Source organism: Saccopteryx leptura, chromosome 9, assembly GCF_036850995.1.
Source record: "Saccopteryx leptura isolate mSacLep1 chromosome 9, mSacLep1_pri_phased_curated, whole genome shotgun sequence".
Classification (NCBI taxonomy): Eukaryota; Metazoa; Chordata; class Mammalia; order Chiroptera; family Emballonuridae; genus Saccopteryx; species Saccopteryx leptura.
Window position 1 is genome coordinate 40044221 of NC_089511.1, and position 105254 is coordinate 40149474.

Below are 105254 nucleotides of genomic sequence, written 5' to 3' on the forward strand. Positions count from 1 at the left end.
GAATTGAACCCGGGACTCCTGCATGCCAGGCCGACACTCTACCACTGAGCTAACCGGCCAGGGCACTGTTCTTTCTTTTTTTTTTTTTTTGTATTTTTCTGAAGCTGGAAACGGGGAGAGACAGTCAGACAGACTCCCGCATGCGCCCGACCGGGATCCACCCAGCACGCCAACCAGGGGCGACGCCCTGCCCACCAGGGGGCGATGCTCTGCCCCTCCGGGGCATCGCTCTGCTGCGACCAGAGCCATTCTAGCGCCTGGGGCAGAGGCCAAGGAGCCATCCCCAGTGCCCGGGCCATCCCTGCTCCAATGGAGCCTTGGCTGCGGGAGGGGAAGAGAAAGACAGAGAGGAAGGAGGGGGGTGGTGGAGAAGCAAATGGGCGCTTCTCCTGTGTGCCCTGGCTGGGAATCAAACCCGGGTCCCCCGCACGCCAGGCCGACGCTCTACCGCTGAGCGTAGAACAGCCGGCACTGTTCTTTCTTTATTCGCCCAGGTGACTGTTCTATTCCTCCATCCCCAGTTCTGACATCTGGCCTGCCATACCCACCACACCCACCATGTCCACCTTTTCTTGTCCCTTGAGGCTTCTCCTGGAAGGAGTCCTCTGTGTAGGCTGGCTGCCCTCCCCTGGGTTTCTGTTGCCCTCCTTCATCTGGAGCTCCTGGGAAGGTGCTCCTGCCAAAGGGTCCCCAGAAGTCAGGAAGCCCTGTCCCACCCATCCACCATGAAGGTAGACTCTCAGCCAGGCAGGTTCATCTTGCTCTTCTCAGAGGTCTGCTGAGAGGCCCAGGACCAGATGAACAGCATCTAGAACATGGGGGTCTCTTCTCAGACCTCAGGCGATCCATCCACGTATAAAGGGAGGGATGGAAGCCTTGCTGTCCCACCCCTTGGCAGGCACAGAGCTGGGGCTGCCGCTGTGTCACTTCATTCACACCTGAGTGAATTATGGCTGTCAGAGAACAAACTATTCCTCACATCTGTTGCAGACAGTGAGGCCAACTTTATTCAGGACTGTTGCGATGAACATAGGGACACAGCAGTGGGGGTTTGCAAGAGGGGAAAGAGACGGGGCTCAATTTCAAAAACAGCATGGGCCTGACCTGTGGTGGCGCAGTGGATAAAGCGTCAACCTGGAAACACTGAGGTTGCCGGGTCAAAACCCTGGGCTTGCCTGGTCAAGGCACATATGGGAGTTGATGCTTCCTGCTCCTCCCCCTTCTCTCTCTCTCTCTCTCTCTCTCTTTCTCTCTCTCTCTATCTCTCTATCTCCCCTCTCCTCTCTAAAATAAATTAAAAAAAAAAAAAAACAGCATGGGCCAGTAGGGATTTATAGTCAAGGAGCAGGTGGGAGTTGGTGGATGGAAAATAGAAAATCTCAGGGGTGAGGGAGCCTCTGGCTAAACTGACATGACAGGAGTTTTGCTGAAGGTAGGCCAGGTGATTGGACAGCACTGGGGGAGAAGGGGGGATGAGGAAACCAATCCATATCGAACGTGATCAGATAGTGACTGTAGATCAGGGTTGGGAACCTATGGCTCGCGAGCCAGATGTGGCTCTTTTGATGGTTGCATCTGGCTCACAGACAAATCTTTAATAAAAATAATAATAACATTAAAAATATAAAACATTCTCATGTATTACAATCCATTCATTTCCTACCGCTCATATTCATGGTTGCGGGTGGCTGGAGCCAATCACAGCTGTCCTCCGGGACAACATCAAATTTTTATTGGACAATGTGTAATGTACACGGGTCATTGTATGTCTCTCACAGAATTACATTTTAAAATATGTGGCGTTCATGGCTCTCTCAGCCAAAAAGATTCCTGACCCCTGCTGTAGAGTGTCCTGGCTAAACTGACTTACCAGGGTTCTTGCTAAAATTGAGTTCTTTAGGACAAGGCACAAGGGTGAGGTCTCTTGAAAAAGTTCCCAGATGAGCTTGACTAGAGTTTGGCCAAGGAGACAGTCTATCAGTCTATGTTATGGTGTGGTGGGCATTATGTGTTAGTACTTTATTATTATTATTTAATTTTTTATTTATTCATTTTAGAGAGGAGAGGGAGAGAGAGAGAGAGAGAGAGAGAGGAGAGAGAGAGAGAGAGAGAAGGGGGGAGGAGCTGGAAGCATCAACTCCCATATGTGCCTTGACCAGGCAAGCCCAGGGTTTCGAACCGGCGACCTCAACATTTCCAGGTCGACACTTTATCCACTGCGCCACCACAGGTCAGGTTATTATTATTATTACACAGGAAGAAGTGGGGACTTAGAGAGGCCTGGTCATTTCCCAGGGCCCTCAGCACTGCAGCGGGCAGGCATTTGTGGCCAGCATGCTGGGCACAAATGTGTGACCACAAAACTTTAGCTGGTGAGGGAGGGATGAAGGGGCCAGGTCTCTCTTTTCTGATGTACACACTCACTCTTCCCCCATCAGACCCCAAGATACAGAATATCGCGATGACCCTCTCCTATGGGGTGTTTTCCAGAGACCCCTCACTCAACTCTTTCAGGGTTTTCTTGAGAGTCAGAGAGATAACCACAGCCCTTCTCGAACCCAGTTGTTTCCCCTTTAATCCCCTTACAAGGAGGGTCCTGGCAGAGCAAGTGGCTCCCAAGGAGGGTAACCGAGGGACTAGTTACCAAGATGAAGTCCCTGGGGGCTGCAAGGGCAGGAGTTCTTGACCCCTGAACAGGTCAAGGATGCAGCAATTTCTGCAGCTGTGACAGGGGCCGCCCAATAGGCGCGCCGCTGGGGAATGTGATCCCCTTCCTTGTAGGAAGGAACTGGGAACAAGGTTGTTCCCTGACCTCACCTTCCACCCCAAGTCTCTAGGCTCCCACAATAGTGTTCCCATTGGCCAAACCCAAGTGGAAGCTGTGAGTGAGGAGCCGGGGAAGCGTGCCGTAGAGGTGGCTCCCAGGGCACAGGGCAGGGAGGGTGCAGCAGAGGAAGGGGCTATGGGCAGCACATCACTCCTGTGAGGTCTGGGCAGAGCAGGCTGGATTGTAATGCCATGTGGCTCCAGGTAGGCTGGAGTCACCAGGGAAGAGGGAGGGGAGGGCACATTTGCTCCCAGCATAGGCAGCCAAGGACTAGAGGGATGGAGTGAGTGCCTGGTTCTGGATTAGTGCTCCTATTAATCATCCTCAGCAATTAACTTCAAAAGAGCTCACTTTGGGCTGAACAAGCAGTGACTACAGACCTGGAAGAAAAATAAGGTCAAGTCCTGATCCATGAGCCGAAGAGCCTTGTTAGCATTCTGTCTGGTTCCCTCCTCCACACTCTCTTGGCACCTGGACCGCTTCTGTCGGTGCCTTCCCCCAGGTCCCTGCTTAGCTGGACTCCCCGACCGCCAGAACAGGCTGGCACGGGAAAGGGAGCCCTGTGACAGGTTGCGTTGCTGATGGAGGGCAGTGATGAGGGAGAGCTGCGGAGCACCCATCCAAAACGGAGCCTTCCCACCTCCTCCCGTCAGTAGCAAGGCCTCAACTCCGGGCTGCCACCAACCTGCAGTTGCACAGTTTGTGCCCTGCACAAAGGCACCTTGCACTGGCCAGGGCCGCCTCCAGCTCATGTGTGGGGCATCTGCTTCTGTGCACAGAGATGTCATCTGTGGACCAGCCAAGCCTCCCATGAGATAGTGCCAGCAGAAAGGGGGTGCTTTTTTTTTTTTTTTAATTTATTTATTTATTTATTTATTCATTTTTAGAGAGGAGAGAGAGAGACAGAGAGAGAGAAGTGGGGGAGGAGCTGGAAGCATCAACTCCCATATGTGCCTTGACCAGGCAAGCCCAGGGTTTCGAACCGGGGACCTCAGCATTTCCAGGTCGACGCTTTATCCACTGCGCCACCACAGATCAGGCTGAAAGGGAGTGCTTTTTAACAATGTGTCCCCCCCAGAGGGAAAGGCTTTTTCTGTTCTCACCAAACCACCTGCTCCAGCTCAAAAGTTAATGGCTTAAGACAATGTATTTTGTTTCATTTATTTATTTATATTTTATTGATTGATTTTTGGAGAGGGGGAGAGAGGGTAGGGGAGTGAGAGTGAGAAGGTGGGGAGAAGCAGGAAGCATCTATTCATAGTAGTTGCTTCCTGTATGTGCCTTGACCAGGCAAGCCCAGAGATTTGAACTGGTGACCTCAGAGTTCCAGGTCTATGCTTTATACACTGCACCACCACAGTTCAGGCAAGACAATGCATTTTGAAGGCTCATTGCTCTGGGCAGTTGGGCTCAGCTGGGTCATACGTGCTCATGATCCCACACACAGCTGCAATCAGATGGCAGGTGAGCCTAGAGTCATCTTACGGCTCCTTAGAACTGTGGGGCTGGCTGAGCATCTCTCTCTCCATGCAGCCTCTCCACAGGGCTTGCTGGGGACTCCTCATAGCTTGGCAGTCTCATAGTGATCAGACTTCTTATATGGAAATTCTGGACTCCAAGAGTGACTCTTCCAAGAGACAGGAAGTGGAAGCTGCCAGCCTCCTGAGGCCTGGCCCAGAACTGGCTCAGACTTACTTCTGCTGGATTCTATTGGTCCAGCAGCCACGGAACCCATCCAAATTCAATGAGAGGAGTTATGGACCCCACTCCTTGATGCAAGGAGGGCCAAAGAATTTGAATCACTATTGTTATTCCACCACTGTGACATATAGACTAGTTGGTGGCCCTGTGTAGGACCTGGTAGTAAGAACTAAAGGGACTCTAAAATGAGTAAAATCCCACCCTGCTTTCCAAGAGCCTCCAGCCTGGATGGGCAGATGAGGGTTCATGGAGTGACAACCCAGATCACACATGAGATTTAGCTGTAGCAGGAAATGGTGTCCCTACATGAGCTGGTGGCCCATAGTGCAGGGGGTGGGGCACCTCCAGGTAAAGTGTAAGAAGAGTTATGTCCTGTCATTAGGCCTCCAGCATCTGTGTGATCAGTGGGGATGAACTGAATCTCACACCTGCACAGGATTAAAGTGGCCAAGGAGCTGCCTCCCGTGGAAATGGTGGAGAAGAGGCTTCCTGGCGGAAACCTAAAGTCAACAGTGACATTCATCTCTCCTCCTCTTCCTCCCAGCCATTCTCCTCAGAGGCAAAGCCAACTTCTTTCCTCTTAACACTTTCTCTGGAGATCAGGAGAGAGATAAGCATTCTGGTTCTTCTGCTAGAGCAGGTTGTGAAGTTAAGGACTACTCCACTCTCAGAATCCTGAGTGCTCATGGATAAATTCACATCTTTGCTGGGTTTTTTTTCTGTACGCAGGGTAACTGGAGAGCAGAGAGGTGAAGGCACAGGGAAAGTAAAGAGAACAGAACACTCAGGAGACCCGTTCTTCCGGGCCGCTGCCCTGGGCCACCAGCCCTGTCCACCCTCCTTGTACCCCCCACTCTGTCACTGACCACAGCTCAAGACTTCCCCCTAGTGCAGGAGGCCAAGGGCCACCAATAAGCTGAGACCTCATTCCCTCCTGTCCCCAACCTGCCACCGCATCTTAGATCAACCATATCACCCTCCTGCCCATGAGACCCTCTGCTGTTACCTTTTTCTCTGTGTGCTAGGAAGCAAAACATCCCAGCAAACCTGGGCACCTGGGCATTCTCATCTTCCTCACCTGGACCAGCCCAGTGACCTTTTGCCATATGCATAAGTTTCCTTTCGCTGTGATTACCACAAATGTAGTATCTTGCAGTTCTGGAGGTCAGATGTCCGCTTGTGCTTCGTGGGGCTAAAATCAAGGTGTGGGAAGGGCTGAGTCTTTCTGGAGTCTCCTTGGCTCGTGGCCCCTCCCTCCATCTTCAAAGTCAGCAGAGTATCACCTTCCAATTTCTCTCTGAATCTCACCCCTGCTTCTGTGGTCTTATCTTCTCTGACTCTGACCCTCCTGCTTCCCCTTATAAAGCCTTGGTGACTACAATACATCAGGACCGTTTTGGTAATCCAGAACAACCACTCATCTCAAGATCCTTCACTCAATCCCACCTGCAAAGTCCTTTTTGCCACCATGTATGGCCACATACGCACAGGTTTCTTATGAAGGACAAGATGTGGTTATCCTGCCTACTTCCTCATCCTATCATCCCACAGTGACCAGAATGCTCTTTAAAAAAAAGAAAAAAAAAAAGATAGATCCCTCATGTCACTGTCCAGCTTCCAGCTTACCACCTTTCCCAGCTCCCCAGGATGCTTAGAAACTCAAATCTGTCCCCATGCCCAGTCCCATGGGAGGTGGCCCTGCCTCTTCACCCACCTCCTCACTCACGTCACAACAGCCCAGCCCCTTCCCCAGGTAATTCCTGCTTCAGTGCCCTGTTTAATTTATTCTCACATTTCTCATTATCCAAAGCTACCTGTGTTTCATCACTTGTTTCTCTCCGTCTCCCCTCTGTAAACTGCACATTCTGTGAGAACGGAGGCCTCTGTATGCCTAGCACATGAGGGCACACCACAAATATTTGTAAAACAAGTAAAGAATTCCAGCAGGTGCTAATGAGTTAAAGCCAGCCCTGTCGCCTATTTCTCTGCACAAATTTGTTGTCCAGTTCCCAGCCAGTTTTCCAGACACACAAAGAGTCCTTGGCCTGGGCTTGAGAGGGCAGAGGGTCACAGTGTGCTGTGTAGTCACTCAAGTCTCTGGCCACTGGATACTCTTTGTACTACCTCAGCTGATGAAGTCCCCTCCATCTGTAAGGAAAGTGCACAGTGACTCCAGGAGTGCGGTCCTCTGCTGGGCCTCCTCCACCTGAGATCTGGGAATCTTACTTATTTGACCTGTCACTTCCAAGTCTGAGTTTGGCCAAGGCTATCGACAGCAGAGAACCCTACTCCTTGGCTGGACGCCACGGCTTAGCTGAGCTTTGGCACAATGGAATAAATAATACCCCTTGTCTTGGCATCAGGGCATGGCTTGCTGCCTTCTGGGTGAGAGCACCTTGGGGAGCCAGGAAGGTGGTGATGCTTAGAGAAAAATGGCAGCCAAGCCTGAGAGGCAAGCGTGTCTCAGCACACGAACTTTTGCTGCCCCGTGCCTCAGGGACCTTCACATGGCTCTGGTGTGCTTGTTAATTACAGTGAGATGATATAATTATCTCCAAAGAATGTGAGCATTGCATGATTTTGCCCAGGGCTGAAAAGATGTGTCCCCCAGCCAAGTAGACAAAAGGCCAGTGAAGCAAGAGTCATTTCTGGGTTAATAAAATGGAAAACCTAATGTGAGTTTATTTACATTTGCTCCCTCAAAGAAGAGTTCTCCAGAGATCCTGGAGGCCAAAAGGAAACACTAAAGATGGGGGATTGGCTTGCTTTCCACAGGAGAGGTCCAAGGGCTCCAAGGGCCCCAAGGGGTCACGTGGAGCTTCCAGAAAATCCCAGGGCGAGACCTGCTATGGGGATGTACCACCACTCACGGTGCTGTGTTGAGATTCATTTTGCACAATGAATTTCTGCATCCTTGTTAATTAAGCCCATGTTTGTATCATGCAAGGTACAGTTGAATTGACTCCCCATGTCAACTTCTGCCTCGTGCACAAAGAGCATCTCTCCTTTGCTCCATCCGTGGGACTGGGGCCTCCAAAGCTCTGGGCAAGTCCTGTCCCGTTCTGCCCTTCTGGCCTTGTTTGTTAAAACCTGCAGGATCCTATGTGTTAATTCTCAAGAAATGAAACAGCTGGAAGGACCCAGAAATTGCTGGGCTCTTACTCCAACAGATTAATAGCTTCCCTAACCCGATTGAACAAGCCTGAGACGCTGCTTCCTTCCAATTTGACTTTCCTCCTAGCCTTTCGTTTTTCATGTCAGTTTTCAATAGTTCACCAAAGATTTCAGCAGTGCATAAGTCTCCGGTCATGAATAAGGGAAACGGCCAAGTACAGACTTGTGGGCCATTTCAATAGCTTCTCCCCTAAGCAAAGAACACCAGCAACTCCTGACATTGCACTTTGGTCTAAAGATGAACCAGTCATTTTCTAATGAAAATAACAAACTAGTTTGGCTTTGCCTTTTGAAATGGAGGCTTCCTGGCTACTGGGTAAAATCCTGCCAAAGAACTGGGATGACTCCAGGAGAAGCCAGTGGCTCCAATGGGTAAAGTAGAGGCATGTTAAGAGTCAGAGGGTTTGCCTAGTTTCTATGAGAGGTTAGTGGAGGGTCTCAGGAAGGCCCAAACCAAATTTCTTCAGTCTTTGAGCCATCGTGACATGGTCAGGGAAAGTGCTTGGGCCATGTCCTGGTTTCCTCCTTACTTGAAATTCCTTTGGTGCAAAATGTGGGAATGTGCTATGAAGCCATTTCATTTGGGATTAAAGAAATGTGTTGGCTTTCTGTGGAATCATAGTATGTCCAAGCTCTAGCTTATATGTCACTTTGCATATGTGTTCCTTCTTTCATTAAAATCTGGAAAGCTAAGCCCTCTACATCTTCTTTCCATATTGTCTTTGTCATTCTCAGTCCTTTGCTTTTGCATTTAAATTTTAGAATCAGCTTGTCAGTTTGTACACACACAAACACACACACACACACAACCCTCTAGAATTTAGTCTGGGATAAATTGACACCTTTCTAATTTTGAATCTTTCCTCAGTTATTCAGGTTTACCTCTCCATTTATTTAAGTCTCCCTAAATTTCCAACAATACCTTATAATCTTCAGTGTAATCTTGCACATCTTTTGTTCAGTTTATTCATAAGCATTTGATGATTTTATTTTATTTTATTTTATTTTTTTATTAAAATTTTTTAAAGATTTTATTTATTCATTATAGAGAGGGGAGAGAGAGAGAGAAGGGGGAAGAGCAAGAAGCATCAACTCCCATATGTGCCTTGACCAGGCAAGCCCAGGGTTTTGAACCAGCTTGAGTCAGGTCTCATCTGGTTTGAACAAAAGCTCACCAGCTTGAGCCCAAGGTCACTGGCTCGAGCAAGGGGTTACTCGATCTGCTGAAGGCCCGCGGTCCAGGTACATATGAGAAGGCAATCAATGAACAATTAAGGTGTTGCAATGTGCAACGAAAAACTAATGATTGATGCTTCTCAACTCTCCGTTCCTGTCTGTCTGTCCTTGTCTATCTCTCTCTGACTCTCTCTCTGTCTCTGTAAAAAAAAAAAGTAACTATGAGTTGATACTTCTCACTCCCCACACCCTGTAAAATCATAAGTAAATTTTTTAATTCTATAATATATCACCTGTATATTGCATTGTACATCCACCACCCCAAGTCAAGTCTTCTTCCATCACCATTTATCCCCCTTTACTCTCTTCTGCTTTCTCCCACCCTCTATTTTAAATGAATTTTGAAATATATATTTAAAATAGAAATAGTCATGGACAACATCTATAGCAAAACTAAGAGCTACTGCCTGAAGTACCAGTGGGTGGGGCTGAGTCCCTGCCAGGCACAGACCTTGGCATATTGGGTCCGTGTGAAAAGGGCAGTGGGCAGTAATATACCTGCCTGAGTGCTGGGGACCCTAGAGCACATGCAGGTGTGACCTGAACAGTATGGTGGTGGGACAGTTTCACACCAGTAGATGAAACTGACAAAGGGGCTGCTGCTGTGATAGTAAACAAGTGCAGGGTGACCTGGTCACATCAGAAGGGGCTCTTGAAAATAGCCCTGGCCAGTTTGCTCAGAGGTAGAGTGTCAGCATGTGGATTCCCATCAGGGCACACAGGAGAAGCGACCACCTGCTTCTCTACCCTTGCCCTTTCTCCTTCTCTCTCTGTCTCTCTCTCTTCTGTTCCTGCAGCCATAGCTTGATTGGTTAGAGTGCATCGCCCCAGGCGCTGAGGATGGCTCCATGGAGCCTCTGCCTCAGGCACTAAAAGTGGCTCAGTTGTAAGCATGGCCCCAGATGGGCAGATCATCAGCCCCAGATAGGTGTTACTGGGTGGATCCGGTTGGGGTGCATGCGGGATCTCCCCTCCTCTCACTTAGAAAAAAAAAAAAATGATGAGCCTGGACCTTCTTCCAGGACAAAGCCCCACATGAAAGGAAAACTGTTGGGAGTGGAATCAGAATTGAGCAGGACAGGGATGAGAGACACAAAGGAGGGAGAGGGTATGGGGATAGGTGGGGAAGGGTAAAAGCAGGCACCTCTGAAGGGCTGCCACCCTGTGTGTGAAAATCACATGAGAACAGAGGAGGGGAAAGTCTATGAAGTGACATCTGTACCAGCCTCCACCTAAAAGTTCATAAACATGACATTCACATAAAAAGTAACAGAAGCCTGACCTGTGGTGGCACAGTGGGTAAAGCATTGACCCGGAATACTGAGGTCGCCGGTTCAAAATCCCGGGCTTGCCTGGTCAAGGAACATATGGAAGTTGATGCTTCCTGCTCCTCCTCCTTTCTCTCTCTCTCTGTCTCCTCTCTCTAAAATGAATAAATAAAATCTAAAAAAAAAAGTAACAGAAAAATATTAACATAAAATTTTATATAAATTTACTACAAGAAAAATAAGAATAAGAAGAATAACATTCCTACAGAGAATGAAAACACTTGAGAAGGATATGCTAAAGAAATAAAAACAACCAAATTATAATATGCTGTTTCAAAATAAAATTAAAATGTATGAGAAAATGACAGAAAACATGGAAAAACCACTACCATAGGGAAATAAAAAGAGTACTACCATAAATCAATTTTCTTTTTTTATTTTCTTTTTTTTTTTACACAGAGACAGAGAGAGAGTCGGAGAGAGGGAATGACAGGGACAGACAGACAGGAACGAAGAGAAATGAGAAGCATCAATTATTAGTTTTTCATTATGACACCTTAGTTGTTCATTGACTGCTTTCTCATATGTGCCTTGACCATGGGCCTTCAGCAGACCGAGTAACCCCTTGCTCAATCCAGTGACCTTGGGTCCAAGCTGGTGAGCTTTGCTCAAACCAGATGAGCCCGCACTCAAGCTGGCGACCTCGGGGTCTCAAACCTGGGTCCTCCGCATCCCAGTCCAACGCTCTATCCACTGCGTCACCGCCTGGTCAGGCTCAATTTTCTTTTTTTGACAGAGACAGAGAGAGAGAGTCAGAGAGAGGAATAGATAGGAACAAACAGACAGGAAGGGAGAGAGATGAGAAGCATCAATTCTTTATTACAGCTCCTTAGTTGTTCACTGATTGCTTTCTCATATATACCTTGACCGGGGGTTTCAGCTGAGTCAGTTACCCTTGCTCAAGCCAGCAACCTTGGGCTTCAAGCCAGCAATCTTTGGGCTCAAGCCAGTGCCCATGGGGTCACGTCTATGATCCCACACTCAAGCCGGAGACCTTGAGGTTTCAAACCTGGGTCCTCCACATCCCACTCCAATGCTCTATTCACTGCACCACTGCTTGGTCAGGCTATAAAACAATTTTTAAAACTCAAAAATGAAGTGACAGACTCAAGAGTTAAAAATAAAGGAGATTGGCCTAACCAGATGGTGGCGCAGTGGATAGAGCGTCGGATTGGGATGTGGAGGGCCCAGGTTTGAGACCCCAAGGTTGCCAGCTTGAGCGCGGGCTTATCTGGTTTGAGCAAGGCTCACCAGCTTGAGCCCAAGGTTGCTGGCTTGAGCAAGGGGTTACTCGGTCTGCTGAAGGCCCACGGTCAAGGTACATATGAGAAAGCAATCAATGAACAACTAAGGTACCACAACAAAGAATTAATGCTTCTCATCTCTCTCCCTTCCTGTCTGTCCGTCCCTATCTATCCCTGTTGTTGTTAGTTGGGGGCGCAGAGAGAGAGATCAGCAGCCGAAATCATTGTGGACTAGCAAAGGACCACTGCTCACTCAGGCAAATGGCTCCGAGTTTGTGCTGTGTCTTATTTTTATTCACAAGATGTCAAAGAGCTTGTTTACTGAGAAATTGGCATAGCATCAAACATAACTTTTACTTAAAGATACATGGAATACATCTGCATGATAGCTTAATAACAATATAATATCAAAAGGCATTAATTGCTATTGCTTCTATGGTTCCCACACCATTCCTCTCTTTATCTCAAGAGATAACCTTGAAAGGAACAGAAATCTTATGAGAATGTTTTACTGAGAAAAAAGCCCAGCAAGTGCCTTCAGTCACATAGACCTGTTTCAGTGACCCGCCTTCAAGTCACAGAACAATTCTCTTGGCAAAACATTCTTTTCTTGTTGGCTGTGTTCCCATCTAAGGCCATGCAATGGGTTATTCCACTACCTATCCCTCTCTCTGACTCTCTCTCTCTGTCTCTGTAAAAAAAAATAAAAAAATAATAAAATAAAAATAAATAAATAAATAAATAAAATAAAGGAGATTGCCTGACCATGCAGTGGCGCACAGTGCCACAGTGGATAGAGCATCAGACTGGAACATGGAGGACCCAGGTTTGAAACCTTGAGGTCACCAGCTTGACCATGGGCTTGACTTGAGCACAGGTTCATCAGCTTGAGCGTGGGGTCGGTGACTTGCGCATGGGATCACAAATATGACCCCATGGTCACTGGCTTGATCCCAAAGATTGTTGGCTTGAAGCCCAAGGTTGCTGGCTTGAACAAGGGGTCACTTGCTCTGCTGTAGGCCGCCGGTCAAGGCACATATGAGAAGCAATCAATGAACAACTACAGTGCCACAACTATGAGTTGATGTTTCTCATCTCTCTCCCTTCCTTTCTCTGTCTCTGTCTGTCTATCTCATGTTAAAATTTTTTTTTAAATAAAGGAAAAAATTAATTCATAAATGTGACTAAAGTATACAAACAATGAGTAATGCTTTAAAAGAAGCAGAAGATGAAAAGGAGAAACATTTAAAAATTGAAACAGGCCTGACCTGTGGTGGCGCAGTGGATAAAGTGTCGACCTGGAAATGCTGAGGTCGCCGGTTCGAAACCCTGGGCTTGCCTGGTCAAGGCACATATGGGAGTTGATGCTTCCGGCTCCTCCCCCCTTCTCTCTCTCTGTCTCTCCTCTCTCTCTCTCTCTCTGTCTCTGCCTCTCCTCTCTAAAATGAATAAAAAATAAAAAGAAAAAAAAATTGAAACAAACAAAAGAACATGATTATAAAGATTTGAGAGAAAGGGAGAAACACCAAAGATAGGTTGGAAAGACCCAACATACAGATAACATGGTCTTCAAGGAAGCCAGCCAAATCGAGGAGCTGAATAAGTGCTAACGACTCTATTCAGGAAAACTTTCCTGAAATACCGAGATTTGATGTTACACATTGGAAGAACCCTCTGTATGCCTGAGACTGTTGACTCAGAATGACCAACACCAAGATATACTTTAGTAAAATTGCTAGTATTTAAAGAAAAAGAAAAAATCCTTTGGGCCTCTAGGTAAAAAAAGCAGTGACTTTTAAGAGAAAGAAATTATGAGAGTTTTAAATGACAACATTTTATGCCAGAAGAAAATGGAGTAACATTGCTAAGATACTCAAAGACAGGAAATTTGAGCCAAAGATTTTTTTTTAATTTTTTTTTATTTTAATTTTATTTTATTTATTCATTTTTAGAGAGGAGAGAGAGACACAGAGAGAGAGAAAGGAGAGAGAGACAGAGAGAGAGAAGGGGGGAGGAGACGGAAGCATCAACTCCCATATGTGCCTTGACCAGGCAAGCCCAGGGTTTCGAACCGGCGACCTCAGCATTTCCAGGTCGACGCTTTATCCACTGCGCCACCATAGGTCAGGCGAGCCAAAGATTTTTATATCCACCAAAACTGCCCTTCTAACATAAAGGGTAGAGACAAAAGTGCTATCCACATGCACAAACTCATTGTTCCCATACCCTTCTGAGGAGCCTTCTAGAGACCAGCTTCAGACCACAGTGATGAAGACGATGTCAGTGCAAGGACTGCTGGTGGACATTAAACGTCTAGTTATTTGAAGAACTAGACTAAATGAGAGACATGACAGCATGCAATGGCAATATAATCTGACAATGTAAATATTATGCAAATAAAAATAGGGAATAATAGGGGGATCATCTACAAAATCTGACACACTTGATACTGGTAGTATTGGTATCGCTTTTTTGAGATATGGTATGTGCTATGTGGGACAGAGCTAGTGCATTATTACGGGATATTCTAATTCTATCACTCCAGGTATCCTTTTTTTTTTTTTCCATTCAGTGAGAGGATGGGAAGCAGAGACAGACTCCTACATGTGCCCTGACTGGGATCCATCTGGCAAGCCCACTAGGGGGCAATGCTCTGCCCATCAGTGGTGTTGCTCTGTTGCTCAGCAATGGAGCTCTTCTTAGTGCCTGTAATAGAGGCCATACAGCCATCCTCAGCACCCAGGGCCAAATCACTCCAACTGAGCCATGGCTGCAGGAGAGGAAGAGAGAGAGAGAGAAAGAGAGAGAGAGAGAGAAGCAAGAGGGAGGAGGGGTGAAGAAGCAGATGGGCATCTCTCCTATGTGCCTTGACAGAGAATTGAACCCAGACATCCACATGCCAGGCTGATGCTCTACTACTGAGCCAATCGGCCAGGGCCTCTAGGTATGCTTAAGAACCAGGATTTTCACTGAGGAAGACGAAGATGTAACGAAGAAAATGCGCCAGAAGCAATGTGTACCTGCCCAGATTGGGGTCTTAAAATATTATTTCCCATCCAAAACCCCAGGGTTTAGGGAAACAGCAGATTCCAGGTCTGGGCAAGAAACACATAAGATGAGCTTACAACACCAAACACTTCAGCTGGCTAGGGGCCGGCAAAGACCACAGGACTTGGGAGTCAATGTGGGGAGGTTCTCGCTGGTCATAGATGGGTCAATCTGAGTGTCAATAAGGTTATATACCACAATGACTAAGAAACCCATCAGATATGTTTAAATTCATGAGTTCTTAATGGTATTTTAATTAAAAAAACAAGCAAACTAATCAGTCACACCTTGAGGATGACAGAGAACCAGTCTACCCTGGATAAATCTTGAAATCCTGATTTTATCTTGAAAATCAGGTAAATTAAAGGAAAGAACCAAGAATTTATCCTGCCTTTTTTTTTAAGAACTGTACCATTGTAACCCCTCATAGTAGATGGGGGAGGGGGAAGTGCCTCCTTATAAGATTAATCCAACTATTTGATGAAAAAAAATGACAACTTAGAATGTTACCATTTTGCAGCCCCCAATGAGTAAGTGGATTTAGGGACTGAGAGCATCAGTGGCTTTCAACGTCACAGAAAGAGAGACCAGCCTAGTCATGTGCCTCTCAAGGCAAAAATTGTGTCTACCCAAAATTCATCCGTTTAAGCCCTAACCCCCAGAACCTCAGAATGTGAATGTGGCTATATTTGAAGACAGGGTCTTTTTTTTTTTTTTTTAATTTTATTTATTTATTTATTTATTTTTTTTTTACAGAGACAGTGAGTCAGAGAGAGGGATAGACAGAGACAGACAGACAGGAACGGAGAGAGATGAGAAGCATCAATCATTAGTTTTTCGTTGAGCGTTGCAACACCTTAGTTGTTCATTGATTGCTTTCTCATATGTGCCTTGACCGCGGGCCTTCAGCAGACCAAGTAACCCTTGCTGGGGCCAGTGACCTTGAGTTCAAGCTGGTGGGCTTTTGCTCAAACCAGATGAGCCCACGCTCAAGCTGGGAACCTCGGGGTCTCGAACCTGGGTCTTCCGCATCCCAGTCCGACGCTCTATCTACTGTGCCACCACCTGGTCAGGCGAAGAAGAAGACAGGGTTGTAAAGCCAGAAGCCACGGCCAGGGCCACCACTACAGCAGCCCGGCCCATGAAGGTTCGCATTGGATTCGGACAGTCGGTAAAGAAACAATGGAGCCAAGAACTGGTGGGCCATTATTTTTAATTCTAGCTTGTACCTGGCGGGCAAGTAAAAACACAGAGTGGGCTCCAAAACCCACTCACACTCAGTGCTCACAAAGCTACTGACTTATCCGAGTTTCCTAGAATCAAAGGTTTCTAGCTCACCAGACTTATTCACCTCTGTTCCCCATCTCCTTTCTTCTCCTGCATAAACTGCACAAACTGGCCTTTCACTCAACACTCGCCATCTTGGCTGCTTCTCCTGGCCTACTCCACGTGGCCTCCTTCTGCTCTCCACTCTGCTCTCTCCTCTAAATGATAATCTCAGGAACCAAGAGAGCAAGCTCTCGTTCTGCCCCCATTTTATAGTGTAGAAATCCAAACCTTTAATCCAATATACAAAACAGGGAAGTCTCTAATACAGACACTGCTCTGAGGCATGATTGGATTGTACCGCCCCACATCAAAATGGGTGGGAAAGGCCTAATCCTAAAACCAAGCCCCAGGCTACAAGGATTCTACCTGCCTACAGAGACACACATTAATATCACCTGGGCGATGGCCTCCTCGTGGGCAGCGCCGTCTTTAACATAGTGAGCATAATATATTTTATCTGCCCAACAAGGGTCTTTAATTGAGGTAACAGTTAAAATGAGGTCATTTTGGTGGGGACCTAATGCAATCTGATTTGTGCCCTTATAAGAAGAGGAGATTGGGACACGGATACACAGACAGGAAAGACCACGTGAGGACTGAAAGGCAGAAATCTTGGGCCAAATGGAAAACACGAGGCTAGTGTGTTCCAAAAGGAAAGTTTATTTTAAAAGTGCCTGGGTGCAGGCAGGCTGAGACCAAGAAAGGCTGTCAGCCCTGAGCTGGGGGAGGGAGCAGTAGTTACAGGGGTTGCTGCAGGCATTTGCTGGCATGGGGCTGGGTGCACCTGGACATGCTCAGATTAGCATATTTTGGTTTGTGGCCTTGGTCACTGACTTCACAATGAGCAGGAGGAGGAGGATTCAGCTGCAGAAACACAAGTTCTTTCTTATGTAGCGTGGGTTTAGTCAGCCTGATTCTTTCTGGTGTCCTTGGTAAATCTTGAAAACGGCTAAGAGGCCAGAATCTCCCAGGAACAGCAAGGACCTGGTGCCTCTGGGCCTGTGGCTAGGCTTTCACAAACAACTATTGTGATTTAAACTCTACTAATTGTCAGGTCCCTCCCCAGTGTAAGCTTTCCCAGACATTCCTGCAAAGGTAAACTTTTTGCTACATTAAAAAAGTAAAGGCCAGGAATCCATTAAGAGAGAGAATAGGAAGCAAACTAACTACACCCTCACAGTGGGAGATGAGAAAGTTCTGTTTCTAGCCCTTCCTCCTCCTTCGAGCCTGCACTGTTTTCCCGATGGCAGCTGAGTACAGCAGTCATTTTATCCATCAAGGGCATGTGATGAGAAGCCGATCTGCAAGCCAAGGAGAGAGGCCTCAGGGGAAATCAGCCCTGCCTACACCTTGATGTCGAACTTCCAGTCTCCAGAACTGTGAGGAGATAAATCTCTGTAGTTTAAGCCCCAGTCTGTGGAACTTGGCCATGGCAGCCTGAGCAGACTAATATGGGGGAGTGAAAAGATAAATTCTCAAGGCCCAGAATGGGTGCATAGGTCCTGCCTGCAAGCAGGGTCTGCAGGACCTCAAGCTGCCTTGAAAAACAAGTCACCCACAGAGAAACTCCCTGAGGTTGGATGCCAATGGAAAAGGCAGCTGGAAGAAGCACTGGGGTGAAGGAAGGAGAGAAGAAACAGGAAGACCTGCTACCAAAGGGACAGGATGCAGAGAGAGCTCACAGTGGAAACAGGTCAGCTGAGCCACAGATGCTTGCTTTTATGGCGGGGAGGGGGGGGGCATTTTTAGGTTCACAGCAAAATTAAGTGGCAGGTTCAGGGAATGCCTCCCCACATGGACACCCCATACCACAGCGGTATACCTATTACAATCATGAGCCCACATTGATGCCCATAGCCACACAGTGCTTTTAAGAACAAGTGTATTCTTTCCTTGGGTTGGATGTTGAATTGTTTAACGCCACTGCTGTGAGGCAGGAAGAAGTTTTTTCTGGTCTCATTGTCCAGAGTAGATGTAGGTGGGAATGAATGTGGGGAACCAGGAGAAAGGACAGTCATTGCGCCTCTGTGGCAGCTGAGCAGGAGAGCCAAAGGGCTAGAGTGGTCTCAGGGCTGTTGGGGGCCACTGGGAGTAACCACTCACCCGCTTCTCTCAGGTACAGAAACTTTCAGAGCTGATGGGACTTGGCAGCCTAAGCAAGTCTGACTCAGGGGCTGAGGCAGTTGCAGCTCATGGTTCTGGCTGCTCTGCTGTCTCCACAAACAGAGGCTTAGTTTCTTTATGCTCAGCTCCCTGATTTGCAAAATAAAGCAGGATATTCTGCAAGCCCAGCGCGCTGGATGTGTGTGTGTGTGTGTGTGTGTGTGTGTGTGTGTCTCTCTCTCTCTCTCTCTCTCTCTCTCTCTGTGTCTGTGTGTGTGGGCGTGCACACACTGCTGCTGGGTAGGGGGTGGGCGGGGTGGAGAATGAAGGAAGACTGGTAGCAGATCAGTTTGAATTAATACATCTCCAGAGCAGGGAGAGGGCTTGACAGGGGCTAGGAAAGTGGCTCCCATTATCCTGAACTCCCAGCTTTGTCAGAGCCACAGAGCTCATGCTTTGGAGCCATTTAAGTACTTTAAGTACTTGACCCATATCAACCTCCCCAAGCTCTGCTTTTACATCTTGTAAGGCCAGTAGCTGTGGCCATGCAGATTCACAATGAATTCAGGCAGATGTTAAAGAGACTGCGGAGCTGTAAAAACGGTGGGCCATTTCGTTTATTAGAATCTCACAATGGCAGACAAGCAAGCAGGCAGGGAAAAACTGCTTCCCTCTCTCTCAGGCTGACAAACAGACAGGCTGGGGGAAAACCCCTTCTCTAGCAAACAATAGCAAAAAATGGCCCCTCCAAATGGTGGCAGGCAATCCGCAATCTACAATCTGCTGCCCTGAGAGCAAGCACCTGCAGCCTTACATAGACTGTACACACGTGGTGCTGCCCCGTGCTCATGCACCAATCAGGCAAAGTACAAGTGAGCAAGCCTAACACACTTGTTTGTCCAACACATCTGAAGGCGCAGCAGCCACGCCTGTAGGCAGGAATCATGTGCTTCCCCATCCCAATATTGTCCGGATGTTATGGCAGACTGGAATGTCCAAGAATCCAAGTGACACTTGACCCTCCCTCGGAGAGTTCAAGAACCAGTTTATTATGCTGGCGGGCTCAGAGGAGTTAACACTCCAAAGTATGAGCCCCAACGGGTGGGCTTTGGGGTCTTTTATACCCTGGCTGATGCACGAAGCAAGCAAGTTTACAAGAGCAAAACCAGAATTAGCAAGTAGAGCAGAACAGTTAGGGGTGAAGCATTTTGCTTGGTCATCGTGGAGTCATAGCCGTGTCATTCCCCCCTTTGATGTCCTCTAACGAAGTCTGTGGGGCATCACTATACATGTCTGAAAACACTCATTAGGACATGAAGGCATGGGGGCACTTAGTGGCAGGGTGAGTCTTACTAGGATAAGTCTGAGTAGGAATTTTTAAAGAGTGGTTTTAAAAGAAAATTTCCAAAATACTTTATAGTAACAATACATTCTACTATTAGTATTTAAGTGACTATTAATAACAGTCTCCCTAGTCTACTCCAATCTGCTGGAGTGCTTCTAGCTAGTCCAGACCAGAAGTAGAGTCAGGATCCTGACGATGATCAGGAACAGCAGCTGGAAGGTCATTATAGTCCTGGTTGCTCCTTGGGTCCCACTGGTTGGGCCCCTTTGTCAGTTTCTGGTAGTATGTCCATTGTCCTTCGCAGCATCACCTGTAATGGCTCTGTGGGGTCACTGTGAGTGGTCCAGGTCTCTGGCAGGTCCTTAGTGTTGGCTCTTTTGACTTGGGTATGATGAATCCAAGATGCCGTACCTGCAATTTTAATGGCAGTAGAAGTAGCCAAGACAACTATATGTGGACCTGTCCAAACAGGTTGGAGTGGGGGTTTTATTTATTCATTTTAGAGAGGAGAGGGAGAGACAGAGAGAGAGAAAGAGGGGAGAGACAGAGAGAGAGAAGGGGGGGAGGAGCTGGAAGCATCAACTCCCATATGTGCCTTGACCAGGCAATCCCAGGGTTTCGAACCGGTGACCTCAGCATTTCCAGGTTGACGCTTTATCCACTGCGCCACCACAGGTCAGGCCTGGAGTGGGGGTTTTAAAGTTTTAAAATTTGCCTGACCAGGCGGTGGCACAGTGGATGGAGCGTCGGACTGGGTTGCAGAGGACCCAGGTTCGAGACCCCGAGGTCGCCAGCTTGAGCGCGGGCTCATCTGGTTTGAGCAAAAAGCCCACCAGCTTGAACCCAACGTCGCTGGCTCCAGAAAGGGGTTACTTGGTCTGCCGAAGGCCTGTGGTCAAGGCACATATGAGAAAGCAATCAATGAACAACTAAGGTGTTGCAGCGCACAATGAAAAAACTAATGATTGATGCTTCTCATCTCTCTCCATTCCTGTCTGTCTGTCCCTGTCTATCCCTCTCTCTGACTCACTCTCTGTCTCTGTAAAAAAAAAAAAAAAGTTTTAAAATTTAACCCATACTATGTCTCCAGGCTGATAGGAGTGGATCCAGTCCTAAGGGGAACGGGGCCCTCTCTAGAACATCGGGGCTATCTTATGGAATGTTTTCTCTAGCACCTGGAGTTGGGTTGAGAGGCCTAATTCTTCTATCTGTCAGGGTCTCCTCTCAGTTTATTAATGATGGGTGGGGGTCTCCTGTATAAGATTTCAAAGGGGGAGTATCCTGTGGGTCGAAACTGCAACATGGCAAGGGGTAGCATGTCTACCCAAGGGAGGCCTGTCTCCTGGCAGACCTTAGCTAGGGTGGTCTTTAGGGTTCAATTCATACATTCAACTTTCCCTGAACTCTGAGGCCAGTATGCAGCATGGAGCTTCCAGTTGACTTTTAATACTTTTGCTATTGCCCGAACATGAAGGCACAGGCTCTTTGCTGCTTGGTTCAGCAAAAACAATTTTCCAAGTTTATTGGGTCGGTTCCTTTTGATGTCCTTTGCAGTGTATGAGACTGCTACTCTTTTGTGTTTCCAGACTGCTTTCAGTAGTTGAAGAATTTCTTCTTTGTTTTTGATTTCTTTACCCTTAGCCGTGAGTAGTCCTCTTTCCTTATAAATTGCCCCGTGCATATGTAGGGTTGCGAAGGCATATTTAGAGTCAGTGAAGATGTTGACCTTCTTCCCCTCTGAATATCATAGTGCTTGGATTAGTGCCCACAGTTGTGCTTTTTGAGCAGACCATCCCTGTGGTAACACTTCTGCCTCGATGACCCGATCTCAGGTGGTCACTGCATATCCAGTGTTCCCTTTCCCCATTTTAGATGAAGCTATTCCCTTCTGTGAACAGTTCCAGTTCTGGTTCAGTGAGGGGTGGGGGGTGTCTGTTAAATCAAGTCAGCTTGAGTAGACCTCATCAGTGGTTTCCTCATTCATTATCTGGCAGTCTGGCCTTGGTGGGGAGGAATATGGCTGGGTTCAGTGTGTGTACTGTTTCTAGTGTCACTCACGGGTTTTCACACAATAGTCCCTGATAGTGGGCCATCCTGGCACTGGTGAGCCTCCGGTACCCCCGGTTATTCATTAGGGTTGTCATCGCATGTGAGACTTAAATATGGATGTTATGGCCTAAGGCAGGGGTCCCCAAACTTTTTACACAGGGGGCCAGTTCACTGTCCCTCAGACTGTTGGAGGGCCGGACTATAAAAAAAAACTATGAACAAATCCCTGTGCACACTGCACATATCTTATTTTAAAGTAAAAAAAAAAAAAAAAAAAGGGAACAAATACAATATTTAAAATAAAGAACAAGTACATTTAAATCAACAAACTGACCAGTATTTCAATGGGAACTATGGGCCTGCTTTTGACTAATGAGATGGTCAATGTGCTCCTCTCACTGACCACCAATGAAAGAGGTGCCCCTTCCGGAAGTGCAGCGGGGGCCAGATAAATGGCCTCAGGGGGCCGCATGCGTAGTTTGGGGACCCCTGGCCTAAGGTGAGCTTGTCAGCCTCTCTACCTAGCGTCACCATGGGGGCTAGTGCCTGGAGGCAAGGGGGCCACCTGGTAGCCACTGGGTAGAGCTGTTTCGACAGATAAGCCACTGGTCTCTGTCATGACCCAACAGTTTGGGTGAGGACCCTAGTGCTACACGATCTTTCTTGCAGACAAAGAGATTGAATTCACAATTTACATTTGGCAGTCCTAGCACTGAGGGCACTAGTGAGCAATCTTTCTATCTTCTGGTATGCCATTTCCTGTCTTTTGTCCCAGTCCAGGGGTTTCTCTTCTGGCCCATTGAGTGCTTCATAGAGGGGTTTGCCTTTCCCGAGAACTTGGGAATCCAGATGCAGCAGAACCCCGCTGCTCCGATGAACTCTCAGTTTCCTTTTGTTGTCAGGTCTAGGGACTGAGCAGATGGTTGGTTTCCTCTCAGGTTCTAGGGAGCCAGGTCCTTCAGTGATGATGACTCTGATATATCGGACCCGGGGCTGGCATATTTGGGCCTTTTGCCATGATACTTTATACCCTGCATAGGTCAGCAACTCTAGCAGAATTCTTGTGGTTCTCCAGCAATCTTCTCAGGAATCACTGACCAGAAGGATATCATCTACATATTGTAGTAGGGCACAATTTATTTCTTCCCCTGGAAGGGCAGTGAGGTCAGCGGCCAAAGCTTCATCAAATAGGGTGGACGAGTTCTTGAATCCCTGGAGCAGGCGTGTCCAGGTTAGCTGTACTTACCGGCTTGTGTGAGGTCCTTCCCATTCGAACGCAAATGATGGCTTGCCCTTTGGAACCAATCATAGGCAGAAAAGGCGTCTTTGAGGTCTAGGCAGGTGAACCAGCTTGCTCCAGAAGGAAAAAGACTCCTGAGAATATAGGGGTTCGGGACCACATGATGTAAGGTGATAGCTGCGTTGTTGACTGCCCGCAGGTTCTGGACTGGCGGATACCCACTTCCATTTGGCTTTGTCCCTGGAAGTAGTGGTGTGATCCAGGGCGACTGGCATTCTACCAAAATTCTAGCTTCTTTGAGTCTTTTAATGTATTCCTGTATTCTGATTTGGGCTTCCTTGGGAACTAGGTATTGTCTCGGCCTTATCGGGATTGCCCCAGGCTTCAGGTCCACTACAATGAGTGCATGATTCTTAGCTAGTCTGGGAGGGGGGGCTCTTTTTTGGCCCACACTAATGGGAACTCCTCTAGTAGTTCAGGAGGGTTTTGATGTTTATCTCCTGAGTTTGGTTTCCATTTGGCCCCTCTAGGAACTGTTACAGACATTATCAGGGTCTCCCGTGTTTCTAAAGTTAGGCTGGCAGATTTTCCAGGAATGAAAGTTATTTGGGCTCCTCCTAGCTTAGTTAGCAGGTCCCATCCCAGAAGGGGTATGGGACATTCAAGCAGATACAGGAATTCATGGACAACTTGATGTCCCCCAAGTTGACACATTCGGTACTTGCAGAAGGGGCGAGCGGTTTGAGTGCCCGTGGCTCCAATTATGGTGGCTTCTTGCTCAGTAGAGGGTGTGACTGGCATGGTGACTACTAAGTGTTCTGCTCCTGTGTCCACCATAAAAGTCATTGGTTGGTTCCCTACTGTCATGTTGACCGTGGGCTCTTGGGGGCCTAATTTCATGAAGCCCAGTCTTACCTAATCGGAATCAACCCCGGCCAGCCCGATCAAGTCCTGGACCTCTGGTTCTGGTTGATACTTTCCTTTTCTTGACTGAGCAGCTTCGGCAGAGGGGTCAGAGGCTGCTTTCCGGTTGGGGCATTCATTTTCCAATGTTTGATCTCTTTGCAATATGCACATTGATCAGGTATCAGGGGGCTTGCCTCCTTTTGAAGGGCAGGCTACCAGGACCTTGCATTGTCCCTTCTTATTAATGTAGAACCGGGGGCAGGGTCTGTGCTATCTGTAACCAGGCATCTATATAAGGAAACTGATCTGGGTGGCCGGGATTATCCTTCACGACCCGGTAAACTGCTCTGACAGTTGATAAGTCTAGGATTCCTTCTGAGGGTCATCTGACCTGAAAGGTGGGCAACTCAAGTTCACAAAGGGTGTAGGGCTTTCCGAGGGTCAACTTCATGCCATAATCATCAGAAAACCCCTTCTTCAAATTCCTAATCATGCAGTCTAATACAGTGGGTTTAGACTGTATTAGACTGAGCAGACTCCATGTCTAGTCTATATAAGACCTTCCAGTAACCACTCCCATGTCTGAAGTTGTGAAACAGACAAAGGGTGGGAGCCCCCTTTTCAGCGGCCACTCAGTTGCCCGCCTGGCCGCATCTCTCATGAGACTTTGAGGCGCATCTTGGCTAAGATGCACCCACATAAACCCTGGGCCTGGTTGTGTCCTGAAAGGGAGACAAGTTACCATTATGCCTTATGACTTCGCCACGGAACTGTAGGTTAGGGCCCAGACAGACTCTGTAGCTTGTGCCGTGGAGCCACAGTCAGTCACTCATACATTCATTCATAGAGAGGGTATTACTCCCCCCCCCCCCTTTCCCAGGGCATCCTTATCTGGTATCTCAATCTTTTTTTTTTTTTTTTTTTTGTATTTCTCTGAAGCTGGAAACGGGGAGAGACAGTCAGACAGACTCCCGCATGCCCCCGACCGGGATCCACCCGGCACGCCCACCAGGGGGCGATGCTCTGCCCCTCCGGGGTGTCACTCTGTTGCGACCAGAGAGCCACTCCAGCGCCTGGGGCAGAGGCCAAGGAGCCATCCCCAGCGCCTGGGCCATCTTTGCTCCAATGGAGCCTCCGCTGCGAGAGGGGAAGAGAGAGACAGAGAGGAAGGAGAGGGGGAGGGGTGGAGAAGCAGATGGGCGCTTCTCCTATGTGCCCTGGCCGGGAATCGAACCCGGGACTTCTGCATGCCAGGCTGATGCTCTACCACTGAGCCAACCGGCCAGGGCCTGGTATCTCAATCTTGAGACCATGGGTGGTGATTAAGTTCCCTATCCCTCCAAAGATGGGCCTGACTGGGTGACCGGTCCCAGGACCTTGCCTTGTCCAGATGTATGTCCCAAAAAGGTTAGTCTGTCTCTCCATTGAGTCTGGTCGGATCCAGTTACCCCTGGGCATGGCGGGGGAGGGGGGCGATGGGGTTCCCGGAAGGAGGTCTTGTGGAAAATGTTGGATGGCATCGTTTTGTTCACGTGGAAGGCTCATGCTGTCCACTGGTTCTTGTTGCAGGGCTGGTCGCGCAAGGGGCTAGCATGGTTGGGTTCCCAGTAAGGGAACCAAATGTTATGGCAGACTGAAATGTCCAAGAAGCCAAGAGACACTTGACACTCTCGGAGAGTTGGAGAACCAGTTTATTATGCCAGCAGGCCCAGAGGAGTTAACACTCCAAAGTCTGAGCCCCAACTGGCAGGTTTTGGGCTGGGTTTTTTTTGTTTTGTTTTTTAATTTTTTTTTATTTATTCATTTTTTTTTTTTAGAGAGGAGAGGGAGGGACAGAGGGAGAGAGAGAGAGAGGAAAGACAGAGAGAGAGAAGGGGGGAGGAGCTGGAAGCATCAACTCCCATATGTGTCTTGACCAGGCAAGTCCAGGGTTTCAAACCGGCGACCTCAGCATTTCCAGGTCGACGCTTTATCCACTGCGCCACCACATGTCAGGCTGGGCTGTTTTATAGTCCTGGCTGATGCACGAAGCAAGCAAGGTTACAAAACTGAAACTGGAATTAGCAAGTAGAGTGGAATATTACAGGTGAAGCATTTTGCTTTGTCATCACGGAGTCATAGCCGTGTCACGGAGACCACTGGACTCAGGACAGACCACTGGACTCAGAGCAGGATGATGTCCTGTTTCTCCAATTCTGGCCTGAGGGGCTGGGCAACTCAGAACTTTGTTCAGAGTTAGACCCATGGTCCCACAAGGTCATTACGACTTTATCGTGGTCACTGATTCAGAAAAGCAATGCTCCTCACATCACTGGCATATCTCAGAGCCCGAAAAGTTTTGAGGTCATTTTCCAATCACAATGAAACACTGGATGAAATCAATGACATTCTGGCTCCATGTGGCCTGCAGTCCCTGAGCAGAAGAAACAACTCAGCATTCCATCTGATGTACTGGTGAGAAACATTTTGATTTCCGGACCCTTTGCCCATAGCTTTATTTTGATTTTCTGAGTGGAATCCAATGACCTTTGGGCATGTGGACAAAGGTATCAGAGTGCTGGGAGATGAGCCTTGAAGAAGGGCACGGCCTCAGTAAGATTTCCTTACAGAGAGATTCTCTTGGGGTTTTTTTGTTTGTTTGTTGTTGTTGTTTTTTTGTGGCAGAGACAGAGAGAGTCAGAGAGAGGGACAGATAGAGACAGACAGACAGGAATGGAGAGAAATGAGAAGCATCAATTCTTCATTATGGCACCTTAAAGCATCAATTCTTCATTATGGCACCTTAATTGTTCCTAGCTATGAAAATATACTGCTTACAAAAATTAGAGGATATTTTATCACTTTATATTAAGTTTTGCAATTCTTGGGTACCTTACCACACTGCTGCCCTGAGGGCAAGCACCGCAGCCTTCCATAGACTACACACACATGACGCTGCCCCAGTACAGGCAAGCAAACTTAAAAAAATTTTTATCCAACAGGTAGGAAATTTTTTTTTTTTACCAAATATTTGTTTACCCAACAGGTAGGAAATGAGCCACATCTATATACAGCGTGCCCTGCACGAGATCCTGAATGGGACAGGCAGAGGACATTTTTGGAGAAACCAGCAAAGTGCAAATAAAGCTTGGAGCTGAGCTAATAATGGTCAGTACCAACGTTCTTTTCTTGATTTTGACAGATGTACCATAGTCAGGGGAGAGGAACACACTAGAACTCTTGAAACTATCTTCGCAACTATTCTGCAAATCTGTCGATGTAAAAGAAAACTTCCAAACCTGTAAGAATTTGTATTTGAGCCAAACTGTTGACAATTGCCAGGAAGCAGAGTCTCAACAGATTGAGAAAGTGCTCCGAAAAATGGCAGTTTCACCCCTTATTTTATACATTAGAATCAAAGGGGAAGACGTTAAGGGGGTTACATGAAATTGACTGGTGATAGATTAGGGAGCTGGGAGAAAGCAAAGAGGAGAAATCTCTGGGTTTGGATAAAAAGTAAAAATGTATATACTGAAACTTCTTTTACACAGGGAGGCAGAAGATAGGTAAGCTAATTAACATGGGAATAATAACTATGAAGGGCTTGGTGGTGTCTGCTCTGGTGGAATGCCTACCCTGAGGGGCAGAAAAAAATTACCCCTACATTTCAAAGGCATGTTATCAGGTACATTATTGTAGATGCAAAAGGCAACAGACAGGCTTCAAAGCAAGCATTGACCTTAGTTCAGATAGAGAATAACTCCCTAGGACAGGGGTCCCCAAACTTTTTACACAGGGGTCCAGTTCACTGTCCCTCAGACCGTTGAAGGGCCGGACTATAAAAAAACAACAACTATGACCAAATCCCTATGAACACTGCACATACCTTATTTTAAAGTAAAAAAACAAAACAGGAACAAATACAATATTTAAAATAAAGAACAAGTAAATTTAAATCAACAAACTGACCAGTATTTCAATGGGAACTATGCTCCTCTCACTGACCACCAATGAAAGAAGGGCCCCTGGATAAATGGCCTCAGGGGGCCGCATGCACCTACGGGCCATAGTTTGGGGTCCCCTGCCCTAGGACATGACTACTCACCACAAACCACTTTTAGTTAAAAAGTCTCAATTTCAGACCATTCTGTGTGTTTACTTTAGGTCCCTAAGTCTGTAAGGCCACCACACAGGCTTTCCCTGAGCTTGTCAGGTTCAGCATGTGGCCCCTTTTTTTGTCCACAAAATCCAAAATTATTTCAAAAGAAGAAAGTGTATTTAATTTAAAAAATAAATAAATAAAAAGAGCCACAGGTGAAAGCACTGGGAGGCTGGGGAAAGTGGAGAGAAGGGCAGGCCCAGAAGCAGAGGGAGGCCAAGAGCCGATTATAAAAGGGTTATAAAGCTGGGGGGTGGGGGCGGGAACAGGAGGGACAGGAAGGAAGTGTGTCTTTGTCTGTAGGTAGCTCAGAGGGGGCAAGTTCTGGCTCTTCAAGCTCTAATGACAGAGATGACGATATTGAAGGAAGGATTAGGGTTATAAAATCACAAGCAGTTGGCATCGACCCTGAGCCCTGGGCAATCACTTTATCGCTTGGCAGGCAGAAAGGATTCTGTGCCTATTTGTTTTCAGAACAGTTGAGCAAATAGTATTTAGGGGTTTCCATAGACACCTGAAGACACTGGGTGATGGTGACTCCAGGGACTGCAAACATCCCTGTATTTGAATGGCCTCCTTTCCCCAGCTCCTCTGTCCTTGTCCTCTGTCTGGATGATGAAAGCCTGGCAGATTCTACTGGGGACTCAGGATGCCAGCCATACCCTCTCCCAGGGTACTGTGTGTGAGTAAATGTGAAAACCAGCAGGCTCTATTTCCTTCTTCAATTCGTTCAGTAAACCAGTGGTAGTCAGCCTGGTCCCTATCACCCACTAGTGGGCGTTCCAGCTTTCATGGTGGGCGGTAGCGGAGCAACCAAAGTATAAATAAAAAGATAGATTTAACTATAGTAAGTTGTTTTATAAAGATTTATTCTGCCAAACTTAGCGAAAATCCAACATAAAGTATCATACTTGATAAGTCATTATTATTACATGCTTTAACTTGCTGTAACTCTGCTTTATAAATTTTATAAAGTAAAGTTACTTCCCTACTTTATAAATCACCATTACTGTGGAACCGGTGGGTGGTTAGAAAATTTTACTACTAACAGAGATACAAAAGTGGGCAGTAGGTATAAAAAGGTTGACTAACCTTGGGTAAAACTATTGTTAAATTGGCACTGAAGCTCCCTTTAAAAAACAAAGGCAAAAACAGCTTCTAACACATTATCCATCTGGGAGACAACAGTGAGTTCAGAAAGGCTGCTTTCCTAGCCATCATAGCCAGCCAGTAGGTAAGACCGGGCGAACAGCTGCAGGTCCGCTGGGGACGCACAAGCTCTATGATGATGGCAGCAGGCCAGCCTCCATGGCACGAAAAGCTCGAGACGCTTCTAACTCCCATGCCCAGGTGCTTTCCTCCAAGCTCAGCTCCGGCGGTGTGGCTAATCAAAGATCTTTCCGCTGGGGCCCCCAAACACCAGGAGGGATGATGCAAGATTGGTATCACATGGCCTCAGGGGTAGCCTGCCGTCTGTGTGCAGGGTCTGACCTCTGCTGGCCAGTTTGCATATTGCCGGGCTCCATGCTTCTACCCAACTAGCCATGTTGCATCAGCCAGCTAGGGTAGTGAAACTGAGACCTGGCCCGCTTCGGGTGACACAGGCTCACCGCCCCCCCCACAGCTCCTTTGCAAGTGCTGTTGTGAAGGTGTGGACAGTGGCGTGAAGTTTACCTCTCAGGCTCCTTTCTCATTGCTGTGGGAACTGTGTCCACAACCCATAACCCTGGGCCTGTGTTGGGCAGATAAAATATATTATGCTCACTTTGTAAAAGATAATGCTGCCCACATGGAGACCGTTGCCCAGGTGATATTAATGTGTGTTGGGGGGCAGGCAGGATCGTTGTAGCCTGGGGCTTCGTTTTGGGATTAAGCCTTTCCCACCCCTTTTTGATGTGGGGTGGTACAATCCAATCATGCCTCAGAGAAGTGACTTTGTATTAGAGACTTCCCTATTTTGTATATTGGATTAAAGGGTTTGAATTTACACTATAAAATGGGGGCAGAATGAAAGTTTGCGCTCTTGGTTCCTGGGATGATTAGCATGAGAGAGCAGAGGGAGCAGAGCAGAGAGCAGAAAGAGGCCATGTGGCCAGGAGAAGCAGCCAAGATGGCGGAGTGCTGAGTGAGATGCCAGTTTGTGTAGAGTTTGTGTAGAGAGAAGGAAGGAGATGGGGAACTGAGGAGAATAAGGCTGGTGAGCTAGAAACCTTTGATTCTAGGAAACTCGGATAAATCAGTGGCTTTGTGAGCACTGAATGTGAGTGGGTTTTGGAGCCCAGTGTATAGTTTTTACTTGCCCGCCGGGTGCAAGCTAGAATGAAAGAAAATGGCCTATCAGTTTTTGGCTCCGTTGTTTCTTTACCGACTGTCCGAATCCAATGCGAACCTGCATGGGCGGGTGGCCGCTGTGATGGTGGCCCTGGCCTTGGCTTCTGGCTTTACAGCCTGTCTCCAGCCAGGGGAGCTAAAGACTGGTTTGGACAATGACACTGCTCAGAACCTCTAAGAAAGCTCCAGCAGCTGTTGCTGAGCCCAGACCCTGATATCTGATTTGACTTCCTGTCCTTTGGCCCATTTTGCCCACATCCTTGGCCCAAGAAGGGGTCAGTATGCCTTGTTTCTGCAATGACCAGAATGTGCCCAGTTTACTCCCCCCTGGCCACCTGGACTGCAGAACAAACTGGTATGATGTTAAGAGAAAGTAAGACATTACCTTCTACTTTTAAGTATATTATCACAAAGAAATGCAGACCACTTCCCCAGGGACCGGGCAGGCGAGGGTCAAAAATGGGACTGTGAAGATGCCGACATCACATAGTACCTGGTAATTCATTATTATTGTTGTTGTTAGTTAGTTAGTTAGTTAGTTATTGATTTGAGAGAAAGAGGAAGAGAGAGAGAGAGAGAGAGAGACAGAAAGAGATCTGTTCCTGTATGTATGTGCCCTGACTAGAGATTGAACTGGCAACCTTAGCACATTGGGACAATGTTCTAACCAACTGAGATATCTGGTAATTTTTAAATGTGGTAAAGCTTTTCTTTATTTCCTTTGTTCTTTTATTATTATTATTAAATATATATTGTGAACATTTTACATGTGCCTGTGGGCGAAGCCAATTTTCCCTGTGTTGTATGATTTTTTGCCCCCTGCTGGCCAGCCGCAGCATGAGAATGAAAGTTTCTTTATCTTGCATCAGGGACCTCCCACGCAGTAGTATGCATTCCGGGAAGATGGGGACACTTTGTCAGCCAGAAAGTATCCTCTAACGTCACATGCACTAAGGTGAGTCAGTGAGTGGGTTGTAATGAAGCAATGAGCCATGCGAGACTTTAGGTTCAGTCCCCTAAGCCTACATTCTGTGAGGTGGGCATTGTCTTCCGAGACCCCACTGTATCCTGACTTCTTCACAACACTGGTTTTACAGGCTTGTGACTTTTTAGCGTGAATTGAGGGTAATGTTATATACATGTACTCACATGAAAAGGTGCCCAGCATCCTTGTCCACATTTGGTGCTGTCAATGTTCTGGATTTGGGCTGTTCTCCTAGGTGTGTGCTGGTGTCCTCTTGTTTTAATTTGCATTTGCCTGATGACACATGATGTTGATCAATCTATATGACTTATAACATATTAGTTAACTGTCTTTGTAGACAGAGGATATTTGAGAGACTAGGATGGGGCGTTAGGGCTAAAGTGGAGGCTCACACGGGAGAGTCAAAGACAGCAGAAAAGGAGCATAAGGGCCTCACAGCTCTTTTACAGGTGTCACAGGTTTGCCTTGGGTCAGCTTCCACACATTTCCTGGAATAACCTACTTTGTGTTGTACTCTCAGCATTGGCAGTGTTTTTAGGGTCCATTGCTATAGAATTTTCTTCTGCTCACCTCAGGCCTTCTCAGGTTAAAACAAAAATAAAAAGGGAGGGAGGGAGGAAAGGTGAGAGGAAGGAAGGAAGGAAGGAAGGAAGGAAGGAAGGAAGGAAGGAAGGAAGGAAGGAAGGAAAGAAGGGAGAAAAGAAGGAAAATGTAAGAAATAAATCACTGAGAGCCAACACCAAATTCGCTAATGAGGATGTTAAGGGTCAGAATTAAGGGTTTGCAATGAGGCTATTAAACCTTATGCTAAGTCCATTAGCAGGGAAGGCAGGACATGCATCTAATTCAAATTGGGTCAGAACTGGCTTATTTCTCATTCTATGAACTGTAAATTTATTCATCGGTCCTATGTTCCTCTGCTAGATCTTTGTAAATATTTATTTTTATCTTACTTGAGTTTTTACTTCAAATGTCTGAGATTCTCAGCATTTGGAATAAATCATCTGCATATAATATATTATACTAACTAAAATATTTGACTAAAATATAGCTCTGACCATGCCAGACAAACATTCTCTGCATCACTTTGTGAGTCATTTGGGGACTTAATAAAGTCACTGTTTATTCATAATTTATTAGCATTTAACAAGCAGTGTAATACTTTGTTCAAGGGATACAAAGGTGAGTAAGATAAGTCCTGAGGGAAATTAAAATCTAGTAGAAGAAAGATACAGCACATGGGTAATTAAAACACAGTAAGTTTCTAGTGCATTCTCCAGAACCGTTGGAGGTAATGCTGTTAATGGGGAAATCTTGACTTACCTGGAAGTCAGCTACCATGCATATTATTTCTGTCATGTCTTTGACATACTAGGCAATATTTAACCAATTCTCCAGTCCAGTTTCTGAGTTTGTCTTATAACATGCCAACTCTCAGATTCTGATGTAGAAGTCTTTGTTGATTTTTTCATGTTTTATATTAATTAGATCATTCACTAGTACGCCCAAGAATAGGAAGATGTGTTTAGCTCTGTATGCAGAATGTAGGTTTCAGAACTACGCTTTTGTGAAAGATTAACACCTGGCCTTCTCCAGGTGGCCTAAGATCAGAACCATATAGGTGAACAGTGAGAGAAAAGCCCTTCTGAAGGATTCAATTTTAGTGGGCATAATCTATATTGCTCACAAAAATTAGGGAATATTTCAAAAATAAATATAAAGTGATAAAATATCCTTTAATTTTTGTGAGCAGTATATTTTTATAGCTAGGCAGCTGGAATTTAAGGGACTAGTAACTGTATGAACCCTAAGCATAAATGGTTGATTATGAGATGACTGGGCTTGACAACTGAGCTAGTCCCTGGGTCAGACAGGATTAAAGAGCCAGATGTTCAAACTAGTGATATTATAAAGACTTTAAAAATCAACTTAGCTCTTTTTTTTGAGAGAGAGAGAGAGAGAAAAGAGAAGGATGAGAAGCATCAACTCGTAGTTGTGTCACTTTAGTTGTCCAACTATCTAGAAACTAAATAGCGACGCCCCAGATGGGCAGAGTTGCTTAGCATACTTCTAAGCAACTCAGGGGTCTAAGAAGGAATCAAAAGAGGAAGTACCTTGAACTGAATGAAAATCAAAACATAATGTATTTAAAAGTATAGGGTGCAGCTGAAGCAGTATTTATTTATTTATTTTTATTTTTTTTTTTTCTTTTCATTTTTCTGAAGCTGGAAACAGGGAGAGACAGTCAGACAGACTCCCGCATGAGCCTGACCGGGATCCATCCGGCACGCCCACCAGGGGCGATGCTCTGCCCACCAGGGGGCGATGCTCTGCCCATCCTGGGTGTCGCCATGTTGCGACCAGAGCCACTCTAGCGCCTGAGGCAGAGGCCACAGAGCCAGCCCCAGCGCCCGGGCCATCTTTGCTCCAATGGAGCCTTGGCTGCAGGAGGGGAAGAGAGAGATAGAGAGGAAAGCGCGGTGGAGGGGTGGAGAAGCAAATGGGCGCTTCTCCTGTGTGCCCTGGCCGGGAATCGAACCCGGGTCCTCCGCACGCTAGGCCGACGCTCTACCGCTGAGCCAACCGGCCAGGGCTGAAGCAGTATTTAAAGGGAAATTGAAAGTACAGTACTCTTAGATATTTTAAATTAATGAATTAAATTAGAGACAAATAACAAGAAGATCTCCAAATATTTGGACATTAAGCAACATACTTTAACTCCAAAGAGAATTTTTCTTTTAGGTACACTGGAGCAATGAGATGAAATTTATCCTTTCCTCTTAGACAACAAGAAAACTGGACAACCTTCATGAACAATGTTTTTGAATTCATTGTTTCCCTTCTTTTTCCTTTCCTTTCCCCTTTACCCTCTTCCTTTCTTCTTTTCTTCTTTCCTTATTACTTGCCTCATTTCACAAAGCATTTGAGGAACATCATGTTTTGTTTCTCTCATTAGAACAAAACCTTGAAGCTGGTGGGTGGGACATTGTACCGGTGACTTGGTACAATGTCCACACATTGTATTATCCGGTTAATGAAATGACTATCAGCCAGATCAAATCATGACTTCATCTCACAGCTCAAAGAATCTCTTAAATTTGTATTTTGCATTTTATTTTTCTAAGCTATCATATGTTTTCACTTGATTCTCCCCAAAATTCTGTGTAGTAGGTGGGCAGATTAATATTCTTCCTCTCCATATGGGAAACATGCAAAGAACCGCCTCATCTATACCACACATGAGAGAACTTTCCAATTACAGTGATTATTGGTGGTGACAGTAATTTATTTATTTATATTTTTCTGAAGTTGGAAATGAAGAGGCAGTCAGACTGACTCCTGCATGCGCCTGACCAGGATCCACCCGCACGCCCACCAGGGGGTGATGCTCTGCCCATCTGGGGCGTCACTCTGTTGCAACCAGAGCCACTCTAGCGCCTGAGGCAGAGGCCATAGAGCCATCCTCAGTGCCTGGGCCAACTTTGCTCCAATGGAGCCTTGGCTGCGGGAGGGGAAGAGAGAGTCAGAGAGGAAGGAGAGGGGGTGGGGTGGAGAAGCAGATGGGCGCTTCTCCTGTGTGCCCTGGCTGGGAATCGAACCCGGGACTCTTGCACGCCAGGCCGATGCTCTACCACTGAACCAACTGGCCAGGGCCTGGTGGTGACAGTAATTTAGAAGTTCGGTTGATTATTAATACTTTTTCTCTCTTCTGGATTTTAACTTGAGGACAGTAGAGGGCATCTGACCACACAAAAGTACACTTGAAAGTTAATGATACATTGTTCAATTTAAGATAATCCATTAAAGTTTCAAAAATGTGAATTTTACTAAAATAGGACTCTGTACTTAATCTTTTTACTATTTTAGAATTCTGATCTCATTTTAAATGTTCTATTCTCTTTCTTTCTCAGTAACGAGAATTTCAACCTTACACGTAAATCACCATGACACATAATAGAAGAGCCTTCCAATTCAGCTTCAAAATTGTTTTGGATAGTACAAGTATTAAGCTCTGAATCTACCAGATTTTTCTAAATCTTCAATAGGGAATGTGTTCCCCTTTTGCAGCCCTTAAGAGGGGCCACTATAATGTACTGCAGACAGATGTGCTGTGACTGAAGGGCCGTCTTGCTTCAAGTGCATTGCCTCAAGGTTACCTTATAATCTTAGAAAAGTATAAAAGAATTAGGCATGTTCTCAAAGTCATATTGCACTAGAGAGAATTATTTCCACAGAGCAATAGTGGGGATTTGGCCTTTTGCAGTTTACTGTCGAAGATGGTGATGTCCAGACTCAGGAGCTGGGTTTCTGTGAAATTCTGCAGCTTTATCTTGATCAGCTTCTAACTGGTTCTTTTTTCTATCATCACACGTGTTCTTCTATTCTTGGACAGGCAGTTCTGGAGATAGTGGCAGCTTGAATCCTAGTCTATCTTTTCTTCCCATGATTTCTCCAAATTTCATTTTCTTCATCTTTTTTTTTTTTTTTTTTTTCCATTTTTCTGAAGCTGGAAACAGAGAGAGACAGTCAGACAGACTCCCGCATGCGCCCGACAGGGATCCACCCGGCACGCCCACCAGGGGCGACACTCTGCCCACCAGGGGGCGATGCTCTGCCCATCCTGGGCGTCGCCATGTTGCGACCAGAGCCACTCTAGCGCCTGAGGCAGAGGCCACAGAACCATCCCCAGCGCCCGGGCCATCTTTGCTCCAATGGAGCCTTGGCTGCGGGAGGGGAAGAGAGAGACAGAGAGGAAGGCGCGTAGGAGGGGTGGAGAAGCAAATGTGCGCTTCTCCTGTGTGCTCTGGCCGGGAATCAAACCCCGGTCCTCCGCACGCTAGGCCGACGCTCTACCACTGAGCCAACAGGCCAGGGCCCATCTTTTTTTTTTTTTAAGTGTGAGGAGGGAAGGTAGAGAGACAGACTCCTGCATGTGCCCCAACTGGTCCACGTGGCAATCCCTGTAGGGGGCCAATGCTCGAATCAGCTGAGCTATTCTCAATGCCCAGGGCTGATCAATTGAGCCACTGGCTGCGAGAGGAGAAAAGAGAGACAAAGGGGAGAGAGAGGGTAACAGAAGCAGATGGTCACTTCTCATGTGTGCCCTGACCAGGAATCGAACCTGAGGCTTCCATATGCCAGGTTGACATTGTATCCACTGAGCCAACTGGCCAGGGCCTAAAGATTTTATTGATTGACTTTACAGAGAGCAGAGAGAGGAGTGGGGAATTAGAAGTATCAACTCATAGTTCCTTCACTTTTAGCTATTCATTGATTGCTTGTTGTATGTGCTTTGACCCAGCAAGTCAAGGGTTTTGAACTGGGGACCTCAGGGCTTAGTTAGGTCATCGCTCTATCCACTGTTCCACCATAGGTCAGGCCATTTTCTTCTTAATTAATAAGTTTCTGGACAAGGCTTGGAGATGTTTGGAAAAAAATTCCTTCCTGGCTGTTCAGTGATTAGTAAATTGACTAGACCCAAGGAAATTTAAGGCTGAGCCCTGTGCCAGTTCACCCATCAAATAAAAAAACTAGATAATTCCTGATTTTTTTTTTTTTTTTTGAATCAGAGAGGGATAGATAGAGACAGACAGACAGGAATGGAGAGAGATGAGAAGCATCAATCATCAGTTTTTCATTGCGACACCTCAGTTGTTCACTGATTGCTTTCTCATATGTGCCTTGACTATGGGCCTTCAGCAGACCAAGTAACCCCTTGCTCGAGCCAGCGACCTTGGGTCCAAGCCATTGAGCTTTGCTCAAACCAGATGAGCCTGCGCTCAAGCTGGCGACCTCGGGGTCTTGAATCTGGGTCCTCCAGCATCCCAGTCCGATGCTCTATCCATTATGCCACCGCCCGGTCAGGTGATAATTTCCTGATTTATGTTTTCCCTTTGCCAAATATTTGCTTGTGCTTGTCCTTAATTTGTTCTATTTTTTTTTTTTTTTACAGTGACAGAGAGAGAGTCAGAGAGACAGGGACAGACAGACAGGAACGGAGAGAGATGAGAAGCATCAATCATCAGTTTTTCGTTGCGACACCCCAGTTGTTCACTGATTGCTTTCTCATATGTGCCTTGACCATGGGCCTTCAGCCAGCGACCTTGGGTCCAAGCTGGTGAGCTTTTTGCTCAAGTCAGATGAGCCCCTGCTCAAGTTGGTGACCTCCGGGTCTCGAACCTGGGTCCTTCCACATCCCAGTCCGATGCTCTATCCACTGCGCCACCGCCTGGTCAGGCCTTTTTTTTTTTTTAATTTTTTTTTTTTTATTAGAACCTGTCTTCTAAGTAATGATAAACATTTTCACTTTATGTCCAAACCATAGCATCCCATGTCCTACAAATGGCTTTCCCATTTATTATGTTATTTGAGTCAAATACTAGAGTAGTTTTCTACCGGGCAGATCCAGTTTTTCACGTTTGATTAAATGACTACCTTTGGAGGGGAGATGTCATGAGTCCTGTTCTACCGACCAAGAAACACGTCCTCTAACACAGGACATTTGAAGGAAGCCATGTAGAAAGCAGGAGTGACAGGGCTGCTTTTCTTGTTGAGCACAATATCCTCAGCACCTAACAGTATTGGCACGTTTTGTGTGGGAGAAAGGATTGTCTTCACTTAGGGACTGCAAATCCGTTTAAGTGCATGAACATCTTTCTGGGGATGAAGCCACAACAATCATTTCATTGCCCAAAGGGAACAAGGTAGATAAAATGTGGCTCCCTTACAGTGTCACCTAATTGGGTCTTTCAGACAAGGGTAAGCAATTTGCCCAAATATAATAAAAACCGAAGCCAGCCTTCAAGGCTGCAACGCTCCAAAATCGACAACTGCAGCGTCCCCCGGGACAAGTAATAACGCAGGGCGTGGACAGGCGGGAGGACGTGGGGCAGAGGGGACACGCGCAGGTCCGCTAATTTGGGGCGGAGCCAGAGCACGCAGCCCTCAAGTCTATTTACATAGGCCATGCCCGGCACCGCGCTCCCGGAAGTGACGCATTTCTGAGCGCCGAGCCGGAAAACAAACTTCTGGCGCGCCACGCGCCGCTTTCCATCCCCATAAGTGCGCGGATCCTCCACGGACCCAGCAAGATGGGCAAGAAGGGCAAGAAAGAGAAGAAAGGTCGCGGGGCCGAGAAGACGGCCGCCAAAATGGAGAAAAAGGTGTCCAAGCGCTCACGGAAGGAGGAGGTGAGCGGGGCGCGCTTCCCATCGCTCGTCGTCCGCGCGAGCTGCCTCGCTCCTGTTTGCTGGTTTCCTTCGTCTTGTGTCACTGGCGTAGCAGGTTTTTTTCGGCCGCACGCCGGAAGGGCTGGGATTTGGTGTAAGAGGACTTGGGGTGATTGGGGTTGCCTCTCCGAGCGGCGTGATCTGGGAACAAGGGCTTAACTTCTGAGCCTCACTCCTCAGCTTTAACAGTAAATCTCACCGCAGTCCTGAACAGTGAGCATCCGTGGAGTAAGTGCAACTCTGGGGTGTTCCGTAAGAGTTGGTGGAAACCACCACTCTCTTCGTCTTCCTCTCTCGCTCATTTTCACTCAGCAGGGTTTGCAAGTGGAACAGGGCTAAACTTAAGAGTGGAGCGTTCTGCTTTCTGTTGACTTGTTCACCAGCATCCTAAACAATTTGTAATGATTCGTAGTGTTTGCTGTGTGTTAGGCACTGTGCTCTGCCTTTAATCCTCACAACCAAGTAAATTAGGTAGTTTTGGCGTCCCTATCTCAGGGGCTCAGAGTACACCGCTCAGGGTTACACAGCTATAAAATAGCAAGAAATGGGAGATGAAGTGGGCTGCCTGAAGGCAGAGACTGCTCCCAACTAGAGACACCGGTAAAAAAACGCCTATCGCGTGACTAGGGTTAACTGTATAATGGTGGGCATTAGTGCCTGCTCACAGCAGGACTGATAAAGCAGCTCTCCCTTCACACCGGCTGCTCCTTAGTCCAGGCACTCCATTTTCCCACCTTATCCTTCTCTTCCCTTCTGCCCTAAGGAAGATAATTTCTGAGGTGAATGACACTGGACCAGGAGCTCTGAACTAACTGTGACTCCTGCAGTTGCTCTTCCCAGGTCTTTCTGTAAAATTCCAATCATTCAGTATTTGACTTGATTACCTAATGCAGCATTGGACAGCTGCTAAGTAATTAACTATACACATAGAAGTAGCAGGACATGGAAACTTTCATAGAGGGTTGTGAGGGTGAAAATTAACAGAGCCCAATTGGACCCTACTTTTATCAGTATGTAGACCTGTGGAAGCTATAGCCTAGTAGCATCTAAAGGTTTCTTGGGAAAACTTCCTTAAATTACACAAAGACAGGTATAAGAATAGACATAGTAGTATTTATCTAAACAAAAAATTGGAATTGACCCAGATGTTCGCTCATCAACAGGATGATAGAGAAGCTGTGATGGGCTAGTAACTCTGCCACAGTAAATTAGGTGGATTCAGTGTATCAGACTGTTTAGCAAAAGAGCAAGGTGCAAGAGGCTACATAGTATGATACCATTTACATGAAATTGAAAAATGTAAAGCAATACAGTAAATCATCGCTTAACATTGTTACAGGTTCTATTACTTTCAGCAAAATGACATACAGGCATACCTTTACTTTATTGTGCTTCACACATTTGACATTTTTTACAAATTGAAGGTAAGACCCTCCACCAGCAAAAAGATTATGACTTTATTGTGGTGGTCTGAAACTGAACCCACAGCATCTCTAAGGTATGGCTAAATACTGAAACCAGCTTTAGGCGAATTGAGATAAAAAAGAGTTAAGTTCTTAAGGTATCTCATTACATTATAACAAAATGATGTTATTCAAGGACTTGCTATGATATATATTGTTCAGGGATATATAACATGTAGTAAAAGTGTAAAGAAATGCTGGAGAGTAATGAGCACCCAGTTCCAGATAGTGGCTACTTCAGGGAGGTGAAGATGGAACACATGGGGAAGTGTGTGTGGGGGGTGCTCGTGGCAGTTTAGGTCAGGGGAATGTGTTCTGAATAAAGGAACTGAGGGTTCAGTGAAGCTTGTGAGGAGGTGGGTTTGGAAATGAGGCCAGAGAGGAAGGAAGAATGGTCTGCAAACATCTGACTTAACCTTCAGTGTGGAGTGTGGAACCAAGGAAAGAGAGATGTGGGTGTGCATATTTTGGGGCTGGGTAGGGAGGAAGGCAGGGGACATATCCCAGGTCTCAGCATGAGCAAGGTGAGGGAGTGACCTTTCAAGAAGAGAATAAAGATAGAAAGGGACTTTCCCAATGACACACAGGTCATGCATCTTCTTTTGGGGACGGGAGGGAAGTTAATACAGGGAAACAGGAACTGGACTGGGGATAGGAAGACCAGGTTCCGGTGCCACCCAGCTGGGCAGGTAAATCTTTTTTTTTTTTTTTTAAAGCAAGAGAAACAGACAGGAAGGGAGATAGATGAGAAGCATCAGCTCATAGTTGTGGCACCTAGTTGTTCATTGATTGCTTTCTCATTCTCATATGTGCTTTGACTGGGGGGCTTCAGCTGAGACAATGATTCCTTGCTCAAGCCAATGACCGTGGGGTGACCTCGGTTTTGAGCCTGAGTCCTCAGCATCCCTGGCCGATGCTCTGTCCACTGCACCACCACTTGGTTAGGCTGGGCAGATAAATCTTAAATCCTATCTGCAGTTGTAAAAATAGAGACCCTCTTACTCGCAGTGGCTGCAGTCCGTACTTGCCAAATCCACACATTCAGGGTCTGTTCTAAGCAGACTGACAAATCTTGCTTACTGGGAGCTCTTATTGTTTCAATGGGAGGGAGATGGAAATAGAAAATAAAAAATAATTGAGCAAGAATTCTTATATCAGACACTGCTATGTAAAAAGCAAAGCAGGCTGGTGGAGTGGTCCACGTTTGGGTTTCTGAGAGGTGGTTGAAGATGCCAGTGTGAAGTCAGGGTGGGCTTGTCTAAAGTGGAAGGCCCTTTGGGGAGAGTGTTAGGGTTTGGAATGAGATATTTGCAAGCATCCACACTTTCAAGAAAACTACCTGTAAGGTGAAGCTCTGAGTATTTTTGCACATGTCAAATTCTGTCAGTGGAGGGTTGGAAAGCTGACCTGGGATTTTGACCCCATAGGTGGGTTTAAGAAAACATCTCACATGTGATTGCTTGTCTACCTTTAGGAAGACCTTGAAGCTCTCATAGCCCATTTCCAGACACTAGATGCCAGAAAGACTCAGATTGTGGAAACGCCCTGCTCCCCACCTTCACCAAGGTAAGTCAGCAAGGTTCTTCATCTAGCTTCTGAGACTTTTCTTCTATAAATTGGAAAACTGCTTTAAAAAGGCAGTATATTTTCATAAATAACTAGATACTTGGGACATTTTTATTATTAAAACCAGTTCTTATCAGCTCTGACGAAACATTTTTTCACTTTCTTCTGAAGAAAAATTGTGATGTTAATCAGATCTCTTGTCATACAGAAACATGGGAATGAGGTCTCAGTGCAGCTGCTTATCTGGGAAATTGTGCCAGGTTGAAAATCTCCCCAGCTGGTAACAGTTTGTGGATAAAGTGTTGTCCCATGAGCTTTTCTTTGGTTAAGGTATTTTAAAAGTGCCTGTCACAGGAGAAAAACTTAAAATCACAATAGCTTTCAGCTGTGTTTGTTATAGTGCTTTAAATTTTTTATTTTTTATTTATTTATTTTTACTTTTTTTTCCCCCCCATTTTTCTGAAGCTGGAAACGGGGAGGCAGTCTGCCGCATGTGCCCAACCGGGATCCACCCGGCATGCCCACCAGGAGGCGATGTTCTGCCCCTCTGGGGCGTCGCTCTGTCACATCCAGAGCCATTCTAGTGCCTGAGGCAGAGGCCATAGAGCCATCCTCAGCGCCCAGGCCATCTTTGCTCCAATGGAGCCTCGGCTGCAGGAGGGGAAGAGAGAGACAGAGAGGAAGGAGAGGGGGAAGGGTGGAGAAGCAGATGGGCGCTTCTCCTGTGTGCCCTGGCTGGGAATTGTACCCAGGACTCCTGCACGCCAGGCTAATGCTCTACCACTGAGCCAAACGGCCAGGGCTGTTATAGTGCTTTTAGATTCTTGTGAAAAATGTGGTTATTGGGCCCTGGCCAATCGGCTCAGTGGATAGAGTGTCGGCCTGGTAAGTGGACATCCCAGATTCAGTTCCTGGCCAGGGTACACAAGAGAAGTGAACATCTGCTTCTCTTCCTCTCCCACTTCTCTTCCCCTTCCCTTTTCTCTCCTCCTCCCCTTCTCTTCTTCTTCCCCTTCTCTTCCTTCCTGCAGCCAGTGGCTCATTTGGCTTGAGCATAGACCCTGGGCTCTGAGGGTAGGTTGTTTGGTCCCAGTGCGTCAGCCTTAGGTGCTAAAAATAGCTTGGTTGATTTGAGCATTGGCCCCCAGACAGGGGTTGCTAAGTGGATCCTGGTTGGGGTGCATGCAGGAGTCTATCTCCCCTCCTCTCACTTAAAAAAAAAAATGTGGTTGTTAAATATAAATTGCTGTAAGCCATTTAAAAAAAAAATAAACAATTAAAAAATTTTTAGTAAGAGAAAGAGAGGGACAGACAGGCTGGAAGGGAGAGAGATGAGAAGCGTCAATTCTTTGTTGTGGCATCTTAGTTGTTCATGGATTGCTTTCTCATATGTGTGGTGACTAGGGGGGCTCCACCTGAGCCAATGATCCCTTGCTCAAGCCAGTGACCTTGGGCTTCAAGCCAGCGATCTTTGGGCTCAAGCAGGTGACCATGGGGTTATGTCTATAATCCCATGCTAAAGCTAGCAACCCCATCCGTGCTCATGCCAGTGACCTCGGAGTTTTGAACCTGGGTCCCCAGCATCCCAGGCTGATGTTCTATCCACTGCACCACCGCATGGTCAGGCGGGGTATAAGCCATTTTAAATTAATTTGTAAATTATAAGAAAATTCCACAAAGTTTTTTGTAGAATTTTAAACACTTGTAGAATGAGCTAAAATGAGTAAGCTTTGGTTTTCATCTGACTTCTTATTCCTCTGTGTCAATTCTTATTTTTTTATCTTTGAAATTTTAGTTGTTTTAGAATTTGTTTTCAGGCTCTGTAATTCTTTTATTTGCCAACAGAGCAGAGGCAAGGCACTGAATGCACTGAGTTAGGAACCTAGGAAAGGCCAAGTGACCCTAATGAAGAGATAGACACCATGTCCTTCAGAGAAGGGGAGACATATTAACTTCACAAGCACCTGGGACTGTTTGGTTGGTTGAAAATGACTTGCTTTGTTTCCCTTAGAATGAACTTAGTCTCCCCAGAGTTGTCATCAGCTGAAGGGAGACCTAGGTCCAGCAGTTCAGGAAGGAGCTGGTCATAGTGCTGCCTGCACTTCAGTGAGTTGCAGGTGATGTCTCTGGCACCCGAATTCCTCTGACCTGGGTCCCAGGATTTAATTATCATCTGTTGGTAGGGTGGGGTTGGCGTCTTGATTAGCCCCTGAAACAAATGACCTGACACAGCAGCTTTCAATCAGCTCCCAAAGTTGAAAGTCCTTCCTGTTTTTCATTTAATAAATTCTGTTAGGACTCTTTTATTTTCCTCTTTACTCAGCATGTTATTGTTGGGGCCAAACATAAGTTCTGCACGTGGTAAGATGTACTTTTTCATTTGAATTGTTGAAGCAAGTAAATCCTGGAGATCTTAAGGTTTTATATATACAGCACCTCTGAGGAAAGTCACTGGTGGGTTATTTTTGGATGACATATTTATTTATTTATTTTAGAGAGGATAGAAGAGAGAGAGAGAAAAGTATCAATTTTGTTGTTCCACTTATTTATGCATTCCTTGGTTGATTTGTGTGTGTGACAGAGAGGGACAGATAGGGACAGACAGGAAGGGAGAGAGATGAGAAGCGTCAATTCTTTGTTGCGGCACCTTAGTTGTTTATTGATTGCTTTCTCATATGTGCTGGGGGTAGGGGGGAGCTACAGCAGACTGAGTGACCCTTTGCTCAAGCCAGCAACCAAGGCTGGTGAGCCTTGCTCAAACCAGATGAGCCCACGCTCAAGCCAGCAACCTCAGGGTTTTGAACCTGGGTCCTCTGCATCCCAGTGTCTCCACTGCGCCACAGCCTGTTCAGGCTCCTTGGTTGATTCTTGTATGTGCCCTAAGTGGGAATTGAACCTGCAACTTTGGTGTATTGGGACAGCGCTCTAACCAGCTGAGCTAATTGACCAGGGCCTGGCTGACATTTTAGAACTTTTCCTAAAGTAGCATTGCCTCCAAAGCCAGGTTTAATGTCAGGATATAATTGGAAAGGTTGGTGGTTCCCTGGGTCAGCTGGGAATATTTTCTTAACAGTTGATGGAGTTGACATATAAGATTAAGACCTTTTGCTTGGTAATATTAGTAACTTCTTACCTCCTACTTCTCCACCATATTATGGTAACAAAACTATGAAAATTACTAACTTTTGTAAGTGTGTATATCTGCCAAGTATTGGCTGAGATGTAATTTATTGGGGAAATAAGGATAAGGCGCTCAGTTGCATCAGTAGTTCAGGGTACTCGTGTGTCTGTGACTCGGAGAACGGTATGAGTGGGCATGGACAGCAGTGACACTTCAGTACTCGGTGCTTAAATTCAGTTGTTTCCCAAGTTGTGTTTGTGACTTTGAACAGAAAATGAATGTGTTAAGTGAAAAGAATTGTGGTCAAAGTACTTTGGGAAACACTGGTGTCCTGTTTAGAAAATTATTTCTTTTATTGTTATACAATATATTTAACATAGAAATTTGCTGTTTTAACCATTTTTAACTGAACAGTTCCATGGGATTACTTATGTTCACAACCGCCACCACCATCTGTTTCCAAGAATTTCATCATCCCAAAAAGGAACTCTATACCCCTTAAGCAGTCTCTCCATTCCCCACCTCCTAGTTTCTGGTGACCTCTACCCTACTTTCTGTCCCTCTGATCTGCCTGTTCTAAATATTTCATGTATGTGGAGCCATACAAGATATCTGTGCTTTTGTGATCGGCTTTTTTTATTTAGCATAATAATGTCCTTAAGGTTTGTCCATGTTGCAGCATGAATCTGAATATTATTCCTTTTGAGGTTGAACAAACAGTATTTCATGTATGGGTGGACCACATTTTTTTTTTTTTTTTACAGAGACAGAAAGTCAGAGAGAGGGATAGACAGGGACAGACAGACAGACAGGAATGGAGAGAGACGAGAAGCATCAATCATCCGTTTTTCATTGCAACACCTTAATTGTTCATTGATTGCTTTCTCATATGTGCCTTGACCGTGGGCCTTCAGCAGACCGAGTAACCCCTTGCTCGAGCCAGTGACCTTGGGTCCAAGCTGGTGAGCTTTGCTCAAACCAGATGAGCCTGCGCTCAAGCTGGCGACCTTGGGGTCTCTTACCTGGGTCCTCTGCATCCCAGTCTGACACTCTATCCACTCTGCCACCACCTGGGCAGTCTGGATGGACCACATTTTATCCCATTCATCCATTAGATCCATTGATGGACACTTGAGTTTTTTCCACTTTGGGGCAATTGTTAATAATGCTGTAATACATTGTTTATGAACTGCCAGTTTGGACTGCTTTGCAAAAGAGTTAATCACCTGAATATTGTAGAAGATTATAGACCCAGTAATCTTAGTCAAGTTTGCTTATGCTCAGAGTGATTGCTTTAGCAGTTCCTGAAATAATTCTATTTTCACCAGTCCCTGAGTGTCAAAAGGTTGAAAACCATGGCTTATAATGAACATTGCCGTACAGGTATCGAGGTATCATTTGAGTCATTTTCAGTTTTCTTGATTATATACCTAGGAGTGGAAAATTCTATTTAGCTTTTTTCTTTTAATTTTTATTTTATTTATTTATTCATTTTAGAGAGGAGAGGGAGAGACAGAGAGAGAGAGAGAGAGAGAGAGAGGAAAAACAGAGAGAGAAGGGGGGGAGGAGCTGGAAGCATCAATTCCCATATGTGCCTTGACCAGGCAAGCCTAGGGTTTCTAACCGGCGACCTCAGCATTTCCAGGTCGATGCTTTATCCTCTGTGCCACCACAGGTCAGGCCTATTTAACTTTTGAGACACTGTTTGCCACAATGGCTGCACAATTTTAACACCAGTTTCTTTACTGCAGAACTTCTTAGTCTGTAAGATGTTTCTGTAAAAAAATAAATCCCCTAGAAACAAAAACAAAAAACAAAAAATAAATCCTCAAAAGAAAAATACAGTTTTCAGATTACCCAATTTACTTGACCTTGAAACTTTGTTTCCTTCTGAGAAGCATCTTTTGAAATTAGTATCATGGAATGCATCTTAGGGAATACCACTCATGGTGATTTTGAAGGGAGGGCATTTTCCAGTTACTGACTTCTCAGTCACTATAGTTTTCATTACTTTTTACTGAGATGGTCAGGATGTATAACTTTATCATAGCTATTATCCTGTCATCATCTGTTAAATAAATAGAAAGTTATTTGCATTTTTTCCAGATGGAAAATATCTGGGATGTATATTGAAATACTTAAACACTGGACTTTTAAGAGCAGTTTTGATTGTGATAGACCTTTTTTTTTTTTTTTTTTTTTTTTTTTTAACAGAGACAGAGAGAGAGTCAGAGAGAGAGAGATAGGGACAGACAGACAGATAGGAATGGAGAGAGATGAGAAGCATCAATCATCAGTTTTTTGTTGCGACACCTTGGTTGTTCATTGATTGCTTTCTCATATGTGCCTTGACCGCAGGCCTTTAGCAGGCTGAGTAACCCCTTGCTTGAGCCAGCGACCTTGGGTCCAAGCTGGCGAGCTTTGCTCAAACCAGATGAGCCCGCGCTCAAGCTGGCGACCTCGGGGTCTCGAACCTGGGTCCTTCCGCATCCCAGTTCGATGCTCTATCCACTGTGCCACTGCCTGGTCAGGCTATGATAGACCCTTAAATTAGGACAGTTCTGGAAATTTTGGCACATAAGTCTGAGCACCTAGACTTGTCACTGCCTGATGATTTTAGCCAGATGCTGTCAGAGTAGCCCGGTCCAGCCCTCCTGGGGCAGGAAGCCTGGATATTAGCATCATGGCCCAGACTACTTTTAAGGGTGGTGCCTTAGCCTCTGTTTTCAACCCCAGGTTCCTCTTTCACAAAAGTTTAGTAAAGGCTCATCCCTGCTAAAGGACTCTGATGGAAGAGAGAACGGGTTTTGGAGCGGGCATCAAATGGTTTGATTTTGTGTTGACCTGCTTCTTTTGTCTCTTGGCAGGTTAAATGCCTCTCTTTCTGCTCATCCCGAGAAAGATGAATTAATCCTTTTCGGAGGTGAATATTTCAATGGCCGAAAAGTAAAGTATATATTTTTTTCTTTGCTTTCCTAATTTCCATGGGTATCATGTGGAGTAAAATGAATTTAAAGCAGTGATATCAAATACTCTTTGGTCCTTTAACTCCATTCTCATGTGTTCCTCCTCCTAAGCCATCAGGACTGGCATGTGATGTTTTCCCTACGTATCTGCATCCTTTAGTGACCTTTAGGGTCACTTTTTATTGTCTGCTTGAGGTTGACCAGCACACTACTCCTTCAGATTGAATATTCATGCTGTTCTTCCTCATGATGAGTTTCCAGAGTTGTTTTGAATAGGAAAAGGACTGATCAGTTTTAGAGCCAATTTTTATTTTTAAACAGGCCAGAAAGACCGATGTTTCAGAGTTGTAGATGAAAGTTACTAAAGCATGGTGAACAGATGGGTTTTTTCTTTGTGTCATCATCCCAGAGGATCCAGAGCACCAGCTGCACCTGTCCTGCATTGATAAGATTTACATTGCTTTAGGAAGCACATTTTCCAGGGAAGGCTAGCAATTGAGATCCTTCTTTCCATTTATTGTCACTTTCATGAAAGCATCATTCATGACAGTAAAGTTCCTCTTCCTTCCTGCAGACGTTTTTATATAATGAGCTCTATATCTACAACATCAGGAAGGACACCTGGACCAAGCTCGAAATCCCCAATCCACCTCCCAGACGCTGTGCTCACCAGGTATGTGTTGGTCTGTGTTAGAGACTGTTAGTACATGAATCTTATGTGTGAGAGAGAGAGTGTGTGTGTGTGTGAGAGAGAGATAAGCAGGCAGAGAGATGAGAATCATCAACTTGTAATTTTGTCACTTTAGTTGTTCATTGATTGCTTTCTTATATGTGCCTCGACCAAGGGGCTCTAGCTGAGCCAGTGATCATGGGATCATGCCTATGATCCCTCACTCAAGCTGGTGAGCCTGTGCTCAAGCTGGTAAGCCTATGCTCAAGCTGATGAAACTGTGCTCAAGATGGCGACCTTGGGGCTTTGAACCGGGGCCCTCAGCATTTCAGGATGACACTTTATCCACTGTGCCACCACTGGTCAGGCAGTCCATGAAGTTAAAAAAATTTTAATTGATTTTAGAGAGAGAGAGAGATAGAGAAATATAAATATGTTGTTCTACTCATTCATTCATTTATTGGTTGACTCCCATGTGTGCCTTGACCAGGCGTCAAACCCACAACCTTGGTGTATCAGGATGACATTTTGACCAACTGAGCTACCTGGCCAGGGTCTGTTTAGAACTGGTAAATAACAGACAGCCTGATACAGAGAGGCTTGGCCTTGTATGTGGTCCTCACTTTGCTGTTTTCTGACTTGAATTTGTTACTGAACTTCTTCACATGTCAGTGTTTTCACCTTTAAGATGAGATAAACACCTGCTCTTCTAGGTGCTGTAGAGATTATATGAAATAACCCAGGTAAAAATATCTAGTATGATACCTGGCATGTAATAGTCAGCAAAGTGCTCCTCTGTTTGAGTGAGAAAGACTCCATAGGCTCAAGGTCTGATGACTCGAGAAATAAAAATTGGAAAAGTGTTCAAAAATAGGTGCAAATGGTGCATGGATAATAATTATTGTAGAGTGAAGAAGTCATAGCCACGGATAATGAAGGTGTAGCACTAAGTCAGCATGTTGTTGACTAGTTTTTTCTTAGCCCAAGGAACTGTGTCAGAGCTGTTAGCCTAACAGGGAAGGCGTCCTGGTTTCAGATTCTGTAAAACTACAGTATGAGGACAGGTACTTGGTCTTGTTCATTACTCTAAGCCAGTACTTGGAACAGTGTCGGGGCTCAAAAAACAATTTGAGGGATACCTCTCCAGGGTGAAGAAAGATGATCATCACATGAGCCCACCATGGTGTATATGGTTCTCCTTTTTCTGACTCCGTTCTCAGAAATAGTCTGATCTGAAATTGAAAGAGAGGAGGACCTGCCTGCCTGAACTGTATGAACGTCTTGGGCACATGAAGGCATACAAGTATGTGGGCTGGTTCATTTTCTGGGAAAGGAATACTGTTGCTTTCAGTTTTAAAAATTAGATTTTAGTACGCTTGGATTTTAATAAATTTGAGTTCATTTACTAGAGCCCACACCAGTTTTGAAGAGTGAATAATCTGGACCATGTATCTAAATCCTGCTCTGTTCTGTCCCGGTGTGAGCACTCTTGAGTCCCCAGTCCTCCTGAATCTTGTCAGATTCTTCGGCCCCCAGAACTCTGAGATCCAAGCTTCATGCTCATGTAACATAATGCAGGCTAGGAGCTTCTTTTGTGTTTATTTTCTTACCCATTTTATTTATTTATAAAGATTTTATTTTTATTTATTTTTTTATTTTTATTTATTTGTTTTTTTACAGAGACAGAGAGTCAGAGGGATAGATAGGGACAGACAGACAGGAACAGAGAGAGATGAGAAGCATCAATCATCAGTTTTTTGTTTTGACACGTTAGTTGTTCATTGATTGCTTTCTCATATGTGCCTTGACTGTGGGCCTTCAGCAGACCGAGTAACCCTTTGCTCAAGCCAGAGACCTTGGGTCCAAGCTGGTGAGCTTTGCTCAAACCAGATGAGCCTGCGCTCAAGCTGGTGACCTCAGGGTCTCGAACCAGGGTCCTACGCATCCCAGTCCAACACTATCCTCTGCGCCACCGCCTAGTCAGGCAGATTTTTTTTTAAAAAAAGAATTTATTTAGGCCCTGGCTAGTTGGCTTCAGTGGTAGAGCGTCGGCCTGGCATGTAGGAGTCCCGGGTTCGATTCCCGGCCAGGGCACACAGGAGAGGCGCCCATCTGCTTCTCCACCCCTCCCCCTCTCCTTCCTCCCTGTCGCTGTCTTCCCCTCCCGCAGCCGGGGCTCCATTGGAGCAAGGTTGGCCCAGGCGCTGAGGATGGCTCCGTGGCCTCTGCCTCAGGCGCTAGAATGGCTCTAGTTGCAGCAGAACAATGCCCCAGATGGGCAGAGCATTGCCCCCTGGTGGGCATGCCGGGTAGATCCTGGTCGGGCACATGCGGGGGAGTCTGTCTGACTGCCTCCTGGTTTCCATCTTTGGAAAAATACCAAAAAAATAAATAAAAAATTATTTATTCAGCCCTGGCCGGCTGGCTCAGTGGTAGAGCATTGGCCCAGTGTGTGGAAGTTCTGGGTTCGATTCCCAGCCAGGGCACACAAGAGAAGTGCCCATTTGCTTCTCCACCCTTTCTCCTCTTCTTTCTCTTTCTCTCTTCCCCTCCTGCAGCCCAGGCTCCATTGGAGCAAAGTTGGCCTGGGTGCTGAGGATGGCTCCATGGCCTCCACCTCAGGCGCTACAATGGCTCTGGTTATAACGGAGCAACACCTCAGATGGGCAGAGCATCGCCCCCTGGTAGATCCTGTCAGGTGCGTGCGAGAGTATATCTGCCTCCCTGCTTCCAACTTCAGGGGAAAAAATTTTTTTATTCATTTTAGAGAGGCAAGAGAGAGAGAGAAGGGCAAAGGAGCAGGAAGCATTAACTCCCATATGTGCCTTGATCCCAGGGTTTCAAACTAGCATCCTCAGCATTCCAGGTTGAGGCTTTATCCACTGTGCCACCACAGGTCAGGCTTATTTTATTATTTATTTATTTATTTAGCAAGAGAAACTGACAGAGAAAGGGACAGATAGGGACAGACAAGAAGGGAGAGAGATGGGAAGCATCAATTCATTATTGTGGCTCCTTAGTTGTTCAGTGACTGCTTTCTCATATATGCCTTGACCGGGGGTCTACGAGTGAGTGACCCCTTGCACAAGCCAGCAACTTTGGGCTCAAGCTAGCAACCTTGGGCTTCAAGCCAGTGATCTTTGGGCGTAAGCTACCAACCATGGGGTCATGTCTGTGATCCCACGCTCAAGCTGGTGAGCCCACACTCAAGTCAAATCAGCCTGCACTCAAGCTGGCGACCTTGGGGATTTGAACCTGGGTCCTCTGCATCCTAGTTCGACGCTCTATCCACTGTGCCACTGCCTGGTCAAGCTTCTTATCCATTTTAATCACAGTCATTAATTAACTGGGTCCTTGAAGAGTTAGAGTCATAAAAGACTGAGATAATTTTTTCAAAGATTTTATCTGGCCCTGGCCAGTTGGCTCAGTGGTAGAGCATCAGCCTGGTGTGTGGAAGTCCCAGGTTCAATTCCCGGTCAGGGCACACAGGAAAAGCAACCATCTGCTTCTCTACCCCTCCTCCTACCCTTCTTTTTTTCTCTCTTCCCTTCCCACAGCCTTGGCTGGCTGGATTGGTTCCAGTGCAATGGCCCTGGGCTCTGAGGATGGCTCTGTGGAATCTCCACCTCAGGTGCTGAAAATAGCTTGGTTGCAAGCATGGCCCTAGATAGGCAGAGCATTGGCCACAAATGGGGGTTGTCGGGTGGATTCTGGTCGGGGCACATGAAAGAGTCTGTCTCTTTATCTCTCCTCCTCTCACGTGGAAAAGAAGAAAAAGAGCCTGACCTGTGGTGGCGCAGTGGATAAAGCCTGGAATGCTCAGGTCGCTGTTTCAAAATCCTGGGTTTGCCTGGTCAAGACACATACGGGAGTTGATGCTTCCTGCTTCTTCCTCCTTCTCTTTCTCCACTGTAAAAGGAAAAAATAAAATCTTAAAGAAAAAAATAGATTTTATTTATTGATCTTTAGAAGGGGCAAACAGTGCTTTATCTATGTCAGGCAAGACTTTGAGATTTTTAAATTCTGTTATTTTGGCAGGATGCTCAGCAGGCTCTGATTTGTGTGCGTGTCTGATGATGACTTTATTACCCTAGGCAGTGGTCGGCAAACTCATTAGTCAACAGAGCCAAATATCAACAGTACAACGATTGTAATTTCTTTTGAGAGCCAAATTATTTTAACTTAAACTCTATATGTAGGTACATTCCTTATCGAGGTAGCGCCCGCATGTGGTATTTTGTGGAATAGTCACACTCAAGGGGCCAAAGAGCCGCATGTGGCTTGCAAGCCACAGTTTGCCGACCAGGGCCCTAGGGCTTAATAATATCCTTGTAGTTAAGGTTGGCTTGCTCTTCGTTGTGAGTTTCACAATGAATCACAGCAATGGGAAACAGAAAATTGGTTATGAACCCTTTTGCCTAAAGGTCATTTCAGTTCAAATTCCAACACATTAATTCTGGGACATAGAGTTTCCTCATTATAGGTTAGTTTATTGTTTTTGTTTTTGTTTTTGTGATAGATGGAGAGAGTCAGAGAGAGGGACAGACAGGAAGGGCGAGAGATGAGAAGCATCAATTCTTCGTTGTGGCACCTTAGTTGTTCATTGATTGCTTTTTCATATGTGCCTTGACTGGGGGGCGCTACAGCAGACTGAGTGACCCCTTGCTCAAGCCAGCGACCTTGGGCTCAAGCTGGTGAGCTTTGCTCAAACCAGACAAGCCCACGCTCTAGGTGGTGACCTCAGGGTTTGGAACCTGGGTCCTCTGCATCCCAGTCTGATTCTCTACCCACTGTGCCACTGTCTGGTCAGGCTAGTTTAATAAAATGATGTGGCCCTGGCCGGTTGTCTCAGTGGATAGAGCGTTGGCCAGCACGTGGACTGATGATCCCTGGTCAGGCACACATGGGAAGTGACCATCTGCTTCTCTTCCTCTCCCTCTCCCCCTTTTCTCTCTCTCTCTCCCCTCTTGCACAGTGACTCAATTGGTTTGAGCATCAGCCATGGACAATGAGGCTAGCTCAGTTGGTCTGAGTGTTGGCCCCAGATGGGTGTTGCTGGGTTGATCCCAGTCAGGGCACATGTGGCTAGTCTATCTCCCCTCCACGCACTTAAAAGAAAAAAGATTATGTTAGAAGCTGTGGTCTTTATCTTCTCTTTAATCAATTAGAGGGCAAAAGAAGTAGAAAGAGAATGCTTATACGTACACACTTCATTCTTTTCTCCTATATCCTGGATTTTGGGGTGGGATAAAGTTATTTTATTGTGTAATTTAATAGTTTAGATTGCCTTCTGTAAGATGAATACAGCCCATGAAAGAAGATTAAAGGGTTGTAACATCTGCTGAATGTGTGGTCATGTGACCTGGGAAAGCAGAGGAGTGTTCAAACTCCTGTGCCTGGACTATTGCGGGCGCAGGGAGTGAGACTTGAGAGCTGAGGGCTGGTTGAGAAGGAGGCAGTGAATATCATGAGTTCCTGTCGTACTTACCTGACATTTGTTTCTCCTAAAGTAATGGCTAAAACTCCCTTGAAACAAAATGTATTCTCTCATAAAATAGAAAAAAGTTTTATATGGATTAATAAAAAAATGTCACTTATGTTCTTATCAGTCTTCATGCATTAATGAGCAGTAAGTAATTTATGGAGAAGAGTTATTTTATCCAAAATGCTTATTGATGAAATAAGCAGGATTCCACCAACATTTGAACTGCTGCAAGTGGCAGGCTCCAGCTAAGTAATAGCTTTGTCAAGTTCCATCTCAGCAGACATCCCAGGACTCCTATACCTGTTCACTCAGGAAGGAAATGAGTATCATTTCCATGTAAGGCACTGTTCTAGCGACATAAAGACATTTGTCATTTCCAATGATGTCCCATATTTTGTGTTTTCTTTGGTTCTGATGGTGTCATCTGTTTTTAGAACTCAGCTTTCATGAAGCTGAAAGTATGTGGGTGATGTCAAAATCCATTCATAGTTTGTGTTATTTTGGACTTTACTGGTTTTTCTTCTTCTTTTTTTTTGTATTTGAAAGGAGAGTTGTTAATTTAAAGCTTTCCAGACATGATTTCATTCCAATTAAGACAAGAACAAACTACCTGAGCTTGACCAGGCGGTGGCGCAGTGGATAGAGTGTTGGACTGGGATGCAGAGGACCCAGGTTCGGGACCTGAGGTCGCCAGCTTGAGTGCGGGCTCATCTGGTTTGAACAAGGCTCACCAGCTTGGACCCAAGGTCACTGGCTCAAGCAAGGGGTTACTCGGTCTGCTGTAGCCCTATGGTCAAGGCACATATGAGAAAGCAATTAATGAACAACTAAGGTGTTGCAATGAAAAACTAAACTGCCTGACCTGTGGTGTCACAATGGATGGGGCATCGATCTGGAATGCTGAGATTGCCAGTTTGAGACCTTGGGCTTGCCTGGTCAAGGCACTTGCAAGAAGCAGCTACAACTTAATTTTCCCATCCCTCCCAACCCTGTCTCTCTCTCTCTCTCTCTCTCCCCCCTCCCTGTCTCTAAAATCAATAAATAAAAATAAAATCTTAAAAGAAGACAACAAAAAACTCAGATGCTTGTGAAAGCAGGCAGCCTCATGGAAGAAGTAGGACAATGGATGCCAGTGAGGATGGCCCTGCCCCAGCCCGGAGCAGTGGCGTCTGGCTTCGGTCACTTGGTCACTGCATAGTGCTTTGTCTGTGTTAGATCCATAGACTGTTCGTTGTCAGTTTAAAAACTACTATGTATATGTGTGCATGAATACATATACAGTGTGTCCGTAAAGTCATGGTGCACTTTTGACCGGTCACAGGAAAGCAACAAAAGACGATAGAAATGTGAAATCTGCACCAAATAAAAGGAAAACTCTCCCAGTTTCATACCTATTCAGTGCAGTTTGATGTGGGCTCACGCACAGATTTTTTAGGGCTCCTTAGGTAGATATCCCGTATAGCCTCTACAGACTCATCACTGACTGATGGCCTACCAGAACGGGGTTTCTCCACCAAACTGCTGGTTTCCTTCAACTCCTTATCCCACCGAGTAATGTTATTCCTATGTGGTGGTGCTTCGTTATAAACGCGCAGATATTCACGTTGCACTTTGGTCACGGATTTGAATTTAGCGAGCCACAGAACACACTGAACTTTCCTCTGTACCGTCCACATCTCGACTGGCATAGCCGTGGGCTGCTCCGCTGTATATACATGGTGTTATGTCATCATCTGCGCATGCACACATGCTGCCACATCATCCTACAGAAACTGGGAGGGTTTTCCTTTTATTTGGTGCAGATTTCACATTTCTATCGTCTTTTGTTGCTTTCCTATGACTGGTCAAAAGTGCACCATGACTTTACGGACATACTTTCTTCTGAAAAGCTGATAATAGGCCAGCTCATACCACAGTTAGGTGTTTGTTTTTTGTTTTTTTTTTGTATTTTTCTGAAGTTGGAAATGGGGAGGCAGTCAGACAGACTCCCGCATGCGCCCGACTGGGATCCACCCAGCATGCGCACCAGGGGGCGATGCTCTGCCCATCTGGGCCATTGCTCTGTTGCAACCAGGGCCACTCTAGTGCCTGAGGCAGAGGCCACAGAGCCATCCTCAGCGCCCGGGCCAACTTTGCTCCAGTGGAGCCTTGGCTGCGGGAGGGGAAGAGAGAGACAGAGAGGAAGGGGATGGGGAGGGGTGGAGAAGCAGATGGGCGCTTCTCCTGTGTGCCCTGGCCGGGACTCGAACCTGGGACTCCTGCACGCCAGGCCGATGCTCTACCATTGAGCCAACCGGCCAGGGTTATTAAATGTGTTTTATTTTTAAAGTTTTCTTTCCAAAATACATAAATTCATCTCCCATAAGAACTTGGGAGTCTAAACTCTTTCTGTAAGTTTGACAGTGCAAATAAGGGTGAGCAGTGAGTAGGGGAAAGGCCTGCTTCTGTCACAGTTAGCCAGTGACTTCATTTCTTTCTAAAGTCCAGCCAGCTTTCTTCTGAAAAGCTGATAATAGGCCAGCTCATACCACAGTTATCTCTATATGCAGAAGAATTCTTATTTTAGAAGGATACTATGGGTAATAATTATGTTAAAATGTTCTGACATATATTTTCCTCTTTAAGTGAGGAGAGGGGAGAGAATGAGACAGCCTCCTACATGCGTCCCAACCAGAATCCTCTGGCAACCCCCATCTGGGGCTGATGCATAAAGCAATCAAGCTAATGCTCAAACCAATCGAGCTACTGGCTGCAGGAGAGGAAGAGAAGCAGATAGTTTCCTCTGTGTGCCCTGACTGGGAATCAAACCCAGGATGTCCATACACCAGGCTGATGCTCTATCCACTGAGCTAACTGGCCAGGGCCATTTTGACTTTATTTTTGTGATAAGAGAGAGAGGGACAGATAGGGACAGACAGGACAAGAGAGAGATGAGAAGCATCAACTCTCTGTTGTGGCACCTTAGATGTTCACTGATTGCTTTCTCATATGTGCTTTGACTGGGGGAGCTACAGCAGACCGAGTGACCCCTTGCTCAAGCCAGCGACCCCAGGTTCAAGCTTGTGAGCTTTGCTCAAACCAGATGAGCGCACGCGCTCAAGCCAGCGACCTTGGGGCTTCGAACCTGGGTCCTTTTCATCCTAGTCTGATGCTCTATCCACTGTGCCACCGCCTGATCAGGCAACTTCTTTTAAAGTAAACTCTTTAAGACCTTTGTTTCTCACAAATTTTATTTCCATAATATATATTAGAAGCCATGCAGTGGTACAATTTTTTTTTTGTTTTTTTTTTTAGTGAGAGGGAGGGAGGGACAAACAGGAAGGGAGAGAGGTGAGAAGCATCAATTCTTTGTTGCGGCACCTAAGTTCATTGATTGCTTTTTCTTACGTGCCTTGACCTGGGGGCTATAGCAGAGTGAGTGACCTCTTGCTCAAGCCAGCGACCTTCGGGCTCAAGCCAGCAACCATGGGGTTACATCTATGACCTCACACTCAAGCTGACGACCCTTGTTCAAGCTGGTGAGCATGTGCTCAAGCCGGTGACCTCACGGTTTGTTTGTTTTTTAAACAGTTTTTTTTTTATTATTATTTATTCATTTTAGAGGAGAGAGAGAGAGAGAGAGAAAGAAAGAAAGGGAGGGAGGGAGGGAGGGGGGAGGAGCAGGAAGCTTCAACTCCCATATGTGCCTTGACTGGGCAAGCCCAGGGTTTTGAACCGGCAACCTCCCTCACGGTTTTTAACCTGTATCCTCAGCATCCCAGGTCGATGCTTGAAGTTAAATTTTATGTATGTTAGACTGTCTCATATTATCCAACAGGGCAATGAGTCTTTGTTCTTTTTGTTGTTGTTCTTTTTTTCTTTTCATTTTGGTAGTTTTTATTGCCCTTCAAAGTACGAGGATATGCTTTGAACTTGTGAATTATTCATTTTATCTTTGGTATTTTTCAGCTTTTGAAGTTGTTTGGTTATTGATTATTGTTTCCATGACTATTATGTTCATGTTTTCCTTTGAATCTTTGGACCATTTATAACTATTTACAAGTTCCTGTCTGCTAATTTTCTCATTTTTGTCATTTCTGGGTCTCTTTCTATGGACTGACCTTTTCCCTTGTTACTAGTTATATTAGAACTGTATGGTTCGATGTAAGACTGAATATTGCTTGTTGACTGGCTTTTGTTTTCATCTGTCAACAGTTGATGAGTTTTGTTTTGGCAGGTGGTTCAGTCACTTGCAGATCATTGTGATCCTTTTGAAACTTTCTCTAGAGTTTGTTTAACTCTAGGGTATGTCCTTTCTGGGGTCCCAACTGAGTGCTCTGGGTGTTCAGTGATATCTTTCACTATGTCTGGTTGGAAATTGCCTGTCTCTGAGCTCCGTGTAAGTACAGGTTATTTTCACGTTTTCCACCTCAAAGTGGTGGTTCTTTTCCCAGCCTCTCCTGCAGATGTGGAGCTTAGTGCTCAAAAGCTCCAGGGGATTCTGTGTAGATTTCCAGGGTGCTCTTTCCAGTACTGATCCTGCACATTCCAGCTGCCTCAGCTGGCACTCTGACCTTTATCTCCTCAGCTCAGTAAGACCATCTGCTGTGTTGGGCTGCTTTCCCTGCACCAGGGTGCAGAGGCTGCCTCTAGAGGCACAGGGCTCACCTCTCTCATTTACATCCTCAAGGTCACAGTCCTACAATTCCTGTTGTTTAATTCTAGTACTGTCATAGATCTTGTCTAGTTTTCTTGTTTATTATGGGAGGGCTAGTATGAAGTGGGTTGCTGCATCTTGATCAGAAGTGGAAGTCTTATGTTTGTCTCTTTATATTTTTTATTTTTTTCTCTATATATTTTTAAAAAGATTTTATTTATTGATTTTACAGAGAGGGGGAAGGGTAATAGGAAGTATCAACTTGTAGTTGTTTCACTTCACTTGTTCATTGATTGCTTGTGTTATGTGCCTTGACTCAGCAAGCCCAGGGTTTCAAACTGGTGACCTCAGCGTTCCAGTTGGATACTCCATCCACTGTACCGCCACAGGCCAGCTGTCTCTTTCTAGTTTTAATCTTCTCTTGAATAATATATTACCATAGCTCTTTTCTTTGAGGACCAGGTTAATACAAATTCTTCAGATCACTGTCTTTTTTTTTGAAACAGAGAGGGACAGATATGGACAGACAGCCAGGAAGGGAGAGAGATGAGAAGCATCAGTTCTTCATTGCAGCTCCTTAGTTGTTCATTGATTGCTTTCTCATATGTGCCTTAATCAAGGCACTACAGCAGGGCGAGTGACCCCTTGCTCAAGCCAGAGACCTTGGGCTTCAAGCCAGTGACCCCACGCTCAAGCTTATGAGCCTGTGCTCAAGCTGGCGACCTTGGGGTTTTGAACCTGGTCCTCTGTGTCCCAGTCCAACGCTCTATTCACTGCATCACCACCTGGTCAGGAAGATCACTGTCTATTGATACACCTTCCTATAGTCTAGGGGTCAGGAACCTATGGCTCGCGAGCCAGTCGTGGCTCTTTTGATGGCTGCATCTGGCTCACAGAGAAATCTTTAATAAAAAAAATAATGTTAAAAATATAAAACATTCTCATGTATTACAATCCATTTCCTACCACTCATGTTCATGGTTGCGGGTGGCTGGAGCCAGTCACAGCTGTCCTTTAGGACACCAAATTTTTATTGTATAATGCATAACGTACATGGGTTGTTGTACGGCTCTCACAGAATTACATTTTAAAATATGTGGGGTTTCATGGCTCTCTCAGCCAAAAAGGTTCCCGACCCCTGCTATAGTCCCTAGACTTCTGACTGAGACAGACCTGGTATTGTGATTAAGATGTGGGATGGGATGTAACAGGTGAATTGTGGTTTACCTTCTTTTTTGCCTGGAGTTGGGCTTAATTTTTCTTTCTTTCTTTTTTTCTTTTCTTAAGAGAGAGAGGCAGAAACATTGAGTTGTTCATGTATATGCCCTGACTGGGGAATTGAACTGGCAACCTCTGCACTCTAGGACTATGCTCTAACCAACTGAGCTATATGGCCAGAGCTTATTTTTATTTATTTTTTTATTGCTTGATTGATTTTTATTTATTTTTTATTTTTTAAAATATTTTTATTTTATGTTTTATTTATTCATTTTAGAGAGGAGAGGAAGAGACAGAGAGAGAGGAGAGACAGAGAGAGAAAAGGGGGAGGAGCTAGAAGCATCAACTCCCATATGTGCCTTGACCAGGCAAGCCCAGGGTTTCGAACCGGCGACCTCAGCATTTCCAGATCGATGCTTTATCCACTGCGCTACCACAGGTCAAGCTCGCTTGATTGATTTTTAGAGAGAGAGGAGAGAGAGAAGGGTGGAGGAGCAGAGGAGCAGGCAGCATCAACTGTGCTCATGTGCCTTGACTAGGCAAGCCCGGGGCTTCAAACCTGTGACCTCAATATTCCCAGGTCGATGCTTTATCCACTGCGTCAGGGCAATGCTCTTAACCAACTGAGCTAACTGGCCAAGGCCTGGACTGACTGACTTTCTTACTTTTTATTTTTTTTAATAGGGACAGAGAGTCAGAGAGAGGTATAGATAGGGACAGACAGACAGGAATGGAGAGAGATGAGAAGCATCAATCATCAGTTTTTTGTTGCGACACTTTAGTTGATTGCTTTCTCATATGTGCCTTGATCGTGGGTCTTCAGCAAACCAAGTAACCCCTTGCTCAAGCCAGCAGACCAAGTAACCCCTTGCTCAAGCCAGTGACCTTGGGTCCAAACTGGTGAGCTTTTTATTCAAATCAGATGAGCCCGCGCTCAAGCTGGCGACCTCGGGGTCTCAAACCTGGGTCCTCTGCATCCCAGTCCAACACTCTATCCACTGTGCCACCGCCTGGTCAGGCATGCTTAAGTCTTTAAGAAGTAAATGTTAATAATGTTACATGTTTTATTTGTGAGTGTGGTTTTAGGTATACAATGTTTAATAGCTAGGAAAGGGATTGAGGGCAGATTAACAGCTTTATTATATATAATAAAAGAATATACTCTGTCAGTTTGTGTTATAACTGATGTTAACTTTTAACATAATTGTGTCCATTTTAATGGGATGTGGAGTTGTCTAAATATAAATGGATGTTAATTTTGTAGCCTAGCAATGCCTGAAAGTTTGTTTTTGACTTAGGAAGATTTGTTGATGAAGGAGGGAGTTTTCAGGAATTTTCCCCTCAAAGGCAGAAGTGTGGATGTTGGCCGCTACTGCCATGTGCTGTAACCTGGAGGGTGGTGCAGACACTGTAGAGCCAGTCAGGAGCTGTGTGTTTCTGCCCTGACCCGTCACCTTTCTTTTCACAGGCTGTGGTGGTGCCTCAAGGTGGTGGGCAGCTGTGGATCTTTGGAGGGGAGTTTGCTTCTCCAGATGGAGAGCAGTTTTATCACTACAAGGATCTTTGGGTTCTGCATTTGGCCACCAAGACCTGGGAACAAGTCAGGTAAGGTGCTAGGTGATGAGCCAGCGTCTGGGCCCAGCTTCTGTTGGTGCCAGCATGCTGGATTCACAGTAATGGGATCAAATTTCATAGAATTTCAGGGCTTTGAGGAGCACAGCCCTCAAAGCTTCGAGGGACCAACTTCGCTGGTAACTGCAGTAAGAGAAGAGCTCGTTTCTCTGGACCCTTCACAGAGAAGCCCTGCTGCCTGCTGCCTGGCTTTGCTACAGTCGCTGGGAGCAGCACTGCACCTGGGCTTATTTTCTTGTTCTTTCCTAGTTTGCATTACATTAATCATATTTTAAAGCATTCTTCTTCTGGGCCATCTGTTCATCTCCTGAAAGGCTCTCTGGGTTTTAGCTTGCTGGAATGGAGCTGTGGTATTTACTCAGAGGGAGTGCTCTTTCTAGGTCTAGTTGACATAGAAATAGCGGATCCCATAAGATGAACTAGGGGGAAGCCTTTATATTGCTCTTAATTGTTCTTCAATATACGAGGTTCAGCCATCATTGGAGCCTGATTTCTGCATCTTTTGATGACGTTGGTATGTGTTTGTCACATTTACCACCGCACTTCATCACTAGTGTCAGTGGTCACCACTGCATGCCTGACTCTGTGTGGACAGACAGATCTGCCTGTTTATGAGAAGAAGCCTAGGAGAGCAACAGATTGAAAGACTAAGTTGGCTTCATTTTCTGGGGTGCACATGCCTGCTTGCTGGGCTGTGTACACCATGTTGCAGGGTGCCTTCTCTCCACTGCTAAAGCAGCACACCAGAGTTTTCACCTCAGGGGAGCAGGCAGCTGCACTGTGGAATTCAGTAGTGGTGCAAAGTGTTTGCAGCTGCTGGGACTTTCCTCAGAGGAAAGTCTTCCTCCCTGGAGAGGGTGCTTGGTTGTTTGGTGCTGAGCCTCTTAGGAGACAGCAATGGTGGGCTATGGAGGCCTGATCTTACTGGCCTTAGGATTGAAGTGGAACTATGTAAAGAGTCCATTGTGCAAGTGGGAAGTGTAAGTAGATTCCCCCAGCTGGGCTAACCTGGAGAGGGGCCCAGAGGGCCATCTGAATTAGATCGGAACCATAAAGAGCCTTGGTGGCATTACCAGTTAGTGACTTACTGCCCTTTTTCTCACATGCTTTGGGAAGTGTTATCATCTTAGTAGATGCAGCAGTCAGGAAATTATTTTCATATTAAAATTGATTTCATTATGTATGTATTGAAATTGAGTCATTTTCTCTAAAGTTTTTAGGCCCAGAGCATGTAATCTGTTGCTTTGTTTTGCTTCAGTTACTTTTTTGAACATCAGTTTTGTTTTTTCATTGTTGGCGAATTGATTCTTGATATTTTCATAGCATTTTTATCAGCTTTGGGCACTATTTGTCCAAATTTATGGATGAAGGACAATAAATCTCAATATGAAGGAATGGGTACAACTCTAGTAGGCACCCAGCTGGGCCTAAAGTTATCAATAGCACATCTGTGGGGTGTTCCTGCAGGGACATTCTAAGCTGCTTTGAGACATGCACACTTTCTTGTGGCCTTCAGCCTTTTCTGGTTCTATAACATGTATTGTGGGTGTTTGTTCCAAGGAAGCAGGGAGGCTGTATTGATGTGTGGTCAGTCGGGGAGCCCTTTGAATAGCTCACTGTGGCTGCTGGCCCCCAGCCAGCCAGAGGTGCCACCTTCACCTTATTGCACAGTTCTAGCTTCTTCCTGTTACTGTTGGCTCGTTTAGGTTCCCACAGCATTTGAGGCATCTGTCCTAAATCAGAAATTGTCTCTGATAAACATCTCTCTCACTACTTGAATGCTTGTATATTGTAACTAAAATGTGAGAATGTTTTTAAAGGTATAGTATAGAAGTATAGAACCTATTAACTAATGTGAAACTACAAAGGTAAAAGTTCAGTTGCCATTTTTTTTTTAAGCAAAGGAGAGAGAGGGACAGACAGGAAGAGAGAGAGATGAGAAGCATCAACTTGTTGCGGCACTTCAGTTCATTGATTGCTTTCTCATGTGTGCCTTGATGGGGGGCAGGGGGCTCCAGCCGAGCCAGTGACCCTTTGCTCAAGCCAGTGACCCTGCACTCAAGCCTGCAATCTTGCAGTCAAGCTGACGACCCTGCACTCAAGCTAGTGAGCCCGTGCTGAAGCCAGTGACCTTGGGGTTTCAAACCTGAGTCTTCAGTGTCTCAAGTCGACACTCTATCCACTGCTCTACCATCTGGTCAGGCCAGTTGCTATTCTTTTTTTTTTTTGAGAATGTGGCACTTTTTATTATTTATTTATTTATTTATTTTTATTTTTTTACAGGGCAGAGAGAGAGTCAGATAGAGGGATAGATAGGGACAGACAGACAGGAATGGAGAGAGATGAGAAGCATCAATCACCAGTTTTTCGTTGCAACATTGTAGTTGTTCATTGATTGCTTTCTCACATATGCCATGACCGCAGGCCTTTAGCAGACCGAGTAACCCCCTGCTCGAGCCATCGACCTTGGGTCCATGCTAGTGAGCTTTTTTGCTCAAGCCAGATGAGCCCACGCTCAAGCTGGCTATCCTGGGGTCTCAAACCTGGGTCCTTCCGCATCCCAGTCCGACGCTTTATCCACTGCGCCACCGCCTGGTCAGGCCAGTTGCTATTCTTAAGCCTTTTATTTTATTCTAGATAGAGTGGTGGAGCAGGAAAAGGATTATGTGCTGTATTTTTTTTTGTCTAAATTGCTGTTTTTCAAGCCTTCCTTCGGGTGGTGGTCTCTGGTTCTTTATGGGTGAGCTGAGCAGAGAGACTGGCAAGTTGTTGCTTTGAGCTGTTCCCTTTGGCGGCTCGGGTGTGATGGGTGTATTTCACTGGAACCCATGGTCCCTGAGGGCCATGTGGGAGTGTCTGTCTGCCTAGCAAGGTTCAGCCTATTGAGTACAGATCTGGAAGTCAGGAGATGGAGGGTTTGTCCCCAGCGTTGCCTCTTTGTTTGCCAGGAGATTTTAAATGACCAGCTTAATTTCTGTGTTTCTACTGTTCAACAAAGTTCAGATACTGCTGCCCCACATACTTATGGTTATAAGATGCCTTATGTTTGAGGCTTACTCAGTTTTGAAGGCTCCTACTGGGATGCAGAAAATCATACATAAAGGTCATGCATGAGATACTCTTTGCCAGATGTCCATTTCCCTATCTTTGTTGTCTCCCAGCCTTATTCATGCTGGTGCTGACCTCCAGCCTTCCTAAAATGCTCAGTGCCTTGACCATCCCCACAGCTGCAGCCCTTCCACCCACCTTGCCTTGTTGAGGAGAGTGCACCCTTCTTTTGCTGGTACAGTTGTCTACAACTGTTTCCTTCGTGCATAGGAAACAAGTGTATCTTGGACAGGGCTTTTTAAGTCAGTGCACCAGGATTCACAAGAGATCAGTAGATCTGGCCATATGAAATGTTAAAGTTTTTGTGTGGGAAATGATGGCACAAAGAAAGTTCAGGATAGTGACAAATAGGTAGAGTAGTAGAGTACCTACAGCATAAAGTGAACTTGTATTAAAAAGAGACCTTCTGTAAGGTAGTAAGTAACGAGCAGCTTGACAGAAAGCTGAGCAAAGGACATAAAAAGACAAGTTGTAAATGCCAAACATTTAAAAAGAGGAGTCCTATTCAGTGTTGGTGAGGGTTGGGAAAACTGGTGCTGGTTAGAACATTGGCAGTGACCGGTGGTGGCGCAGTGGATAGAACATCGACCTCAGCATTCCTTGTTCGAAACCCCGAGGTTACTGGCTTTTTTTTTTTTTTTTTTTTTTTTGTATTTTTCTGAAGCTGGAAACGGGGAGAGACAGTCAGACTCCCGCATGCGCCCAACCGGATCCACCCGGCACGCCCACCAGGGGGCGATGCTCTGCCCCTCCGGGGGGTCGCTCTGCCGCGACCAGAACCACTCTAGCGCCTGGGGCAGAGGCCAAGGAGCCATCCCCAGCTCCCAGGCCATCTTTGCTCCAATGGAGCCTCGGCTGAGGGAGGGGAAGAGAGAGACAGAGAGGAAGGAGGGGGTGGGGGTGGAGAAGCAAATGGGCGCTTCTCCTATGTGCCCTAGCCGGGAATCGAACCCAGGTCCCCCGCACGCCAGGCCGACGCTCTACCGCTGAGCCAACTGGCCAGGGCCCCGAGGTTACTGGCTTTAATGCAGGGTCATCCAGCTTGAGCACAGGGTTGCTGGCTTGAGCAAGGGGCCACTGACTTGGATAGAGCCCCCTGGTCATGGTATGTATGAGGATCAATCAAGGAACAATTAAAGTGACAACACTAAAGTTTATGTTTCTCATCTCTCTCCCTTTCTCAATAAAATAAAAGAAAAAGAACCTGACATGTGGAAGCACATTGGATAAAGTGTTGACCTGGAATGCTGAGGTCACTGGTTCAAAACCTTGCGCTTGCCTGGTCAAGGCACATACGAGAAACAACTATGAGTTGATGCTTCCCTATCCTATCCCCCTTTCTCTCTCTCTCTTTCTCTTTCTCTCCTCTCTCTAAAACCAATAAATAAAATCTTTAAAATATAAATTAATTAATTAGAAAGAAAAAAGTGGCACAGTGGATAAAGTGTCGACCTGGAATTCTGAGGTCACCAATCCAAAACCCTAGGCTTGCTCAGTCAGGGCACATATGAGAAGCAACTATGAGTTGATGCTTCCCACTCCCTGCCCCCACCATTTCTCTCTCTCTAAAAATCAGTAAATAAAAAAATTTTTTTTTTTCTAAGTGAGAGGAGGGGAGATAGATAGATTCCAGCATGTGCCCTGATGGATCCACCTGGTAACGGAGCTGTCCTTAGCGCTCTAGGCCTACGCTTGCACCAACTGAGCTACCGGCTGCAGGAGAGGAAAGGAGAAGGAGGAAAGGGAAGGGGAGAGAAGCATGTAGTCACTTCTCATGTGTGCTCTGACTGGGAATCGAACCTAGGACATCTGCACACTGGGCCGATGCTCTACCCACTGAGCCAACTGGTCAGGGCCAATAAATCTTTTATTTTTTTTATTTTTAAGATTTCATTTATTCATTTTAAAAAGGAGACAGAAAAAAAGAGAGAATGGGGGAGGAGCAGGAAGCATCAATTCCTATATGTGCCTTGACCAGGGTTTCAAAACTGGTGACACCATTCCAGGTTGACGGTTTATCCACTGTGCCAGCACAGGTCAGGCAATAAAATCTTAAAAAAAAAAAAAAAAAAAATACAGCCCTGGCCGGTTTTCTCAGTGGTAGAGCATCAGCCTGGCGTGTGGGAGTCCCAGGTTTGATTCCCGGCCAGGGCACACAGGAGAAGCACCCATCTGCTTCTCTACCCCTCCCCCTCTCCTTCCTCTCTGTCTCTCTCTTCCCCTCCCGCAGCCAAGGCTCCATTGGAGCAAAGTTGGCCCAGGCACTGAAGATGGCTCTGTGGCCTCTGCCTCAGGCGCTAGAATGGCTCTGGTTGCGGCAGAGCGACGCCCCAGATGGGCAGAGCATCACCCCCTGGTGGGCATGCCAGGTGGATCCCAGCCGGGCGCATGCAGGAGTCTGTCTGACTGCCTCTCCGTTTCCAACTTCAGAAAAATACAAAATAAAAATAAAAATACTCCCTGGCTAGATGGCTTGGTTGGCTAGAACACTGTCCTGAATCATAGAGGTTGCCAGTTTGATCCCTGGTCAGGGCACATACAGGAACAGGTTAATGTTCTTGTCTCTCTCTCTCCCCTTCTCTCTCTCTCTAAAATCAAAATAAACACTTAAAAAAAATGTCAGCAGTATCTATCATTCCATCATATTTTTATTTCTTTTTTATTTTATTATTATTTTTTTTTACAGAGACAGAGAGAGAGTCAGAGAGAGGGATAGATAGGGACAGACAGACAGGAACAGAGAGAGATGAGAAGCATCAATCATTAGTTTTTCGTTGCAACACCTTAGTTCATTGATTGCCCTCTTATATGTGCCTTGACTGCGGGCCCTCTGCAGACCGACTAACCCCTCACTCAAGCCAGCTACCTCGGGTCCAAGCTGGTGAGCTTTTGCTCAAACCAGATGAGCCCGTGCTCAAGCTTGCAACCTCGGGGTCTCGAACCTGGGTCCTTCCACATCCCAGTCCAACGCTCTATCCACTGCGCCACCGCCTGGTCGGGCAACAATGGGATTTTGATGGGATTGCTTTTATTTATAGCTTGCACTTAGGGAGAGGGGCATCTTTCTGATCCTCACTCTTCCCAATCAATAACATTGTACTTATCTCCATTTAGTTAGGTTCAGGGGTTTTTTTTCCTTCTTTTCCAGGTGAGAGGAGGGGAGATAGAGACAGACTCCCACATGCACCCTGACCAGGATCCACGCAGCAACCCCATCTGGGGCCAGTGCTCATAACTGAGCTATTTTTAACGCATGAGGCTGGGGCTCCACGGAGCCATCCTCAGCACCCAGGGCTGATGCGCTCTAATTAATTGAGCCATGGCTGCAGGAGAGGGAAAGAGAGAGAGAGAAGGTGGAGGGGGAGCGTTGGAGAAATAGATGGTTGCTTCTCTTGTGTGCCCTGACTAGGGATTGAGCCCGGGACATCCACACACCAGGCTAACGCTCTGCCACTGAGCCAGCCAGCCAGAGCTTAGTTAGGTTCAGTGTTTATCCTTCAGTAAAGTTCCAGACAACCTAGAAGTAAACTTGAAAAGTCAAAGATGTGTGTGTTTCTAAAACCTTTAAGTCATGTCTCGTCTCTGAGACACTGCTTGGCACCCCCACGCTTAGTGTGAAGAGGCCTGGTTTCCAGCACTCCTGCAACACACACCATGCTTGTTTGGGTGCTGGTCTTGTTTGTTCAGTGTTGGTCCTCACTTTGTAGTGTAACAGTGCTAGACTCCTGGAAGGCTGCCCCATGCCATCAGCAGTTTTTCTGGCCTTATCTACACTTAGAAGGGGTACCTTCAAGCAGATGTCCCAGCAGGAGTAGTTGGGATACTTGGCAGCCTGGGGAGATGGCTCAGCACTGAGATCTCTATTCTCTATTAAGTGATTCTCACTTTTATGTATCAAGTAGTAAGTACATAGGGAGCTGTAAATGCATATTCCTGCCCTCACCCTAAATATCAAGTCTGAATTATATCAGGTTTAAGATGGGGTTCAGGAATCTGCATTTTACATGAACTCTCTTAGCTACCCTAATTCAGGCAGCTTTGGACCACAGCTGGAGGCCTCGTCTACCGGCCCATCAGCCTTGGTTACAGATGGGTCTCATACTGATTTTGAGCATTGTTCACTGATGTGAAAAGATGTCTGCTGCCTTTTCAGAAGTAAGAAAACTCAAGTAAAATGCTTCTTTGGTACACAACAATTCAAATCATGAAGGTATAGCTATTGTAATTTACTAATTATTTCAAAATGGAGGTATCACCTCACTGTTGTTCAGCAGGGCTGTGCAGGCTTCATTGACAAGACCCAGTATAACTGTGGATAAGTGCAGGTAAACTGTTAAAGCCTGTCTGCTGAGTCCATGTGGGCTTTTGACTTAGAGCTGCTGCTTGTAATTAGACTTGGTTATTAGTACACTGATGTAATGGCTGCTACTGAAAGAAGATTACTAAGTTTATGCTCTGTAATTTCTTTTTTAATTGATGTAAAAGAAAAGTAAGTTGATTTAGCCAAAATGAAGACTGGTTTTTCCATTTCTGGGGAAGACTGTTCAGCCTGGGCAAGTCCACATGATGTGGGCTCATATCACTGAAGTGCACAGGAGGATTTCACTATCAACTGAATTTATTTTGTCAAAAGGATCTGGCCAGGCACTCTGCATTCACTTTTTGTGACTATTTTTCACTCCCGTGGCGGTAGTTTTACTGTTGAGGAGCCTGAGAGCAAGAAAGGTTATATGTTGGTAAAGGCCAACAGAGGCCAGATTAAATCAGCATCTGTATTTAGTCCCTTTCCTGACTTTTAAACAGGTTTTTCTCATTGGCAGGTGGGGTGGATTCTCTCTTGCTAGCTGGCGACTTTTGATTTACATATGTGTTTTTTTCAATGCTGATGTTCTGATTCAAGGTAGCTAGGCTTCTGATACAACAAATGCATTCAGCCTATCTCTTTATGGGCTGTCTGAAAAACAACAGCAGGAAAAGGCAGGGCCTGCATGGAGTAATTAGAACTGTTCCGATGCCCGAAGTCAGGTGCAGTTCCTGCAGCTTCCTGTGTTGAGCATGGAGCTGCACAGGACGCTGAGTGCGGAAACAAGAGCACAGGCTCTGATCACCTCCTCCTTGTGCCTTTTCCTGCCGGGGGAAGCCACTGTCTACTCAGAGGATGGCCTCTCCAAATTGTGCTGATGGCCCAAAAGAGACCAAAGGTAGGTTTAGTTTTTGTAAAAGTGTTTTTTCTTTTTTTAAAGTAAACTTTAATGAAGTAAACTATATAGAGAGAAAAGCACACAGTCATGCAGCTTGATGCATTTTATAAAGTAAATGCACCTGTCTGCTCAGGTCCAGGAAACAGTGCTGTTAGCGTCCAATAAGCCCCAGTGCCCACTTCTTGGTTTGAACATCATATAAATGGACTATGGCATCTGGTATTTTTCACAGATTGATATTTTTGTGAGATTTATCTGTGTTGCATGGGGTAATAGTTTGTATTTTGGTGCTGTATAATATTCCATTGTAGAAACAGGTCACTGTGTTTGACTAATGGTGGGCATTGGAAAGTTACCAGTTTCTGCTTATAAAAATGGTGCTGCTGTCAGCATTCTTTTACACATCTTATGATGAACATATGTATGTGTTTCCATTAAGTTTATGTGTAAAGAGTGGAATGAGGTGTTGGGGCATAGGGTTGCACATGTTCAGCTGTAGCCTGCCCTGACAAACCATTTCCCACACTGGTAGCGCTGAGTTACAGAACCACGAGCTGGGCGGAGAACTGCTGTCCAGCCAGGCCAGCGCTTGGCATGTTCACCTTTCTGGTTTTTGCAGTTCTAGGGGTGTTTCTGTAGCATATTTGACAACAAACGGACACTGGGTAACCTTTTGTTGTCTTCATGTATACACATTTTTTATTCTAGCAACAAATATTTACTTGACATTTAACAGTTTGAAAATTAGAGGAAAAATCATAAAGTTACATCAAGAAGACCAAAGTTTAAATGAAAAGGCAGCATCGACTTCCTCATTTTATGTTGGATGTGCACAGCCAGCTTTTGGCAGATATTTTGGGATTTCCTGCGTATCTTCAGTGGAAGGTACCTGCAAAACTGTCCCTAAGTAAGAAAGGGGGGGACTGCTTTGAGGGAAAACAGCTGTGTTAGGCTTGCTCGATTCTGCTTTGCCTGATTGGTGCATGAGCACGTGGCGGAGCCATGTGTGTGTTGCTTATGTAAGGCTACGGGTGCTTGCCCTCAGGGTGGATGGCTGATTGCCTGCCCACCACTGTGAGGGGCCATTTTGCTGTTTGTTCGCCTGCTGCCATGAAAAGCGGTTTTCCCATGCCGGATAGCTCGTCCACTTTTGCAAGACTCTGTTAAACGAGAATGGACCTATGCTTTCTGGCTCTTCAATTTCTCTACCATGTGCTCGAATCCAGTGTGACCCTGCCTGGCCTCGGCCACTAGCTTTACATTTGGCAACATAGATTCTATATACTAACATTTTATTTTCATAAAATAGCCTTTCTTTTCTGACTATATCTGCTCCAAGGGTTAGGGAAGCAAAGTGGGTGGGTGTCTGTTTTAAAGATGTGTACACCTACATGAGTTTGAGGGAAGTTGAACACCAAATGCCATGCCCACTGTGTCACTCACAGTAGAGAAGCTGTTGCCATGTTTCACAGTGGAGGTCCTGCAGCGAGGAGAAAGATAGAATTACCCTGACCCTCCCATTTAAGCAAACGAGTGTCTGATAATTGAAGGTATACCTGTGATTATCAACAAAAACAATCTTAAAAAAAAACCTTGAAATAGTGAAACACTAGAAGGACCTAGTGTCTTAGCCTACTCAGGCTGCTGTAACAGAGCACTATAGATTGGAGGGACTTACAAACAGACATTGATTTTTCCAGCTCTGGAGGTCAGAAGTCCATGATTAAAGCTCCAGCAGTTTTAGTGTCTGGTGAGAGCCTACTTCCTGGTTTGTAGATGGCTGTCTTGCTGTGTCCTCACATGGCCTTTATTTTTTTGCTCACGGAGAGCTCTCTTCCTCTTGTTATAAAGGCCCTGATGCCATCACAGGTCTTCACCCTCATGACCTCGTCTAAACCTGGTCACTCCCAAAGCCCCACCTCCATATAATAGCATCACACTGGGGTTAGGGTTTCAACATATGAATTTGGTGGATGGGGGGTGGGAGAGGAGACGCAAACATTCAGCCCATAACAGCTAGCATCTGGTGTTTGCAAAGAGTTTTCTTTTGACAAAGATTGGTGTACCAGTGAGGGTCTGATTAAGAAGACATGAAGGTGATTGGTCACACCTGTGGTGGATAAAGCCAAACCAGTGGGAACAGCTAGAAGGCACATCCCACTGCTAGGCTGTGCGGGTGGTGTGGGGGTCTGGAACTGAAGGAGATGTTGATGCTACTGAGAAGGTGCCAAGGGAAAGGGGCTCTGTTCTGGTTCCTTCCTTCTTCTCTATGTACCCCTAGTCTTCCACTGGTGCTTCTTGTCCTGGTGGGACTTCTCTGATGCTGAGCAAAGCTGGAAGAGTGTAATGCTGGTGACCGAGGCTAGGCAGGTTTACATTGGATTCGAACAGATGGTAGAGAAACTGTGGAGCCAGAAAGGGTTGGGCCGTTCCTGTTTAATAGAGTCTTGAAACGGCGGATGAGCAAACAGGCAGGAAAACCACTTCTCATAGCAGCAGGCAAACAGCAAAAAACAGCCCCTTAAAGTGGCGGGCAGGCAATCCACAATCCGCCCTGAGGAAAAGCACCTGTAGCCTTACATAGGCTATGCACATGTAGCTCTGCCACGTGCTCATGCACTAATCATGCAGAGTACAAGTGAGCAAGCCTAACATAGCTGTTTTCCCAACAGAGGAACTGCACATGTCACAGATAGCATGCCTGGGCACTTTCTTTAATCGTAGTGGGTCTGCTCTACCAGTTCAAGTTTGGTTAGGTCAACCGGCCACACTCCAAAGCCAGCATTTCTAAAGGCGAACCCCACTTTCCTCCCTTATGCCCTGGAGGAGATGCAGTTGGGCAAGGGGAGAAAGATTTTGACACCCTTTCTCCATTTATTTCTAAAGCTGGTGCCATTCTAACTAGTGATTTGTGACTCTAAACCACAACAAGGAAGTCAGGCTAGTTATAGGACTCAGCTATTTTCAGGTGTTTTTTATATACCTGTTTGGTCCAAGTTCAGAGGCAAGAGATGTAAGGCTGTGAGGCACTGGGAGCTGGGGGCACAAAGAGCTTGGGGCAGATAGGATATAGTTCATTAGCAATGGCAGCCGAGTGCAGTAAGTACGGCAGCAGCAACAGCAGCAGCCTGACGCAGTGCGAAGGCATTTTATAGTAAAATCACACAAAAGTGGCACCAAGCCATGAGTACAAAAAGTGGGGGTAACATTTTCAGTTACATAAGTTGGGCACACATGCGTGCCATCCCCAGCCTGTTTCCCTTAGTCATTAAATGGGCCAGGTCTGACGTAGCTGACCTGTCAACACTGACTCCACCTTGTGCAGGCTATTTACCAATTCTTGGAAAACCAACTTCCACACAATACCTTTAAAAAAAAATCACCCTTTCAAAATATTTAATTTAATGGTTTTTAGCATATTCAGAGTTGTACAACTACCACAGCAAAGTAAATATAGAATGTTTCCATCACCCCAAAAAGACACCATTTCCACTGTTGTTCACCCCACATTCGTTCTTTCCCCTAGTCTCTGGTCACATTTAACCTGCTTACAGTTTCTCTGGATTTGATTTTTCTAGATCTTTCATGAAACTGTGTATCATCCTACATATGTGTTCTTTTGTGACTGGCTTATACCTAGCATAATTTTTTTAAGGTTTATCCATTCTGTTTTATGTGTCAATTTCTTTTATGGCTATATATAAATATTTCATTGTTTTGATATGCCACATTTTATTCATTCATTCATTGATGGACATTTGAGTTTTCTCTACTGTCCACACTTGAGAGTAATGCTGCAATGAACGTTTGTGTACAACTAATACAGTTTTATATGCATTGAAGTACTTAGTATATGATCAATAAAAATTGATTGAATGAAAAAATATACTGTGTAAGTGTGTGCGTGCGCGTGTGTGCACTCACTGTTTCCTGTTGATTTGGGAAGGGATCCAATGTTTGTGGAGTCTTCAGCTAAACCTACTTAGTGCATGTATCTTAAAACTGTGTCTGAGAAAAGTTGACATCTTAGAAGAATTATAAACAAAATGATTCAGAGTTATTTCTATGATCCTGTTGCAAAGGTCAGTAATGAGTTAGCTGAAATCAGGCCATGCCCTTTAATTATAAAGTACATGGATCATGGGTTGTGAAACATACATGTGGAAATGGAAACACATGTGCTCTGCTCTGTGGCTTCTCTAGTGAGCTAGTTGGGCTCAGACTGGGGTTTTGGACCTCCTAGTTGGACAGATTTCATTAACAGCCATGCAGCAAGCAACTCCTTGTGAACCCCTAGAAGTGAGAGTGGAAGCTTGTGTGGATTCCCTGCTCTTTCACTGCCAATGGTCAATCTTTTTGATGAGTTTGTGCATGAGAAGGGAGGGAGGACAAACACCTAGAGTGTGCCTGATTTGTAGGAAAATCGAGGAGTATGGCAAAGGATGTGTGAAATTGAAGACTGTCAGTAAGGTAAGTGGTTGTTTTTTGGCCCATAGATTTCTTTCTTTTCTTTCTTTTTTGGTGACAGAGACAGAGAGAGGGACAGATAGGGACAGACAGAGAGACAGGAAGGTAGAGAGATGAGAAGCATCAGTTCTTCATTGTGGCACCTTAGTTGTTCATTGATTGATTTCTCATATGTGCCTTGACCAGGGGCTACAGCAGACCAAATGAGCCCTTGCTCAAGGCAGGGACCTTGGGCTCAAGCTGGTGAGCCTTGCTCAAACCAGATGAGCCCACGCTCTAGCCGGCTACTTCGGGGTTTCAAACCTGGGTCCTCCGTGTCCCAGACCAATGCTCTATCCACTGCACCACTGCCTGGTTTCTTTAGTTTGAGACCTCTGACTTCATTTGGTATAGTTTAGTGTCCCCCCCCCCCTTTTTTTAAGCACTCGTGTAAGAGCGAAGGACAGTCAGGAAGGGAGAGAGAAGCATCAATTCTTTGTTGCAGCACCTTAGTTGTTCACTGATTGCTTTCTCTTATGTGCCTTGACCAGAAGCTCCAGCCAAGCCAGTGACCTTGGGCTTCAAGCTAGCAACCGTGGGGTCATGCCTGTGATCCCATGCTCAAACTGTTGAGCCTGTGCTCAAGCTCGTGACCTGGGGGTTTTGAACCTGGGTCCTCTGCGTCCCAGGCTAATGCTCTGTCCACCGCACCACTGCGTGGAGAGGCTAGTGTCTTAATTGGTTGTTGGAAGTGCAGGTTCTGGGACTAGATTGCCTTGTCTTAAATTCTGGCTGTGCCACTGACTAGCTTAGTGTGTTTCTTGACTTGTAAGTCTTGATTTTCTCACTTGTAAAATGGGATTAAATGTAATGTCTGTGCCATGCAGTTATTATTATTTTTTAATTTTATTGATTTCAGAGAGAGAGAGAGAGGGGCAGGAACATTGAGCTATTCCTGTATGTGCCTTGACTGGAGATTGAACTGGCAACCTCTATGCTTAAGGATGATGTTCTAACAGACCAAGCTATTCATCCAGGGCCACCATGCAGTTATTGTGAGAAATAAATGCACATAGCATAGAATAAAGACTCCACAAATAGTGGTTTTCTTATTAATAATAATAGTTAAAATAAAAATAAAAGAACACTGATAGATTGCCTGGATTCTAGAGACTGCTATTATTCTGTAAAAGGTGATAAAATACCTTATACTTACTAAACCTCAAATTCATTCTTTGCTTGATTTGACCCTTGGAAAGGTGGGGCCGAATGCCAAAGTGACACTTTGAAATGGAAAGGGCAATGCTTTTGCACACGGTTCCTGCTTGGGCCATGCTGTAACCATTTTTGGAGAAGGGGGCCTTTTCTGGTCTTAGGATGAGCCACTAGACTCAGTTTCCTGTCAGGAAGGCCTGTGTAATGTTGACTCTCAGGTTTTATGAGAGAAAGTTCCTTTGCCCAATAAATGTTTCAGGGCTTTCTGGTAAGGCATAGTACAATAGCATGTAATTGTGTAAGATATAAACTTTGAAATACCTTAGGGAAGCATTTACTTGCCGAGTGTTTAACACTGTTTATACTCTAAGCCCATGGGGTTATTTGATGCTTGTGTATTTTCTTTGAATGTCACCACAGTGGCCTGTTAGAAGGGGCCTGGGTGATGCTGAGTGGCAGCTTGCCTTGTTGGAGTGCTGTTCTGCACATAACTCAGACACACTGAAAGCACTCCCACAATATAGCACATGTGTTTTTGTGCTGTGTGTAGATCTGGCTGAGTACAACATGGGAATTTTTAAAGACTCCATATTTAGGAGTGATGGCAGTTGAAGAGTACCTGTTGGAGATTTAAATATAAACAGGTTTATTTGGGTGACTTTATTTTTCTACAGGGGTATATGAAGTTTTTTTATAGAAAATTTTTCCCATTTTGGTTACAAAGCACAGTGGGTCTTGACTACTGCTAAAAGAAGTAAATTAAGTCCTTCGTGCCTGGATCACCAGAGGACCAGCACCCACTGGATTTATGGGCAGGCAGCTGATAAGAGGCCCATACCTGGTGCACCTCAGCTGCTGGCAGTCATTTAAAGATGATAGCTTAGTGATGCTGTTTCCATAGGTCTCTGGGCCTTTAGGTTCACCACTACTAACATTGGTAGCATTCCATCTCCTGCATAATTTTTTTGAAGTAGAGTTGGACCATACTAGTTGTTCACCAGATTATACATTTAAGTATTACATCAAAGAATTTATCAAAAGGGGGGAGGTTGCTTTTTGCTCAGCACATGTGGTATTTTTCTTATCAGCTTCTCTATAGTGCAGATATACTGTGTGGCCCATTTCCTTGGCACACAGCACACGGGGTTGGAGATGTGTGCCATCTGCTTCAGCCTGTGGAGTGGGGCCAGATCCAGGGAGAGCCCTCTTCCCACCATGCAGAGTGCCAGTCAGTGCCAGTGCCCAGAGATGGTGTGTATTGCAGATGGTGGTGTCACGACATACCTAGATTCTCCTTTTGAGCCTTGTCCACTTGGTAGTTATATTATGAATTTGGATAAGAAAATATGCTTACTAAATTTTTGGGAGAGACAAATTCAGCATCCAAAATTCTCTTTACGAACCAAATCTAGCAAGAGGTATTGAAGTAGATTTGATAAAATCCATTCATTTTGATAACTCTCAGCAAAGTGGGACTAGAAGGAAACATAATAAAAGCCCTATATGACAAACCTACAGCTACCATCATACTCAGTGGGCAATAACTGAAAGCATTTTCTTTAAGATCAGGAACAAGACAAGTATGTTCACTTTCACCACTTTTATTCAACATAGTATGTGGGAAGTCTTAGCCACAGCAGTCAGACAAGAAAAAGAAAGAAAAGACATTCAAATTGGAAAGGAAGACGTAAAACTCATTATTTGCAGATGATATGATGCTGTGTAGATAAGAGAACCCTAAAGATTTCACCAAGAACTATTAAAACTAAAAAATGAATTCAGTAAGGTAGCAGGGCACAAAATATTCAAAAATTGGTTGCATTTTTATACACCAATAATGAACTATCTCAAGGAGAAATTAAGAAAATCCCATTTAGACCCTTACTGGTTGGCTCAGTGGTAGAGCATTGGCCCCAGGTTTGATTCCCAGTCAGGGCACACAGGAGAAGTGCCCTTCTGCTTCTCCACCCATCCCCCTCTTCTTTCTTTCTCTCTCTCCCTTTCCTGTAGCCATGGCTCAATTGGAGCGAGTTGACCCAGGGCACTAAGGATGGCTACATGGCCTCTGCCTCAGGTGCTGAGAAGAGCTCCGTTGCTGAGCAACGGAGCAACACCCCAGATAGGCAGAGCACCACCCCCCTAGTGGGCTTGCTGGGTGGATCCTGGTCGGGGTGCATGCAGGAGTCTGTCTCTCTACCTCCCCTGCTCTCACTGAATAAAAATAAAATCCCATTTATAACTGCATAAAACAAAACAAAAACACCCTATGAATTTAATCAGGGAGGTAAAGACCTATACTCAGAAAACTAAGAAATTGAAGAACATAAAACAGAAGCATATACCATGCTCATGAATAGGAAGAATTAACATCATTATATTGTCCATACTACCCAAGCAATCTATAGATCAGCGGTACTCAACCTGTGGGTCGTTCGACCCCCGCCGGGGTTGCGACCCACAGGTTGAGAACCGCTGCTATAGATTCAATGCAATCCCTACCACTGGCATTTTTCACAGAACTACAATAAATAATCCTAAAGTTTATATGGAACTACAAAAGACCCCGAATACCCAAAGCAATCTTGAGAATGATGAAGAAGATACTGATATCAAACTATATTACAAAGCTATAGTAATCAAAACAGCATGGTACTGGCATAAAAACAGATATATAGATCAGTAGAACAGAAGAGAGAGCCCCCAAATAAACCGATTTCTGTATAATCAGTTAATCTATGACAAATGCAAGAATATAAAATGGGGAAAAGCCTGTCTCTTCAATAAACGGTGTTGGGAAAACTGGACAAATAACATGCAAAAGAAAATAAAGAAACTAGCCCATTTTCTTATACCACATATAAGAATAAACTCAAAATGGATTAAGGACTTACTATAGGACCTGAAACCATAACACTACTGGAAGGAAACATAGGCAGTGAACATTCTGGCATTGCTTTTAGTAATTTTTTTTTGGATATGTCTCCTTAGGCAAGATAAACAAAAAGAACAAGTGGAACTCCATCCAACTAAAAAGTTTTTGCATAGTAAAAAGAAACCATCAAAATGAAAAGACAATTGACTGACTAGTAGAAGATATTTGCCAGTGATACATCCAGTTAGGAGTTAATACCCAAAATCTATAAGGAACTCATACAACTTAACATCAAAATGACAGATTATAAAATGGGCAGAGGACCTGAATATTTTTCCAAAGAGGATGTACATACAGATGGCCAATAGACATGAAAAGGTGCTCAGCATCACTAATCATCAGAGAAATGCAAATTAAAACCACAATGACTATTACCTCACACCTGTCAGTAGCCAAGATATGGAAGGAACCTAAGTGTTCATTGTAGGCAATTGGATAAAGAAGTGATACATATATACAATGTAGTATTACTCGTTCATAAAAAGAATGAAATCTGGCCCTGGCCAGTTGGCTCAGCGGTAGAGCGTCGGCCTAGCGTGCGGAGGACCTGGGTTCGATTCCCGGCCAGGACACACAGGAGAAGCGCCCATTTGCTTCTCCACCCCTCCGCCGCGCTTTCCTCTCTGTCTCTCTCTTCCCTTCCCGCAGCCGAGGTTCCATTGGAGCAAAGATGGCCCAGGCGCTGGGGCTGGCTCTGTGGCCTCTGCCTCAGGTGCTAGAGTGGCTCTGGTCGCAACATGGCGACGCCCAGGATGGGCAGAGCATCGCCCCCTGGTGGGCAGAGCATCGCCCCCTGGTGGGCGTGCCGGGTGGATCCCGGTTGGGCGCATGCGGGAGTCTGTCTGACTGTCTCTCCGTTTCCAGCTTCAGAAAAATGAAAAAAAAAAAAAAAAAAAAGAAGAAGAATGAAATCTTAACCATTTGCAACAACGTTTATGGACCTATAGGGTGTTATGCTAAATGAAATGTCAGAGAAAGATAAATATATTATTTCATTTATACATGGAACCTAGGAAACAAAATGAATGAACAAAACAAATGGACTCGTAGATAGATACAGAGAACAAACTAATTGGTGCAAGGTGGGAGGGAAGTTTGGAGGCTGGAGAAAAAAGCTGAAAGGGAAATAGGAGGTACACATTTAGCATTATAAAATAGACCTGAGGAACTGAACTGAAGTACAGTAGGGGGAATATAGGCAGTAGCATTGTGATAATTGATTGTGGTGTCAGTAGAGTACTAGACTTACTGGGGGATCATGTCATAAATTATCTGAATGTCTACACCAGAAACTATAATATTGAGTGTCAATTGTAATTGAAAATTTTTAAAAATTAAAAATACTTTGATTATGGTTAAAAACTAAATGTAAATATGCTATCAATAAAAGAGATGCTAAAAATTTAGAAACTATTGAAGTGGCATAAATTTTCCTCGTAGATTGCATATAAATACTGGATTAAGATATATGATTTTTTTTTTTTAAGCTGCTCTTGCCTGACCAGGCAGTGGCACAGTGGATAGAGCTTTGGATTGGGACACAGAGGACCCAGGTTCAAAACCTCGAGGTCATCGGCTTGAGCACAGGCTCATCCAGCTTGAGCCATGGGGTCATAGATATGACCCCATGGTTGCTGGCTCTAGCAAGGGGTCACTTGCTCTGCTGTATCCCCTCTCCCCCATAAAGGCACATAAGAGAAAGCAATCAATGAACAACTAAGCAACTAAGGAGCCACAACGAAGAATTAATGCTTCTCATCTCTTTCCCTTCCTGCCTATCTGTCCCTCTCTCTGTCTCTGTTTCTTGCTTAAAAAAAACAAAAAAAAACCCAGCTGCTCTTGCTCATAGAAGAGAGGAATTTAGGACCTGTAATCCTGGTATGCATCAACATATGATGGGACTACCAGAAGGCAATGCTTAAAGGTTGATAAACAGGCCATCACATCCAGGACGCAGGTATTGGTGACTTCTGGACAAGCATAATGGTCATTTTGAGTGACATATTGAAAGGGATGATAATAAAGTGAGGGAATTAGGGGGAGAGGCCAGTGTGATGAAGCATTTGAAGAAAGGTGAGAAGAAATGGAATTTGGGCTGGATTGGAATAAAGGAAGACCCTGTAGGGCCTCACAGTGATCTGTGATGGACTAACTTTTTCTGAAATTTGCTGAAGGGGAGATGTTTAGATTGGGCAACTCAGGCTTCCTTTTTACTCTGAGATGCTACATGTTGGTGTATTCTTCAGGGCATCTGGTTTTGAGGGATGCTGTATAGAAAGATGTATTATATAACTATGGTTCAGGCTGTAACCGTTCTTTGCAGCCTGGAGTTGTTGAGGTCTTTGGAGGACACTGGACTTGACAGTGGGATTCTGTAGGTGGGAGGGCCAGGCCCAGAGAGCAACCAGTGCAAATGTGGTGAGCACAGGTACCTAGGGGGGTTTGATTCCTATGTAGAAAGAAGCTTTTTCACCAGGTTGGTTGTTGTCTTATTTCTGAGTTTTAAGCATTGTTTGTATGTTTTGGATAACAATCTTTTATCAGACGTGCCTTCTGCAAATATTTTCTCCCGGTCTGTGGCTTCTCTTCTAATTTGCTTGATACTGTCTTTTGCAGAGTATAAGATTTAAATTCTGCCTGACCAGGTGGTGGCACAGTGGATAGAACATCGGACTGGGATGCAGAGGACCCAGGTTCGAAACCCCGAGGTTGCCAGCTTGAGTGCGGGCTCATCTGGCTTGAGCAAAAAGCTCACCAGCTTGGACCCAAGGTCACTGGCTTGAGCAAGGGGTCACTTGGTCTGCTGAAGGCCCGTGGTCAAGGCACATATGAGAAAGCAATCAATGAACAACTAAGGTGTCACAACGAAAAACTGATGATTAATACTTCTCAATTCTCTCCGTTCCTGTCTGTCTATCCCTATCTATCCCTCTCTCTGACTCTCTCTCTCTCTCTGTCCCTGTAAAAAAAAATAATAATAAAGTGGTTTTAAAAAAAATTTAAACTTTAATGAAGTTCAACATATCAATTATTTTTTTTAATTTATTCATTTTTAGAGGGGGAGAGAGAGTGAACAAGGGAGAGAGAGAAGGGGGGGAGGAGTAGGAAGCATCAACTCCCATATGTGCCTTGACCATCTAAGCCTGGGGTCTCGAACCAGCGACCTCAGTGTTCCAGGTCGATGCTTTATCCACTGCACCACCACAGGTCAGACTTAATTAATTATTTTACATTAAGATCTGTGATCCATTTTGGGTAAATTTTTGTGAAGGATGTGTAAGATCTGTGTCTTGGTTCATTCCTTTGCATGTGAATGTCCAGTCAGTCCAGCACTGTTTGTTGAAGAGACTATCTTTGCCCCTTTGTCAGAGATCAGTTGACTGTATTTATGGTGGTCTATTTCTGTGGGTTTTGTTCTGTCCCATTGATCTACTTGTTTATTCTTTTCACCAACATCACACTGTCTTGATTACTGTAGCTTTATAGTAAGTAAGGACTAACTCAGTATTAGTCCTTCATCTGTGTTCTTCTTTCATCCTGTGTTGGCTGATATTTTTGCCTCTCCATAAAAATACTTTAGAATCAGTATGTTGGTATTCATAAAATAATTTGCTAGGATTTTGATTGAGGTACATTGAATTTAGAAATCAAATTGGGAAGAATTGACATCATCTTCCTGTTCATGAACAGAAAATGTTCATCCACTTTTCTAGCTCTTTATTGTTTATTCATCAGAATTTTGTAGTTTTTCCCATATAGATTTTATACATGTTTTGTTAGGTTTATACCTAACTATTTTATTTTTAGTGTGTTCATGTAAATGGTATTGCTTTAATTCCAAATTTCACTTGTTCATTGTTGGTGTATAGGAAAACAGTCGATTTTTGTATATTAACCTTGTTGCTTATGATTTTGCTATTATCTTATTAGTTCCAGTTTTCTTTGTCAGTTCTTTTGGGTTTTCTATATACATGATCATGTAATTTGCAAACAAAGGCAGTTTTATATCTTTCTTCTCAATATGTATACATTTTATATCCCTTTCTTGCCTTATTGCATTAGCAAGGACTTCTAATATGATGTTGAAAAAAAGTGGTAAAGGAGTCATCCTTTCCTTGTGCCTAATCTTAGTGGGAGAGCTTTGAGGGGTTTCTTTGTTTTTTTTTTTAACAGAGACAGAGAGAGAGTCAGAGAGAGGGATAGATAGGGACAGACAGACAGGAACGGAGAGAGCTGAGAAGCATCAATCATTAATTTTTCATTGCGACACCTTAGTTCATTGATTGCTTTCTCATATGTGCCTTGACCGTGCGCCTTCAGCAGACCAAGTAACCCCTTGCTTGAGCCAGTGACCTTGAGTCCAAGCTGGAGACCTTGGGGTCTTGAACCTGGGTCCTCAGCATCCCAGTCCGACGCTCTATTCACTGCACCACCGTCTGGTCAGGCAAGCTTTGAGTTTTTAATTATGAAGTGTGGTATTAGCTATGGATTTTTTTGTAGGTCTTTGTCAAGTACAGAGTGTGCTCTTCCTAGCTTACTGAGCATTTTTTTTTTTTAATTACGAGTAGGTATTTTGTCAAATGACTTTTTCTGCATCAATTGATTAGGTCAGTGGTCAGCAAACTCATTAGTCAACAGAGCCAAATATCAACAGTACAACGATTGAAATTTCTTTTGAGAGCCAAATATTTTAAACTTAAACTATATAGGTAGGTACATTGTTATTAACTTAATTAGGGTACTCCTAAGCTGGCCTTTGCTAAAAACGTCTCATGCTATTAAGTCACATGTGGCTCGCAAGCCGCAGTTTGCCGACCACTGGATTAGGTCATGTGATTTTTCTTTTTTAGTCTGTTGATGTGATTGATTACATTAATTGATTTTCACATGTTGAACCAGACTGGCATACTCAGTTTAAATCCTGTTTAGTCATACGTAAATACTTTTTGAAGTCTATTCGTGAGGATTCTGTTGAGGATTTTTGCATCTGTGTTTATAAGAGATATTGGTCTGTAGTCTTCTTTGATGTCTTTGTCTGGTTTTAATATTAATTAATGCTAGATGGCAGAAACTATCCTCTTGAACAGATTATAGAGATCTGTTATAATTTCTTCCTTAAATATTTGATAGAATTCACCATCAAACTCATCTGGTACTTTCTGTTTTTGAAGGTTAATTATTCATTCAATTTCTTTAATAGATATAGACCTATTAAGGTTGTCTATTTATTCTTGAGTGGATTTTGGCAAATTGTCTTTTAAGGGAGAGAAATGAGAAGCATCAACTGGTAGTTGCATCACATTAGTTGTTCATTGATTGCTTTTCATACATGCCTTGACCAGGGGCTTCAGCTGAGCCAGTGATCCCTTGCTCAAGCCAGTAACCTTGGGCTCAAGCCAGTGACCTTGGGCTCCAGCCAGCAACCTTGGGATCTTGTCTATGATTCCATATTTAAGCTGGTGAGCCTGCGCTCAACCTGGTGAGCCCGTGCTCAAGCTGGCGATCTTAGGGTTTTGAACCTGGGTCCTGAGCATCCCAGGCCAATGCTCTATCCACTGCTCCACCACCTGGTCAGGCACAATCTTCTTTTTTTTTTTTAATTTTTTACCTTTTTCAGTGCTCTTTCTTTCTTTATGTAGATCCAAGTTTCTGACCTATATTATTTTTCTTTTATTTGAAGAACTTTATTTTAACATTTCTTGTAAAGCATGTCTGCAGTCATGCATTGCTTAATGATGGGGCTGTATTCTGAGAAATGTATTGTTAGGTAATTTTGTTATCATGCAAACATCATCGAGTAAACTTAAATAAGCTTAGATGGTATGTAACCTACTACCCCAACCTCTGTGGTATAGCCCAGTGGTTGGCAAACTCATTAGTCAACGGAGCCAAATATCAACAGTACAGTGATTGATATTTCTATTGAGAGCCAAATTTTCTAAACTTAAACTATATAGGTAGGTATATTCCTTATCGAGGTAGCGCCCACATGTAGTATTTTGTGGAAGAGCCACACTCAAGGGGCCAAAGAGCCGCATGTGGCTTGCAAGCCACAGTTTTCTGACCAGGGGTACAGCCTGTTATTCCTAGGGTACAAACCTGTATGTACCTCACGTTACTCTAATAAATACCATAGACAATTGTAATACAATGTTCAGAATTTGTGCATCTAAATATACCTAAACATTGAAAAGGTACAGTAAAAATACAGAATAAGTGATAAATAATGGTACCTCTGTATAAGCACTTCCCACGAATGGAACTTGCAGGACCGAAAGTTGCTCTGAGTGAGTCAGAGAGTGGTGAGTGATTGAGAAGGCCTAGGACTTTAGACTTTATAAGCACTATACACTTTGGCTACACTAAATATATATAAAAAAATTTTTCCAAAATAAATCAACCTTGGTTTTTATAACCTTTTTTACTTTAGAAACTTAAATTTTTTTTTCTGCACATCGACCCTTTTGTAGTAATGTGACTTAAAACACAAAAACACTATATAGATGTACAAATAGATTTTCTTCATATTCTTATTCTTTAAGCTTTTATCCATTTAAATTTTAAAATTTTTTATTATACTTTTTATTATTTTGTATTATACTTTGTTGTTAAAACTAAGTCACAGTGTCAGGATGATCAATATCAGTATCTTAGTATCTTTCACCTCCGCATCTGATCCCACAAGAAGGTCTTCAGGGGCAATAACATGCATGGGGCTGTTGCTGCTATGGTAGTAGTGCCTTCTTCTCGAACACCTCCTGAAGGACTTGCCCGACGTTCTTCTTGAGGAGGTGTCATTCTTTAAAATAAATATGTCCATGGAGGTGGCTAAGTTTGTTTCTTATTTTTGTTATAGACTTACTTGTAGGCCCTGGCCCGTTGGCTCAGTGGTAGAGCATTGGCCCAGCATGTGGATGTCCTGGGTTCGATTCCCAGTCGGAGCACAGCGGAGAAGCAACCGTCTGCTTCTCCACCCATTCCCCTCTCTCCTCCTCTCTTTTTCTCTCTTCCTTTCTCTCCTCCTTTCTCTCCTTCTCCCCCTCCTGCAACCATGGCTCAACTGGAGCAAGTTGGCTCCAGCACTGAGGATGGCTCCTTGGCCTCTGCCTCAGGTGCTAAGAAAAGCTCGATTGGATCAACGGAACAATGGCCCCAGATGGGCAGAGTATCGCTCCCTAGTGAGCTTTCCAGGTGGATCCCAGTCAGGGCATATACAGGAGTCTGTCTCTGCTGCCCTGCCTCTGACTGAATTAGGGAAAAAATAAAGATTTACTTGTAAGCAGATAAGGCACCTCACTATTAAGGAAAACCTTTCAGTGTTGAGGTCCATGTTTCCAGCATTTTTAAGGAGCTTGTTGTGGTGTGCAAAACTTTCTGGTCAAATAAGTGATACTCAGTAAGTGCTTACAAAATAGAAATTGGTCTAAAAAGTGGTCTTTCCTTTTTTAGATCACCAGGGGGTCCTTCAGGTCGAAGTGGACATCGGATGGTAGCCTTGAAGAGACAGTTAATCCTTTTTGGTGGTTTCCATGAGAGTACAAGGTTAGTGCCAATAGCAGGAAGATTTTTCTTTCCTGGAGTAGTAAGGAGTGGACTTTTTATGGGACAAACCATTCTGAATACACATGGAAAATGCTGCCCATCTCCTGAAACTAGGCCTAGCTTCATGGATATGAAGCTCTAATAGCCAACCAGGGCCCCACAGTCCTCAGGGCCTGAGTTTGCTTTAATGCTCTGCTGTTTACTGTCTTTAAATTCTTAGTAATTATTGAATTAGGCCACACATTTTTATTTTGCACCAAGCCGTGCAGATGTTGTAGTCAGTCTTATCTAACACGGGATTCTCAAACTTGAGCCTGCTATAGAATCACCTGGGGGCTTGTTAAAACTGGTTGCTGAGCCCCACCTCAGGTTTCTGACTCAGTAGGCCAGGGGCCTGGGAGTCTGCATTTCTCTAAACTCACAGGTAGGTGGTGCTGATGCTGCTAGCCAGGGGACCCCTTCTTCGTGCCAGGGAATGCACGATAGCTGGTGTCCTGCAGTGGTGTTTGCAGAGAGGCCTCCACTTCCTCCTGTGTCATGGTTACCTTGGTATAAGCACAGTAGATTCCCAGGTCAGCCTAGCAGGATCCCTGATTGTTTTAGGCCTGTCATCTGTTCAGATACCCTCTTAAATATCCTTAATCTAAAAAAACAAGATACACAGTGACTAGGTGAGTATTATTCCTTTTGCCATCATGGTACAATAACATTTGGGGTAAAATGTCTAGACTGTTGTAAAGCCTGGTGAAGGCCGTGCTTGCAGTGCTTCGCCTCTGGCCATGACCGTGTCAAAGAAGGTAGATGGATGTCTGTTTCTGTGTGCCTCATTTTCTGCTCTTCTCTCTTCTTTAAAAAATAGCATAGTTATCAATTTGTTAATTGAGGTGGCCCCACTCACATATTTGTCACACTACAGATCCATTTGTACAAATTTTGGTTGATAATTACTGGTTTATGAAAATAAATCCTCCCCACATATATGTGAAGAAGGAGGCATTGAGTGAGTGAGAGTTATAATTTTTTCCCCATTCCCCCATCTTAGGTTGAAGACTGTAGTGTAGATTTGGATCCATTAAACTTCCATCTTCTGGCTCTGGCTGGTTGGCTCAGCAGTAGATCATCACCCTGGAGTGTAGAAGTCCGGGTTTGATTCCCGGCCAGGGCACACAAGAGAAGCGCCCATCTGCTTCTCCACCCCTCCCCCTCTTGTTTATCTCTCTCTTTCCCTCCCACAGCCAAGGCTCCATTGGAGCAAAGTTGGCCCAGGCCTGAGGATGGCTCCATGGCCTCTGCCTCAGGCACTAGAATGGCTCCGGTTGCAATGGAGCAACACCCCAGATGGGCAGAGCATTGCCTCTGGTTGGAATGCTGGGTGGTTCCCAGTTGGGCACATGTGGGAGTCTGTCTCTGCCTCCCTGCTTCTAACTTCAGAAAAATACAAAACAAAACAAAACATTTCCATCTTCTTCATGAATAAAGAATATTTTTATTAATTGAGAAACAGGGTTGTAAATTCTTAAATACTGTACTCTTGGAGGGGATTTTTTAAGTATAATTCAAATTAAACAGGGAGTTATTTTGTATCCTTAAAGGGTGTAACTTGGTGTAATAAAGCTTTAGTTTTATGTCTTATTATACAGTTTACCAAGTGGTTTTTACACATTCTCACTTTTTTTTTTTTTAATTTTTTTTTGGTGACAGAGACAGAGGGACAGATAGGGACAGACAGACGGAAGGGAGAGAGATGAAAAGCATCAAATCTTAGTTGTTCATTGATTGCTTTCTCATGTGCTTTGACCTGGGGCTACAGCAGAGCTAGTGACCCCTTGCTCAAGCCAGCAACCCTGGGCTCAAGCTGGTGAGCCTGCACTCAAGCCTATGACCTTGGGGTTTCGAACCTGGTTTCTCTGCGTCCCAGTCCAATGCTCTATCCACTGTACCACCGCCTGGTCAGGCTATACGCATTCTCTTAAAACTATTGGTTGCACAGCTTATCTCCAAGTTGAGGAAACCAAGTAGTAGAACTTGTCCTCAACAAAAGATTGTTGATTTTCAGTTCATCCATGTTCATTTTTTTTTTTTTTACAGAGACAAGAGAGAGTCAGAGAGAGGGACAGATAGGAACAGACAGGAACAGAGATGAGAAACATCAATCATCAGTTTTTTGTTGCAACACCTTAATTGTTCATTGACTGCTTTCTCATATGTGCCTTGACCGTGGGCCTTCAGCATACCGAGTAACCCCTTGCTCGAGCCGGTGACGTTGGGTCCAAACTGATGAGCCTTGCTCAAACCAGATGAGCCCACGCTCAAGCTGGCGACCTTGGGGTCTCGAACCTGGGTCCTCTGCGTCCCAGTCCGATGCTCTATCCACTACGCCACTACCTGGTCAAGCTCATCCATGTTCTGTCCTCACCCTGGCTCACCCAGTGCTACCCTCCTGCTGAAGAGGTATTTGGTTAGTTGTTGACATTTTGGGCAAGAGAGCCTGGACTATTTTTTTTTAAATTGATACCCAAGAAACTGTTGTTTATATTCTTGGAACTTTTTTTTTTTAATCAAGTAGTTATCACATATAGATATGGGGACTCAAAATATTGTCCCCACATTAATTCAGTGGGACAGGGAGTGAGATCACCATAGCCCCTCCTCCTGGCACCCTATGTTATAAAGTGAATCACATTTTACATTGGTTGTAACTTGCAACCATTTCAAAATTACAGCTTTTTTGAAAGTTATTTTCACCTGTTAACCTTGTTTAAAATTATTGTTTATGAAGTATTTCAAACATACAGGAAGAAATGAAGAGACTAGAACAAATACTGTGTAGTTGTCACCATCTATATTAAACAAATGAGTTTGGCTTTTAATAAGTAAGAGTTGATAGTTATTGTAGGTGCAGAATAGGATTTTTTATGCTGGAAACTGAGGAAACAGTAGGATGTGGTGAAGTCTTTTAAAAACTGCAAGCCTCTTGCTCCTCAGTTTATGTGTACACTCGCAGGAAGGTGCGTTTGGTTATGGCGCTAGTCAGAAAGTCCGTGTTTCTTTGTCATCCAGCAGACAATGTCTGTTCCAAATGCCATACTGTGTACAGCGTTTGAGGGTATAGGCCAGCAGGCCAGCCTTGTGCAGTGATCCTGCTGTGGAACCTCAGTCTTGGATTATTAGAATGCAGTGTAAAAGGACAGAAATTTGGTCAGACTAAGGTGGAATTTTTCACTTCCTCCGTGTGTGATTGTTTTTTATTTTTAAGACTGATTCTTCTAGGCCTTCCATTTCAGAGAGTTGGAGAGCGTCTGTTATTCTTTTGGTGTAAGTTTGACCTGAGGCCTGTGACCATCTACAAAATTCCCACATCAGGATACAGCAGTCTCTCTGTGACTTGGGCAGAGCTGCCACTTTCCCCACACCTGGGGCTCCCCTTTCAATGCCCCTTCTGCATATTGAGTCTTTTGTCACTTCAGTCCCAGGAGCATTAAGCAGGGCGAGACCACAGTGCCTCCTGGAGTACCTCACTGTATCTTCATGGTCACTGCCTGTGCTTGTGGAATCAAAGTGTTTGCCTCTGGCACCTCTCAGTTTCAGGCTTTCCCCGTCCCATCTCTCCGCCCACTCCAGGCTATCTTCACAGCCCTTGCCAAGCAGTAAATATCTCTGTCCTGAGTATTCATTTAGGTCTATAATTCATTGTAAAATTACAAACATAGTAACCTAATGTAATTATTTGCAGGACTGATTTTATAGACTCAGTAAAGAAATACAATATAACTTTCAGATTGAAAGGCTTTCAGATCCAGGCAAATTACTAAGCTTTTATGGTCTAGCGTTATTTCTGTTTTCAAATGCATGCTCATACATGCTTCCAACTTTGTCATGAATTTAAATTTCAGTTAAACTTGTTTCAGTACAAATGGTAGAAAAGTTACCTTTAATTTAAATTAGGCTTGATTTTTAACGTCACTGTCTTTTTGTTTGTGTGACTTTATTATAACCAGAGATTACATCTATTACAATGATGTGTATGCCTTTAACCTGGATACATTCACATGGAGCAGGCTGTCCCCATCAGGGGCTGGGCCCACACCCAGATCGGGCTGCCAGATGTCTGTCACTCCCCAGGGCGGCATCATCATCTATGGGGGTTACTCAAAACAGGTAAGATGTGGTGTTGGGAAAATACATTAACTTCTGTCTGTGGCCTTTTCAATTTCACCAATAATGAGAACTTAGTGCGTATTAGTTTCATATAAACAATTCTTTGCGTTGAATTAGAAATGGGCAGAGATGGTATTAATCTGATCCAGCCATAATACATTCTAATCTGTATGCCCCACAACACTGCAGTGTGAAGAATACTGTGTGTGGGGATCTACACTGCCTGGTGTTGTATTGTACCACAACTCGTTTCTCCTTTCTACTGCTAACGGGCCTTTCCGTTTTCATCTGCAAGCAGTGCTGTCTTGCTGATGGGGGCGTTCTTGTCACATCTCTTGGTGCACGTGCACTGGAAAGTCTCCTGGCTATGGCGTGTGTCCTGCACACAGTGTGCTACTCACCCGTCACAAGCCACCAGCAGTCCTCTCCATTGCTCATCAGCACTTCACCACTGTAAACAGGCATGTGTCTGAGAGGGATGAGTTGGTACCTCATTGTAGGCTTTTTCTTATTCAGTTTATTTTGAAAAACTTTCCAACATTCACTGACTAGATAGAGTTAGTGACTAATATATCTCTCCACCTAGCTTCTGCCATTGATACTTATTTTTATCACGTATTTGTTCACATACTGCTATCCACCTATTGGTTTTTATATATTTCAAAGAAAAGTACAGAGACATCTGTGCATTTACCCCTAGAGTACTACTAGTACTAAAGGTGTATTATTGAATCGAGTTCAATGTGTAATTTTTAATGGGAAAATACAGTGAAGTGCACACATTTTGAGTGTGTACTTGCTGGTTAGGACAAATGCATGCACCCGTCCGTGTGCCAGGTTCTGCTGTGCCCTTCCTAGCCACCACTCTCCTTCCCCACCCCGCAGAGGCGAGGACTGTTCTGATTTTTTCCTACAGTCCATTCAATTTGTTTGTTCTGGAACTTCAGATAGATACAGTCATATCTGTTCTTTAGAGGAAACCTCCTTTCCCTTGGCATATTCTGAGATTTGGCCATGTTGTGCATTTCAGTTAACTGCATGCTGAGCAGTATTTGTTATATAACACACCACAGTTTGTATCTTTTTTTTTTTTTTTTTTTTTAACAGCTAGGGACAGACAGAAAGGAAGAGAGATGAGAAGCATCAACCAATTCCTCCTTGTGGCACCTTAGTTGTTCAATGATTACTTTCTCGTATTTGCCTTGACTGGAGGGCTACAGCAGAGCGAATGACCCCTTGCTCAAGCCAGCGATCTAGGGCTTCAAGCCAGCAACCTTTGGGCTCAAGCCAGTGAACCTGGGGTCATGTCTATGATCTCATGCTCAAGCTGGTGAGTCCACGCTCAAAACCAATGAGCCCGTATCATACTCAAGCCGGCGACCTCGGGGTTTTGAACCTGGGTCCTCCACGTCCCAGTCCGACTCTCTATCCATTGTGCCACCACCTGATCAGACTGTCCATTTTTTATTGGTGGATACCTGGTCTGCTTTTAGGTTTTTACTATTAAGAATAAAGTCCTGTGAGCATTCTTGTTCAAGTCATTCTGAGGCTGTACATTTTGCTATCTCTTGGGTAGATTTTTAGGAGTGAACCTGCTGGGCTTGGAAGAGTGTAACTTAATAAATGTAGGCTTCTCCCCAAAGTATATACCAAAACCGCCAAGAGCTGTGGCTGCCACATCCGTGCCAGTACTTGATGGTGTCATACTTTTTACTTTTATCTTTTCTGGCGGATGTGTGCCATCCCACATGTTTTTTTTTCTTCTTTTTTTTTTTTTTTTTTTTGGTGATAGAGACAGAGAGAGGGACAAAGGGATAGACAGGAAGGGAGAGAGATGAGAAGCATCAATTCTTCATTGCATCTCTCCTTTGTCTCCTTAGTTGTCCATTGATTGCTTTTTCATATGTGCCTTGACCGGGGGCTGCAGCAGACTGAGTGACCCCTTGCTCAAGCCAGCGGTCTTGGGCTCAAGCCGGTGAGCCCATGCTCAAGCCAGATGAACCTGCAGTCAAGCCGGTGACCTTGGGGTTTCGAACCTGGCTCTTCTGCATTCCAGTTTGATGCTCTATCCACTGCGCCACCGACCCGATCAGGCCATCCCACGTGGTTTTAATTCTCACTTCCCCAGGATGAAGTGGGCCCTCCGACTTGGTGGCAGAGCAGGCCTCCTATGGGATTGCTGGGATAACTGAGGCAGGGAAGTGTCCTGTGTCCACCTTATTCCATACCTCCGCCCACCACAGAAAGCAGTCAGCCTTGTTCTGGGAAGAGAAAATGGACATGTTTCCCACAGTTGCAGCTTGCCCAGCCTCAGCTAGATGCACAGTCAGGAGGGTCCTGAGAAACAGGCTGGTGTGGCCAAAAGCTGCACTGAGCATGCAGGCCCAGTACTAGATCACAGCAGATGCTTCATAGAGTAAACCAGGATGATAAACTAGTGAAACTGTGTCAAAACTGATGCCACTGTAATCAAAATAGTGCCTAATTCTTGGTGCCTACTTTTCTCCAGCCTGCCACATGAACTAGCTGAATGGGTAATCTGAGTCCACTTCCTCCAGGCCTGTGGCATTTGTCTTGCAGTGAAAAGCTTGTCTGTTTGGATTCATGGGGGATTTGTCAGAATTAGTAAATGATTTAAGTTGTGAATGCTATGGAATATTAAAAAGTTGTATAGTCTTAACTAGGTGGTAGGCTGCATGGAATAACAGTCTGCTCAAGTCCTGGCTGTAACACCCCTCACAGGGAGCCTCCTTGATGCAAGCTCCTCCCCACCTGGCAAAGGGGGGGTCGTTGGGTGACCTGCATGGTTAGCCAGTGACATGCCTAGCACATTGTCCAGTGGACATGCCTTGGAACTGTTGGAGCAACCTGTACAAGTCAGGTCTTAAATCATGGGGCATTGGAAAGAATAGCCTCTTATCAGTTTCTGTGTTTCACAAATGGTCCAGCTGGGGACCTCAGCCATCACCGTGCCTGGTTTAGAAAAATTACTGCCGGCCCTGGCCAGTGGCTCAGGGGATAGCACATTGGCCCAGCATATGGATGTCCTGGGTTTGATTTTCAGTCAGGACACACAGGAGAAGCGACCATTTGCTTCTCTTCCTCTCCCTCTTCCCCTTCTCCCTTTCCATCTTCCTCTTCCCTTTCCTCTTCTTCTTCCCCTTCCTCTGCCTCTTCCTCTCTCTCTTCTTCTTTCCCTCTTCCCCTCCTGCAGCCAGTGGATTGATTGGTTTGAGCATGGTCCTGGGCACTGAGGATAGCTCCTTTGGAGTGCATCAGCCTCAGGCACTAAAAATAGCTCAGGCCAAAGATGGGGTTGCTGGGTAGATCCTGGTTGTGTTGCATGTGGGAATCTGCCTCACATTTCCCCTCTCACCTAAAATGAAGGAAAGGAGGGAGGGAGGAAGGGAGGAGGGAAAATAGGGAGGGAGGGAGGGAGGGAGGGAGGAAGGGAGAGAGGAAGGAAAAAGGGAGGGAGGAAGGGAGGAAAAGGAGGGAAAGAAGGAATGAAGGACAGAAAAAAGAAAGGAAAGGAGGGAAGAAAGGAAGAAAGAAGGAAAGACAGGAAGAAGGAAGGAAAGGAAGAAAGAAGGAAAGGTAAAGAAAGGAAGAGCCTAACCAGGCAGTAGCACAGTGAATGGAGTGTTGGACTGGGATGCAGAAGACCCAGGTTCGAGACCCTGAGGTCGCCAGGTTGAGCGCAGGCTCATCTGGTTTGAGCAAAAGCTCATCAGCTTGGACCCAAGGTTGCCGGCCCGAGCAAGGGGTTACTTGGTCTGCTGAAGGCCTACAGTCAAGGCACATACGAGAAAGCAATCAATGAACAATTAAGGGGTTGCAACGAAAAACTAATGATTGATGCTTCTCATCTCTCTTCATTCCTGTTTGTCTGTCCCTATCTATCCCTCTCTCTGTCACTTTAAAAAAAGGGGGGGGGGGAGAAAAGGAAAGGAAAAAGAAAAATTACTGCCATTGTAAATCCAGGGAAACCAGGACAAAGTTCTGGTAACTTTATAAATCTAACCTCTCATTGGCCACGATGCTGAGGGAGGCTATAAGTCAGTTGGTAATGTTGACAGGTTAGAGAAAGGAAGTCAGCTTGCCATCTGCACTGCTCCAGACTTCTGAGCCAAGAGTTCATGGCATTTTGAAGTACAGTGGTCCCCCTTATGTGTGGAGAATACATTTTAAGATTCCCAGTGGATGCCTGAAACTGTGGAGAGTACCAAACCAAATAGTATATACCAAAAAATAGTGTATATACTATTTTTTTCTATATACGTTTACCTGGGATAGAGTTAAATTTATAAATGAAGCACAATAAAAGATTAATAATAATTAATAATAAAATAGAACATTATGGCAATAGACTGTAATAAAAGTTTCCTAAGTAATCTCTTTTTCTCTTGCCAGTAATTTTTTTTTTTTTTCTTCATTTTTCTGAAGCTGGAAACAGGGAGAGACAGTCAGACAGACTCCCGCATGCGCCCGACCGGGATCCACCCGGCACGCCCACCAGGGGCGACGCTCGGCCCACCAGGGGGCGATGCTCTGCCCATCCTGGGCGTCGCCATGTTGCGACCAGAGCCACTCCAGCGCCTGAGGCAGAGGCCACAGAGCCATCCCCAGCGCCCGGGCCATCTTTGCTCCAATGGAGCCTTGGCTGCGGGAGGGGAAGAGAGAGACAGAGAGGAAAGCGCGGCGGAGGGGTGGAGAAGCAAATGGGTGCTTCTCCTGTGTGCCCTGGCCGGGAATCAAACCCGGGTCCTCCGCACGCTAGGCCGACGCTCTACCGCTGAGCCAACCGGCCAGGGCTTCTTGCCAGTAATTTTTATATTACTCATTCCAAACCTACTATCCTGAATGTGTAACCATTTATTAACCTTGCAGTAAATAGCTTGGTGTCGCTCATTTCAGGGGATTTCTTTTGTATTTTTCTGAAGCTGGAAACGGGGAGGCAGTCAGACAGACTCCCGCATGCGCCCAACCAGGATCCACCTGGCACGCCCACCAGGGGGCGATGCTCTGCCCATCTGGGGCGTTGCTCTGTCGCGACCAGAGCCACTCTAGCGCTTGGGGCAGAGGCCAAGGAGCCATCCCCAGCGCCCGGGCCATCTTTTGCTCCAATGGAGCCTTGGCTGCGGGAGGGGAAGAGAGAGATAGAGAGGAAGGAGAGGGGGAGGGGTGGTGAAGCAGATGGGCGCTTCTCCTGTGTGCCCTGGCCGGGAATCGAATCCGGGACTTCCGCACGCCAGGCCGACGCTCTTACCACCGAGCCAACCGGCCAGGGCCTTCAGGGGATTTCTTGCTGAAGTCTTTCTAAAGGCTCAGTACTCTCTGGTACATGTTGTCTGTCATCAGATGCAGCACATTTTCTGATCATGTCTTCCACCCACAAATGTAATGTCTTCTCCATCTTAGCTAACTTACATGTACTGTGCCTTCTGTACATTGAGGTGTGACAGCAAAAGTAACATGGATTTCTTTTTCCTTCTGTGCAATTTTACTGTTAGATGGTTTGGTCTTACTATAGATCTGATCAACCTCACCGTACAGTTTTCTTTCTTATTAAGTTAAAATTTTCACCTCTTAAAGGAAACATGGCTTCTCTTGGGCATATCCAAATTGCTAGCATCACTTTTTTTTGAGAGAGAGAGAGGAAGGGAGAGAGATGAAAAGCATCAGCTTGTAGTTCTATCACTTTAGTTGTTCATTGATTGTTATATGTGCCTTGACCTGGGGGCTTCAGCTAAGCCAGTGACCATGGATCATGTTGATGATCCCATGCTCAAGCTGGTGACCTTGCAGTCAAGCTGGTGAGCCTCTGCTCAAGCTGGGTGAACCTGTGTTCAGGCCAGTGACCCTGGGGCTTCAAACCTGAGACCTCAGCATCCCAGGTTGATGCTTTATCCATTGTGTCACCACCGGCTATGCCAGCTTTACTACTCTTGCACTTTGAGGTATTGTTAAGTAAAATAAGGGTTACTTGAACACAGGCACTGCGATCCCATGACAGTCGATCAGATAACCAATTTGATTAGTGACTGACTAATGGTCAGAGAGCGTATACAGTGTGGAGACACTGGACAAAGGAATGATTCATGTCTTGGGTGAATGGCATGAGGTTTCACCATGCTATTTTATAATGACTTGCAATTTAAAACTTAGGAATTATTTTGGGTATTTTCCATTTAATATTTTGAGACTGTGGTTGACCACAGCTAACTGAAACTGGAGAAAGTAAAACCGGATAAAGGGGGACTGGAGCTCATCCTCACCTGTCTGGGAGGCTGTTCTGAGCACACATGCAGATTGGGGTGGTTTCTGTCAGTCAGTCAGCTGTAAATTAGAACTGCCTGGCTGACAGGCCTCCTGTTCTTGCTGTCAGTTTTATTGCTATTTCTGAGCTCTCAGGACAGGAGTTTTCTGTGTTCACACAGTTCCTGGTTTGGGTGTGTCGTGAGGCTGGAAAAGCAGGTAACTTGAAGCTGGCTTCTCCCTTTCAGGACTTTTCGTTTTGACTCTTGACCAGGTTGCAGCTACTTTCTGTGGACCCTCCCTGCCCTTGGGGTAAACGTGGGAATGCTGGGAAAGAAGTGAGGGCTCCAGAGCACAGTTGCTGAGTCTGGTTCTCTGCAGTGCAGGGCCTTTGCTCACCTCAGAGCTGTTGCTGCCTTCTCCAGGGACTGGACTACTGAAAGTGGGAGTCTGGGTGGCCTGGGTGCCTGTTGTCATGACGGTCAAAATGAATCCATCTCTGAGTCTAAGACTGAGGGAGCTGGAGCTGCTGATTTGAAGACACGAGGATAGAGCTTGCCTGCCGGCTGCCAGACACAGTCCAGGACGGGTGGGTGAGGGCAGTGTGCGTAACTCAGTGCTTGCCTCAGGTCTCAGACAGACTGAATAATTTTAGACAATTGAGTCCCCGCCCCAACTTAATGTTGTTACATTTGATACACATCTCTCAGATATCTTTGCATTCCATTAACACTGTACTGATAGAAATTTATGTCCTGATCAGTTGATTAGATAGCTCAGTTGGTTAGAGCATTGCCCTGAAGCACAGAGGTTGCTGGTTTGATCCCTGGTCAGGGCACATACAGGAACAGACCAAAGTTCTTGTCTCCCTCTCTGCCTTTTTTTTTTTTTTTATTCATTTTAGAGAGGAGAGGGAGAGACAGATGGAGAGAGAGAGGAGAGATAGAGAGAGAGAAGGGGGGGAGGAGCTGGAAGCATCAACTCCCATATGTGCCTTGACCAGGCAAGCCCAGGGTTTTTTGTTTTTTGTTTTTAAACAAGGAAGGGACAGATAAACAGATATACAGGAAGGGAGAGAAATGAGAAGCATCAACTCTTTATTGTGGAACCTTAGTTGTTCATTGATTGCTTTCTCATATGTGCCTTGACCAAGGGGCTACAGCAGAGTGAGTGACCCCTTGCTCAAGCCGGCTATCTTGGGCTCAAGCCAGTGACCATGGGTCATGTCTCTGACCCTATACTTACGCCAGTGACCCCATGCTCAAGCTGGTAAGCCCACGCTCAAGCTGGTGACCTTTGGGCTCAAGCCAGTGACCATGGGTCATGTCTTTGACCCCACATTCAAGACAGTGACCCTGTGCTCAAGATGGTGAGCCCGTGCTCAAGCTGGCAACCTTGGAGTTTTGAATCTGGGTTCTCAGCATTCCAGGCCTGGGATGAAGTTCTCACTTCAGAAAAATAGAAAAAAAAAGAGAAGCCATTAGTGCTTCCTCTTCCTCTCTCTCTCTTTCTTTCTTTCTTTCTCCCCGCTCTCCCCTCTCCCTTCCCTTACCCTCCCCTCTCCCCCTCTCCCCTCCCCCTCTCTCCCTCTTCTCTCCCCCTCTCCCCCTCTCCCCCTCTTCCCTTCTTCCCCTCCTCTGTCCCCCTCTCTGCCTTTCTCCCCTTTCTTCCCCCCCTCCCATTTCTCTCCCCTCTCTTTTCTATCCACTGCGCCACTGCCTGGTCAAGCTCTCTTTTTCATTTCTCTCTAAAACATTTTATGAATAGAGAAATACATTCTGCTCTGTAGAATGAGTTCCCTGGTCACTGCTGTGTGGCATTGTCCGTCTCCTGATCTGCTTAAAGGAGAGCCTCATCCGCAGAGAAAAGCTGCACCCTTTCCAGAGTTTCAATTCCCAAGATGGAAGTTTGGCATCTCCAAAAATCCATGCAAATTCTGTTTTCTAGTATAATTCAATCCAGTAGAAAGACTAACTGGGTGAATTTAAAGCCCGTATGATATGCATTAATAGAAAGAATCTGTCACACAGGTGATCTGCAGTAAGAGACTAGTACAGGGCAGCTTTTTATTCCCTTTGAGGACAAGGTGGTTAGATTTTGAGGGAAGTCACAACATTTCAAGAAAAGAAAAAACTACTATAAAGGAGTTAGCTGCTGGGGTGTGCAGACCTGTTGGCTAGTCAGTTCCAGGTGGAAGGCTGTATTATTCTTGTCCTCCTGCCAGAGTTCTTTCTGGCTTGTCACTCTGCAGAAACTGTAGACTTGGTGAGTTACCTTCCTAGGAAGGGCTCTGGCCGCCGAGGACTTGAAGGGCACATATTTAAATGTTACAGCATAGAAGATTCCCTGCCCCGCCCCCTCTTGCTTCTGAGAGGAATTTATTGCTGTCAGCAAAACAGCACAGTTCGTGCCAGCAGGTGCAGTGATGGCAAGGAGGCCAAAGAGAATGTGGCTGAAGCATAGCTGTTATCTGAGTTTCTAACGACAGAAATGTCACTAAACTCCTTCACTGTCCCCCTATGGGAGAGGCCTCTGGATGTGACTTTAGTGCCTAGAAATGCTGGGTCTTTTGGTCTGGAAGGGTAGACAGGGAGTGGTAGTCATATCCTCTGTGTTAACCTGCTAGAAAAAGGAATATATCTAGTCTTAATAACTGGAGCCTGCAGAAATTGCATCACTTGAATTGTGCAGATGTTTCCAGAAGGAAAATGAGGCTTGCACCAGTTTTTATTTCCTGAAATTCCAGCTGTTCCCTATGCATGACCCATGTTGACCTCCTTGGTTTTAGGGTATTCAGGTCACATATCCAATCCATGGACAGTGGATTGTGTGTTTTCCAAAGGAAAATAATGACCCCCCCCCCATAGTAAGCACAGTATATACTCATCAGTTAAAAGAAAAATAATAGGCGTATGCGTTTCCTGGCTGTCAGTTGAGCAAGCTGAGAATCAGCAGCATGCAGCAAGCAGTGAGCGCACCGGTCGATATATATATGCAGTGTAAGTCATGGTGACAGCATGCATCCTTGATATGATGTGAGGAGAAGGGACCTCTGGGATCCAGCACCCAAAAACCCTGTCCGATCATGAGAAAGACATCAGTCAAATCCCAATAGAGTGACATTCTATAAAACGCCTGACCAGCATTCCTCAAAACTGCCATGGTCATCAAAAACAGGTCAAGTCTAAAAACTGTCACTGCCCAGTCTTCTGGATTCATGATGGCTAAATGTAACATAGTGTCCTAGAACACAAAAGGACATTAGGGGAGAACTAAGGAAATCTGAATAAAGAATTACTTCAGTTAAAAGAAATTTGTTGCCTGAGCAGTGGTAGTGCAGGGGATAGAGCATTGACCTGGAATGCTGAGGGCTCTGGTTCGAAACCTCCAAACCTGGGGGCACAGGCCTGGGTGTGCAGTAGTCGGCTCAATTGCAGGCTTATCAGCTTCCCTCCTCCCCCCACCTCAAGGCCTGAAAGAGAAGCCATTAGTGCACAGCTAAAGTGAAGCAACTATGAGTTTCTCTCCTCTCTCTCTCTCTCTCTCTCTTCCTCTTCCTCTTTCTCCCCTCTCTTGTTCTCCCCCCTCTCCCCTCCCCCTCCCCCTCCTCCCCCTCCCCTTCCCCTCCCCTTCCCCCTTCCCCTCCCCCTCCCTTCCCCCTCTCCCCTTCTTCTCCTCCTCTGTCCCCCTCTCTTCCTTTCTCCCCTTTCTTCCCCCCTTTCCCTTTCTCTCCCCTCTCCCTTTTCTCCACCCTTTCTCCCTTATTCTTTCTCTCCCTTCTCTAAAATCAAGAAAATAAAAACTAAAAAAACCTTGTCAATATTGGTTCATTAATTGTGACAGGTGAGCCACACTAGTGTGAGATGTTAACTGAAGGGGACTGGGTCCAGGCTATATGGGAATCCTTGGTACTATCTTCTCAATTTTTTTGACTATAAAACTTCTGAAATTAAATTTTTATTAAGAGTAGGGAATTTGAGGCCCTGGCCCTGGCTCAGTGGTAGAGCGTCGGCCTGGTATGCAGGAGTCCTGGGTTCGATTCCCAGCCAGGGCACACAGGAGAAGCACCCATCTACTTCTCCACCCCTCCCCCTCTCCTTCCTCTCTGTCTCTTTCTTCCCCTCCCGCAGCCAAGGGTCCATTGGAGCAAAGTTGGCCCGGGCGCTCGGGATGGCTCCTTGGCCTCCACCTCAGGTGGTAGAATGGCTCTGGTTGCAACAGAGCGACGCCCCAAATGGGCAGAGCATTGCCCCCTAGTGGACTTGCCAGGTGGATCCTAGTTGGGCACATGGGGGAGTCTCTCTTCTTCCCTGCATCTCACTTCAGAAACATACAAAAAAGGGGGGGGGGATTTGAAGGACAAATACAAAGAAGACTTACTGAGATCCTTCCACCCCGGTTATAATACTTGCCAAGCCAAGTTGTTTTCTGAACACTTTCATTGTTTAGGTAACTGCTGTGGCATCAGGCCTGGAGGACGTCACTGTGGAGAACGAGGTGTCTGGTTTGGCTGGTTAATAACACTGATTTAGCAGAAGACTCCAGGTTTAGATACCTGGGCTTGTTTTAAAAGCTCAGTAAAGTTTCTCCATGGGTAGTGGCTGGCTTCTGCTGGAGCATTATTTTAATCCATTCAGGGAAGCCCAAACCACATGATTGGAAAGATGATGGGAGCTGAAGGTACACAGGGACGGGGAGTGGAGGGGTAGCTGCATCGTGATATCATTAGTGTTCTCGCGTTATCTCGACTAGAGCCCCCGTCCATGTAAAGCGGGATTGCTGGGAAGGCGCAGAAAGCTCCAGGAAGAAAGGGCACTAGAGTGTTTCTAGCATGATCGTGGTTATTAGAATGGCAATTTTTTAAAATTTAAAATCTATTCTTAGATGTTATAGATGGCACCCTGCTAGATCTCACATGACTCCCCTTTTCCTTTTGCAGAAAGTCAAGAAAGATGTGGACAAAGGCACCCAACATTCAGATATGTTCCTGCTAAAATCTGAAGAAGGAAGAGAAGGTGCATGCACTATGGAAGACGGGCCTGTGGGTGGTCTGTGTGTTACTCTGAAGATGGGGCAGGAAAACGGAAGCCCAGCTGCCCTTGTGGATGTGGGGTTGGTGGTCAGCTCCCTCAGGCTGCCTGGAGTATGGACAAGCCATCCGCATCCCTGAGCAGGCCAAGCCGGACACGCCATAAATAACCCTAAGTGTCTGCCTGTTTGCACAGCAGAAGTGTCCGAGGAGTGTTCACCCTCTTGTGGGGTGGGTGGGTAGGATGGACTGGCTTGAAAAACACTGTCAAACCATGAACTCGCCTTTGTAGAGATCAGGGAACACAGCTTTCTAGTCATTTCTCTTACTTGTTCTTGCTCAAGAGCAAGTGACTGATGTCAGGAGATAGACTTCAGGAATGCTTACTGTGGGTTGACGTCCCCAGCGTTCACTTTTAAAGTTCCTTTACAAAAAGGAAAGTTGTAGTTCATCTGTGTCACGCAGGACTTGTGTTGAGAGAACGGGACTAGACCCAGGGGATCTAGTGTGGTCTGGGTCTGCTTTGTGACCTCTAGGAAGTGATTTCACCTCCCCGAGAGATCTGCCTTCAAATACCTTTCTCTCTCCCCTGCTCTAAGATTCTTTAAGTCAGGACTTCAGAAATGTCTCCAGGTGCTTCTCAGGTCGGTGCCAGCCACATGACTGATGAGGACATCTGCATTTCCAAGTGGCAACTCAGGCTTAGCGCTATGAAGCAACTTGCCTGATTCACCTGTCAGTGGACTTGACCTGGAAAGCTGGACTGTGTCCAGGTAGTGAAACCACAAGCTTGTGTGCTGTCGCCTGCATCCTGGCCATCAGGCCCGACCCCCAGTTAGAAGGACATAGGGCAGCATCATGAGCTGGTGCACGCTTGTATGCATGTGTCATACAAGTACGTCTTACCTGGCTGTCTGCAGGGCACACCGACGTGCATCCTTCTCTGTTTCCTCAAAGCATTAAAATGCTGGTGGTAGTGAATTGATCTCATGGACCACTAGCGGGTACAGCCTGGAATCTCAGCCTGCGCTGTGAACCTTTGGAGGATGTTTAGGCAGGACAGAATATTTGCCATTTGCTGCTTCTGTTAAGTTTTTTATAATGTTTGTTAAAAGGAAAATCTCAGTTCTCTTTTCTAAACATAGTGGAAAATTTTTCCCCCATGTTTTACACTAGGTTAAACTTTGAGGGCGATCAGAAATTAGCCAGAGCTGGAGGGAAGAACATAAAGTGCTGTGGCCTGTAGGCATACAGCCGTGACCGTGCAGCCCATGCAGGGGGGAGGGAGAGAGGATGGAGCGAAGGTGTTCACGGAGTCTAGGGTGCAGCGTGCTTTTGTCGGCACTGGGCGTGCCCACCTCCACACCTCTGTTTCATCCCTGCCTCCATCCACAGCTGGAAAGTGCCCCTAGCGTACAGTGTTTGGGAGGGTTAGTAAAATGCATTCCTCAGAGTAGACTGAATCTTAAGAATTAAACTTGGGGCAGAATGCTGAATTGTATGCGATTTTTCTGCAGAGGAAACAAAATGAACTTTGTGTTCTTTTACCCACAGTCCTGCATGTTTTTATTTTAGTCACGGGGGGGGGGGGGGACTGGGGACTCATGTGCCATTGGCTAGCTCTTGGTACCCCGCCATCCCTTCATCTTACCTCAACTCCTGCTCTCTGTGACAGGCAGATGGGTGTGGACACGGATTAACCCTTCCGGCGCCAAGCCCACTCCCAGGTCTGGCTTCTCTGTGGCCTTGGCCCCAAACCATCAGACGCTGCTCTTCGGGGGTGTCTGTGATGAGGAAGAGGAGGAGAGCCTGCAGGGTGACTTCCTTAGCGACCTGTACTTCTATGATGCCACCAAGAACCGCTGGTTTGCGGGACAGCTGAAGGTAGAGTTGTGCTCCAAAGTGGGTCACCACGGTGTGTCATGCACTATACACACAACCTAACACGGTGCACCTGTCTCTCACCTCTGTAGGTGGCACTTGGTAGAGGCTGTGTGGTCTTGTCACCCAGTTCTGCCTTCCATGCCAGGTGTTGAGACACACAGGCCCCCAGGTCCCTCTGTGCAGATGCCACTGTCTTTACTATCACTGTAAGGGAGCTGAGCTGATCACCTTTGCCCCTGCTGCGGCACCAGCCCCAGGGAAGTGCACAGTGGGCTCCATCCCAGTGGTTGGACCCCCCAGGTTTTGGGTGTTCAGATGAGATCAGGTCAGTGGCCTCAGAAATAGGGACCGAGTGAGGGCGGGCGGGCGAGCAGCTGCCCTTTGTGTCAGACAGCTGTGCAGAGGGTGTTGGCGCCTTTGCTGCAAGTCGGGGGGCGTCAGTTCCTGTTCCTGGGCCTGCCACCTTCTTCCATCTTTCTGAGAGATGACAGGGTATGGTCTTCAAGGTGCGGCCCCACAGGGGGGCTGGGGCACAGTTCACCGTGTGGGTGTGCTCCCCATGCACCGGGGAACTCCTAGGCTGTCCCTGCTCACTGTGTTGTCTGCCGCTAAAAGGAGCTGCCCTGCTTTTTGTCAACAGGGGCCCAAGTCGGAGAAGAGGAAGCGCAGGCGGGGCACGAGAGCAGAACATGGGGGCGCTGACAAGCAGGAGTGTGGGGAGGCCAGTGTAGTGCCCCTGGAGGTGGTCAGAGAGGTGGTCGCAGAGGATGGGACTGTGGTCACCATTAAGCAGGTGCTCGCTGCCCCGGGCCCGTCAAAACAGCCACAGTTGGATGAGGATGACAGCCTTGAGGAAGCAGGTGGCCCCTTGGTAGAGCCCTGTCCCCGCTCCAATGCCATGCTGGCCGTGAAGCACAGCCACCTCTACCTCTACGGTGGCATGTTTGAGGCCGGTGATCGCCAGGTCACCCTCAGCGACTTCTACTGCCTTGACCTGCACAAGATGGACGAGTGGACAGTCCTGGTGGAGGCAGATCCAGGTGAGTGGCAGGAGCGGGTAAACATTTCCTCAGGTTAGAATGGGTACACTGAAAGCATCAAATCTGCCCCCAAGTGCCACCCAGTGTCGGCAGCCTGCTATGTGCACATGGGCAGACCGGGCAGCCCCTTTACAGCCTGTGACCTTCTGAACCTCTAGGCCTTGTTTCCTCTGATCCAAGCTGCTATGTTCCTGCATTCTTCACTCTCATGGTGTACCACAGGCTGTCGCTAGTGGTACACTGCTCATTACTTCAATTACTACTTATTTCTTTAATATCTGAGACTGCAAATAAAGTAAAAATTCACATATTTAGGAAAAGGTATAAAGCAGCTGGTGTAAGATTTGTTCCTGTCTTATAGCAAAGGAAGGTTGAAGAATACTCCAAGACAGATTTTCTGGTCTTGCCGATCTCATTCTCAGCATCTCTGCTAAGCCGCAGGAAAAACAGTGTGTGTTGACTAGTTAGGGGCAGGGGCCTTGCTTTCCAGTCAGGTTTCTTTGGTGAGAAGGTGGGGCCCTCGGGAGCGCCCAGTCTCGGCTGCCCTGGCTGTGGTGCACTGACACTGGGTGTTCATTTTGCTCTGAAGAAACTCAGGAGTGGCTGGAGGAGACGGACTCGGAGGAGGACAGCGATGACGGTGCGGAGGGTGGAGAGGAGGACGAGGACGAGGACAGCAGTGAGGAGGTTGGGGGTGAGTATTAAAATTGGACCTTGCTATGTGGGCGAGCCTAAGTTTGTAAAAAACATTTGTATCTGGAGTATGTTTAAGTAGCTAGCTCTTTGAGTGGTGTCATCATGCTTTCTCAGATAAAGTGCAGAATGGCCTCGCAATGTCGTTTCTGTAAATGCAGGTGCTCACATGTCACTCCATCTGGCCACGAGCAGGTGGCCCACACTGCCTGACCCAGGCCTCCTTCCTCGGCTGAACATGTTTCTTCTTATCCCCCCCCTCCCCCCATGAAAGAACCACAGCACCCCTTGGTGATGCCTGGTGAGCCGTTCACAGACTACCTGCCTAGGACAGAGCAGTACTGGGTGAGGCTTGCCCGGGACGAGGCCGGGCCAGAAGCAAAGGAGAAGAGAGTGCTGAAGGTAGCCCACACCATGGCGAAAGCTTTCTTTGATGACTCAGTGTGAACTGCCAGGCTGGGTCAGAAGTTAAACCTAGTGAGGTTGTCTTCCCTCAGCATCACTGGTGTGATTTAAAATAAACCAGACTGGGAACAAGCCCCTGCAAAGGCTGTCTTCTGTGCGTCCCTGCGTGCTTCAAGGTTCCGGTGGGGCCTGCTGGGGCAGGGCCCGGCTGGGGGGGTGCCCCCACAGCAGACAGCCCTTGGAATATGAAGTGCCCACAGGAAGCATGTTTCTGTTCTGATAAAACTGGAACATTTGTGCTTTGTGAAGGGTTTCCCCTTATACAAAATTAGGAGAGGAACATTCTGATTGACTGCATATCATCAACCTGAAG

At 45.6% G+C, this 105254-nt stretch overlaps 1 protein-coding gene across 2 annotated transcripts; it reads left to right on the top strand.

Moving 5' to 3' along the window:
• The first annotated feature begins 38020 nt into the window (after positions 1-38020).
• On the top strand, positions 38021-105014 carry KLHDC4 (kelch domain containing 4). Of its 2 annotated transcripts, none has more exons than XM_066349330.1 (12): positions 38021-38174; positions 41151-41242; positions 47231-47309; positions 47904-48002; positions 60807-60943; positions 85322-85414; positions 89413-89572; positions 100770-100845; positions 102535-102743; positions 103384-103783; positions 104373-104477; positions 104751-105014. In XM_066349330.1, exons 1-12 carry the CDS (start codon positions 38076-38078, stop codon positions 104921-104923), a joined length of 1722 nt encoding a protein of 573 aa, XP_066205427.1. In that variant the 5' UTR covers positions 38021-38075; the 3' UTR covers positions 104924-105014. The 2 variants fall into 2 exon arrangements, with proteins under 2 accessions (XP_066205427.1, XP_066205428.1); XM_066349331.1 differs by having other exon boundaries at positions 104759-105014.
• The last annotated feature ends 240 nt before the right edge of the window (positions 105015-105254 follow it).

What these genes read in the sequence shown, in the direction of transcription:
- KLHDC4 (XM_066349330.1), top strand. Translation starts at nt 38,076, where the DNA reads ATGGGCAAGAAGGGCAAGAAAGAGAAGAAAGGTCGCGGGGCCGAGAAG. An exon ending in AGCGCTCACGGAAGGAGGAG is followed by an intron (nt 38,175 to 41,150) that starts GTGAGCGGGGCG and finishes GTCTACCTTTAG; the next exon opens with GAAGACCTTGAAGCTCTCAT. An exon ending in GGTTTCCATGAGAGTACAAG is followed by an intron (nt 85,415 to 89,412) that starts GTTAGTGCCAAT and finishes TATTATAACCAG; the next exon opens with AGATTACATCTATTACAATG.